We start from the raw sequence: 129,597 nt of genomic DNA on the forward strand, positions 1-129,597 counted from the left end.
AGGATGATCGATATCTCTTCAATCAGGGCAGTGAGATGATTTCCCAGTAATTTAAGTACAGAAAGATAAAGTTTCAGCTAACTTGTTAACCTGATTGGTGAGCACTAACTCCAGTGTCACATTTCGCCCCCAAATAATTGGGGAATTATGATTTGCATTCATTCCCTCTTCACCTGTGGGTCAGAGGTCCGCTGCATGTCCTACAGCATTTGAACAGCTGTTTTGAGGTAATAGAGTTGCTTGGGTGGGTTACATCGTGGTGAGGAAACTTAGTAGGGCAACCCCTTCCATCCCACTGAGAGAGCAGAGCGTAGGCCCTGTGTTTATTTCTTATCACAACTAGTTATGTGACTCTATAAAACATTGGCTAACTTTCTGTTGATATGTGTTTTATGGGCTTGTATTGCTCAGACTGTCTGTGTAATACATTCCTAAAGAGAACACTGAATAAAAAAAATATGTCTGAAATAAAAATGCATGAGTTACAGAAAAATCCCATTTTACTACCAGAGGTTTGCAGAGTATTATTTGGGTCTGTTTTCACTTGATTTCACACTATGCAGATTTTATTAGGTTACAATTAAATGGTGGGGTAAAATTATTCTGCAAATAAGTGGTGTATCATGTTTATAACGTGATGCTCTGTATCTATAGCAATTAGTATATTACAGTTGAAGCATTGTATTTAGCTTTATAATGACTGTAATCAAACAGGAGGACTCCAGCATCTTTCACAAAGTAGAATCTGTCTACAAAAGGCAATAGGAGTTATTATAATGCCCAAAAGGGCATTAATTAGGTTTTGAGCATGTGAGAGGCAGTGTGCCCTGACAGATAAATGTGCTGTGGTGTGATGTGTGTTCAGAGGATGCTGTGGCAAAGATGGGCTTTCTTTTGTCTCTGACTTCCCGCCTGCATCATCAGTCACAGACCATTTCACCCTGGCCCATTCTCCTCCCCACGCCCCTCTGCCCCATCCCACTGACCCTTGGTGATACCCAAAGTCTGAGGCCCAGCAGCGTCCTTCTTCCCAAACTTGCTTTCCTCTGGCTTAGGTCCTTTGCAACTTTGTCTTATGAATTCCTCCATCAAATTAATTTTGATCCTCAGCTCCTTCCGTCATGCTTCCATGGTGCAGAAGGAGTGACCCCATTTCTGCACTGACTTGTCAGCCTTCTCTGGCTGCCTTTGGCATTAAGGTGAAGAGTCACAGGAGTTAGATTGTCTCTCATTAAGCATCACTATGGGCTAAGGTGCCTACCGATCCTGTAATTTCTGCTTAGAGGCAGTAACTTCACGCCTGACCCTTCCCTGTCCTGCTGTTTCCCCTCCAGAGCTGTGTGGTTAGAGGTTGTAGCTGGGAAAGGTATAGGATGCTGTTTCTGGGCATCTTGGAAGAGATGCCATGAGGTTGCTACTAAACACTTTGACTGGGGACTTCCTTAGCGCTATGGGTGCACAGATGAGCAGCTTGTGCTGGGAACGGGCTTTTGCCAGAGGAAGGGAGATTAGACTGGAAGAGAGAAAAACTTCAAAGCACACTTTGCCAGTTATGAAACCTATTAAAGTTGGTCTCTTGGAAGTGTACCAGAGTGGGTTTGTGTGTGCCCTCCTCCTATGGAGCAGGCAGGGACATGAGCAGTGTGGGTCCATATGGGGCTGGGTGGGCCTGGGCAGCAGCGTCTTCCTGCCAGTCTCCTTTGTTTGCAGAGTGGTGCTTTACACAGAGCCATAGTGTAGACAATGTGTAAACTGTTGGGAAAGAAGAAAATGATTTTGGGTTGAACGCTTTGTCTGAACTTTGTCCTTTTCTCAAGCAAAAGAAAATATTATTTCACCCTTTAAAGAGCCACACATAATAAGAGGCAAAATGTCAAGACCGGTGTTGATATAAACCCCCAAGGAAAACAAACAGCTATGTGGCTTCTCCAAAAGGTCTCACTTCCTCACCCCTCTCCCATAGTTTAAACAGATTTAGTAACTGAAGAGGAAGGGGGGAGGGAGGGCTTCTCCTCTTGTCGCTGCTGAAGGTCCTCTGCATGGACTCTGTTCTGCAGCCTCCTTGGTGTAAGGGTCCAGCCCTGCATGCAGCGCCTGGTGCATCTCTGGGGTGGTAAAATCTCCATCTCTCCTAAGACAAGCCAAGTGCAGAAGGCAGAGCAGGGAGCCTGGAGCTGGAAAAAGCCATGGACCCATTTTACCACACAGGGCAATGCAGACTCTGCAATAGGATGAATCCTGTGCTGCTCAGGAGGATGAGTGCTTACCTGTGTGCGCTGGTTATCCACGGTGTTTGAGGTCAGCCTCAGCAGGGTGAATGAGTATAGGACCTATTGGGTTTTCAGAGTTATGTAGGGTTAGTAGAGCTGCTGGCAACTGGAGCTGAGAAGTAAACATTTGCTTATATGTAAAGTAATCCTATTCCTGATTATCTTTAGCAAGAGGTATAGTGAATCCTGGGTCAGCTCTGAAGCCGTGCTGCTTGTGTACAGAGCGAGGCACCCTTCTGCTCCAGCCATGTATCTTCATAGTTCCTGTTGGTCTCATCTTTTGCCTCTCCTCAGTGTCCTGATGCTGCAAAGGGCTGGGTTTTAACTGACAATCATTCCAGGGATAGGTTCAAGCTCTTCCAAAGCTATTCAGTATTTAGCCTAAAATATGAAATTCCCAATGACAGTGCTGCTACCGGAAAGCACAGACACAGTAATTCCCACCCACAGTAGCAATAACTGTCACGTGGTGCCACACAAAGTACAGAAATTAATAATTAAAAGCCTTGAATGGGCTTTGGAAGAGCTCTGTTATTATGTGCATCAGAACCAGGATAAATCACAAGCAATTCAGAAGTATATTCCCAGGTTCACTCATAACCATCATGGTATTTGGAGTCCCTTTGGGAGCAATAAACGACAGAGAGCCCATATTATAAAAATAAACATGAACTTAAGTGGCAAGGATTCATTTAAACCAAAAGGGAAAAGACTTCACTACTTGCACTATCAGTTTAACATAAGTAGAGCATGTTCTACCTTGGAGTGTATGCCCCGTGCTAGGAGGAGGGGTCCACAGTGGAGGGAAATGGTTGGCAATATTTGCTTCTCCTTGAAGCTGTTTGCCCCCAAACCAACTATGTTTTTTTCTAACTAAATTCTGCAAAATAGGCCCTCAAAGTGCTGTTCCAAAGTGAAAATAGAAGGCAAAATGCAGCTGTTTGTGATCCCACCACCCTTTTATTCAGCCTTTTCTTAAATGAGGGACTATAACCCCCCTATATACAATATTGGGGTTTTATCATAGGTGTCATGGGATTCAGTACTGCCTTTAAAGGCTCAGCTCCAGGATGCCTTGGTCTATATGGGACTCCTTTTGATTACTTTAAAACATGAGATTTTAGTCCTCTGCTAAGAGCTGACTGTGTGATTCATGGTACTCTGAGGGCAGGAGGCAGACTCAGTCATTATTTATTGATCTCAATGATTTTAAGTCATCTGGGTGGATTTTAGGAGCCTGATTTTCAAGCTTTTGTCTGAACAAGAAGTTCATCATTTTGCCCAAAAATGCTTGTTCAGGTTTCAATGGGGACAAGCTTCTTCAGTCTGACATTCCTGTTTTTTTTCCTTTGCCAAAAACAAGCTTAGAACATCCTGCAGCAGAAACTAGCAAAATTATGGCAACCAAACAATACCACTAAACCAAATGTGAAATGGAATCACTCATCTGATCGGTTCGCACTGGGAGGAGGACACGGTTTGGCTCCATGGTTGGATTCTTGGCAAAGTGGAGATGGGATTCGGAAGAGCCAAGAGGCAGGGAGAGTGCCAGCACTTGTGAGAGCAGACCTGCACCACAGCCCGGGAAAATCACCCAGAGGCTTGAGCTAACAAGCCTTTCGCTGGCAAACCACCTCGTGACTTCAGCCCATCCCATTCAGTGGGAACTCTGCCTGGGTGAGGGCTACCAGGTTTGGCCTCACATACACTCTGCCCACAAACACCGCCTTTCCTCAGATCTTAACTGCGTCTTGCTTCTGATGTCGGCTCCTCCTTACAGGCTCCATTTCAATTAGCTCCCTAAATAAATACAATTCTGATGTGTGGTCTCATGGTGGGTTATTAAACTGGCTCCAAAATGCTTTTCACCAAGAAGCAGCTAACTTTCCACTGGGTTATCGTACCCTGTAATTCATTTCACACTTCTGATGTAAAAACCCCGCGGGGTAAACATACACAAGCACTTGTCTTTGGCTTGATGGCAGGTTTTTTCCTAATCTCTTGAAGAATTAACCTTAAAATTGTTATTGATGGAAGACAGAGCATGTCTGGTATGTGTAACACAGCTCTGCAACTATGTGCAATCTACTGTAATATCAGTAGATGGAGCTAAGGGAGAAAAGAAAGATTTGAGTGTTTCTCCCACGGTGCAGGTTTAGCTCTTGATTTGACCCCATTAGGAAAAAAATCTCTCATTCAGTTCCTGATGCTTTGAAAGTAATCTAGGGAATAGTTATGTGTAGCTGTGCCAGCATGATACCCAGTGGAAAACAGTGACTTTTGGAAAAGTAGAGACTTGGAGGCAGTTTAGCCTGAGGGACAAAGTATGCAGGGGAAGGGAAAGAGAATAGTTGTTATTTTTTCTGGGAAATGAGAGATAAGAAGAATAATTTGTGAGGGTGGCAACAGGGTTTTAAGGACTGAAATATTCATCTTCAGTGAGCCCTGGAAGGTTTCTCAGCTAGGTGTTAGTTATCCTCAGCATCTCTGAGGATGAACTCTTGATGTTGTTGCTGCCTGGGAAGCAGATTCAGAGAGTAGGTGCAGCATCAGGGCCATCGCCCGCTTTCACAGAGCTTCCCAAGCTGTCTGCTTGGCAGTGATAGCAGGAGGCACATGGGAAGTGAAGTTCGTCCTCTATCCTGGGCTTGCACAAGCTATGGGGACCCCAAAGCAAAAGGAATGTGAGCAGGATGAGGTTGGAGGAGATGGCCATCAACCATTGTACCCTCACCTCCAAGCAGCCCACAGCAGTTTAAGGGGCTGCTGCTGGACTGGAAATGGCAAAGAACAAAGGAGATAGTATTGAACCCTCTCTGCAATTCAAAGAAACTGAGACTTTCTTTGTTTATTTTATTATATTCAGCTCTTGCTGAATGTTGCTCTATGCAGATGCTGTTTATTTTGGAAGTTGCTGCATTCTAGTGGTCAGCAAACACATCTCTGTGACTGCAAGTTCTCTGGAATGTCAGGTGGTGAAAGGTGATAAACAAGGGCAAGAGGTAATTTGGTGCGGTTCTTTTTGTTTCTGCATTTGTTTTATTTTCAGCCTAAGGAATACATTGCATGTCAAGCTATAGAGAAAAACAGCTTAACATTATTCCAAGCTTCCTCTGCTATTACCTGTCTTCCGCTCTTCCTGAGACTGTGTTGGTTGTAACAAGGCCAGCATCATTCTGTGCTTCTTCTCTGCATGCCAGCATTGCAGAGACAGAAATGACTAAGTTGTATCTTTTCAAGCAAAAAGGTAAAAAATCTGCAGGTATTCTTTTACTCTGCAAGTATTCAGAAGATGAATAAAAAGAGGATAGAATGGTGGTTTTAAAAAGCTCTCCAAAACCCCAGCCTTTTTTACAGTTCATTACTCAAACAAATAGTGCCCGTAGTGCTCAAATGTAAGTCAGTCAATGCAACTGGCAAACAAACCGATGCTTTACAGTTGTAATTACCCAAATGCTCTCCACTTAGCTTATAAATATTAAATCCTCATAAATAATGTTGTCAGATCTATTTGATTTTGATGGTATTGTTTTTAAATGAAGCAAACACTATATTTAAATTTATTCCCCTGGCAGTGCCATTGTTCAGCTTTATTTTGATTTCTTTTGAAAGACAAAGAGAAAAGCACATCCATCCTATACAGCAGGCTACAGCCAAAACAAATGTGCATCAAATAAGTTTATTTAAACAGACATGCTCATAAAATGTTAACAAGACACCAAATAATTACAGGAAAAGGCTAAAGTCCAACTCTGTATGGAGTCCAAAGGTCTGAGTTGTATTTAAGACACAGATAAAATAAAATATGCATTGACAGCATAACACCAAGTCTTCTATCATCAGTGATGCATCCATTTTTTTTCAAGGCCAATAAACTTTAATGTGCTAGTGGAGTTGTATCCAAATCACATAAAGTGCCCTGCCATACAGCATGTAGAGTAAACTAAAATGGGGTTTCCCACTCAAAATATTATCCTATTAAGGGGGGGGAGTTGGGGGGGGTGTCTTCCTATTTCCATTTGACACACAATATAGTTGCTTACTGTATTATGGTGCTTTAAATGTTAGTGGTTTTCCTACAGCAAAAAACATATCCTTGTCTTGTGATCTCAGTATCTTTGTTCACCTGAGTCAGTACATGGGTTATGCTGCCCACTTTGTGTCTCGCATGGGTTTTCTCAGCAAGCAGTGGATGGTCTGTCTGCTCTCTGTGTCACCTGGGAGGGTCTGAGTTACATGGGATGCAACCCCCAGCACGAGCAGGGAGAGGGGTGAGGTCTTGGAGTACGTTACTGCAGGATTTAGGCTGCTTGTGCTGCCTTCTATCCCTGTGTATTGGTAGTGCTGGTTGGTAAATTCTGCTCTTTCTTGTGCATGGGGTACCTTAACATTAGCTTGGTGGAAGCACTTGATGTCTCTGAGCCCTAAATAAATGCCTTATTCTCTCTTGATTTACTTTTCTGCTTACGGAAAGGGTTAAAACACTGTCCCTTTGGTAGAGACTCCTCCAGCTTCCCTCCCCTCTGCCATGTAGTGCCTGCCAGAGCAGCAGATAATCTTACTGGCACAGAAAGGAGAGGGCCCTGGTGCCTCCCTGTTGTGGGTGCGCAGGCACAGGGGTGCCCAAGGCTGGAAGGGGACAGTGGCCCTAAGCACTTCAGAAGGTCTCTGGCTGGCACAGGGAGAAGCTGCCTCGTCTTAACCTGAGTTCTGGCTCCGTGCTCTCCTGTCTGCCTGTACTGAATCCACATGGGATGCTCAGTGGAGAGAAGTTTGGCACATCCCAAGCAATGCTTTACCCCTGGGGTTAAGAAAGTTCTTCTGGCTGCACAGAAAAAACTTACAAACGTGACCAGAAAGTACCCTCTGCTTTAGCCACTAGGAATAAAAATAGAGGACGGTTTAAGCTCTTTTTAATGCTAAATGTTAGATTTTTGAAAACACCTCGGTTTAGTGATACTGAAATCAGGTGCCCTCCATTGATTATTTTATTATCATTTAAATAAAGGAAACCAGTTTTCTTGTCTCCACCTGCTGGAGACCCACAGGTCTCGGCTGTGTCATGCTGGAGAACATTCACTTAACGTTTTAATTTTCATTCCAAATTATGGAACCGGTAGATATTATTTGCACATAGTAGTGTCTGTAAATGTTCTAGGTGCTTCGAGCTCATGGGATGGTGACCAGAATGTATACATTCGCAGATGTTCGTTTTCAAGTATTTCACTGCAGTGAAACCAAGGCTGAAATTCGTTCTCCTTCCTCTTTTTTTCTTAAATGCCGACATGATTCTATATCATTTTAGAATATATAAACAAGCTTTATATTGTTTTCCCTGGGCACTGACAGGATTGGAACTGCAGTTTCAAGGGTGAAAGGCCTGTAATTAATACAGCATGCCAATCAAATCCCATCAGTGAAACACATTTCATTAATATTTGGGGTTTTTTACTGTTAAGCCACGTTATAAACATTTTAGCAGCTCACATCTGTCTCTCATAGAACAATTGTAATTGAAATTAAAATGTGGGGGTTTTTTTTCCGAGGTAATTATATTTTAGAAGCATACATTCTTGCTGGTGGACATAGGATGTGCTCAGCTCTGTATCTCGGAGCACTCAGAACTCTCTTTAGCCACCAGTAACAACTGTGTTGTGCGTCATTCACCTTCCCAAAAGAAACAAAATGTTCCCTGAAAATCCCTATTTGTCTTTACCACGTTTTGCCCTTCATGGACCCTGCTGTTTGCCCTTCCCCAGCTTTCTCCTGAGTTCCTCTGCCTCTTTGCAGGAAGCTGCCTTTGACGGGGCTGCACCAAGGATAGCGGGCAGCGATGGGCAGGGTCTCCCGGAGCTCTCCTGCTTGTCCTCGGGGGATAGAGCCGGGGGATCGGTTCCTTCAGTGAGCAGAGGCTGCTCTGGCAGCAGAGAGGATTTCACTACGAAACATTAGCGCTGTGCAGCAGTTTTCCTTCTTCGGCTAATTGAGGTTTAAAATTTAGTCTTGAGGGCTTCACAACTGTATTTTCCCATTTTAAGAGCAGCATTTTAATATCAATAGTTTAATATATCTAACTAATATTTTAATATCACATTTTCCTAATTAACGACACTGTTTCTTAGCGTCTTTGATCGCAAACTCTTTCTTTCCACACAAAGACAGGGAAAACAATCTCAAGCATAAAAAGTGTCCAAAACAAAATGTAAAATATACTGCATGCTGTCTGGTGATAGCTTGGGATCAACGAATTGGGGTTTCCTGCTTTGCCTGTGTTCTGCTGTGAAATTTCTCCGTGTGATAAAGGGAACCTAAATGTGTGTGACCCCTAATCCTATCACCACACCAACTTTCACAGCTGAGGAAAACGGGACGTGGGAGCCCCTTTAACGTGCTGTATTGGCCTCCCGAGTAATCTTATAACCTGTCATATAAAAAACATCAACGTACTCAGTCTTCCCTCGGTTTTATGAGCAATGGGTTTATTCCTTGACACCAGTAAAAATTAAGACCCGGGCGCTTGTATGCTGTCGGTGTTTAAGAATCTGTGCCCAGCCTGGGTGCCTGTCCCGGTAGAGCCCAGCTCCGCAGCCGTCGAGGTGCTGAGGCCGGGGTCCAGCACAACCGGCCCGGGGCTGCCCCCTCCACTGAGAAATTGCAGAGTCTGCAGGGAACGGGGACAGCCGGAGCTTTCTTGCCTCTCCTCCTCTTCCTCCTCTCGCTATTCCGAGCCAGGCGGTTCGGGGGTACCGAGCTGAACCTCGGCTCCGGTGTCACAGCCCTGCCGCTATGATCCCACTGCTGCAGCTAAAATCAGAAACGCAAATGCATTTATTGATTAGTTGATATGACGGCTTGCTTGGCTTTGTGTGGGTATTTGTGTGTGTGTGTGTATTCTAGGTTTTGTTTTGTTTTAAATCGGGCTTAAACAATGCCACTGGTTAAACAAAACTTTAAACTCGCTTTGTGTGGAGAAGGGACTGAGCACATAAATCAGAATTTACGCTTTGAAGCTCTCGGCTTCAAAAGCCCAGCACCTCCGGCCGGGGGTGCCACGTTACCCCCTGAACTTTCGGGGAACGGGGCTGCGTCTGAATGTGTTCCCTTTCGCAAGATCCCATCGAAAATCAGGGGTCGGGGTTGTGCATCCGCCGTTCCCGTTACCGGCTCCACAGCCGCTCCTCACCTATGCCGAGGGGTGCCCCGAATCCGTGCTACGTATCACTGCTTCGGCACACGCTTACCGGTAACCGACTGCTTTCGGGGAAACACCTTTCCTCGTGTATTGTGCAAACGCTGAACCTCGAGAATACCCGGGGAGTCTCTATGGGAAGAGCAGAACCGGGGCTGGGGCTGGGAGAGAGGGACGAGCTCCATCGCCCTCCGGCTGTTCTCCCCCGTTTTTCCCGTGCGCTCAAACATGCAACCGAGGTAAACCCAGAGAAAATGCCACGGATCGCTCATTCTGATCCAAAATGGAAACGCTAAAATAGAGGAGCAAATCTGTAGTGCGGAGAACGGTGTCAAATTGGCTCATCTGTCATTGTCTAAATGAGGCTGAGGGCGAAAGTGTTTATTGTTCGTGATAACCTTTGAGCCCGGGATCAGAGGATTTCTTTTAGGAAAACACCTTTAGAAGGGATTCCTCCTCAACCCGATGCCACAGCTCAGTTTATGTAAACTCACGTCCCGAGATAACTAGAAATAGCAAGCTTTGTGCCTATTGATCATGGAAGAAATAATCACCGCGCTTTTCCGCTCCCGCCGGTGTCCCAGAACGGGGCATGGCCGGGGGCAGCGGAGGGGAAGGAGGCGAAGGCCGCTGGGGCCAGGCAAGCGCAGCCCCCGCGTCCCCGGGACCTCCAAGGGCGGCTCCGGTCTCGTCTTGCCAGCACCCGGCGTGTCACATTAGAACGCAGACATGCGAGAGGGAGAGGGGACAAGGAGATGCTGCCAGAAGAGCCCGCAGCCGAGTGTGCATCTTCAGAGTGATCAGCTGGCACCAGGTGAGAACATGTCACGACGGGGAATTACATCACGCAGCCACCCTGCAGGACAAGCTGCCGGGCATGTGTGCGAGGAGCTGGGGACAGGAGCCTGTAAGCAAGATGGGGCTGAAGTGGGGAGAGGCCGGAGCGGCTCCGGGGGGTGGAGGCCTCTCCCCGGCAGCGCCCCCTCCCCCGCGCTCCCAGGCTCTTCTGCCCTTGGGTATTCTCAGCGTTCGTCGAGCCTTATTGCGCCTCAGCATCTTGCTTCTTTCTTGCTCATGTGGTCAGAGTCCCGAGGCGGACACTTCTAGCCCTGCAGTCCCCAAAGCCAGTGCGATAACCACTGACACAACCCAGGCAGGAGCGGTTACAACGCGGCTCATTCGCAGCTTCTGATGTGTCCCCACTTGACGCGATCGTTGTCTATTTACAAAGGCGGTTCAGGAGAACGCCGCAGAAAAGCCCAATCGGATAATGTAACACCATTACCCACCGACGGCGTTTTCTGCCAGCTATTAATATCTTTACGTAGAAAGCTGCACCGTCTTGCAGGCAAAGCCCTCTCCTCTTCCCCTCCGAATTCTCTGGTTTCCGTTTCTCCTTTCAGAAGCACCGGGCGGAGCAGCCGCGCCGGAGGGAGCGGGAACCGGTCCATCCCGGCTACCGGGGCCGCCCTCGGGACAGGACCGGAGAGGATGCTCCAGTGGGGGCTAGGGGACAGCACCGGTCTCTCCGGGACGGCGGGGCAGAACAGGGGAGCCGGACCAGCGCCGATCTGGAGGACGCTGCCCCGGTGGAGGGTCCTGGCCGCAGCCTGCCCGCGGGTAGCGCTGTGCGGGCGCGGAAGGGGCCCGCCGGCGGACCGATCAAGGCCGGTCATCTGCGCGGCCCCCGCCTAGGGCCGGCTGCTTTGCACGGCCCGGAACGCGGCCCTGCCTGGGCCACGCGACCGTACCGGGACTCTAGGTGATCGGGGAGGGGAGAAGCGGAGGGAACGCGGATGCGCGGCGCCGCGGTGGCCAATGAAGCTGGTTTCGGTGGGCCCCGGCACGGTGGAGAGGGAGAAGGGCGGCTCAGACCGGCCACGCTGTCGTCGGCACGGTGAGGGTAACGTTAGTCGTAACCGAGGGACAGCCAAGCCCCAGGAGGAAATGAGTTCTCGTTGTTGGAATTTGGAGATTTTTATTTTCCTGAAAATTGAGTCTTTTTTCGATTTTTCGATTAAATGGATAGAACTGATCCCGCGGCGCGTTTGCTAAGCAGAGTTGCTCTCCTGCGGGCCCCTTCAACGGGACCCGCTCCCCGCCGCCGTAGGAGCAACGGGAGGCTGTTGGCTAGCCTGGCGCTGCCGTCGGGACGGGCAGAGCAGGCTCCCCCCGGGGTTCTCGCCGCCGCTGCACAGCACAGTGCCGGGCTGAGCACTCCGCGGTGCCCCTCGGGGCTGGGCCGCTACCGCCGGTCCTTCCTGCCGGTTAGCGAGGCCCGAGCTTGGACCGCGGTCAGCGCAGGCCCGGTGCTCGCGCCCGGGCCGCCCCACGCACCTGCCAATTCGCGGGAGAAAACGCGAAGGTTCGGGGTCGCTGCGTCCCTTCCCGTCCCTGCGATGCACCGCCCCGTTCACGCCCGTACGGGAGAGGCGGCTCTCTGGAGCGGGTCTCTGCGGGAGCACGCCCGCCGGCCACGGACAGCTCCGGGACCGGCCAAACGGGGCTCCCAGTGCCGGCCCGAGCCCCTGGGGCACCTGCCGGGACCGGCTCGGGGCCGCGGAATCTTGGGGCTTCGGCGGGGGTCCCGGGTGGGGAGCGCCGCCGCCCCCCTCCCGCGATCGGCCGTCGGGGCCAGTGCGGCGTTCCCGCAAGATGAAAGGCAGCGCTCGGAGGCGCGTCCCACGCCGGCAGGTCCAGTCCCCCGTCCTCCCCCCCCCCCAGCGGGTGCACATGTCAGAGTTCACAGACCTGGCTGCTGCCTTTACAACACTGAGCTGTAAAAGAGCGGATATTAAACCCGTATAATGGATCCAGCTCCAAGGAGAGGTTAAATTTCCCAGTGAAACGAAGGTATTTGCCCTGAAATGGGAAAAGCCCCCCCAGCCCCCGGGCTGGGGAACCCGCGGAGCCGTCAGGGCCTGGTGGTAAACCCTGCCCCCAGCCCTGCACCTGGCACCGGCCGCCGCGGGGGCACATGTGCGCACCACGCCACTGCCAGCCGGGCCCGGCCTGCCCCGGCCTCCCCGTCTGGACCCGGCCCGCGCCTGGCGCTCACGGAGCCCCCGGAGAGGGAGGGGGCACGTCGGCACCGGTAGCGCTGCTCTCAGCCCGAGCCGGACCCGGTCTCGATGTCCACGCTGCTTTTCCCGGCGTTCGCCGCCTGCACGGGCCGAGCGCGACCGCAGTTCCGCAGCGCTACCGGGCGAGGGACAGGATTGCGCCGGCCACCCGGTACGCGCCGGAAAGCGGGGCCGGGGGCAAGGGCTGCGCCGGGCGAGATGGGAGCGGGCGACAGGGCACCCGGTGAACGCCGCCAGCGCAGCCCTTCTCCGCGGGCGCGGCTCCTGCGCGTCGAGCCCGGCGCCGGGTGAGCCATGGCCCACGGCGACAGGGAGGACAGCGCAGAGCCGCGCCTGTAGCTGCAGGACGCACCGGGCGGTGGACCGGACCCTATGGGGTCCCGGTGCCGAGGCCAGATCCACAGCTCCCTCGGGCGAGGAGTCCGAGACCTCCCGTTCCCGCAGCCGCACGGTGAGGCGCTCCCGTGGCGGAGCGGGACGCGAAGCCCAAAGCCTGTCTGCCGAGCTGCCCTCAAAAATCCGCTTCAGAAAGATGAAGGCGCATGCAAATGTGTGGCGCCTCCTTGCTTGTGCCTTTAATCATGGTAAATTGACTCTAGTTCCTCCAGGCCCCCCGAAAATGCACCGCACCACAGCAGAGCTGGAACTCCCAGCGCGCCGCGCACCCGCACCCGCCGCCACCCCGGGGCGTCTGGCGCGGCCCCGGCGCCCCGTGAGATCCCGCTCTCTCAGCAATTTTCCTACCCAAAAGCTGCCGTGAAGGGAACAGCGCGCAGAGATAGCATCAGCCTGCCTATATCAAAGAGACCCTGCTTAATTAAAATACCGGCTCCGTGTTCGCCGCCTTCTACGCGGCGCGGCCTCCGACCGCTCAGTGCCGGCTCCGCTCCCCCAGGGATTGTGCGGGGGTTCCTGGCTCCCCGGGCGGGGGTCTACGCGTTTGAAGGGCTGCACCGGCACCGAGTGCGGCCGCCGCTGCCCCCATCCCACCCTCGCCATCCACCGGCCGCTTTTCGGTGGGCACTTTGGCGGCCCGGGTCCGGTCACCGGCTCCGTGAGGCTGCCGGGCGAGAGGGACCCTCGCTTGCCCAAGGCGCAGCCGGTCTGGCGGACAGGCTGATCCCCGAGGGGACTCTGCGTGGTTCACGGCGAGCGTTTGTTTGCGCTACTGAGCAAGAGCCCGATAATTTATTGTTATTGTTATTAGTAACTACACTTTGCAGCTCGCTTACATTTGTCCTTCCGAAGGAGGGAGAGCAGCTGAATCAGTCACAGCCGAGCACAGCCGCCGGCCGCTTTTCCCGGCGGTGACGGCTCTGGGGCCCGGGGCCCGGGGCCGTCGGCGGGGAGCCCCCGGGGGCTCGGTCGAAGACCGCGGGCTGCAGAGCCGTTAGCAGCGCCCGGTATGGGGGAAACTCGGAGGTCTCCATCCCGTGCACCGGCCACGAGCTCAGGCTCTGTTCACCGTGCGGTTGGCCTGGTGTCCCTGCGTTCTCCGAGCGCTGCCCGCTACGGCGGGCTCCCAGGCAGCGGTGTTTCGCAGTAGGCCGTTGGCAGGCGGGGAAGGTGCAGAGTGCAGCTGTGAGTGAAGAAAATAGGACAAAGTGAGCAGGGACATCCCCACCGTTGTTGCCCTGCCGTTCTCACCCCGCAACCCGTCGTCGGGGTGCCGCGGACAGAGTCGGAGACCGGCGGTCTCACAGCAGCGAGCGGGCGGTCCACCTCGTTGTGGGGCTGCCAGCGCTGCCGGCTTGTGGCCGGTGTAGCTACCGGGGTGCACGGCCCCGCGGGCTCTGCTCGCCCCGGTTGACCCCGGCCCTGCTCCCGGCCCAGCCCCGCCGCGCCCGCGGGAGCCCCGGCCGTGCCGCCGCACGCCGGCAGGGGGCAGGCTGCGCCCGAGGCCCCGCCGCACCGGGCAGCCGGGCCGGGGTCAGCCGGGCCGGACCAGGCCGGGCCATCCATTGCCCCCCCCCCCGACTGGGTGCATCCGCGGATCAGGCAGCGCACCCACGGGCTGCACGGCTGGCCCGGCCCTCGCCGGCGCGGCAAACCGCACAGCCTCCGGAGCTCCCCGCAGGAAGCAGACTCAGCTCCCAGCGCAACATCCCCGGTCCCACAGGGGCAGCGGGCGGTGAGATCGGTACCACGGGGAGCCCGAGCTGTGTCCGGCTGGGCTGCCCCCAAGCAGGGAGCCGGGAATGCCCACGGAGCCGGGGTTACACGTGCGTGACGGCAGCCGGGGTCTCCTCACCGGGGCCGGCATGCTCACACAGAGACACAGGGACTTCCTCTGTTCCTGCTGTCGAGCCTCCCGCGGCCCCGCGCTGTCCCGAGCACAGAGGCGGTTCTGTCAGGCACACATCTGCAGACCCACAAAGTAAGGGGGCTTTCCTCGAGAACCCTCAGCTGAGAACCCGCAGCTCCCCCCGGGGTTCTGGCACACGCATGGATGCAACGGGCAGGGTGAAGGGACGGGACGCCCTGTCCCGCCGGAACGGCACCGGCCGCGGCTGAGCTTGGCCAGGAGCACTCAGTGGTACCGGCCCCCGGCTCCCAGAGGCTCAGCTATCCAGTACTTATCCCGGTGCTCCGTTCTCCCCTGCCTCGTTTAGGAGATGTGGAGTTGTGCCTGGCTGCGTTCCTCGCTCGAGTCTCAAAATTAAACCAAAACACCTCAAAACAAAAAGATTTGCCTTGCAAATCAAGGGAGAATTAGAACGAAGCCACGGGGAGGTGGGGTTGCGTTAGTCTTGGTTTGGTTTTATTTCTGTGATGGTTTTGCGCGTGGGTGTTTTAATTGTATTTTGTTTTCGTTAAAAGCACTATATAAACCGAATATAACACCTCATCGAATTGTTCTCGGGGAAGAGGCAGGGATAATAATTATCCGGTGCAGCGTTCGTACACACACACGGCAAGAAACAACAAATCTTTGGTGTGATATTTGCGAGTAAAAGCCTACGAACAAAGATGGAATTATTGCTGCGGGTGCGATTTGGGAGGGTTCCTGCTCTGCTCTCCACGGCCCCGCCGCACAGCTCTGCTCTTCGCTTTTGGTTTTTTTTTTTTTTCCTTCTTTTTTAAATTAAGAAGTTACGAAAAATGCTGCAGAAAGAGGAGCTCTAATTTTCCTCGCAATTGTAGAAGATAATTTGAGGGAAGTCCCGTGTGATGGAGAACACGGAATCCGTCACGGAAAATAGGAAGGGAACATAAAAAATTAATGTGAACGAGAAGCTTTCCTCTCCACTGATTGAACTCTGAAATCTAAGCAGGTTTTATCTTGATCTTAGAATTGAATAATCATATATTATTTTTTCAGCATTAGCTACAAAGGTTTTCAGATTTGTACTGTCCAGAACAAAAACCAAATATGCTCCATTACCGAAACCCCTTTCCAAAATATTTAAGTAAAACAAGAATTTCTTTGAGAGATGTTTCTGTACGAAAAGGCTTTATCTTAAGACCCAGGGAAAAAAAGCATTAAGTAATTCAAGTTAACACTTGTCTCGCTTATTAAGTATCAATATTTTGGGAGCGTTACAAAACAAACTCCCTTCCCTCGGCGGGGTCACGGCATATCGCGGGTCACATTAAGAAACCCCGCGCGGAATCCCGCCCGGATTTTCATTTCCTCGGATTTAGATTTTTAACGGTATCGGCAGGAGAAAACCCCCAACAACAAAACCGAAAGGAACGGGAAGCCGGGGTCGCGCAACCGCGCTCCCCCCCATGCACGGCGGCCGGTGGGGATCGCCTTTCCCGGCCGTTGCGGTTCCGCACGGGGAGCGGGGAGCAGAGCGCAGTGCGTTACGGTGCGGTTCCTTCTGCACGCTGTCCGCGGACTCCCGCACCGCACGCACTAACATGCGATACCGCAGGCACGCAGCTTAGCGGTACCGCTCCCGGTAAACGCCGGTCCAGGAATGCCACGATCTCACCCGGGCTGCCGTCTCCGCGGGAGGTTTCCGCAGCTCTCGGGCCTCTGCGGGCAGGAGCGGGGCCCCCGGACGCTTCTCCGGGGCCACTCGTGGGCAGCTCCGCCACGACCGCCCGGGGCTGCCCGGCAACAATTCCCCCATCCCTGCAACCCATCCCGGGTTCCCTCCGGGACCGGTCGCGCAGCCACCGCCCGCGCGACAGACCCACGTCCCCGCCAGGCCCAGCCGCCCTGATGGACGGTCCCGTCACCACCTGCCCACGGCCCGGCGGGGAACGCGCGGTGCTACCTACCCCGACAGGGCAGGAGCCAGGAGCCGCCGTCGGGCCGGTAGCGGGGCGGGAAGCGGAGCGGCCGGGTCCCCGCTCCGCCGCGATCCTCGGCGGCCGCGCTCGCTCTGCCACCCGGCCCGCTCCGGTGCCGGTCCCAGCCCCGTTTGCCGCTCGCTGCGCCGGGGTGCGCGGAGCCCGCCAGCCCCGCGCCCCGGGCGCCGCTGCGCTTCGGGGGCCGCGGGGGCCCGGCGGGGCCAGGGCACTATTTGACGTCGAGGAGACGAATCACCGCGGCGCAGCGATACGGCGCGCACCAATGGAGTTCAAATGTCAGCAAGTTTGAGGAGGGGTGAGGCACCGGGGGGTGTGTTCCTCCGCCGCGGCCCCTGCTCTAAACGGCGCGGCTCCTCGGGACGCCGCATGGCACATGGGCTGCGGAGCGCCGGGGAAGCCCCGCCGCCCCGCCCGGCCCCGCCGCTCCGCCCGGCCCAGCCCCGGGAGGGCCCTCCGCGGAGGGCGTGGGGCTCCGGCGCTGCCGGCGAGCAGGTGACACCGCGGGCTGCCCTGCGCCGTGTGCGCGGCATGTGCGCGCCCGCTTAGCGCGGGCTGCCCCCATGGGCAGCGGCGCCGGCTCCTTCCTCTGCCCCCCGTCTCTGGAAGTGCAGGCAGGAAACGCTCCTCATGTCTCCCAGATAAAAATAAAAGCGACTCCCTCTTCCCGGCCGCAGAGTGCCCCCGCGATCGGCCAGACGCGGGGCTGAGCCGGCCCCGCCGCCCGGCAGCGCTTCTCGCCGCCGCCCGGAGCGCCTCTCCCCGCCGTCGCCCGCCCCATGGATATCGCAACAGGTCCCGAGTCCTTGGAAAGGTGCTTTACGCGGGGCCAGTCGGACTGCTCAAAGATGCTGGACGGTATTAAAATGGAAGACCACCCTCTGCGCTCGGGTCCGGCCACGTTAGGAGTGCTGCTGGGTGAGTTGCCGTTCGCTTCTCGTCTGCGCCTAAAGCGGCCCCGGAGCTTCGCGGGGCCCGGGGCCGGCTGCGGCGGGGCCCTGCCGGACTGATGCGGCCGCCTCGCCTCGGGCTGCAGCCGGGCACATAATCGTCTCACCGGCGTTTGTGGGGTGCGGGTTCGGCAGAGGCCGTCAGGCTCAGTGTCGCTGAGCTCCCGGGGCTGGGGCCGGGCTTCCGCTGCCCGCTGGCTGTCCCGGGGCCGGGAAGCGGGACCGGGGGAGTGGGGCCGGCGTCGGGACAGGGGATGGGGGCCGGGACAGGCGCTTCATGCCGCTGTCTGCCGTTCGCAGGGTCGGACTGCCAGCACCAGGCCGTCTGCGAGGGCTGCCAGCGGCCCATCTCGGACCGGTTTCTGATGCGGGTGAACGAGTCCTCCTGGCACGAGGAGTGCCTGCAGTGCGCGGCGTGTCAGCAAGCCCTCACCACCAGCTGCTACTTCCGGGACCGAAAGCTCTACTGCAAGCAGGACTACCAACAGTAAGAGCGCGGCGGGGCTCAGCGGGGCCCGGCGCGGTGCCGCCGCCGGCGGGGAGCACTGCCAGCCCGGCACGGCACGGCACGGCGTCGCGCCGCGGGCTCGGAGCGTGTTTCAGAGCGGGCCGCCGTCCCGAGCCTTGCGGAGCGGGGAATCACCGGCCCGGGCCCGAGGCTGCGGGTGGCGGCCCCGGCAAGCGGGGACCCAGGCAGCGGGCGGAACCGGAGAGACTTTGAGCCATTTCGCCCGTCCTAAGCAGGGAGCTGCCGCCTGTCCCCCGGGCTCTGCCGCTGTCCGGCACCCTGCGGCGCCGTCGGAGCGGTCCAGCAGCGGGGCGGCCCGTTTCGGCCCGGCTCAGCTCCACTCGGACAGCTCAGGCAGCGCCGCTCTCGGGACAGCCCCGCAGGGCCCTCCTTCCCGGGACGAACCCCGTCCCACCGCCGCCCGCAGCTCCGGGACATCCGTGGAGCGGAGCGGTCCGTGCCGGCTGCCCGGCGGCGGGGCCGTCTGTGCGCTGCCCCGGGCTATCCCGGCAGAGCCGCCCCGCCGAGCCGAGCCGCCGCCGGGCGCGGAGGGTGCGCGGGCGGCCGCGGGGCCCAGCCGCGGGGACTGGCGCCGGTCGAGGCTCCGCGGCCGGGCGCGGCAGGAGGAGCCCGGCGCTGGCCCCGGCCCGCCCGGCCCGGGCGCTTTCTGTGATTTAGGCTTTATCCCCAAATGTCAGGCTTTGTCGGGCGGCTGCCCCCCGCCGCGCCGCGTCCCTGCGCGGAGACAGAGCCCTGCCCGCGCCGCGCTTGTCCTCCCCTGCAGAAGCCCACTTCATGCTTGTCACCGAAATTGAGGATCCTTTTTGTGCCGGGAGGGGGGCGAACATGGGCACTTCAATCACTGGGACATAATATGGCTCTGCTAGAAGTCTGGCAACAAACAAAGAACAACAACTATTGGTTTGCATCAACTTTTGTCAGGCATTCAGCAGGCTTCCAGAAAGGCCTGAAGTGGCTTAGTGGCAACAATGTGCATTTCATAGCTACAGCATGAAAATCCATCTCCATGGAAACTGGTAGTAAATGCTAACATGACATGCTGGGTATAAATATTGTTAGGGTTATAACTCTTGTATAAACGGCCCAGATAAATGTCCCCCTGTTTAGGAATTACAACAAAATGTGTTATTTCATGCTGCAGCCCTCACCAGAGACTCTTCCATGGGCCCGGGTTCTTCACATGAGAAAAGCTCAAAGCTCGCTGCCGCAGCCACCCTCACTGGGCCAGGGCCTGGCGCTGGCTGGGTTTTCTCATACCCCAGTGCAGAGAGCAGATCCACAGACTTTATCTTTTACTTCTATACAAAATAAACCACCCCATGAGAGCTGTAGTTGTAAATCAATGAAACCTCTGCCTCTGTAGGTAGTACTACTTAGGTATTTTGGTTAATTCGTGAAGAGTTTAGAATAGTCTTTAGGCTACCTAAAAAAAGCATCATTTGGCTGTGTAGATATTTACATTAATTACACACCCATGTACCCTCTGAGTCCCATCTTTAGTTTCTGCGAAATAGAGGATTGTGCTTCGTGACTTTAAAAAGCAAGATTACAGGCTGCTCCTTTGTAAATGCAAAAACACTTTCCTGACTGAAAATAGAAATGTCACCGCTTCAGAACTTTCCGTGTTATCAAAGGTGTCCAATTGTATAGGGGGGGAATGGGGTAACCAGGCTGACGAGCAATAAAAAGATATCAACATGTTGGCCTTTGTTGAATCCCAGCACCTCGCGTGACATGACATGGTCACCTGCTGTGTGTGCCCCTCCGGACTGACAGCAGCAGCGGCTCGTGGAAAGGGGAGGGCAGCCACCGTAAATCCAAATTTGTTTTCCATGAAATTTTATTAGTCCAAAAAAGCAAGCACGTGAAACTGCGCTGATGCTGTTTGTGTGCTTCCCCTGCCTGCTGCCTTTTAGACCTGGAGAAATACCCTTTTCTGATAGCTGAAGGATAAAAATAGCTGCTCGTACATGGCAAGCGGTTCTGGGCTGTGCGGTGCAGGCAATCGGTTTGATCAGTAAGGGAGTGGAGGGAGGAGTGAAGCCATGAGCAAGTTGTGCAAGTCGTCTCCAATGTGCGGGAGCAACCATCGTCCTGGGCTGTAGCGTTCCGGGGTGGAAAATGCCTCTGCACTAAGAAAGCTTGATTTGGAGTAGTGAGATGAAATGGTATCAGTGCGGAGGAAGACCGGTATCAGCAAAATCTGATGCTTTTTGTTATCCTGAGTCCTATTTACTGACCTCGGGGGGGAAGGGGGGGGGGGGGAGAAAAAGGGGGAAAAAAAGAAAAAAGGGAGAATAAAGATTACTTAAATATCTTAGTTACTGAAATTTGCTTTAAATAGGTTTTTCTGTAAATAGTAATGTAATTTAAAGGTCAGATTTCTCCAGAACTCCCAGGACTATAATCAAGTGCTGTATGTGTATCTTTGGAAAACTGGTGTCTCGTCTTTCTAATGAAAGCAAGCTTCTGATGGGTCAGATATCAGACCTTAAACCTTTCACTGGGTCAGGAATGATTCCTGCCCATCCTTGGATGAGGGCATTTCACATTAGGGGGAAGGGGGAAAACATTTTTCTTTTTTTTCTTTTTTTTTTTTTTTTTATAAAAATGTTGCCTGTTTGAAGCTGCCCCTATGCTTGGAATGTTAGAACAAATCCCGGGGGAGATGGATTAGTGGCCCAGGCACAGTTTGAGGTAGTCAGAGGTGCCTGATAGGTGTAATTTATCACAAAATATCATCGGTACATCAGTGGGACTGGTGGGACAAGCTGTGCATGCGTTTTACACTGGGTTTATACAAAAGATTCAACAATTTTTTTGCATGAGCACATCCTGATCTTCTGATTTAATTCAATCAGAGCACTTCTTTTGCTAAAATGTAAGATTTTGAGGGTCACAGGTATGTTTGATTGCAAGCTTTTTGTAGGGGGGGGAAAACAGAGCAGTACAGTGGCACCAGGGAGGCTGGCTCTTGCAAACCCGAGTCAAACAGAATCTCTGTGATTTTAATGAGAGCTTTGTCAAATGGCAGGGGGAATGTTGCACACTTGGAACCTTACCCTTACACTTTTTTCCTTTAAAAGAAGTTTTCTTTCTGACAAACGGAAGCCTTCAGAAGGAATATTTATCAAAAACAAGGGGTTTGCGGTAGTTACGTTCTGCTTCTTTGCTTAAATGAATTTATTTATTGTGCCACTCGTAACAGTGCTTCCTGCTATAAAACATTAGTAATTATAAATATTACATTTCTTTCCCATTTGTATATTTTCATTTGTTTTGTGATTGTGCTTTCCTGGTTTGTTTTTATCTCACTATCCAGCACTATGTAACAATATACCCTAGTTATTGCTGACATTAAACAAAAAGATATGCTATGAAAAATAACCGTTTCAGGTTACATATTTCATATGTAAGAAATGCATATAATTTCTAGAAAGATCCATATTCCTATTCTAGCTTTGGAAAGAAAGGCTGTAGAAGAGGTCAGTTATTCAAGAGGTAGGAGAGCAAACAATCACAGTTGCTATTTCAGAATGTTACGTTAATGCATTCTAAGTTTTGCTTAGAGAAATAGTTTTTTGTTAGATTCTTCCAGATATGTCAGGCATTGTTTTAGCATCATTATTGGGTGCTGTTAAAAAAGCCTTGCTGTATATTTCTGGTACGTCTTTATACTGTTCTTCATCTGTAAGTCCTTTCTTGTCAGTGACTGGGCTTATTTTTTATGTGCAGTCAGCATGGAGCAGCATGTACCTCGCAGGAAGGAAAGAAAACGCTGTGAAGCCCCGTTGCTGTAGGGGAATGTTCCCCCTCTCCACACTTTGGAAGTTCTTTCATAGGAGTATAATACCGAGGCTGATGTTTCCCAGTTCAGTTGCGTTTTACGTTGCAGTAAGACAAAAGCTTCCTATTAGTAAATGTCTCTTATTTTCATGACTGTTATTTTTCATCCAGAGAGAGCGCGCGCATGTCCGTGGGGAGCGCAGGCTGAGGAATGTAGGCAGGATCAGCGGTGCAGGAGGTGACTTGAGCTCCCAGATTCTGCTACATGCAGAATGGACAATAACCATTTGCTAACATGAAGGTTTTATTTGTCTTCAGTTGTACTTGCTTTTCATTTTTTAAACCAAGGAGAACCAGGCGTGTTGTTACACTCACTGGTGCAATTGCTCCTCATGGGAACTCAGCAGAATTGTGCAGGGCACTGGTGGCCCCCCCCGGTGTCATTTGCGTCTCGTGTCAGGCTGGTGCTTGTCTTTGTGTTATTAGGAAATGGCATAAAAACAGAGTGAAACTTGGAGGTGAGGAGTAACCTAAGCACATGCCCAGGACATGGAGTAATGATTAAAGTTATGTCATGCGCTAAAAATGCTTTTAAAAGTCGCTGAAACACTGGCATTTTTGCTGACAATCCAAGCAGCCCTGCACTCTCAGCCACATCAGCCTGGTTCAAAACCCTCAGTACTGTCAGGTTTCCGTAAGCACCTCGACACAATCCCAAAAGCGGGAATGCTGAGGAAACGTAGCTGTTATTTCTGACGTCAGCAGAGTCGCTGTAGTTGGGCTGAGCCCCCACAGGTCCCCCCCTGTGCCAGCAGGAATTTATCCCGTAGCACATAGGGCAGATACCGGCACTGGAGCCCAGAGGTGGTTCCAGGTTAGCCTTAGGAAATACTTAAAACAGGGGATCTGGAATGGAGCATGGTTTAAGAATTTGGGGAGACATTTTGGTTTTCTGCTGCAATCATGGTAACCTTATTGGACAAAATAATTGCAATGGTGGTAGGTAATTTGCACTAATCCGTGGTAGAAAATGATAGGGGGATCTTTTTGTAATACAGGCAGTATGCAGTTAGATTAATAAGAGGATAATTTATAATGCTTAACTACCAACCTGGGAAAAAATAGCTAACAAATACAAAATTCACTGCAAAAATATCTTCACTGCTGTATATAAGAAACAGGAACATTGTGTATTCTGTTCAGAAATCACGTCTGTTATTTTTTGAACTTTCGAACTAGTTCAAAGGCATACATCATGCATTTTCAACCATCAATAATATATCATGATTAAATAGCTGGATTGTAATGCCTCTCTCCTTAGACTAATTATGTCATTAGTGTATTTCAGTTGTAAATATGTACCCCTTTTGCTCACCTCCATTGTGGAGCAACCTATAAAGCATGGTACGTCGTAGTGAGCTCTTGCATATTTAGTAACGAGTAGAGGCTGGTTGATACAGTCAGTTGTGAAGGAATATCCAGGAGTATGCTTTTCATAATGTAGCTGTGATTTTTATTTTTCATTCCAGTCAAAATTCGAATTTGCACTAAATCTGGTACTTCTTGTTGTAACAGGAATTGATTTCATTCTATTTAGTACCTCCTTCTCCTGGAATGGAGTGGGATATAGTAAATTGCTAGAGGATTGCTTGAGCTCAGTGTGCAGGTCAGCAGGAAGGTTTCAGTGCACCACAAAGTGAACGGGGGCCTCCTTGGGTGTAAGGAAACAGGCGCCGGGAGCCACCGTGCTGGCTGCTCTGTATTGGGGCACATGTGCGTGCACCTCCGACCGACACACGGACCCAGAGAGGCCCACGGACGTCTGCCGGTGTGCTCATGGGGTGATCTGGGGGGGAAAGAGTTAGTAAAATACTTCATTCTTCTTACCATTGCTAGGCTAGGAGTAGGCAAGTACATTTACTGTTTAGTTTGCAAAGTACTCCTTGTGTTGTTCAGTTCTTGTGGTAGAAAATGGTGTGTAAACATAACAGCAATATTTCATGAGAATATTAGAAGGGGGGGTTCTACTGCTTAGGCTGGTTTAAACCGCATCATGAGTTGCATAAAATGCAGATTCCCCAAAAGGCTGCAAATTTTCAACCCCAGCAAGATGGAGAAAGACCATTACCGTGTCCTCTCTAAAGGGTGCACTAGGTCAAGCAATGTACTTGCAGAAAAAACAAGGATAAATGCTTCTCTTTGCCTACGTCTTTTTTTCCCCCATGATATGTCATGTTATTGCTCAATGAGGTAAGAAAGCAAGCAAGTAAATAAATAAAACTGTGAAGTGAATGGTACAGTAATCTCCAGTAAAGGTAAACAAGCTGGGTATTGCTCTTGGACGAGTTAGTGCTGTAGAAAGGGGTTTTTGGCATGATTTGGGGATGATTGCATTACTCAGGAGGCAGAGATTGACTCATAATGAAATGACAGTTTCTTGTTCGTTGCAAAATATAAAAACTCCAGATTTGTTCGGGAACAAAGAATAAGGTTATTCGTAACAATGTGACGTGATCCTCGACAGCCGAGTCTCCAGCAGCCAAATAATGACATTAGAGGAGTTGCTTTGGATTCAGATGGGTGCAATTAAGAACAGAAATTTCCTTCAAGTGAACTGGAATGGACGTGTGAAGTGGGCAGGGAATGTCTATCGAATACACACCTTGCAGTTGTGGTGTGATATACCTAAAGCTATGAATTTAGACTGATTTTTGTTTGATGAAAGAAGTATTAGAATTTTTGTTTTAGAAAGCAGAGGTGTTTTCTGTGTCAAGATAGTTTTAAAAATGAAACGGGGAGAGAAGGCTATTTTGCAGCAGTGGGAGTTTGAACAGCACTGGTGATGTTTAGGGAACCAGACACCACTTTTCTCCATTAGTAACAAGTAAAAAAAATACATGTACAACTGCATATCTAATTTAAAATGAATGATAAAAGTAAGGCTGGGCTTCTGAGTTTGAGAGTAGAGGCCGTAAGAGAGAAAGAGATGACAATACTTGTGAGGTAAAATGAGCTGACTTTTTGTTTTAAATATAATGCTCTTTGGTGTTTATAACATGCGTTCTAATACAGATCTAAATCTTGCATGCTTTGTTCAGGCAAATTATTCACTGTTTCTAGATGCCTCTTTAAATCCAACATAAAATTAAGGCAGATATTTGACTTTTTTTGTCTTTATTTTTTTTTTTAAAATGCTAAACTTACATTTGCTTTACGTTCCTGGACTTGCTTTGTCCAGACCAATATTCCTCAAGTGAAACACTGTCTTACTCTTGTTTTACTTCTTGGTATGTCTGCAATTGCTTTGAACAGACCTTTGCAAACTCGTCCACGTGCTGTGTCTAATGCAGTCGCCGAGACCAGAGCCAGCCCCTGGTGTCCACGGGCTCTGTGGATGGTGAGGGCAGGTTATTGCTGTGAGGGGGGCATGAGGAGGGGATGGGGACTCCTGTCCCCTGTTCCTGAACAGGCAGTTCTCACTCAAACCAGCCATTTTGCAAAACAGATTACTGATAACAAATATTTTCTCCTTTTATATGACCTGCACATTCACAGAATACCTGTGTTGCCATTGCCCTTTATTGGATGCTAAATATACCTTGTAAGTAGAAAGCACCATGTGTGGCATATGATGCGATTTTAATGAAGATAATGTAGAAACAAACCCCTTAAAATTAAGTGTCTTGTATGCAACATTGTGCATTCTGACTGTCTTGAGAAGGTAAAACATTCAGACCAGTATTACCAGAGGAACCCAGGGTCTGTTACACCAACTATTGTGTCCGAGGTGGAAATCTCAGCCCAGCCAAACCTACCTATGTGCTTCCCATTGCGATGCTCACACAGAGCTGGGGTATTTTACTTGCCTTTCAAAAACTGTTTGCCTGTGGGCAACTGAACAAGTAGACATTTGTGAGATTGTATTACAGTAAAGGAATCATTAATGTGATTAATTCCAGTGTACTGTTTTGCTGGTTTTGCAGTTTTACAGTGATCTTCTTTATAGATACAGCAGAACTGCGAGGGCACAAATTGATAAGTCCCTTAATACCAACATAAACAAGGAATAACGTATTTCTTGAGAATTTTATAAGGGTTTCTAACATGATGCTCCTGTAACGAGGCAATACATTTACAGAGAACACTTGTCGTGGAGGTCATTTGCTTTGCTTCCAAAACATAATATGTTTTTTTAATATGCACGGAATTTTCCTTTGCAAATGTTGACATGAACTTGTGAACATGCAATCCCTATTGACTTCAATGAGAGCCGTCCTCGCTCATCAAAGGACAGAATTTGGCTCTTGATTTTACTGCAATCAGTGTATTATTTATAATGTACAAGAGTGCACGTGCACCCTCCCAGTAAGAGCTAATGGAATTTATGTGCACATGCTGAGGACCAAATCCTCCTGGTAGCTGTTAGGAAGTTTACTTTCATGTGTTTGTAACCTGAATCACCATTCACTGATTACAAAACAAAACCAGAAAAAACAATAATAGTCTGCATCAATAATATTTTCCTTAGCAGTTGTTACTTTTACCATAGGTTATTATTATGATAGGAAGCAAGCAAATTTGAATTTGCAGAAGAAATCCGGAATGTTGTTTTAAAGCATTTCTAATTACAGCCGGTGCTTACTCCTTGTTCTCTCAGACCAGTCGAGCACTGGTGCATTCCTTGTGTGTTAGTGAGCAAGCACGTTTGGTGCATTGTGTGGATGAGGACAGTATGAGCAGGGACAGTGTTTGCTCTCCAGAGGTGGGCACAGAGATGGGCACCGTTGCCTGTCACAGCTGGAGTTAGGGTCACCAGGAGCTCCATGGGACCACACCTTTGGGCTGCAGCACAATACCTGCCAAGGCTCATTAGTGAGAAAGGTTACAGTTCTCATTAACATCCATTCTGCAGAACAGTTGTTTTCAACCTGCGTGATCCTATCCTTTATACAATCAGCTTGCCTACAGCTAGCAGTTTCCTATCACTTGATAGAGCTATTCCTGCAGCTTCTCAATGGAAGCAGCTTCCCTGGTTTCTGATTTTATTCTCTCATGTCACAGCTTTAATCCAGTTTCATGGGGAGGGGATATGGGAGTGCTTGCTGAGGCTACTTTTGGTAACGTGTGTGAAATGAGGCAAGTATTTCATTCTGTATGGTACAAAGAGGTTTATTAGCAAATCACAGTAAAGCAGAAAATTGTGAAACTAAGACAAAAAATGCAAACCAAAACACTGAAATGACTGCAGAAATGGTGAGCTACCTTCAGTTAGGGCAAAGCTTTGGTGTGATAAAGTCCAGCTGTACATGACAGTCTGCCAGCCCCAGCACTATTCATGAATATTTGGGATCTTCTGCAGGCGTTTCTTTGTAGTTGATGATCTGTGCTAAACCACCTCTAGTGCATCAGTGCCTCCGCTATTTACTTTAGTGGTGCTGTGCCCTCGGTTCTGTGGCAGATCTTGGCTGGGAGCAGGCCTACCTGCCTAGCTCATGAGCTTTTCAGGTGGTGAGGAGCCACAGGAGAGGTACAAGGTGCTGCAGGGAGCTCTGGGAAGGTGGTGAGCGGAGGGGATGAGGTACACAGCCCCGTTTCCACCTCGGTTACCTCTTCCAGCAGCTGGGGATCCAGGTTATCTGGTCTGTCCTCCTTACCCGTCGAATGACGTGTTCAGGATATTGGAGCTCTGCTGGCGCTGCACATGAGCTCACATGGATCAAAAGCCATGGGTTGGCCCTTCCTGGCTGTGGGGTTCCCTGTGTGTGTGGGATGGGGTCAGGCAGTTCCCATTCAGGTAATTCCTGGGCATGGGGAGGCTGGCGTTTCTGGCTTTTCAGGAGAGAAGGAGCTGATCCTCCCTCCCCACCCCCTGCTATTAATAATGGTGGTTTTCAGACTGAATACCCACCCCACAAAGGTTTGTATGTACATGCAGGCTTGAGTCAGTACCTATCTGTTATACTTTTAGAGAGCTCTCTCCACATTACCAGTGCATGCAGCGGGCTGGGGGTGCTCGTGGAGGTTTGGCAGCGCATTCCTCCTGCAGCAGTCACTAGTGCTGGAACACTCCCTGTGCGGAGGGGCTGACGCTGCCAGTTCATGGGCCCCAGCGGGGGCCTGAGCCAGCAAATCCCCACTCGCAGGGCTCCCATGAGTAATGCCATTGAAGCCAATTGCCCTGGCATGCAGCAGCTTGCAGTGTCATGCAAGGTCAATTTACTTACCTGACAGCAAGTGTCTAGAGGGAGCTCAGTGGAGCCGCTCACTGAGGGTTTCGGAGATGGAGCTCTTCATAGGCAAAACCCACCCTAAATAGAAGCTGCAGTGTAATGCTGTGAGTTGTCTTCACAGTTGGATCTTGGCATGGGCTTCATCTGATGACAAGAAAAGTTTCACATGTGGAGCATGACCCTATGGGTCAGCTCTCACTCACACCAGAGTTGATAAAGAAAGTGTGGTGGGGCCCCATATGAACGTTAGTACCAGCAGTGAGGCTTTAGAAACCCTTTTCCTTTATTAAGAGTTCTGACAAAGATGAGCATGTGGTCCTTGCTGCTCCGGTGGCTCTGTGGTCCTCTGCTTGTGACTGCGCTGGGGAAGTGCTAATACTGTATTTCAAGTGCTTCCCAGTCACCTTCTGGTCATTAATAACTAGAGTCCAGAGTGAGGAAGGAAGAGAGAAGAGAATGAAACCTGCCTCTCTGCAGAGGTCTACACAAAGCCAGTCTGCCCTAAGTCCCAATGAACAAATTTTGCATACTGTGGGCCTCTCTCTTGAAATCTTATGAGAAAATGTTTTTCCGAAGTGATTCTATTGATGCTAATATTGTTATATGTCAGTCTGGTTTTTATTACATGCAGACACATACTTGGCATCTCGACTTGGTAACAGTGACAGAGGTGACTGAGGCTCACTGAAATTGAGGTGACTAAAGCTGTACAGAGGAAGTACCCTGAGTTATCCTGCCAACAGACCTTGCATTTGCACTTGGCAGGGAGAAGCACAGTGGCTCAAGGTGCAGACCCTGCTATGGCGGGCAGCAGGGAACCTGGTACCCTCCTGCACTGCTGGAGCTTGGTGGTGGCTGTGGGTGGATGTCCCCAGCACAGGCTGCCAAGAGAGGACTGGAGTGATCTGGTTTGATGTCCTGTGCAGTCTGTCTGCGTGACATGAGGTGGATCTGAGCCCTGCCACTGCCATCGCGCCCCTTTCCAGCCCTCCCTTTGCCAAAAGGAGGAAAGGAGCTGGAGGCTCACATTGTGCTGCCTGGCGTCGGGCGGATCCTGCCCTGCATCCGCAGGCTCCGGCTTGGCGAGGGTCTGCCCTGCGGTCGGAGGCACACAGCCGACAAGCACGGGCTCTGGTGCCGTCACCCACTGGTGCTGGGAGCTGGCTGGGAAGCCTTGCTGCTGTGCTGGTGCCTCTGCCCGCCCGGGGCTGGGGCAGGCAGTACTGCAGCCTCAGCCACCTGAATTTTCATAACCTGTTTGTCTCTGAGGTCTAGGGAGGAAGAATTCCTGTGTTCTGGGCATTGTTTTGTGCCAGGGGCAGTGCTGCTCTTGTAAGGATTCCCTTTCTTGTCAGCCAAACGTGGTGAAGCTTTGCGATATCTGGGTGCTTTCTCACTTCTATTTATTTACACACACGTGTGAGAAATGATTTACTTCATTACTTCACTTACCAACACTTTCCCAAGCCGCAAGGAAGCTGTCCACACATATTCCAGGGAGAGTCGTGAATGGGTGACAGTAACAGTGTTGTAGCCGCGTGCTTTTGGTGTTCATTGTGACATTTGTATGAGTGCTGATGCTCACAGCAGATACTACAGTGTCCTGCGCCTTTTGGTTTGTGTGTGGGTTGTGTAAAGCCAACACTGGGGTTTTTACAGATGGGACACAGTGATGGAAGTACCTGTAGTGTGAAAGACAGGTTATTGTTAAGAGCAATTTACGAAACGCTGCAGAAGTACAACTGGAGTAAAACTATTCGAGGGAATAAATGGCATGTGAAATGCTGCAGTGATACTATCTCTACTTGGTATCGTTGGTTTGAACCTGCCAGGCTTGGTGGTTGGAGCTGCAACAAAACAAGTGATTCAGCTGATGGGAGCAGAAAGCGTTACAGCCGACAGCTACTTTGTTAATGGAGGAACCAGCAGAATCCCACTGCTGGGGGGATCCCCCACTGCAGCTGCTGTGCCGGGGCTGCTTAGGGCTGTGGATGCCCTGGCAGGAGCTGCATGGAGGAGGCAGTTTGTGCTTCAGCAGCAGCTTTCCACCATGTCCTGTACTGGGGGCTGTGGGGACACACATGGCCTTCATGGCACCCCTGAGCTCCAGGGTACCCCGTGTCTCTGGGGTACACAGCTCCTGCTAGCGTGGTCCTCAAAGTCGTGCTGCCTCGGCCTCGCTGCCCATGCCCGGGCCAGTTCCCCAGCATGGTTTTGTGGGTGTGGAATAAATTAGCCTCGATGGCGCCTGCATTAATTTTATGTGGGAGAATCCCCAGAGATTCCAGGGCAATTACAGGGAAAGCAGCTTTGCCCAGCGTGGCGTCCTCCCCATCCACCCGCTGCTTCCATGGAAGAGACGGAAGGGCTCCATGAGGCAGCACCAGCACTCCAGCTGTGCCCGCTGCCTGCATCATCCCTCGTGGCAGAGGCCGGAGCAGGATGGTCTATGGTCCGTAATGGGCCCAGGGTGGTGGGACTGAGCGCCAGGCAGTAGTAGAGCCCACTGTGGTGACCCATGTCTTACAGAAAGGTTGGAAAACAAGCCCAAGGCAAGCAAGCTGTCTTCATTTCATACATGTCCTATGAATATTGGTTGTCTAGCATAATTGAAGCCTGTTCCATTTGTGGCTTTTTTTTCTTACTTAAAAGTTCAGCTCATATTTTGGCAGGGGTTTGTCTGAGCGCGTAGCGGATACATTCAATGACAAGAGCTATAACATTCAATTTGTTGGATGCCACAATTAAACCTCAGCTTTTTCACCCAGCCATCTGAAAGCCAATTGCAAGTTGTCACTCAAGCAAGAATACATATAAACAAGGGCAGTACATAGCCCCGGATCCTAACAATGTGATTTTCATCGCCTTACCAGTCTTTGGGGAGTCTTCAGCTTCCATCTGGAAGTACCTTCAACCCTTTCCAGCTACGGATCTTGAAATAGCTAGAACAGAGAGAAAACCAAAATTACATGGAGTTTATTGCCATTTCAGAAGGAAAAAAGTGTTTGAAAAAGTTTATTCAGGAAGCCAGGGGAAGTTAAGTGGGAGACATTTGCCATTTCATCAGTCTGTTGGTGATAGCCATTCATGTCATAAATGGCTTGTGTCATTTGATGCCAAAAATAACACAATTTTCCTCCCCAAAGGCCTATAGGGTTTTTTTGCAATAAATGTTTATTTGTTAATAATATACTTTAAACAGCCCAGTCTTGACCTCAAGTCTCCAAAAGAATCCATCTTCTCTCTGAAAAATCCTACAAAGTTTGTGTAATTTTTTCTGGGAAGGTGTAATTGATGGCGCAGTGAAGGGTAGTGTGTTTGCTTTAACTACTGCAGCTGCGTGGATTAACTGTTTATAAGGGCCTACTGTGCTTTGAATGGCTACTTTCTTAGATTTCAAGCTTTAGTTGACAGCACTTCCTAATGGTTCCTTGGATTTGCTTAAGTTTTATCAGTAAAAATAAATTTCTCCTCTTAGCTCACCCATTGTTCTTTCCTCTTTGCTGCTCTGGAAGCATTTAAACATTCGTTTGTAGGAGTTTGGTTTCATTGATTAGCCCATGCCCTGCACCATTTCAAATGGGGATGACCAGGACAACTAGACAACTACCTGCTGGACCTGAGCAGGGGCTGGTCTCCTTCCACATCTTGGGTTGATTTCAGAACAAAACATGAGAGGAATCTGGGTGCATAGCAATTAACTTGTATGCAATTGGTTTCGATAGGCTTTATCAATTTAGTAATTGGAGTCTCTAGAGTCTAACACAGAACTGGCAGGTAGGAAATATGTGGGATTAAGTATTTGAAAGCGCAATAAAGGATTTTGTCAATATGCATAATACAGAAACTGTTGGTTTGAGAGAAACTTGTAACTCGGGTAATTAATTTATAAGACGTTGTGCTGTTTTGAAATTGCCTTCCCAAAAGCTGGAGTTAGATTTCCACTGGCAAAGCGTTTGTGGAATGCCAGTGACATGTGATCAGCAGCCCAGTAATGTAACAATTGTCTTTTCACTAAATCACCAACTACCACTGATTTAACCAAAGTTAAATCACATTTTTCAGCTGCTTTTGTTCTGCCATCAACCACTCTGATCCTTCTCTCTTATAATGTTTCATGTGTACTTTTACTAAGAAAGCAAAGTATTAAGACATTTGTCAGAGTTTTTTTGTTAGTCCTTAAATGAAAATGTGGTTTTCTTGAAGAACTCTGGAGGACTTATTTTTTTTAAGATCAACTGAGTTACGGGAGAGAATTACACATTTAATTTCTCAAAGCATTTCAGCTGGAAGTGCTAGTTTGTTCTCAGTTAGACAGGCACATGTATAAAATCAGGAACAGTATGTGTGAAATGAATGGAATTCATTTTTTCTTTAAACATTTCACATTTGTAGAGCTACATTATTGGGATAATATTCACACTCAGGTGCTTTGTGTAAAATTCACTTTAGTGGGACTCCGTGGCACTAAATGGCTCTTGATGTTATAAGAATATATTCATAGTTTATTAACTGTGACAATTATATGATGCTTTAAAAATATATATCTTTTGAGAAGCATAGCGTCTCGCTTGAGCTGTATTCCTGCATTAATAAGGCGGTTAATTTTACTCAGTCTCTTCAGTAGCTATTTACAAGGTAAAGTTCAGTGCAAACTAGTTGAAGAACCAGGGACCGTAGGGTGACTAAACTGCATGGTGAATGCTCACTGACTTCCCAGGGGCATTTTCTGGGGCAGTCTGGGTCACAGTAACCTGAGCAAGTCTCTCCTCTTCTGCAACAGCAAAGGGTTGGCTAATCTTTGTGTCCGTTTTGATTTTTACAGGACAGGCTTCTTGACCTTCCAGTTCAGCCTTTGCTGGATTAGTCCTGTTAAACCAAGATCATGTCCAAGCTCTCTTTCTCAAACTGAAAATATTTGGAAAGTAGCTTTAAAACTTTGCATGGCTTCCTGCTACTCTGCTGCTTCTGGCACTGCTGGGGAGTTCAGGTCAGACCAAATAGTTCCACTGCTGCTCAGCGGTGGCTGATGGCTCCAAGTCCCTGGCTGTGGGCATGGAACAGGGACTGCTCAGCAGTGATGGCAGCAAGGGCAGCTCATCCTCTTTCCTTTCCTTGCCAGAGTGCCAGACTGCAGACATGCACATAGACTGTCTCCCAGCTGCGAGCACAATGGTCAGGGTGTCACATCCGTCTCTTCTGCACCAGGGTTCAGGGTCTTCTGATCGGGCAGAGCATCCTGCCCTTCCCTTATTCCCAGAAAAGAGAAGACACACAGCTCGTGTGTGCCCTCTCCAGCCTTCCTCTTGGGCACAACAGAGCTTCTGTACTGCCAGGGCTCCTCTGGTCACCCTGGCCTGTGACACAGGCTGGATCCTGACCTGATCCCAGGTGAGCTCCTGGCAGGCACACAGGGGATGCAGACGCTGACGCTCCCGACTTGCCCTTCCAGGCTCTGGTGAAGTTTCTCCTGATTCATTCCCAGCAGTGTGCGGTGATTCATGCTATCAGCATCAGCTGCCTGTTTGTGAAACCAAAAAGAACCTGAAATTGGCTGGAAGTGAAACACTCACCTTACTAAGGCTAACATGGATTTGCTCCCGTGAGAGGATATTAAAAGTCTCCTTTTGTTTGTTGCACGGAGGCTGAGCTTTACCATTTTTGAGTCTTTTTGTCAGCTTACTTTGGTATTAAAGCAACTGACATAACATTTAACTTTATCCTTGTGCGTGAGCACTCATGCTAATTAATTCAGTAGCTCTTTTGACCTTCTGTTTAAAAGATCACAAGTGATGCTGTTTCTGCACAGACACTGCCATCCTTCAGGATCCTTAGCTGTTCATTTATTATGAGCATGGCTGTAGTGTAGATGGCTTGCATCTTTGGGCCGTTATGTTCCTGTAATAGCTAACATTAACAAAGTTAAATGAACAAGGAAAAGAGGAGAAAAGCAAAGCAGCAATTAAATGTAACTTTTCATCATGAAAAGGATTTCACTGGTTTATCTTCTAACAAGATTATGTCACCGACACAAGTACCTAGGAGCCCTTGATTGACAGCCTCCTGTACTTTTATCAGGCAGTGTGACACTAAACCTCAGGGCCTTTTGTCCGATAGAGTGAGCTCACGGAAACTTGCCATCCTAATCCCCTTATTCATGTCAAGCACAGAAAAGAAGTCCTGATCAGATGGCACCTTACAACAGTGTCACCTCCACCCCCTCGTCGCTGGACGGACACGGGACATCTCCTGCTTTGTTCGCTGTCAGAGCAGGGCTGCTGCCTGCTGTACTGCACAGCCCCAGTTCCTGGGAGCTGGGGATGCTGCATGGCTTTCACATGTCCTGTCTTGTTCTGCCCTGTGTCTGCTGTCCTGCTTCCGTCCAGGGGAAGCCATGTATGTGCTGCAGAAAAGTCCCAGGGAGATGGTAGGAGGATTCGCAGGGTAACTTCTTTTGTTGGGATTTTCTTTTTATGTCTCTAAAGAAAGTTCGGCCTTGAAAGGAAATATTTCCTTTTGCGTCCTGTGTGTACGACCATGGAGTGAAATGTCTCACTAAGCTTCTTTAAACCTTTCATCCAGAAAAAAAGAGTAAGTGGAACTAAAACCCTGCCTTTTCAGAAGCAACACAAAGTGCAAAATACTGTTGTCGCTCAGTGGTAATTGTTATTGAGTGTAATATTTCCCGAAGCTCAGAACAGAGTTTCCTGTCCTCCTCAAACCCTGGGTACCTTCAGAATTCACTCCTAAGTGTCGTAGAAGTCAGCAATTCATCCCAATCACTGGTATTATAAGTTTCATAGCTCCGGCCCTTTCTTAGTTGTAGGAATTCCTTTGTGCGTATCCCTGTGGTAACCCATTTCAACTAGCGGTTCCCTGTGGTGCTTTATTTACTTGTCCAACTGTTTGGAAGTCTGTTAGTCTAAAGATCAGATGCTCTGAAACAAATCTTATTACTTTAACCAGCTCTGCAAATTCTTCCTTCTCTATTTTTATTGACTTCTCTTCAGCTAGAACTAATACACATGCAGCAGGTGGGCAAGTATGTCTCCCAAAGTTTAGCCTCTCAGATTTAACATGAGAAACTATAAATCTTTTTGTTTTCCTTGGAAAATGTGGGAAACCACAGGTATTTGAAGAGTTGCCTCCTCAGTGGATTTGGGAGGTTTGTACTGGTTGTTGTAATTTTTGAAACAGAAGTCTGGGAAATTTTAACAGAATGCTGCATTCTGGGGGATAGATTAATTGGTTTTTTTTCCTTGTGTTAAGTGTTTTTTCAAGCTGTAATCAAAAGCAAGGGAATGGGAAAGTCTTAAGGTTTTATTTCCTTTCGTCCAGCCTGGCACCACTAGTAGGGAGATACCGCCTGAAACTTCCTTCAGCTAATCTACTCCAAGCTGGTTCCGTCGGCACTACTCACCAGTCCTTGTTTTAGAAGGCGTGTCCAGCTCCTCTGTATTTTTCATCTCTATGCACATTTCTGAAGTAATTTTAGATGTTAAAAGTCAGTGTTAATTAAACCTTTCCAGAAATTATCTTTCAGGAATTCCCCTTTCTCCCTCCGTCCCCCCCGCCCCGTCTCCTGGTGACCTCATGCTCCCCACTTTGAGCACACATCTCCTCTCCAGAGATGCTTGCATCTCTCGTGGCGCTTTCCTCCAGCAGATATCAAAGTCCTTTGCAAAGCGACCTGCCCAGGGTTCCTGCAGGCTGGGGCCTGTCCTGGGCGCGCTCATCCCTGGGACACACTGTTTCTTCCCATGTCTTCTGAGGACTGGGCTGCACCGGCAGTCGGGATGGGAAAGTTCTCATGTCTGGGCTGTGTGGAGCAGTTTGCTGCTGCTTCGTCTGGATTTGTTTTTCCACCTTAAGCAGTTACTGGCTGCAGCCATACCCTACAAATAAGGGAACAGATCCACTGCCTGATTTTAAAACAAAACAGGATCGTACAAGGTAGAGGCTTTTCCTTTAGCAGAACATATTTGCTTTAAACACACAGCTCTGCTCATATCTCAGCATCAGTTACCAGGTACCACTTTGGCAGCAGTCTCTGCATCAAGGACAGGGCTGGAGGTGGTGTGCTGAAAACCATGTTAAATACCCAGCTAACCAGTGAGGCTGGCAAATGAGTCCATAAAATGTCTGTAAACTTTTAAGGTCAGTTAACTAAGAGGTGATTGCAGCAGACAGTGTAATGTCAGGGCGTGCTCAGGGACAAGGCTCAGTAAAACTAAACGAGCGTCAAAACATCCAGAGAAAGCCTCACTGAAAATGCAAGAACAGGAGTATTCTAACACGTTGGAAATGTTGAATGCAAACCAAAGGAGTGTGGAATGAGGCTGTGTGTGTTTCAGAAGAGGTGACTTCAGAAAGCAAGCTGGAATCCCATTCGTTTCATGGGTTTAAGCTTTGGGGATCTTCACTGATATGGCTGGTGGTATAAGGCAGCAACTCTTGTCAGCATATTGCCTGCATAGGGTATCCTGCAGGAACTAACAATGTTCTGCATCTTCCAGAGAGAACCAAACCCTCACTGTGTGCCCTGAAGCTTTACACAGCAGCTCCTGTGGACATGTCCTGAGCAAGACAATCAGTAGACGGGAGAAATAACCATCCACCCACCGCGAGTCCAGGGCGGTGGTTCCATGTTAGCAGCACTTGATACTAAAGCATTCTCATTGAAAGAAAAATAACGTTTGTTTGGACCAAAAAGGAAAAAAAAAAAAGAGAGAAAAAAACCTTTGGGGATTGAATTTCAGAGCTTCCCTGCCTTCCTCTCAGCCCCCTCTGAGGGCTGAAATGATTTGTGTGCGAGGGCCCGTGACCCAGGGAGGCATCGAACAGCAAAGAAGGGAAACATTTGGAGTTCAGAGGGACAGTGGGTCTTGATGACCAGTGTAAGACAGTGCAGATGTTTCAGATCAGGAGGTCTCTGATGATGAGAAAATGCCCCCAGCAGCCTGGGTTCTTCTCTACAGCCCTTTTTTTCTTTTCCTTGCTGTCGTGATGCCGTGTCTCTCAGGATTAAGTTTTTAGGGTTTATCATGGGGAAATCTCTGTGCTTATTGTATTAGGTACCTCTGGCAAGTAGGGTGGGGTTTTAATTTCTCTTGGGAGAGTCTGTTTCCAGTGCTGTCCCATAGGTGTCAGGGGCACTGATTGTGGTGGTGATGGGGCTGCCAGTCGTGGCAGCAGCCTGTGGAGCAGGGTTGTCTGCAGAGGAGCAGAGCCAGAGGAGCAATAGTTTTCGGACAAGAGTCCAACAATAACTGCATGTCCCATTGCCTTGTCTGATATAAACAGAGATTTCCTGGAAGGAGGACAGATTCTGGGACAAGGGAAGAAAAATACTGGCAGAGGGGAGAAGGAGGAGAAATCATTCAGGATCCTAATTCAAGCAGTAGGTCTGTCGGGTGCCTGTGACACTGACTGCTTGCACCAGCTCACACTGCCTGGTCCCTGCTTGTCGATCTCCGTGTCCCTGCACTCAGAGCAGTGAAGATGTGGGGCAGCAATGAACCCTGTGGGTGGGAGCTCTGAGACCCAGCCCTTGCCATGTGGATGTGAACTTGTCCTGCAGCCAGGGCAAAGCATCTCTCAGCATCAAGGCTGCTGGGCTAGAGTGTCATATGAATTTTAGACCTCAGCTCTGCTGTGAGAGAGTATACCAGTGTTATATACATAATGTATACTTGAACAACAGGAGAACAGCATAGGCTGAGCCCAAGCTGGGGAAACAACCCCCAGTTGTATCTGGTTTAAAGCTTAGTGCATGAGAAGCAGAAGACAGCAGTCCTGCCATGGGTGGGTTCATGATGGGGTCTGTGCTAGACAAAGCCCTGTCCATAGCAAAGCCGCAGTGCTGGGCTCTGGTCCCTGGGGCCATGTGTGGCATAAGGATGTCTCCTGGCATGGGGCTGTGGCCTCTGCTCCAGGTGGGAATTGCAGTGGGAAGATGCCCTGTGGACTGTGTTGCGGCATCAAGGCTGGTGCATCCTGCAAACACCTCTTGCCCTCTCCAGGCAGTCCCCACTGTGGAAGCAGCAGTGGGCACTGTTTCCTAGGGGGGTGGGTGGACTCCCCAAAGCCATGGAGAAAACCCGTGTTCTGTGCTCCCTTCGTAGCAATGGAGCTGGGCATGGACTTGCTTCCCTGGGTCTGCTGCAGCCACGGCTGCGCTGGCACATCCCGGATTACACGTCGGCAGGGAGGAGAGAGGAGACAGATTCTGAAATATTGTTTGCTTAAAAAAAAAAGAGAGAATAATATTGTCTGTTGGCTTGAGGGAGTGCAGAGGCCATGCGAGGCCTTCCCGGCGTCTGCCTCACTGGGAGGAGGCTACCTCCCTATGCTGCTGCAAGACTGGGTGAGGAAGGGGATGGAGCTATCGCCCTTAGTGCGAGCCTTGAGCCCCTCATCCTGCCCAACCCCTCACTGTGGCTCTGGGCATGGCTGCGGAGCATCAGGGAGAGGCGGGTTTGCATCTTGGCACCTCTGCAAGGGGGACTCTGGCTGGAGCCATTCCCGTGGATGCTGCCAAGCTGGAGCCTGGCAGAAGAGCGAGAATTCCCTAACTGTGACAAATGCCTGCTTGAAAAAATGTGTCTTTATTTACCAGTGGTGCGTTCATTGAGGCTGTGTTTTGGAAAAGCTGTCTCGTCCCCTGCGATTTGAACCACCTCTTCTCAGAAAAAGGCTCAAAAATGTTTTGCTTTAAAAAGGCTTAGGAACCCTGTATTTCTGGTGCCCCAGTTTGCAGCTTTGACTCCTTCTGATGTGAACTGCCATGGGGATGTTCCTTCCTGGCTGTATGTGCTACCGAGAGCCTCATAAGTGAAGCTTTTCCCTGCCTCTTGTGTCTGGTGGTAAGTTACTGTTTTCTTCTTGGGTATGGCTAAAAAAAACAAAAACCAGAACATGGTCCCCAGAGAACCTCTGTCACGAGGGGTTATAGTTAAGAAACTGCTTCCCTGATCTGTTGTGATTTTGAACAAAGTGAGTTTGTGATGTGGGTGAAGGTGACTCGCTGTGATTTCTCACCAGCGAGATGGACACGGCTTTGCCTTTTGGCATTCAGAGTCAGGCTTATAATGGAAACCGAGCACAGCCTTTATGATCATTATGGTTGAAAGAGCATTTGTTAAGGGCACAACTGAAGTTTCGTAAGCATATGCTGGAACATACACTTAAAATGTTAAAGAGAGGTTTTCAATAACAATTGTGTTTAGAAACAAATGATCTTGGTTTTCCATTTCTGGGCTGTTCTGCGTGGAGCCAAGTGATCGCTGTTCCAGGGATGGAGTCTTTCTGGAGCACTGCGTTTGGGGTTTCAGGCACAAGAGAAGCAAACTGCCTAAATGGTGCTGAGCTAGCAACAATGCTTCTGAGTCCAAAACAGCTTCACAAAGTACCATCTCTGGTAATCAGCTGATTTTTTTAGGTCATATGTAAATTAAGAACACATCTGCTTTCCATATGTCCCACATACACAGCTTACATATGTTTCTGGATGTATTATCTTAATCATATTTATTGGCCAAAGCAAAAAAATTGAAGTTTAAAATATTTTTGGATTCATAATATTATAAAACCAGCAACTATAAAGCAAATGAGTCATGTACTACACTCCAGTTATAGTGTACAATTACAACATGTATTTAAGGGCTATATTTCTTAGCTGGAGCAAAATCCATAGGCAACAATGCTATCTCTCCTGTATTTTTGTCTAACAGAGATCTAAAGAAAAATTAATTACACTTCTTTGACTGATTGTTATTCTGCTGAAGTATGGTTCTAATCCTTATTAACATTCTCTAAAGTCATGCATGAAATATGACTTTTGCACCACACTCTGTGGCATATGTTTTCTCTTTCCAGCGTATTTTTCAAACTATCTTCAACCCTCACTGCTGTTCATTATTTTAAGATAGGTTTAAAGTTTGCCACAGTCTCAAAACTGATCCAGTACAGAGCGTTGCAAGGGAAAAAAATGACACATCATTCTGCTCATGAACACAAATTGCTTCTGATTATTTAGCTTTGAATGTTCTCCTCATACTGTTTTTATTAAAAGCCCCAGTATATTTACTCTTGATAGTGTCTTCAATTAAGTTAAAAAGAGTCCCTTTTCTATAGCAGTATGTAAAGAAAATAGTTGTTACAACCGCAAAATTACCGAAAAAACCTGGTTCTAGTAAAGTACTACTTCAGTTCAACAACCACAGCACGAAGTTTGCTGTTTTCTTGTAAACTTTCCAACCATTAGATAAACAGTGTCTGTATCTTCACACAGAAAGAAGCACCCTCTCTTTGTTTAAGGACAGTTGCTCTCCTGCAGCTCTCTGCAAAATATGTGCTCCATTAGTCCATTTATCAAAGCGGCAGAGTTGCCCATTCAGATTTAGAGTGCCTCTCTCTGACCAGTGGTGGGTAGGTCTTTGCTCCAGGAACGATTCTGGTAACAAATTGCTGAACGACTCGGGCAGAGCGCTCTGCTTCTATTCATTTGCCTCCTGAGCGCAGTGAATTTAAGCTGTGACAAGGGGAAGGAAAGTTGTTACAAGTGGGATCCTGTGACTTCAGCACACATTGCATGCAGCCAGGAATGTTTTCCTTTTCCTTTTATAAAATAGCAATTTAGGAGGACGCTCTAAGTTTAGCACTTTCTGGAGCTTCTGCTCTCTTGGCTTCACAAGAACTGATTTTTCTTTTGAAAACATTGTCTTTTGGCGCTGTGATGTCACAGCCCAATATTGTACAAAGGCGTAACTGGACTAAACATGTCAGGAACATGTCAGTAACTTTCCATAAATTATTCAGTCTCTTTGGGAAAACCCCTAATTATGTGTTAACTCATTTTCGACTTCAGAGAAGTTTTGTCTTGAACTTCGGAGCCCAATTGCTGGGGAGCTTTTATTTCTCTTTCTAAAAATGATTTCTTTTTCTGGAGGTTGGTGTCTTTCTGCTTCGAATTCTTTGTGTGTGAGCTCTGACAGAGAACTGCAAGGATTTGGCAGAAACGGGATGGCAGAAATCAAAAGAACGGATTCAGCTTTAAACTCCTTTAGAAAAAGTCCTGGGAGCGCACAGGACGAGGACGTCTCTGCAGAGCCACACTCCTTCCTCCTAAAAGCAACTGCCGTGCATCCCCGAGTGAATCCTTTACATGCTCCAGGCTATAAAGCTGTTTGTGCTTTGAAGGCGATGGGGTACGGAGGGAAGGACTGTTTGAAACATGTCACTTTGAACTGTGTTGGAGGGTCCCAGGGAGCTGGCCACCTCCGTCCGCCCCGGTTCCCTCGGAGGTCTGGTTCCAGTCTGCAAGCCCTGGAGCCAACCCCACAGTCTGGTCAGGTGGCCCCACTGTGAGATGTCAGGCTGATAAGTGAAAGTAGAGACTTTCGAGTGAAGATCAAGAGTTTACTGCTTGAACTGCATCCCTTGCTATGTGTAGCAGCTCAATATGGTAACAAAAGGGTTTTCCTGCCTGCAGAGACAGATGCTGCCTTTTCAAAATGTTGCTTTACATTTGAAGCCTCAGCATATGCTGTAATAAAGGCCATCCATCCTGAAACTTCAATGGCTTGCATCATGAGGAAATTCGGAGAGGAAGGAGCTTTAGGTGGATCTGCAGAATCTTTTATGAACTAATACCCCATGAAAAAAAATGGGGCTATCAAGCAGGGGTCAGTCAGGCTCAGGATCAGCGCTGTCTTGTGTTGTAGCTGTGCACTCCTGCTACAGTGGACAGGGGAATGGGCCTGAGGTGCTGTTAAAACACCAGAACTGGGGTGCTGTGAAGGAAAAGGAGAAGACAAAAATCTTGATCCTACATTTCCCATCTAAAGGTGCAGCATTTCCGTTAGCTGATATGCAGAAATGGGCAGTGCCACATTTAGCCAGCTGCTGTACGAAGAAGTGGGAAATAGTTGAATCTTCCTCTTGGAGTGAATCTCTGTGCATCTTCTCTATTACTGAGGCTCGGCAAGCAGATGTGAGCATACTTTTCTGGCCCTTCTTCATCCCCTTTGCTGCAGTTTTCTCTCTTTTTCCTCAGTCTCCATTCTTCCAGACAAGTCAAAGACTTGGAGCAAGTGACCAGAGGCAGGGATGTTACCCTGGTTCCCCCCCGACTGATGTTAGGGCAGCACTTGCCATGTCGTGTGAGCAGGGAAGGGTGAGAAACATGGAATCATAGAATCACAGAGTGGTTTGGGTTGGAAGGGATGTTAAAGCTCGTCCAGTTCCAACCCTCAGGCACGGACACCTTCCACCAGACCAGGTTGCTCAAAGACCCATCACACACATCCTTTAGCTTTTTATTTTAAAGCTGTTGTTTTCAATATGCTTTTCCATACCCTTTCTGAAACACATTGCTCTGGCAATTAAGCTCTGTTTGTACACGTGTTTGTGAAAAACAAACCAAATAGTCTTGCTTAATCGTCAAAATGAATCTCACAATGTGCATTTAGTAAGGCCATGATGGTGGGGAACAGAAGCTGTCCATGGCAATGTGTGGATGCGGCGTGCTATGACTTACGGTGGATAATAAACAGAGTGCAAATGCTGGGGTAGAATATGGAAAATGGGCAAAATAAAGAGTCATTCTGATAAGGAAGAGAGGTTACAAAGAGGGATGTTTACACTGCTTACCTATTTTTAATGAATAGAGAGCCCTCTGACCTGCAGAAGGTGTGTAATCACCAGATAGGCTGCCTGCTTTTAGGAACTTGCTCTGTGACAGCGTTGAATGGAGGAGAGGCAGTAAATTTCTGTTTGTTTTAGTACTGACAGTAGGGAGCAGTGCTAAGCTGGCTGCCAGCTGCAGTCACATGGGCTGGAACGAATTCCTGCTTAAAAACACAAGAATTTTTAAAAGAAAATATTTTGTGCCTGCATTTGAATCGTGTTGTGCTGTAGAGGCCGGATTTGTGATTTCATGGCTTTAGAGGCAGATTTTTGTCTCACAGCAGTGTAAATCTACAACCCTTTCACAGAAGCAGAGCAAAGTGAGTGTGAAGTTTATGCAACTTTATCTAGCTCAGCCCTTCCAGAAAAGGGCTGTCAGATGTGTGTGAACTCTGAAGCCCCCAATAAAGATGCTGTTATTAAGTATAAATACATAGTAGCTTCTAATAGCTGTAATTAATGTGTGTGGTTGTTTTAAATGAATAGAAAGTGGTTTTGTGTTTCCATTTTGAAGACAGGGAATTTACTTGAAGAACATAAGAAGCGTGAGTGTCTGTGGGGGTCAGTGACAGGATGGCTGGGGGGGATGCTGCCCCACAATCTCCTTCAGCCTTAGGAGATTTGTGACTTGGAGACTTCCAAGGTGGGGGATTGACTCTTTAGAAGCTTTGGACTGTGGTTTTAATATTTAAATGTTTATTCTAAAGGTTGGGTTCAAATCTCATTTTTTATCTCATTCTCATGAAGGATGTACATGCAGGCAACAGTTAGGGTATGTCTGTTGTTATAAATAATGTGCCTGGGTGTTACTCTGTTGTTCTAGCACAGGACTGAGGGGCTGGGGTGGTTTTGGCAGTGGTGATGCCATGGGGCAGTGTGAGCTGTGTTGCAAGGCACCGCACTTACTGGGGCAGTCCAGTGAACCTGGTCCTGTTCCTGCAGACGCCCCAAACGCAGTTTATGCTTGTGGTTGTGGGGAGATGGGAAAATAAACCTTGTCACCCCGTGTGCTGCTTGTGGAGGGGAGAACCCAGCAGAGCCACTGCAGCCCAGGCTCTGGTGGGGGTGACGGTTTGTCCCAGTTCATCGCCAATGCAGAGGTCTCAGAGGCAGCGTGCTGTGGGGTGGACACACGTGAGGTGAGCGGCTGCCTGGCCTCGATCCCATACCCGCTGCCTGCAGTTGTCGCGGCGCGGGTGCTGAGTGCTGGTGCTGGGGTGCCCCGTTCCTTCCAGAGGCTTTGGCTCGCACCCAGCTGCCTGCACCCAGCGCCCGGCCCTGCGGGGCTCGCTGTGGGAGGCAGGCCGAGAGCGCACCGCACGCTGACAAGATCAGGTTTCGTACAGAGTGCAGCGGCAGCCAAAACCTCCTCTGAAAGCGCTGCCAGAGGAGGAGCCGGTGGTGGTGCTGCTTCTCCCGCTCCCCCTCCCTCTTCCTGCATCAGCCTGGAGTGCTCACGGGAGCCTGCGCCCTGGAAAGAGCCCTGGGCAGCCCTAGGTGGGGATCGGCACCCCTGGGTGAGTGCCCTCACCCCTCGTGTGCACAGATTGCACCCAGGATGCTCACCCTTCTGTGCATGGTGGAGCGAGCTGCAGGAGGGTGGAGATGGGACCTGCCCCAGACACCTTGTAGCTTGCAGGTGAGGGTGTTTTCCAGGGTGGTGAAAGGTGTGAACCCCCTCAAGGGGTGGGGAGGATTGAATTGACATCTCCTGCTTCCTTAACACACAAACTTGCAGCCCACAATCTCATTTTTGCAGCCTAAAGGTGAAGACTTAGTACCATGCAGTTCAGTCCTAGTTACTTTTTGTGCTAGACTGACACATGTTAATGTGTCCCACAAAGAAAGCCTCAGCACCTGCAAGGACATCTTCATGCTCTACCAGCAAAGTTGCTCTGCATGGTTTGTTCTGGGCACCTGGGCTGTATATGGTAACTGGGAGCACACAGCACGGGCAGAGTCCATTTGCACTGTTGTCAAAGGCAACATCATCTTGGTAGTTGATTTGCTGCATGTTGTGAGATGGCATATGCACATGTCCACAGGCTTGGGCACAAATACCCACTGTGGAGAAGGAGCAGCAGCATGGCATAAAGCTCTTCCCTTCATGAGGGCTGAGGACATGAAGAGGTGATCAAGCTGGGGGTGACTCTCCACTTGCCTCAACACTCGCACTGGGATTGCTCCCACGCGTAGGGTGATGGGATGTTGGTGCTGCTGCTCCAGTCCCAGGGGAAACAAGCAGTGTGCACGTGTAAGCCTGCCAGGCTGATCCCTGCTCGATACTGAGCAAGAAGGAATTCCTGAGGCTTCCTTGGGACAGGCTGAGTGTCAACCAGCCTCTGTCAGCATTTCCCAAGCTGTTTTACCCCCTGTCCCACTTCCAGGTGAACTTCACTCTTACGCCCCCAGTTTTCTCAGCCTGGGCACAGTGCCGTGCTGACATGACTGTTCCAGATCCAGGAGCTAATCCAAAGCCCCCAAGCATTCCTGTCAAGGGGGAGTACCCATAGTTCAAAAGTATTGGCATGTGTGGAAAATACTGGTGCTGTGGCCTGCAGGGTTCCTGGAAGTTGTTACTCCTCACGATGCACATCAGCATCGCCGGCAGCCTCTTAGTGAGGTGACCAGGGAGCAGCCATCAGCCTCATGGTTACTGGTGTCAGTGAAAGCAGTGAGCAGGACCCTAGATGTGGGCACATTTCAGCTGGATCTGTGTGCCCCGTTCCACTGGGGCTCCATTACATCCCTGGATGGTTTTATTTCCCCAGCCCCTGCTCTAATACTCACTGCTGTAGTGGCTGAGGCTCAGGGCACAAAGAGCTCCAAGGCACATAGTCCTCTCACCCTCCTGATTTTCATAGTGAAATGTTTCAGCAGCTAGAGTCTCCAGACCCAAACACCATCTAGCTATGTGTAAGCACTATGACTAACCTCTGTCACATGCTGTTCGCTCTCCCATGTCATTCCCACAAGGAGACGTATGGCTGTTCTGTGCCCTCTTTTGATGAGGTTCTCAGACTGCTGGCTACACACTCAGAGGCAAAGCTGGCAAAAGGTTGAGAAAAAGAAGGTTGGGTTTGTCCTTTATTCTGAAGGAGATTGTGACATAGGTTCACTGAGAAAGTTTTCTTCCCTTTCTCTTGTTCATTGACATCACTGCTATCTTATTCATGTATGACATGACCTGGCTACTAACTGTTTATGAACTGAGAACATGAGTTCCTCTGGACACAACTTGCATGAACGTTTCAACTTAACTGGTCTCTTTCTTTCTAAGCTATTAATTGTATTCCATATAGAGAGGCAACTAATAGCTGCATGCACCATATAGAGAAGATGTCAGAGAAAGAGCTGATCTTTGCATGGACTTTACACAAGAGATCTAGCAGAGCGTGGTCACTGCATATTGGAATCATCCTGGAGACAAAGATCTAAACCATTTTATTACTCCTCCCTGAGTCTCTGCTTCTTTTCTCCCAAGAGGCACAGGTGAGGCCTGTAGCTCCCCTTCATTACCTTCACATGCTGCCAAGCTCTTCAGAAGCTTGAAAATGCTGACTTGAGCACAGGTCTGTTTCCTGAGTGATGTGCTGGGCTGTAGGGCTAGAGTGGCTGCAGCACAAGAGTAGGGCTGCTCTTCAGGGGGTCCCAAGGTTCTGAACAGATGCATGTGCTTAACTAAGAGCGCAGAGAAGTTATTTTTGTGATCTAGTTGCAAGGGTTTCTTGGGGCCTGTGGGCTTCTGTAGCTCCTGTGGTAATGAGATGGATTGTCTGTCCAGACAGCAACAGGCATAGAGTGTCCTCCTTGCTGCTGAATGGGCAAAGGTCAATTCCACAGCATGACTGAGGATGGGAGCAGGACTGTAGAAGAAAAGCCCTGGGAAGGAGCTGAACCTCGGGCTGGAGTGCGGTGAAACCTCCCAAGAGGACAAGTCTGTGGCATTTCACTGCAGTTGCAGAGAAGGTACCTGTGAATTTCTTGGTGAATCCTTTAGTCTCTGGTGGTCTGTAAATAAGCATAAAACGCATGTTAGTTTTGGCTCAGGTTTCTATTCTCAGATGAATGAATTTGAATGAACTTGTCTTATCTGTGGAATCTCTCTTGGAACTGATGTTTGCAGAGAAGATAAATGTGCTGCTGCCTGCCTGCTTGTCCTGACTTAATCTGTGATGCGCTGAGCAGTGTCCTGGGGGGATTGGGAGGGCTGGAAGAGAGCTTGGGATGTCAAGCTGCCAGGACCTGGTGCTGTGACCTGTATCGGTTTCTCTATCAATGATAAGGCTGTGGATTGCATGTTAGCAGTAGAGCGTCATGGTGGCAAAGCTTTCCAACATGTTTTTTGTGTAGGAAGGCATTTTACATTCATGTCCTGTTACGACTGCATTCAAATGAAGATATGGACTGGAAAAAACTTCATTCCCCGTTGGTGTGTAGGGCAGGCAGCATACCTGACTACTGTAGCATGTACCACTGGGGAAGTTTGCCTTTAGCTGGGCATGTCTTTCAGGTTGGTTTTAGCAAATGTTAAACTAGCTTCAGGTTGACTGGACTCTCTTTCCAATTCCCTGTGCAAATTCCTGCTACAAAGAGCTTGTGGAAATCATAAGTGAGAGGATGATGCACGCTGCAGATGTAAGTTACAGTTGTAAAATGTAAATTGCAAAGATACTGTTGAAACTGTCTTATAATGGGGGTCCTTAATGTACAGGCTCAAGCTTACTTAGTGTTCTTAGAAGGATGCAACATGAGCAGCACAGTCTCAAAACTTTGTTGTCCTGTAAGTGAAGTTTTTTTCCACAGAATTACTTAAGCATCTTTTAGAGTAAGGATTCATTCAAGGTGGAAATAAAGTGAACTGAAAATGACTGAGGGGTGAGCAATGAGCAGTCCCTATAGGCCAAATCTCAGTAGGAGAAAACACTTAAAGTTTCTTTAGTGCTGGCAGGTTCAAAAGTCAGGGCTGGTTTCAATTAGCCTGGGAGAGTCTCAGTGATAAACAATTCCTGTGGTCTTGAAGCGAAGGGGCTAGCTGCATGCAGCCATTCTAACTACTTGAGCTGGCCCTATTCCCTCTGCTCTGGGAGTAACTGTCTCTTTGAATGAAGTATTTGTCATCGTTTGTATATGAATTCTTCTGAGTTTTTCAGAGCAAGGAAAATACAAAGTTTTCTGGTTAAGGCATTTTTGGTCTGAAAATCCCCCAGGGTATCAGCTTAAAATATGCATGACGTTCATGCAATTTATTTTCTTTAAGGGGCTGGAAAATGTGAGTGTGTGCAGATGTGTTTGTGTGCACATGTGTGTACGGCTGTGTGATCCCCCAAGCTCTGCCTGAAGGGTAACCCCTTGGGAATGGCTGCTGTGCATTGGGCAGTACAGACCCACAGGTGGAGGAGGGCTGCTGCTGCCTGTGACGCACCGTCCCACAGACAGGCTGGCCTCTCCATCCTGGAAACCTTGTTTGCTTCTGCCCATAGTATTTCAAGAGAGGGGACAGGAATTTCAGGTCATTCCAGCTGTGTGTGTGGCATAGGAGCCTATTCAACGCTCCTGGAGCATCTCCACGTTCTGTGGTTGCGTGCGCTGACAAAGCCCATTGTTATAGTTCTTCTGGCAGCCGTGCTAAAGCATCGCAGTGTCGACATGCATCGTCTCACTGGTGCTCGCAGTCCATAAACTGTTGAGAAAATACTTTCATGTCTTGTACATGCTATATAGGGGTAAAGTGAGAAGCTGGGATTAGCAATGCTATACCACTTACTCAAATGATCATATCCTCAGCGTGTTGCACTACCTAGGCAGGTAGTAAGGTGATAGTTCTTTGGGCCATTGCCTTGCGCCTCACTCGAAACTCATGCCAGTCACTTTGTTCCAGGCCTGCCTGGTGACTGGATGTGCCTTTGCCTTTGTGGTTTATTTCTGGGTGCCTAGAACAGCAGTCTTAAAAAATAAAACAAAAATCAAGCAATAATTTCTGCGTTCAAATAATCTTAAACTCCTGATACCCAGCTCTGTGTCTGTCCAACTGTCATGAAAAACTGGTCTGAATGTCGTTTTCTAGAATCACCATTGTAGTGTTTCTATTTTAGAGCATTAGATAGTCAAATCCATCAAAGAACATAAATAATAGCTTGTAGTCTCTTGCTGCATGTTTTTTAGCATGTTTTGGAAATAGCTGTTTTGGTTTGTAGACTTGAAAAGTCTTCAGTCACACGAAATTCTACTTCTTCATGATCCTGGATACATCTATTCAGACTTACTGTTAAAGATTTATGGTAACATGCTAAAGGGATAGGTTGGAGGATTATGTATAATAATAATAGACCACCACATGCTCTTACTCTGTAAAACTTCCATTTCTAGCCAAAATACTAGGAAGCATAAGCTTGGCTTTTCCATTTGAAAAGGACATGCCAGTGTTTTCCCACAGTATGGCCAGTACAGGGGAACCTAGTCAAACAATCTTGGTGAAAGAAAGAAATTTTTGACAAAGATGATTCTGTGCCACAAAACCAACTGCACAGGATAGTTCAATAAGCCCCCTTAAATCATGCACAGTACAAATCCCTTAGAGCAGGAGGATCTATTTTTATCATGAGAGTTTCCATAGCAAAAGCTGATTTAACTCCTTAGGGTGAAGTTCACGCCAGTGCATGTCTCTGTGAAAGATCAAACTCCCGTTAACACATGGATAAGGGACCTGCAGAAATCTTGCATTCAGAGTGGAGAGCAGATGTCCATGCACAAACATCCAAACGTGTGCCAAGACGTTTCTTTATAACTGTGATATGGTTCCTTCACTGGCAGTGAGGACATGGTAGGAAACTGCGTTGAGTAAATGCTATGGTAGTTCAGCGGTGAGTAGATCTTTTGGGTGTGCTCTTCAGAGTAGAAGGTTTTGCATGAGACAGCTTAGAAACTTTATTCTTGGGGGAAGAAATGACACAAATTTCACAGTTCAGCACAGTTTCTGAGCTGTGTGAGGATGCAGTTGCCACAGAAGGAAAACAACTAACAAGGCAGAAAGCTTCCTGCTGAATATGTAGTCAGTTGAGCATCACTGTCTCTGAGCTGCCTGCTGCTTATGCTGCCTAATCCCATGGTAGGTTGGGCTGGCCCAGCTCTCTGAAATGGCCTTTTCCTGGTGAGGATAATGTGTCTGAGGCCACAGGACCTGGTTCTGTCCCCATCAGCTGTGTGCAGAGGAGTGGTGTGTGCTCCTGCTCTACAGAAATCTGCATTGCAAGGCGGGCCTGGGATGCTGAGGACATGCCTGTTGCCATGGCAATGGAGGTGATGTCACAGGTGCAGCATCATGTTTTCTTAGCTGCAGCAGATGGGTTGGAGAAAACAAGCTCATCAGGGTTAACCAAGAAGAGTTCTTACAGCAAGCAGCTGTGAAAAATGGTTTTAGCGTAGGACTTCTGTGACATCTCCAATAAATGATGGATGTGTTGACCTGGGACTTGTGATACCTGAGTCCTGTTGCCAAATCCATCACAGGCTTGGGCGGTGTGCGAGGGAGTGGCAGGATCATTTCACTGTCAGGTGTGATTTACAGGGTGCAAACTGAAGCCATTAGGTTCACATGGGTGTAAATCAGTCAGGATTCATCCTTCCCTGAGCCATCAGTGCTGTTCTTCAGCAGTGCAGTGGGTATGTGAGAGGGAAGCCCTGCAGCTGGGAGCAGTGGCAGTGATTGTGCTGCTGGGGAGGGAATGTCAGGCTCTGAGGAATTCTGGAGCGAATTCCTTCCCAGCAGAGCTGGAAGAGGCTTTAGTGGTTGTTCCAGGACTAGATTTTGTACAGTGCAGTTTTTCCTACAAGCTGTAGCAGCCAAATAGATTCTTTGAATCACAGCACAGTTCCTGTGTTTTTAACTCTGCTTCTAGGTGAAGGCTTCCTACAGCAGTAAATTGTGCCTGCAAAGGTGTGAGCTGTGCCACGGCTGTGATGTCTGGGTTATGACTGGTAACAGACTCTGACCTTTGTCTTGTTAAAATAAAGTCTTGTTTTGGTGTTGTATTCTCTCCTTCACAATTTTTACACATATGCTGCCAATCACCACTAAAAAGAGGTATTCCTATTTAAACTACTTGCTTGAACTCAAAAACTTGAAAAATAACAAAAAAAAAAACAAGTTGCTTTGAAACAAAGTCAGATCAAAGTTTGTTATTGGATAAATACTATAGCAATATAGGAATTAAAAGGTATTGCCTCCAGATTGATTCTTGCATCTCTCACTAAAGCATTTTGGTTTAAAACTGTTTTCATATTAAACTTCTACTGAAGATTATCTTTACTCTGAAGAAATTCTTTGGGTGGCCCTGCTTAAAAAAAAAAAACCTAGAATACAAACTTTAAAAAACATAAATAGTGCTTTAAAAAGGAGTTGAGATCCCTGACCTGTAATCACGCAGGCTTTGCACTGAACTCGGTGTAGGCTGTATTCATTTTAAAAGGCACAGAATTAATTCCAACTTCAGGAATTCAACTTGTCATGTGTAGATGAGAATTCAAAGCAATATGCGAGCTCTGCTGTTAAAATGGCTCGGGGTGTCAGTGTTGAGTTGTTGAGAGTGTATAAATCATATGTATGTGTGATTCTCAGGCTAGTACCTGGGGATTTGCTTGATATGATTATACACACTGCTCTGCTCACTTAGTTCATTTCACGTCTGCCTCAGGAGCGACCTCAGGAGGCGTTTACATTGATTATTTCCCTCACAACAGCCAACACAGTTCAAATAAAGCAGACTATGCATAATTAAAGGCATCATTGCTTTCTCACTCAAAATAGTAATGGGGCAGCGGATCTAATTTCCTGCTTAACACAGAAAGGCTGTGCTTATTAACTATATTCCTATGATTATTGTTTACTAAACTCATTTTAATAATGGCCTGTTGGGTTTTTTTTCCTTTTCTTCTGGAAGATCTGAGCTGTTCTGTGTGTACTGTAAAAGCACGACAGGGCAAACTGCTGGTGCAGAGGGGTGTAATGCACAGCATCTCGTAAGAGGCATCCAGGCATCCAGCAGGAGCCGTGCAGCTTCTTAGCTGAAGATTGCTGCTGCTGTTGGTGTTGCATTGCAAGATAGACACTGATAAGTGTTGAGTCATATACAAGAGTCAAAAAGAAGTGTGTGTGAGGACTTCCTATGTTAGGAACACCCAGAGGATCCTCTACTGCACCTCACCTTGTGACGACAAAGTCTGGCACAGTTTGACTTGGTGCCTGCTGTTACTTCTTCCACATCCTGGTCTGTGAGGCCATCAGCATGGAGCAGTGAAGCTGAAGGAGTGCCCCTGCTTGTGCCGGAGCACCCTGGGGGTGCACCGCACTGTGGGCACTATACTGTCAGCACGCCCCGGCGCGGTTCCACTTGGAGCTTGCTCATGTGGTGGACAGCTGTGGCTTGCTGACAATGCGGTGGTTAGTGTAGAAGACGCCCACTTTTCAAAGCCAGCCTTGTATCTGTTTTTCCTGTGGGAGAAGTTTTGAGCGCTGCCCCTCGACTCTGGCTTGCACGCTTCAGAGGGCTGTTGTGTTCTTATTTCGTTAGCGTAATAAAATCTGCACCTCCCAGCTCATTCCTCTGAGAACTGAAGCAAAAGGGGGGGGTGGAAGGCAGCTCATACACTGACAACACTTGTGCCACTGAAAGAGAAAGTTGGCGGGTGAGGACTGGTTGCAGGATGGTGCTGATGGCACGGAGAAGCAGCTGATCCAGCCTGATGTCAGGCAGCAGCGTGTCGGCTGCTGAGCCTTGATCCAGACACCGTGCCCTCGCAGCAGGAAACGATTACACCATGCAGGGTTCCTGCTCAGGCAAGACTTGCACGTGGTGTCAGGCCCTAAATTACCAGCTCTCCAGAAATAAATACGGAAAGTTAAGACATTTCCGTAAACTGGAGGTCTTATCATCTGGTAGAACTGCTAAGCCCAGGGATGCTTTGTTAAGCAAAAAATCCAGGGACGTTTGGGGCTAAATTCTGTGTGGATTTAGCCAGAGGTGGCAGGCAGCGAGCTGAAAGACTTGGAGTGAGATAAAGTTCATTTGGGCATTGTTTTATCGTCAGCTCTTACTGCTTCATCTTGCTGGTGGGCACTCTGAGGCTGGTTTGAGTTTGCGGAGCTCGTCCCGCTGGGGACACAGAGTAAGTTTGTTGTGATTTGTACACGCTCTCACATGTTTAAATTGCTCAGATTTTGTGGGAAAGATGGATATCACCCAGGCAACATCTTGCTTCTGAGGACTGGGGGAGCCTGTATCCCGTAAGCCTTGAGAAAAATCTTGTCAAACCTCATTACTCTCAGCGAATGAGCGCTGGCAGCTTTCCTGGTTCATGCATCCCTACCAAAGGTAATAAAATTTCCCAGGAAGTGAGGACTCTGCTGGATGCTCAGTCCCCTCTTGTCTTCTGGCCAGTCCTACCACCCTTGTCCATGTAAGTCTGTGCCAGCATCGGTGCACTGCATCTACCAGTGCTGTTGGAGAGCCAGGGAGGTGCATCAAACTGGCCAGCCTGATGTCTTCTCCTGCCATCCCTCTGCCTCAGAACTGATCCCTTGGGATGCTATCAAGCACTCCCAGGAGGGCCACCAAGCTCGCCTTCCCCAGCTGTGACGGCACATGGAGCTGCGTGGTCCAGAGGGCCCAGGCTGGTGCCCAGATGTGTGTCAGCAGCCTCTGCCCTTAAAGCTCAGTGGTCATTTTGTCCAGAGCCAAGTCCTTGAGGTGTTTGCTTGGCTCATGCTGCTCCAGTGTGGCTTGCCAGCCTGCACTGTTAGTGCCCAGCTCTTGGCAAGCACACAGGAGCAAATCAGGTCTCAGTTTCTCCGGGTACAAATGAAATGGAACACTTTGTATAAATGGACCCAAAATAAAAATCCCTGCACCAGTCAGCCTCACATTTTTCTGAACAACAGAGTTAAAACAAAAGCTGGTGGTTGTAAGATACAACTGACCAAACTTCTGTGAAACGAGTCACAGACTGGGCTCACTCCACGGGCTGTTAAATATCTGACAAACTTCTGGTTAACTTTAGCAAAGACCAACGACAAGGGGGTTATTGCCATTGTAAATTGTATCTAACAGTTTAATAGTTGTAATACCTGGTATGTTCTTTTTAATCATATGTGTCTGGAGTGTTGCACAGCAGAGAAAGCATCTGGATCTATAGCAGCTGAAGTAGAAAGTTGTTTTTCTGTTTACAATATGACCTTCTGCTCATAATAACGCTCTTTAAGTGCATGGTAAGTGTGCATCTTGCGTGTTGTAGCCTATATATTTAGTTTGTGAAAAGGTATATTTTTGTGTATGAAGGTTAAGATTTTTAGTGGTTTCTTTTTTGAAGACTGGGAATGAGAAAACAAGCACAGTAAGGAAACCCGTGTTGTTTCCACTGCAGAAGGTCTGTCAGCTGGCAAGATGACTGTGTTATGTTGAAGACAGGAGGGGAGGGCTGTCCAGCAGGCCTGTGTCACATCCACACAGACCAGACTGAATCTGCAGCAGCCTAAAGCATTTCCACTCCACAGATGCCCTACAGAGAGGGCTCCAGTAGCTTAGATTTTCCCAGGCTGCAGGTATATGCCCATTTAGACTCTTTTAATTGAGTAGTTTGTGTGTGAATTTGTCAGTCTGTGTAACTGAGTGGGAAGGGGTTGTAGATGTGGCCATATAATTCCTGAATTTATTTTAGAGGCTCACCCTAACAGCTGCTTTTACAGGCAGGAAACATTGGCTTTAACTGTTTGATAACATGGAGGTGATAAAAGGAACTTTGCAGGGCTCTGTGTCATAGTTCTGCTGTTTCTCTGTGCAAGACCGGTTTTAGAATAGGTGGAAAGGGTTCTGCTTGTCTTACTCTGATGTAAAGGAGAAGCCATAGGGTTTAATGGGAGGGGATAGTTCTTTTCAACACAGCCAGGGCGAGTCGGGGTGGACCTGCAGGACGCGTCAGACAAGGCACTGAGACAGATCAAAAAGAATCAGCTAAAAATGAGCTATCAATGAAATAAACTAAAACTTATTTAATGACTGCAGTATACTCAGCCTTAGATGTGGTTTTAGTTCAGCAATCCTGAGTCCAGCCCTGGCACGCAGCTTTCCTGTGGAAAAGGCTGCTCTTGGGAGTTCAGCAGCGCCTGCTCATGTCCTATGGGGATGTGTTTCAGCCCCGGGCCCCAAAGTGTCCCTGTGTGCCCCTCACCTCGGGGCACAGCTCTCACCTCCTGTTTTTCCACTTCCCTCTCTGGGAGGGAAGAGAGGAGGACTTGCCGCAGACCTTGCAAATCCCTTGGCTTGTCGTGAATCCCCCTTCCACCCATTCCATGTGATGCTGAGCTAGAGCAAAAACATTAAACAGGGCTGTTCTGAGATGGGAACAAAATAATTCCTGTGTTAGGATTGCTTTGCTTCCTTCCCTCCTTCATGTGCAGGCTTTCAAATGTACCCTGTTTCCAAAATGCAGATCTCTGTTAGGCTCAGATGGACCAAACCTGTTCTCTTGCCCATTGCTCATACAAGAAACTGATGTCAGGCAGGGTTCTGGGCAAGGTTTTAGGGGCTGGTGAAGATCCACATGCAGGGTACCCTGTATTGCTGCAGCAGATGTGAGTCCTACATAGGTAGCAGGGGACTGCAGTCCCCAGGCAGCCCTGTAAAGGGCATCAGTGTTGGCACAGCCCTGGAAAGAAAAAAGCCAGAGCTGAGGCATCATCATAATCCCTGTGAAACTCTATCAGAAGCTTCCAGTAGTTGTCCTGTAAATGAGGTATTTGAGGAACAGACGTGGCAATGGGTGTTTTTATCAAAGGAAGTTTCCTCCTGTAGCCCAACGTTATCCCAGCCAGCTGCCAGTGTTCAGTGTTGCCAGATTTCTTCCCCTTGCTTCAGAAGGGAACAGCCTAGAAGTATTTTTAATCACAAACAAGTGCTTGAGGAATTTGCAGGGCAGGGGAGGAAAATCCCTGTATCATTTCTTTTTTCTGTGTGTAGAAAGGAGGGAGTCGGTGGGCCCCGGTTCCAGACTGGACAGCTTTTCCCTTATTAGACATGAGCCACTTGACAATTTGACTCCAGTAAAGGGCCTGGGTGGGTGGTTACATGAATGCTTACACCTGCACTTATGAATTCATGCAGTTAATTCAAGCTATAAAAGCTGTGGTTGGAAGGTAGGAGAGGTCCACGGCTGTCATGCTTTTGCCCCTTTACTGTGATGGAGTTATGCCAGCTGATTTTGGCATGATACACACAGGAGATGCTGGGTTGCTGACCACCGACATGCTGGGTCAGTGGGATTACCCACAGCTGTTTCAGGCTGTTCTTCTGCATCTCATCACCAGGAAAGGCTGACATCCCTTTCTGAAGTGGTTTATGGCAGTACTGCATGCTTGTTTTGCTGTGGGCTGTTGTTTTCTAGCTGCTAGGTTAATTGTGGTACACTTACCTCTCTTGATATGGATTATTTCTTCCAACCCAGTACTTCTTCCAACCTTGTTTTACTGGTCATCACATGTGGCTTGTGATCCTCTCATAGCGCTCGTACTGCTGAGGTGCAGAGGTACAAAGTTGGAGATGTGTTCTGTCACTTAATCCTTGCACTGCCTTTCGCTGTGCAGAACTGACCAGGGTATGTCATTTGTTTAAAATCTTAGGACAAATAGTATCAGCAGTATCTAACCTCAGGGAACTGCTCATATAGAGTAAGATGTAGTTATTGAGTCTGTGATCTGCTCCGTCCTGAAATTATTCCTGGGATCAAACAAGTGGAATTGACTCATAATAATAAGGGTCCCAGTAGGCCTAAATAGAAATTGGTTTTCTCAGATTCTTGATTTGTGTTGGTGTTAAATACAACCACTGACACATCATTTGTGTCTGCAGATGTTGACACAGTACTTGTGAAGACCCAAAATGTGGCAAGTCCGCTGCTCTGTTTGCAGCCACGCCGCTTTGTGCTCTCCTGGTTCTCCAGCTCACAAAAGAAAAAATAACTGAGATTTGTCTTGTCTTGGGCTGACAGTAGAGCCAAGTGATTGCCAGTCCAATTTGGCAGTTTTTAATCATTTTATCTCTGTTCTCTTCTCTCTGGGGAGACAGTCAGTGTTTAGCAGTCTGCTCAGAAAGACCTTGGGGCTAGTTTCAGCGGCAGTGGCTCAGAGCTCCGATTATTAGCTCTGCTCTTAGGAGCACACTGCGATCTTTCCCAAGGGAGTGGTGTGAAAAATTAACACAGGCTTAGAGCAGCAGTGCAGCAGCAAGCTATGTAACTGTAATTACTCCATTGATATTCCTCACACAATAACACTGTCATCAGTCATTTACATAAACTTTTTCTCCATGAAGAGGGAATGGCTGCTTATAACCCTATTGGGTGCTTCCAGAGCATGCATTATACATTTTATTTGTTCTAATTTCAGACTCCAAGGCCTGTAGGAACAGAGAGGAAACATGCAGGCTTTTTGTGGTTTTTCTATTGCAGCAGTGAGTGTGTCCCTCGGCACACACGATCGTGCAAGCAGGCTAAAATGGATCTTGACAGGATAGTGGGGCTTGAAATGTTCAGTGTAATTTTAAGTAACATGCCAGTATATATTAAGCATTTTATGCACATTGGTAGTCAAACTCTGTCCCAGGTCTCAGTTTCTCACCCTTTTGGTTGGGCCAGGTCCATAAGCAGCAAGTGTTGTTCTGCTTGCAGAACTGGCTTTTCTTAGGTGCCTTTTCTTCCACAAGCATGTAGCAATGCTCCTTGCCCTCTGCCTGTACCAGGCTCTCCTGTAGCTCCATTTATCTCTCTGTGAGCAGGAAGAATGGCTGTGTAAGCCACAGGCATGGCTTTTCCTGGCAGCAGGTAGAGAGAAACAAGAAATAAGTGGTTGATAAAACTCAAAATTAGCGCCATCCCATCTTCTACCAGGGATGCTCACTCCCTTTGTGTCCCTTTTACAGCTATGAAAAGCAAACTACCCTTCCCTAGATCAGGGCCATACAGTGATGAGCACCCCAGCACCCAAGCCAGAGGCACTCTCTGGGCTTGGTGGAGAGCTGTTTGAGGCAACCACAAGCCCTTTAAATGCAGGTAGCCATTTGTCATTGGAAAGCCTGGAACATCCTGATCATCTCTTCTTAGGGTGTGCAGGACCATCCAGTCACAGCATCACCCCACCATGCAGAAGGAGGGCGAGAAAGGAGGTAATTTAGTGCTCAGCTCCTTAAAAGAGCACCTTGTTAAGGACGAGATGTCCCTGTCCTCACAGGAGAAGTGTTAAACTTTGGTAAATATTACACTTCCTCTAATTAAAGCCTTTGGAGCCAGATATTCCTGGGGCCAAGGCTAATAATGTATTCAGAAGAATAATAACCCTGTCTGAGCTGCAGCATGTTTATTGATGGCGCCGGTACCTGACGGTGCTGCCCGTGTCCTGCCGCCGCTCGGCGCTGCGCAGGCCTGCAGGGCACAGCAGCCCATATTGCTGTCACAGGGAAAACCCTGAGCGCTGCAGCAGGACCCATCTCATGGGGGGAGAAAAAAGGCCCATGATAGTCAAATTTCAGTTGCTGAATATTTAATGAAGCCTGCAGTGTTTATTTGGTTAGCCTGTCGATTTTTATCGTTCTGTCAATAGCTTCTCATATGTGGCACGGTGATGATCTTTAGCAGCCTGTCCCCTGGGAGCCGAAGCGCTAAATGCAATTATGGATTTTATACCGCAATGTGTTTGATATTTCCACTGATCTAATTTGCAGTCTGGTAGTTTATTGTTTGGCATTTTAATGGCGTTCAAATGCTATGGAAAATTTGATTTCTCTTTATAATTCACCCTAACGTCATTAATGCTGGTAGCCGAATGGCATGGATTTTAGAGGGCTTAAATATATAGGAAAATCATTTTTTTAATATGGACCAAAACAATCAGAGTTTTAACTAAAAGGAAAACCATGCTCTATTTTTTTCACACTTCCTCTTTGTCACTTTTCATTAAACATTAAGATTACTTTGAGGAAATGGTAAAGCAAATGCTAGACCTTGCCAAGCGAAATACAAATGCAGTATGACTTCTGATGGTGGCTTCACTGTTACAGCTCAAAGATCCTCAGGAGTCTTTTGAGAGAGAAACGGAATGAGAGCCATCTATTAAAAAGTCTTACTGGGCTTTTTCTCTCTTCTGTTCCAGACCACTTTTGCTTGATAATTAATCCTTTCTATGTGTTTTTCCTTCCTCTGATGTAGCTGGCAGAAGCCTTAAGCACCACTACATCAGATGCATCTATTTCACTAGGAAAAAACCAAACCAAAACCCCAAACCCAACAACAACAACAACGCAAGCCCAACCCCAAGCCACAGTTTGGTAGAAGGTCTTGAGCTTTGGTCTGAGGCCATTGGCACAAGGAAAAGGGGCACACAAAGCTGCATGGGGCTAGGTGGCTTGGGGGAGTTAATCGTGGTGTTATTTTACACATCTACAACACTTTTATTGTGTAGTAACTCATGAGTTATGGGTCCTCTGCAATTGCAAAATAAATCCTTTAATTAACCACCTAGTCAGAAACAATTTAACCTCCTCAGTGTATCTCATAAACTACATTAGCCCCAGATTTATTTAGAATAGTGTTGTGCAAGTGTGATCTATTTACATTAAGGAGTATATGCCCTTTGTTATGTCAAGTGTGCTGGGACAAGGAAACACAAATCTATTTTATAGGGTTTCATCCATGGCTTTTAATGATTTTACTGAGTGTTTCCCAAATAGGAGCAAATGTATTTTTCCACTGAGCGCTAGACAAAAGCAAGCAGGATGATAACTATGTCACGCACACAGGTAGCTTCAACTTTCTGTGTTCATTGCTTCTTGTTCAGGGCTATTTCACAGACAGCAGTGTTAGAGAGAAACCTTACTCTCCTCATAAGTCCAGTGAAGTCAAACTATGCAGCGGCATGTTGACAAGCAACAATTCTCTTTGTTGAATGCTGAAGAGTTTGTTTCTGTCTTTCAACAGAGGTGTGAACACAAGGCCAGCCTGTGTAATAAATCTTACAGGCTGCCACAAATAGTACATGCTTTGTGGTTTAAGAGCTTAAGAACATTAAAGAGGTTCAAGAGAGTTCCTCTTCTAATGTAACCAGGTAGAGGCTGAATGAGGCGCCAAAAGCGCTAATAAATGGGTATAGAACAATCAGCTTTGTGTTTCACAGAACATTTCATGTTGGACTGATGGACCGGTTTCCTTTCAGGATGAGGTTCATACCAACCAACAGATTCCCATACTGTTGCACAGTGCTAATGGGTCCGGAGAGGTTGGGCACTTGGTGTGGTTCTGACAGCAGAGGTCATCTGGAATTGGGGAAATCCTCTGCCAGACCCTCTGGAAAACTGCTTTTCAGGAAGACCAGTCGGGGATCATGGGCAGAGGTTGTTCTTGGGGCATCTTCACCTTTGAGCTGAAGCAGAGGTGAGAGCAGCACCGGGCTTTGGCAGGGTGTTGGCACTGCTGAGCCTGCTGTCCTGCCCAGGGCTTGCTCTGCTGCCAGCCCCCGGTGGTGCACTGCCTGGGGCTTGGTGATGCATTCAGATCCTGGTTAGTTATTCCTGTATTTGAGCCAGTGTCCATCATCTGTTTGGACACCAAAGTGTCCCTTCTTACTTTCTGACTGACCCTTAGATGGCAGAATTACAGGCTCAACTGGGAGTCAATCTCCTCTATAGGAGGGGCTGGGATGGGAGTGCAGGAGATGGCACATCAGGCACAGTCCTGCTGCTGGGGAAAACAAAGTGTTTGGAGACTCCCCGACCGTACAGAGGCTGTGCAGTGGCAATCCTCACTGGAAATAGGCCAAAGCATCACGCAGCTCTTGTTATCTGCAGCAAATCTATCAAAGCCCATACTGTATTATTCAAGCTCTGGCCTAAGATGTTTTCAGTTGGCGTTTTTGTTTGTAGGAACAAAAGCTAACAGGCTGTCACAGAATTGTTCAGAAACCTAGTTAGCAGGAATTAAAAAGGAAAAAAAGCCACCGAGTTGTGGAGTGCAGCAGGCTAATGACATAAGGCCTGGCCCTCCAAGTGATCTGTTAGCAGATGATGGATGAATGCGCACCTCACTCGGCAGCGCCACCAGCCTTGCTCCGTTCTTGAATATCTGTCAAGATGTTAAGTGGACGACTGCAATCAGCAGTGAAATAAGACCTGTGTAATCTGATGTTCCACTTAGAAAAGAAAACAAAATTCCTACCACCTCATATGAGACTACACCAGCCAACACACAAAGGCCTTTCAAGCAGGCTAGGTACCTGATAAAATCTTTACACCTCATTATCATTTGTAATTTAGAGATATGGGTACAGCTGTATCTACAAACAGTGTAAGATGACATTTCCATGGATTTTTATCTGTGGCTGTTTCCAGTGAGCAGCTCTTCATACACACTTTTGTATTCCTTTTAATGTGTTCCTTTATTCAGTCTTTATTGCTGAGAAGGGTAGGTTGCCTATTAAAAATGTCCCTTCAGTAAGGATTGATGTAGATTAGCAAAAAAAGGCAGCCTTCTAGTTCTTTGCAATGAGAGTTTGGTTTTGGTTAGTTCCATTTAGTCAAGTTGTTGTCTAGAAGGTGACAAAGAACAGAATTTGCTGTCTTTAAATACAGAAAGATTCTACTGCTTGGGAGAAAAGCAGTATGAATGTTAAGTGAAGTGCAGTTTGGAATAAATACTTAGGACAGTACAGCCCAACAACAGCAACAAGCTTTGTTGCTGTTTAATCTGAGCCTTGGTGATTGCTTTCACCCGCATAGTTTAGATTACAGAGGATATTAGCAGATGCAATTGAATGCACAGCAGTTTGCTGTAAGAAGGCAATCAGCTATGTAAGCACCTTGACTTCCTCAGCATTAGAATAGAGGTTTGCAGGATGGATGTTGAGGCTGGAGAAGGTGCGCCTAGAGGATTAACTCAAGGCTTCAGCAGAAAACACTCACACTCTGAAGTAGAAATGTTTGTACAGCTCAGTCCTGACCAGAACATACCCTTAATGACTTGATGGTGCCAAGCCAGCTTCTGTGCTTGGTTACTCCCATGCAGACTTGATGAGAAACCTCTTGTATGCAGAGTGCTGCTGCACCCTCACTGCGTGGCTGGGATTGGTGATGCCTCACCTGGAGCAACCAGGCTGCCACTCCTCTGTGTCTGGGCCCTTTTCCAAAGGCGATCAAGGTGCAGAGAAGGATGTGTTATTTCCAGGTCTCATCCCAGTAAGCAGCTAGGAGACAGTCAAGGCACAGTTCCACAGAGGCCGTCCCACCATGTAGGCACAGCTTTCACGAGCAGTGCTTTCTGCACAGTGCTTGATACCATGCCTGGCATTTTACATGGATCAGCAGTTCACTGACACTGTGACATGGTTCCTCCCTCTCCTCCACTGCACTGGAGCACAGATGTTCCTCTGGTTCTCTGGCGTGCACAGTCTCATTCTTCAAATGAATAATGTCTTTTTTGAGTGCCTGTCTGAGGAGGACAGGCAGGAGTCACCCGGGTCCTGCTCTCCCCTCCATCTGTGTTCTGTGCTGTTGGACCCATGCAGTGACCTTCTCTCCACAAGCATTGCTCCACCTGAGCACTGGGAACCCGGAGTCACAGCTCTGGGGGGAGGCACAAAGTTAGTGAGAAGTCTTGGAAATGGATCCAGACCTCCAGGCCTTTTTTTGTTTCATGGTTCCCAGTTTGTGGCAGGGTAACATCAGAATGCGTGTTATCCACAAGATTATAGAGGTACTTTTGTGTGAAGGAGCATCTCCGCATGGATGTCAGGCAGGATGGGGCCCTGGAGACCCTGTGGTGGTGTCTGTGTGTTTTGAGGCTCATGAAGTGACTGCCCACATTGCAGCCACGCTGGCTGTGACCATCGAGTGCTCCACAAAGAGATCCCTCTCTCTTGCTGTAATCCAAAGGGACCTATCCTGTCGTTACCAGGCAGGTCTCCCTGAGCTGAAGCCAGTCTGAGTTTGGCTGACAGGGAAGGCATGGGGCAGATCCCTCAGCAGCATGTGCAAAGGGCGCTGAGCATCTTAGTGGGGCTCTGTTTTGGGGGTTTGTTTTGTAGTTTGGTCTATGAAGTTTAATAGTTGAGAAATATTCTAGTGACAAATGTAACATCATAAACTCTAATGTTCATGAAATTTTAAGAACTCCCTGTAACAGATGAGAGCTCTCCTTTTACCAGGCTGTGTCTGGAACACTTTGCTCCTTTACTCTTTCAATGTGAGGCAACTATGATTTTAGGATTGTAGTTGTAAATAAAAAGGAGAGATTGGAGAACACTGTATGGAATTCTTCCTTGCCAAAGACATTGATTCCAGCCTGATTCAAATACTGCAAATCAAGCAGCAATAAAAAATATTACTGTTATTAGAAGTGCTGCGTGAGTCTAAAAGGCAAGATCTTAAAGAATAAAGACCCCCAGTAGCCACATGGGTTTCTCATCTCCCTTCAAGCTGCAGATACTCCTGAATTCTTCTCCATGTCCTATTTGAAGAGGCTCAGGCAGGAGCAGTGCAGCTTCTGTGCATTGACATGACCCTTTGTGATAGACCATTTAGTGGAGTACAGACATGTTGTACATATTGTATCATGTCACTTGATACCACTTTCTATTCTTGAGTGTGTTGTTTTTAAAATGCCACGACTGATGTGGTCCAGGTTGTTTCTTAGTCAGGAGTGCTGCTTACGGCCTGTAGGCGATACGTCTTCTAGCCCTTTTGAAACCTTGCTTTTTGCTCTGAGTCCAGAGTTCTCTCTGAATATCAGCGTGATCATCCCAAGACACTTGCATGACAGCCTCCCAAGACACTTGCATGACAGCCTCGCTCACTGTGGACGTGCCAGTAACTTGCTGTTTTCCTTGTGTAACTAGAATGGACAAGTATAGATCCGAATGTAACTGAAAATCGTGATTGAAGTATATATATTGCATTTGTTATATGAAGAGTTGGCCCCATAGTGAAACTGTTTCTTTTACTATTATCTCTGGACAATTTCACTGAGAAAAAGAATAAGAAGGAAGCCTGTTTAAGGAGAAAAAGTGAGAAAGGAAGAAAGAGGGAAAGGATGGAGGGTTGGAGCAAAGAGAGAGTACAGGTTACACATAGGTAGTGATTAGTAAAGATGTAGGTTCTTCAGGCACTGATGCGGTTCATTGGGAGGCTGGAGCAGGACTCCTGATGGGGCTGCTGCAAGGAGGATCGGTTTTGTTGCAGTAGAAAGCTTTGGTGTGTCACGGCCGTTCTTAGTCTCCTTGTGATGTTAGTACCATGTTCAAGTCCCATATCCTCCAGCTTCTGGGCTGAAAATAGTCTGTGTGCCATTTCAGGCAACACAGTACAATGTACCATGAAACTGCTTAATGCTGTAGAAAATTGCTAACGCAACAAAACAGAGCCCCTTGAAAAATCAGCTAACGCTTCATTATGCCTTTCAGGGTCCCTTTTGACCCCATTCACAAGCGCATTGCTTCCCACAGAACAGTTGCAGATCAGAGGAGCTGCTTGGGTGTCTGCTGCTGCTGCTCCCTGTTGTTATGTGCTTTTTTCCTCTTCCAATCACTCAACAAAGCATCACATTGGGGATTGCAGCTCTCCAGCAAAGCTCAGTCTAGTGTCCTGGTCGGGGGAAGCCAGAGGACTGAGGGATCTTTGGTGTAGCTTTTGTTCCCCTTGCCTGCTCCTACTGAAGGAGGAATGCATGGGGGCTGAGAGCAGGTCATCAGCATGTTCTCCATGCGGGTGTTATTTGGCCATTTAGTTGGTGCTAAGGGAGTCACCTGAGCTACAGCAGTAAGAGAAGAACCTGTAGCTGAAGCAGAAATACATTTTGTGGTAGGTGACGTAGGTTTATGTTGGGTTGGCAAAGTCAGTGTCCTTTGGATTGGGAGCTGACTGCACTATCACATTAACCATGTGTATTTTTATCTGATAAACTACCTAAGCAGGAATACCTGGTAGATCATGGATAACCTAGAGAAAGAGGAGAGGAGGTACGATGCATGGCTGTAGCTCACATTGCTGCTTTGGCTATAGAAGGAGCATAAAAATACTCCAGTTTGAAAGGAACATGAAAATACTCAAACCCAGTGTGACACTACACACACTTCTCTAGAAGTGTAAAGAGGCTCCACATCATTGAAAGTCAGGCAACATAAAAGGTGCTTGGGCCTTTCTGAAAGGAGGAGGGAGCCTGTGGTTGTGTTGATAGACTTAAGCCCCTTCCAGCCTCTCTGCAGCTGGGTAAATCTCCCTAGGATTGGGCTGGCTAACAGAAATATTGGCATTCCTCAGTGCTGGGTGAGTGAGTACAACTGATTCATTTCTTTGCTCTGCAGAGTAATTCTAAGCAGCTTCTTTTTAACTGAAAGGATCAAAGTCCTCAAATGAGAATGTGGTGAACTTGATACTTCTCCACAAGCCCAATAGGCATGGACAATATACATTCTGTAACCGAAACCTTTTGGGGTTTGTGTAATACAATACCCTTTCTGTAACCCCCACCCTTTTCTCCATCCTCATGACCCTGCTGCAGCTAAGGGACCGGACAGTAGAAAAACATGTCAAGCATGAAAAGCAGCAACTTGAGGGCAAACATGACCCCTCCACTGCTAGTTACTGAACTTCTGAAAGTACCTCAAGCAAGCAGAATCAGCTAAAAAGGGAGGCTGGGGACACCTCATGTTGTGCGAGATGGGAGGTTAGGTCTTTGCTCTTTAGAACTAAAGTGTTTTGTTTTAATCATGGGGAGAGCTGCTGGCTTGGCACTGTGTGAAATGGATTTCTAAATCCTGAGGAAGGAGGAATTTCTCAAAACAGTAAGGAAAACAAAAGTCAGCAACAGGGAAGAATTGGCCAGCGTTTTTACAGCAGGAAATGTGGAGGATACTGAAAAGAGAAAAATTAATGACACTGGGAGTACGATCCTGTTAGCTGTTATTGTTGACACCTCATCATTTCCAGTCTAAAATGCCAGCTAAGGCCATGTTTCACTTGACACTAACTTAGGTCATCTTTACCTTGCTCAAAGAAAAAGAAACATCAAGCAGTAGATCGAAACTCTATAATAAAAATGGAGTGCATCACGAGAAACTCCTGTGCCTTTGGAATCAGATCAGCAGCCTCAACATGGCTGCTGCAGAAACTCTGTGCGTGTTGCTTGCACCAAATATGTTGCTGCATTTTATTTTCTGAGGTAGAATGAATGTTCCATTTTGAGCAGTGGAAAATGCTAGCTTATACCTATTTTAAACACAAGTGTAATGTTTTATAGCCCATAGAGGGATAATTACAAAGTACAAAATCACAGATTTTATAGCAGATTTTCCCAGGAGTGCAGTTAGGAAAACAGTATGTGTCATGTAGCCAATTTAGATAATGATTCTGATAAAGATAAACTGAATTGTTTATAATAAGTAATTGGGTCTGCTGTGGCCCAAATGACACAGATGAGTACACAAGCGTAGAGGCACAGGAACTTCAGGTGCCCCAGATCATGTGCTTTGGCTCCTGCTTCCCAACTGCCCAGCTTGTGTTTGGCTTGGAGCTGGGGCTGATCTTTGCGATGCAGTTCACTTTCTCAGGAATAGTGAAGATTAAAACCAGTTTGAAAGCTTTCCATTGCTGAGATTCCACGGCAGTGGCTCTTGCAAGTGTCTGGGCTGGAGGGGAGGTGGAGCGACCAGCTCCCATTTCCCAGTTGAGCTGGGAGACACGCAAACGCCTGAATGTGGGGAAGAAAAGCCCCAGCTTTCTTGCTCCTAAGGAAGTCCTAAGGCTTGTTTAGAGCTGAACCGTGAAGAATACTGGCCTGGTAAATATACAGTGGCACTTTACCAGAGGCAGGAGATTACTTGTTGAGTAGATTATCTCTCTTGAGATAAGACAAAATCCTTCAGACTCTAGTGGAGTATCTTGCCTAGCCTATTAGTAGATGACAAGATGCAGTTTGGGCCCTGTAAGCCTCTATCAATCACAAGATGAAGTAAAGCCCTAATTATCATTTAATTGCTGCCTTCAGCTTGAGCTGCCCTTCTTCACAGCTTTCTGCATCCATTTGAGATTAGGTTGCACTAAAATGAGAACCGTAAAGGGCCTGGCAAAGGTGTGAAATTCCCTGGGTAACTGAATTAATGGCAGTGTGTTCCTGCTGCTGGGGGGTTTCTGTTCTCTATGAAGACAGAATGAGTGAGGGCAAAGGGACATAATGGGGAATTGGCAGGGATAGCTCTCAGCCATTTGTTCACAAAAAGAATGACACAGAACACGCTGGTTTGGCCAAACTCGAGGGGGAACAAAGGAAATACTGCTCACAGACATCTGATTTTATGCTAATTTTGTGGAATTATGTTGTGAACTATTCCGTTGAATAAGAAAAGTAGTATTACGTTAGTCTGTGCAGTTGAGTATGAGCTGCTGGCTATGAGCAGTGGTAACTGTAGGTTTTCTTTTCTATGCTATTCTGAAATTGATTGACATACAGGTTTAGGGTGTTTGAGATTCGGTTTTAGTTTTTAAGCAAGGCTTCTTGTTGATCTGTTTTCATATGCTCTGCATGGCAGGTGTGTTTTCTGAGTAAATTGCAGAAGCAGAACAGTGTTTTTCATGATGAAACCCTAACAGCAGCCCTGACACTGACATTCATCATTAAGACACTTGTCTACACTATGTAACTTCGCAACATCAAATCCAGTTTCAAAGATAATTACAGGCCATTAGTGCCTGACACATGGAGTTTAATAACAGAGTAAATATTGTGGTGATCTTTGGAAATGCATAAATAAATAGATAAATGCACAAAATAGAGTTGTCTGGCTTTAAAAATGAGCTCTTAAAACTGGTATTGCCTGAGAAACAGGCATAGTTGGAACTGGTCACTTAACCTCTTTAGATGAAAGACATAGTTCTATGAATCCATCATTTTACTAGTCTGCCTGGCAAGCAAATGGTACCCTTCCCAAACAGGTATTGCACGGTGCATGTTTGCAGTGCCCTGCAACAAGGTAAGCTGTGCAAACTTAACAGCTGGGAGCACAGGGCCAGCCCTTCTGAGGTGGTTGGGTTCCAGGAGTTAAATACTGGGAACTCTTCTGAGTATTTCTGGAGAATAAGCATGAATAGCTTGACAGATTTTTAAAGCATACCTCTTTTCCTTTAAAATAAAAATAATAAAAATCCTCATTGTTTCCTACAGTATAATGGGAATTCCTGTGTCTTGATGCTTCTTCGTTTTAATTGTTTTAAAACCCTTTGCAATGACAGTGCTGAATGCCTTTTACACACGTTCATTTACCCATGTGAAGTCAGGGAGTTCAGAATCTTCCTGCTTGTTGCCGAAAGACTCCACTGCTATTACCCACACAGTTTACAAGCCTGTCTCTGGCGATCACAAAACAGCAGGCGGTAGCGCAGAGTTTCACTCTAAGTGGACGTGTGCTCAGAGACAAGCAGGTTTCTTTGAAGCAGCAGTATTTGGATTGATGGCCAGGAGCATCACTGGTCAGGGGGTCCAGGGAAGCGCCGTGCCTTGGCTCATACCAAAGCAGCGCCATAGGCTCGGGGCAGTGAGTCAGGAAGCAGTGGTGCATCCCCTAAGATTATCCTTCTCTTATTCGCTTGCTTCAGCGGATCAAATACTTCTCTTAGGAGTGACTTCAGGCTACAAAAGCTAAGGATTAGGAGACTGTTGTCGGGCAGATGGGTGTGCACATCACAGCCTGTGCAGGACACCTCTGGGCACTGGGGTAGCGAGCTGCCTGGAGCACATAGAGATGAGCTCTGCCTACCTGCAGAAGCTTTGAGACCAAAACTGCCGTTCTTGCACAGGGCTCTTAAGCACGGTTTAACACGTTAAGGCAGGAGAAGGAAGTAGGCTTTCCTAGAAAAAAGGTTTTTCTTTTGAAACAGAATAAACCTGGTGTCAGAAACAGAACTGAAAGGATGGCTGAATCCTCATTTTAAATGTCCAGTTTAACCTAACAGAGCTTGTTATGGCTATCTTGCCATATTCCTCAGATGTCTGATGAAGTTTCCATGCTGAGACTTTGCATTGGTGGATTTAAATCAATAATACCTTTGCAGCCCAGTTATAAATCATGTAAAATTAAGGTTCATGACAGGAGAGCTGCTGTTGCTTTATCTGTAACACTGCAATGGTCTGTTAAGCCATTCCTTTAGTTAAGGAATTACACTGAGCAACACCTTGGCTGCTATTGCTGTGCAATATGTGCTTATAAATTATAACAGTGTTCCTTCATTACATTTTTCTACTGTAGGATCTAAAGTGCTTGACAGCAGGATCAGGAAGAGCTTAAGAGCAGGACAGGCATGTAATGAAGTGAGTACAAGTGAGTACAACATGGAATAATGTCTCCCTTTCAGTAATTATGTGGCCCCTGGACCTCCTGATCCAGATGTCTTACCAGTGTATTTTAGAACAGCATGTTCTCTCTTTTTACACTTGGCAAATCCAAGCAAAGTACCAGGAGTTTTCAGGGTGCTCCAATATGAAAAACAAAGTACGGTTCCTTTCAGTAATATACTAATCAAGAGGTAGCATCATCTTAGCAATGTTAAGCATAAGCGGAACACTGGATGGCTCCAGTTTATTCAGTCCAGCACTCCCTCTGTAGTCATCAGGGGTTTTGAGTGTCTTGTTGTGTTGAGTTTGACTGCATGAAGCTGGATTGTGGCCTGTCAGAACAGTCTTGGAAAGGGTGGTGATCTGGACGCTGTGTCACAAGCACTGAAAAGACTCTCAAATTATGATCAAAACAAGAAATAAAGGTTATGTAGAGCCTGGCAGGTTAAAAAATAGCAGAAGACTGATGATTATTTGACTTTTAATAGATCACATAAAATTGTGCTTGCTCCTGGGAAAGCAGAGATGGGTCAGCAGTTTTCAGGCTGGTGCATGCAGCCTGCACAGGTCACGCAGGGAGTCTGTGTCCTCTGAGCTTCCACATGCCCGCAGTGTCACCACACAAAAGCAGGAATTTATATCACCCCGGTACGCTTGAAGGCCTCCAAGTACATCTGTGTTCTGCTGTGGAAAAGTTTAGCTGTAATGAATCAGAAGTATATTACCTCAGCTTTCTAGTCTCGTGTCCTGTGATCCCTGCAAGCTCTGAAAGCTGATGGCTTATTACCCCAAAGCATTCACTGCAGGTACAGCACAACCTGTGTGTGTTTGAGTTGCAGTTTGTGTTTAGCCCTTTTTATCTCTCTCACCTTGCCTCAGGCTTGGGGAACTGTAGCTGCTGCACTCAAAATCCATCTCTGGGGGAGAGTTTTATCCAGCAGAAGGCACTTGCAGAAGCAAGAAAGTCTTGACCAAGCCGAAGTCAGGCTTTCTCTGGGTTGCTGGTACCGGCATGTCCTGGGAGCAGGGCAAGGGATGCCCAGCCTGAGCAGAGATTGCATCTTCCCTACAGAACAGATCATGTTAAAGCATCAGGCTCAGCCGAACACTTAGTGGGGTTTCCCCTGATTTTCCCAGTTTTCCTGATGCCATTGCACTTTCTGGAATTGACTTCCCCCCTGGCTTTGTTCACTTTCCCCCTTGCAGACTTCATTGCCAAACGCCTTTGCCTCTGTGCCCCGTGGGCTGCAAGGGGCACAACTCCTGTTTGCAGAGCTTGGTGCTCTGTAACTATGTTCAGATAGAGCTTGCTGGCAGGGATAGAGCCACAAGTTATAAATAAGGGATTAGGATTTTGTCCTTTACAAACTAAGCTATCTTGCTGGACTTAGGAGCTGTGGAAGTTTTAGATAAACAGATGATCAATGTTTTAGGAATATTTAGGAGAAATTTAGGCCTATGTAGGACTTCAGTTAAAGGGATTTATTATTCTAGCTTTAGCAACAGTATCTGAAGAACTTGTATAATGTATTGGGTTTTTTTATGAGCATAAACTTTGCGGCATAGGTCCTCATTATTAATTCATAAGATATTTGTCTTTTAAATGCCCTTTTTATTTTAATAGCTAATTCTCTTTAAAAGATCTTAACATAGATTTAAAAATAAAGGGAAAGTAAGAGGGAAGCTGTGACGAAAGCTCTACATGCTGTACACTGGTGTTTCAGGGCTTAATACAGTGGTTGTCAAACCTCCAGCACTCTAATTGTGGGAGGTTCAGAGCAGTCTTAGAGGGAGATGATTCACTGATGCACATGTATTAACATTGCAAAGATACATTTGAACCTTTTTATGTGTAAAACAGTGAGTTTGGGTCTAGTGTGAAAGCCAAAGAATAACAAACAGGAGTAGACAATTGACTGTCTTTTGGGGTAGGTTTTGTACTGATATATTCTGTTTACTTTGCTGGCTCTGGTGGGGAAAATTGCACTTATAAGAGCAAAATGTCATTAGAAATGTAGCTTTTTTATTTGTTTTATGGTTACTGTGATGTAAAACTGTAAACATTTTCCTATCTATCTAATCTATCCATCCATCCACAGCTTGCGCTGTTTTTTCCACTTCAGGTCCTTGATATTTTTTTAGTTGTTTATTTCTGATGGAAATTTTTCTTAAGTCACAAAATTCTTTCATCAAAAGTAATTTCTTTCATTCGGAGCCCGATTTGGTTGCAAGAACAACCACAATTTCTTGTACATTTCCTTGATAATAAACTAAATAGACTGTAATGGTGAATAAGGAGTTTACATTCCCAATGGAAAGAATACATCTGTGGAGATGAGTTTCATTAAACTGTTAACTGAAACAGTGACTTTTAGAATTGATTCCATCTTTAGCGGGTGTAGTTAGTGAAGTACTGAAGACTATATATGGGGAATTCTTTATTTAAGATAAGCAAAAAAACATAAAAGGAGGCCTCCTCACCCTCTTTTGCTGTCTCTGGGTCAACATCTCAACCTCTTGATTAGATTTGGAACCTACTAATTAGATATAATTCATTACCTGCAGAAATGAGATCAGAAATCAAGAGCTGCTTTTCAGAATAAGGCGATCTTTCCCCTCATCCATCATGGCTATAAGTAACCAATTTAAAGTCAGACAAATGCATAACCAGCATTATTACCTTGTCATAAATAGTTAGGGAGAAAGACCTGGAATAAGCTGGCATTATAAATGGTTTTTATCACATTATTTTGCAGTTATTTGTCAGCCACTTTGCTTAAGATAAATGTAGAACAATAATCAGATTCTAAAACGGAGCCATGGACAAGATTTTGTTAATTGCAAAACTACTTCTGCTGGCAGAACTGTCTGTAGTGGGGCGCAGTGTATGAATTTCTGCATGGAGAAGTCGTCCTGAGCACATCTCCACATTTTGACTTGAATAGGTAAAAACAATAGGAAAAGAGATCCCCTCCTTCCGAAACACTGTGAAGTCTCACAGGAGTCAGTGGCACTGCTCCTGTCCCAGTAGACTGCTGAGCTGGGTGACCAGGGAGGAGTTCTCCAAGTCTTGGTTGTACTTAAAAGTCTGCTAATATTAAAGCAATATACTCTGTAATTCATGGAAAGGAGTCTTGTAGCAAGATAGAAGAGATGCTCCTGCTGTGGGAGGCTTTTGAGAAGTGCAAACTGCTCCTAAGGTTGGATTTTTGATAGTCACAATTGTCAGTGCTGTGCTTTTGCTGATAGAAAGGAGGATATGGTTAAATCTTAGTTGCAGTGAGGTTTTACTTTGACAGCAGTTTCAGCTAGTGACTGATGTCCGCAGTTCTTGCTGCAGGCTGTTTCTGGAGGACCATGTTCCCACCTTCCCCAGGGTAAGGTGGTGGAGGATACAAGCCTGAGGGGCACACAGAGGCTGCAGTGCTGCCCTAGTAGCTGTGATTTTTCCTACGACTTCAGCAAACCAGGATTTAGATTTATGTTTTAAATATAAATCCCAAACGACTCTCTCAGCTCTACTTAAATGTCGACCAGGGGTGACTTCAAATTTAAAATCCTGCTATGGAGAATAGGATCAGGCCATGAATTAGGCAAATGTTTTACTGACCATTGGAAACTCTTAAAGTCTGGAGGCTTCAAATGTGGAGGGAGGTTTCTTAAAGCTTGCCAGGTGAGGCCAGAACACCCAAAGCGATGGGCTGCCTTTCCATGGGATGGGATGGAGAGCTCGAGAGTGGGGAGCTTGCAACAGGGACTAGTGTTCCCCCTTGTTGGGGGGGGATGGACACAAAGTCTTCACATATATTGTCTCACACATTTTCTTCTGATATTAAAAATACTGTTTTGTATTCAGTTGAAGCATAAAAAGGTATGGTTCTAAAAGCAACTAAATTACTACAGTGTAGTTGTGGTGAAAGAGAGGACCTGTTCTGGTGACTAAGGATGCAGTTATGCACCTATGGTGCAGTATTAAAACACACAGGGAAGTCACGAAGTCAGCAGATCTGATTAACAGTAAATCCAGGGTTTTATTACACCCCTTTCCCCGGTAGGTAAGGACAATAGCTTGATTTTGATCTCGGCTGCAGCACAAGTAAGATTTCAGACAAAGATATTTACTAAATTATGTATCTTACACAACACTTTCACTGAAAAACAATTGTGTTTTATGTACCATTAGTACAGTACCGTGTAGGTGCGACTTGAAACAGAAAAATACTTAAGTAACGCTTACTGGCTCGGGTTCCTTTTGGCTTTAGTAAAGCCATGTATAATTGAAAGTGTTAATATAACTGCAACTCAAAGGGCAATGTAGCAGGAATAGGGACACTTGCAAATGACAGGCTTTTAGAAATTGAATTATTCTTCCATCGTCTCAAAGCTTAAGCTGTCACTAGGCAAGGTAGAGAGAGGGTTTATTTTCTTTTAAAGTTTCACCTAAAATTGTGTGCATTCTGTCAACACACCGGTTATATTCATTGAATCTGCTATAGAGGTGACTGTCAACATCCAGACTTCCATCCTGCTGCAGCCTTCAGGAGCACAACAAAAGCAGGGGCGATTCTAATCAGATCCTGCTCTGTGCAGCTTCTGCCTGTAGCATGCATTTGTGTGTCCACATGCTGCTCAGCATGCATTTGTTTCCAAATAAATACATTCTGAAAGGCAAAGGAATGGGTCCACCCGAGTTTTGTATTCCAGGTTCACTTTAAGGGGCTTTAGACAAGTTCTTCCCTTTTTTCTTTTCTGGTTAATGTAGTTTACGTGGCTGTAGCATGAAAAGACTTGACAAACTGTTAGCATTAATGTACTGAGCATAATGAACACCAACCATACAGCACATGGTGCTTGTCTGCTTATTGGTGAATTTAACTCACTTTAATTGCAGTGTTACTTAACGTGATGGAGATGTAGCCCTCAGAGGGATCATTTGAGGGGCGAATAATGTATTTGTGTAAAATTACGAGAAAAAAATACACAGAACCAACCAACCACAAAACGAACAAGTAGCGGATAGTACTACTAGCTGTAGTAAATTATAGTTTAATAATTATTATCTAGATAGCATTTGGCTTAAGGTTAAAAAAGAGGCACTTCTGGAAAATAGGATAAAGGCTTGCCTGGAGCGCAGCCATCGGGACTGTCTTTTGCAAGCTATACTGGTGGTGAGACATTCACTAGAGCACCTGGGAATAAATTGAGTCTGCTGGGAGGAGAAAGTATCTACCCTCAGGGCACGTCAATGGAAATAGAAGGTGACAATGAGCCCAAGGCCTGCATGGCCATATCACATGGGTCTCCTGATTCTATTGAAGGTATTGCACAGCAACCTGCCCTCTGAGCAAATCTGACACCTGGGAGGTTTTCTGTGCAAGTGGGAGGTGTAGGACCTTTACCCCCTGGAACAGAGCCGGTGCCGTAGGCGGTGGGACGCTGGTGGTGTTAGAACCTCCTTATGTCTGTCATTTGTACCCTGAACATTGAATATCTTCCTCATTATTCATCCTACCACACTAGAAACAGCTGGTCTTCAAGGGAAATTACCTAATGAATCAACAATAAGGCTATTGTGTAGGCGTGACATTTCTGATAATAAATTATTGCTTTCAGGAGGTTGACCACACTTGTCAGGGCTTTGTGAGGTACAAATTCAGCTGCCTTGTCTTACGCTGTTTTACATAACTGACAGTGTAAAACCTTGGCATTTGACTGTAAGTTATTCTCGCAACTTCTTAGATCCATGTCATAAAATCTCTTTCTTGCTTCATTTGTTCAGAATAATCTTTGGGTATTTCCAACGCGTACTTTGCAATGATGTTCGTTTGGTTTGAGTCGATTGTTGTGTCACATCTGTCTTAGAATTACCTATGAATTTGAGTACTTTTTTACTAGAAATGTGAACAGGCAATAAATGTAAGGACTACATTTTTTTATTCCTTAGGTAAATGATGTGTTTGCGTGTTTCTTGTGTGCTTACACTTGAAGGAGTAGTGTTTCAGAAACCCATGGCGTGGAGTAAGATCTAAATATTCCCTTCCAATGTACCTAATTAGTTTAAAAGTGCCTGTCCCATATGAAATATGCATCAAGGATTTTTATTCTAAAGCATGCTTCTTTTTTTCACATGCAAGTGTTATTTGCTCTTTACTTCGTGTAAACAGGCCTGTGACTCGTTAGTGATTAAAAAACAAAAGTTTTTGCTCCCTCTTAGCTTGAATGTAAATGCTACTGAAATTCAGTCAGTATCTGCAACAAATTGTGTGCTTTATCTCTGTGGAATTCTGTGGAACCAGTTCTTTAGCTTTTAATACTGTGAGTCTTTTCATAAGTAGCCAACAAGTAGAAGAGGACAGCACTTTCGTTTTCTGCCAGATTTCTCGGGGGCAAAATGCATACTTGCAAATATGAATGAAGTAGGCTAAGGTAAGTCAAGCTGGAAAGGAAGTCAGTATTCTTATGCAAGTAGTTGTGGAAGTTAAAAATGAGATCTAAGGCAGGGGATACATGTTCAAGCAAGTATACTGGGTTTCAAGCGCTCCCACTGACTATTGTTGCACTCATTTCTTTTCACGGGCAGTTGATATCTAATGTCTGGACAGTGCTGCTTGCACAGAATATGTCCTTAATGTAGTGCATTACATTACAGGGCATCTTAAGGTGTTTTGTGAGGCTCGCTCTCACTCAAGCACCAGTAGATCATGCTGTCTTAAATGACAATTCAGATCGTAAACAGGAACAAACTAGCCAAGCCCCAGTGTGCCTAAGAAGTGTCTTCTGACGCTGCTAATCTTAGAGCTAGGAAAGCAGATTCCCCCTGGAATTCCAAACAGGCCTCGTGTCTGACGTGGTGCCGGGTCCCTCTTCCCATGGTTTTCTATCAAGGCCAGTTGTAAGTGGAGCAGAACTAATTACTGCTTTTAACCCACTTCTCCTCAAGCCCCCAAGAGCCAGAGGTTCCCCAGGGAGTGCAACTTCCTCCGGAGGGATTGCACAGAATCTTGAACACACTTCAGAGAGGCGCCTGGAGGCAGGATCCTGCCTGTGGAAACACAAGCACAGCAGAGCGCTGCGTGGTCCCCTGCTGACCCCGGGCCCTGGAGGGGGTTCTGAATCCTGCCTTTTCAAGTCTTCCATGATTTTTGTTTCCTTTATACTTTGTACCCCATGGGAGGAGCTCCTGGGTGCCCTGAGCACTCGTTCCTTGCTGGTAAGGCTAGTTATAGGCAGCAGCACCAGCAGCCTCCCCGTGGAGGGATCCAAACCAGGGGAAAATCAACAGCTTCTGCCTTTACTGCTGCCTTACTTCCCAGTGTGCATGAAGTGACCTGCTCTGTGGTTGCAGGGCCCTACAGCTGTGTGCCCTCTGGGGAAGGTGGCCCTATGGCCCCAGTGCCGATGGCTCTGCTGCCATCCACCATGGACCTCAGCCACACTGAGGGGCATGTTTTCACTAAGAAAATAGTCTTTTTTTATGTATATAGGATCCACAGCAGAGCACTGGCCTCTTTGGCACAGTGCCCCTTGCCAGGGCTGGCGGTGGCTGGCAGGAGCCACAGCACCTTTCTCATGGGCACTAGCCTAATGCCTCCTTCCTGCTGCCTGCGTGGCCCCCAGCTGCCCCCAGCCTCTCTGGGGAGGTGCCCCAGTGCCCTGCATCCAGTGTGTTCATGTTGCTGCTCCCTCTGGGAAGCAGTGTCCAGCCAGACCTTGGTGGGAGCAAGCAGGAGACCTTGCCTACTGGTATCTAGCGTCTGCAGTGGCTCTTTGCATGGAGGGGTCATATTGGTGGAGGTCTGGCCTCAGAACTGGTCTTGCCCCCAGCAGCAGGGATTTGCAGGCTCCCCAGTCACAAAATCTGTCATCAGTCCTGCTGGGCTGCTTGATAAGCGCAGACTGAACGGTGTAGAGGAAGCTGTGAGATACTGTGACCTTTAAGCTTAATATCTTGGCATCAGTTAATTAATTGTGTGTTTCAAGAGTGCTGATGGTGATGAGTTGGTGGTGGACTAACTGGTTAATTGTGGACGTGTTCTGTTTATAAAACAATACCCCTAACTGGGCTGGGTACACTGGGCAGCCAAAGGCAGAGGCACGTAGGCAGAAGCTCTGCAGCCTGAGCCTGCTGTTGCTGCACCCTCAGTGGGTGCATGGGGATACTCTCAATAGGCTGCAGCAGCCCGCACCACAGCAAAGCACCATTTGCAGGGCCCAAGGATGTGGACTTGTAACAGCTCGAGCATGGTCAGTGATTGAAAACAGCATCATGGTGCTCTCCAGACAACTGGTTTGGTTGAAGACCATTGCAGACTAGTCAGGACTTGGTGATTCACGTGAGTGTCGGTCAGTTACAATGCAGAGACGGGATGACTGCAGAGAGAAGAGGAAAAAGGATTAACAAACATATAGCCAAAGACCAACCCTACACAATGTTTGGGTAGGACCATACCGGCCCAGAAAACTTAGCTAGGTGTTAGTGATAAGGGACATGGTTTAGGGTAAGGCATACCTGCCTATGGCAGGGGGGTTGGAACTGGATGGTCTTAAGGTCCTTTCCAACCCAAGCCATTCTATGATAATCAAGGCCCTTTATATTTTTCTCCAAATCAATGTAATTTCCGGGTGTCCGTTACAGAAAGCAAGTGCCTGCTGTGCCCTTTCTCTTTTCAGATAATGGAAACTCAGCTGATGCAAACAAAGGTGTCGTAATGGTGTCACGTTGTCATTTAACTTTCCCCACCAGTCTTCTGATAAAGACACGCTATATTCAGCAGCATAGAGCCATAACAGCAGTTCTGTCTCCAAAATCTGGCTTTACAACGTTAAGGCCTGTTGAGTTTCCATGGCAATGGCCAACAAATTCCTCCCTAGCTCTTCAAAGTGAAAGACATATTTGTTTTGCTCGTGCAACTTTGTAGCACAAAAGCCCTCTCTCCTTTTTTCACGTAACACCTGCTAATCTGCACTTGGTCCCCTTTGAAGCCTCCTGCTGATCAGAAATTCAAATACATTTTTGCATGCTAATCTCGGTGGTAATCTAGAGCTTGTGTCTTTCATGTTCTGTCTGTGAAAACAGTTTTCTTTATAAATCACCAGGAGCGTTGGCCCTGGTCGCTCTCCATGGGAGGATGAGCCGATAAGGGAAATGGCGCTGTCAACAGCTTGGATGTCGAATCTCTCAAGGTGCACCGCAGCTTGGACGGAGTGATCAGATCAGGGGTTTTTAAACATCCATTTGCTCTTTGTGAAAAGGGGGAAAAAGGGGAGAGAGGGAGGAAAAAAAAGATGGGGAAGGGTTTTCTCCTGGTGACTGCAGCACATGGTGCGTGGCACTGGCAGCCTGAGCGCTGTCATTTTATGCCCTGTTCGTGTGTGTGTCAGCTCAACAAAGGAGCAAGTGTGGCTTCGCAGCCAGACAAACGAGCGTTTGCTGCAGTGTTTTTCTGGTCATCTGATGAATAACCGTGCAGCCACAGTGCTGAATTTGCAGCCTGTGCTTTCCACCACTGCATCCACGCTGCTGCAGCCTCCTGGGTGGATGCTGCACCACATGGGGTGCTGGCACTGTGTAGGGTCCCTCCTGCCCGTGCTGGTGTGTGAGCCATGGCTGCCCTCACCTTCACAGAGCCCCTTTATTTGGTGCTGGTGTGCACAGGGAACCCACCTTGTCAGGGCAGGAGGTCCTGAAACTACCAAGGGTCCTGGTGCTGCCAGTGCCGTGCAGTGATTTGCCTGTCAGAATGGCTGTGAAGGTCTGATGTGCTGTTGGCCTGGAGCTGGAGATGAAGCTCATCTCCACGTCATTCACATCATGGATACTGAGTGGTGTCTTTGTTTACATCAGTAGTAAAGGATTCAAATGGTTTGCCCTTGGGGTGCTTCTGTGTGTCCGCCATCTATCTGTATCTGCCACAGCACACCAAAACCCCATGTCCCACATATATTCGAGCCCAAAACCTGCTTTCAGTTCATTCACAGTGGAACTGACATGCTCACAGTCCATGCTGTGTTACTGAGGTGTTCCTTTGTGCTTCAGTGTTTTAAAACAGGCGGCTTTGAGTCTCACTGCAGCTTGGACACAGCTAAACCTCTGCGGCATGGCTATTTTAAATGAGTCCTTTACCCTGTTTACAATTATCATTTTTTCCTGACTACTTATAAAAAGAAACATTCACATTTAATTTCTTAACTAATAATTCAGCAAATATATACCATTTTCCTGGGTTTACCCAGTTTTACAAGACACATATAGCATGTCCAGGAATGGCTGAGAATGGGAAGCCATTCAGCCAAGCCATCTCTCCCCTGAAGCCTGAGCAGCAGCACGACCCGCTCCAACCACAGAGCTCTGCGTGGTGCCCTGGGGTTTGTGTCTGTGAGCTGAGCTGAGCCATGCAGCTCTTCCTCCATACCCTGATCTATATAATACCTTAACTTTCAGAAGAATCGTTGTTTCTGGAAGCTTGCAGCGCATTTCAGGGACCAAGGCATACCTGCCACTTCATACAGCACCACTGGCAATAATATTTGAAAGCGTTTTTTCTGTTCATTGTCTGTTGCATCTTGCTTCTGCCCAGACTCTGTTCTATTCAGATTCTCCCCCTTTCTTTAAGGAGAAGAGCCTGAGTGCACAAGGGGGCTATGGTTTCTGCAAGCAGATAATATAACCATGTAATATAAACATGGCAATAATTTCCTTAGGCCCTGTGATCCGTCAGGCATGTTGAGAACAGTTGGCAAGGTCTGGGGAAGTCCCCAGTGCTACACAGCAGCTACAGATAAGATGCCTTTCTGCCTTGCTCAGCTGCAGGATCCACACCCCCAGCACTGGAGAGGTCCATCCTGTCATCTTTCCTGGCGGGCTAAACCTCTGCCTTTGAAGTCGCATGCCCACAGCTTGCAGAGCTCACTAATACATCAACATCAGTACTTTACCAAAAGGGGGTAGAGGGGAGTAGTGAAAGAAAGCTGCAACATAAATCTCAGTCTGGCTTTATTCTTTTACTTTAGGTTATATGTCTTTAAAGGAAAAATGCTGACAACATGCTTGCTCACAGAAAGCCTTTTGAGCCAGTGCCAAGAATTTACTCAAAACTGGTAAGAAGTCAGAGCTGGGATCTGAGGGCAGTGCTGAGTTTTCCTCTACTTCCTTGCTTTATTTCAGTGTTCCAGTAGTTGAGGAGATGCTCAGTATGCCTGCTGCCTTCTGCTTTGAGGCATGGGTCAGAGCCTGCCTTTGTCTTTTGAAGCGGGCAGTCACTGGTGTCTGACTGGGTGAGGATCTGCTGGAGTTCCTGTGTTTGCTTTCTTGGTGTCTGTTACTCTTCAGTCTGGCAAGTGTGACTTTAGAACAATATTATTTGGACTGAACTAACGCAGCCAGGCAACAAGGGGCCTTGTGCCTCCGGGAAGGGTTTTTCCCCTCCGTGGAGAGCAGCTCCATGAATAGGAACATCCGCAGACCAACATGCCTGCAGAGCATCCTGTCCCCTCACAGGCAGGGCCAGGTTCATGCCACAATAACCAGCGCAACCAAAGCAACAGCCTCCTTACCTTAAACATCCTTCTACGTGGCAGAAGTTTCTTGGTTTCTGTGCACTCTCATTTCAGCATGGGATGCTGCTGCAGTAATACTGTTGGGCTTGCTTAGTGCTCAAGACATGAGGTCCTGGCAGCTAGGTGAGGGTCATCATCAAAGAATAATAAATCTCAGGGAGTGATTTCTGGATGAGGTTTATGCCTGGCTAAAGGGAGCTGAGTCCACATGTTTTTCTCACCTCTGGCAATCTTAATATCTCGTCTAGTACACTGGATAATGACCACTTGCATCTCCAAGCAGCTATTCATTTTGGTGGAGGTCGTTCTCCAAGGAAATACACAGTCCAATAACTGTGTATTGCAGTGGCTTTCCACCTGAGTGCTTGCACTGTGGAGCCCTGTTGGAAGGGTGCATGGAGGGACTGCTTCTGCTCCCTCCGGTATCTCTGTGTTTGCACATGGTGACTGAATCACCCGTGTTATTGTACAAAGTATGAACAGCAGCTTATTGATCTCTACAAACCTTTCCTAACAGTGACTACCCTCCCCTTGAAATGCAGAGAGCTCAGAGCCTTGAATTATTGAGGAGTTTAATATGTGTCTCCCAGGGAATCTCCTGCCAGAATCTCCTCCCTCCCTGAACCAGGGGAGGCCCACCAGTGAATGTCCTGTGTTCTCAGAGATGCTCATCTCCTACTGCAGAACAACATCCCTTGCTTTCTCCCATGTTGATTTCCCTTCCAGCTGCCTACCTTGTATCTAGAAGATGCTGGGTATTCTTTCCCATTGAAGCTGACGTATCCAGGGTCTCATATCCAAATCTTGATGCTTTAATTTAGAAAAAAAAATATGTTAAATATATATTACTAACATTTTTTTATTATAGGAAGTTGAACTCTGTGGAATGACTGGATCCCCACCACTGTAGGAGTGATAACAACACGCCTTTTATTGCTTCGTGTGCTGTGTCACACGCTAGTATTATAGCCATGCTCCCTGGGAGAATGCACTAAAAGCTCTCCTTGAACCTCAGGGGCTTTTGTGATCTTCTCACTTGCTATTTATAGCTGATTAAGGCTTAATCATGTGGTATAATGATAGTTCCCCTCATGCTATATTGATCCCAGTGGGAACGAAGGGCACTCGGCACCTCACATGATCAGACTCTTCACATCCGTGTCTTGCTGCTTGTTACAGAATATGAGTGGTAAGACTGAGCACTCCTGCATTTTCTTATTCAGACTCATTTCGAGCTCCGGCTCAGACTGGAGATTTGCTGAGTAAATAGTCTCAACAATAATCTCAGCCTGATTCCAACTAATTAAATCCTGTACAAACATCCCTCTCTGGGCCAATATAGCGAAAGACAATGAAAACACAGAAAACCAGACATAGCTTTCCTCCAGATTTTGCTCGGCCCTTTAATCCTGTATCTTTTGAAAGATAGTAACGTCCATACGATGAGGGGTCAGCCTTCCTGCCCTCAGCATCAAGCAGTGGAATTTTTCAATAATGAACAGCTGGGTCACCAGCGACACAAAAGCTGCTGTAATATCCTGTAGGCTTACGGGGCACAACAGAAATCCCAAAGCAAATCATGATGTACACAGAAAGGGACCGTCCTTTTCTCTTAAGGAGGCCACTTCAAACCCGTCTCGACACCACCTTTTCTCCAGCTTTTCGGAGGCGAGATTATCCCCTGCGTATATTTAATCACACATTGGGGGGTGGCTTTGATTGCCTTTTTGGAGGCAGAGAAGTTAAAGAACATAGTTTGAAGGCTGTTATTATCAGTGCTCCATCCGCGTGCTCTCAGCCCAGGATGTGTTTACAAACAACAGTTGAGATCAGGAAGAACAGTAACGCGGTGCTGGGCCCTGGCTGGGTTTGACAGAACTGGTTGTATTAACCCAGGCTCCATGTAAGTGCAATGAGAGCTTGCGAACAGAAGGAGGTGGGGGGTGTTGCATTTGTGGTTTAATTTTTATGAAACCCCATGGAATTCATGGTCTTTTCCAGAGAAAGAAGAAGTTACCTTGTGTTTTTTTTCCTAAGTACTCAGTAAAGCAAAAAGTAAACCAAAAAATACATACTATAAAAACTTTTTAATGTATCACAAAAGTCAGTCTGAGATGTATGCAAGATATGTCGGAGATTCCTGATTAAAAGCAGTTTGTGTCAAGGAAGTTACCACTTGCAACATGTAGAACATCTGACAGTGATTAAATGGAGCTAGCTATTAGATTTTCCTAAAGAAACAATAGTTAAACATATCTCCACAAGTATGAAACACTTTATGTACTGTATCTGGTACACCTCATTTAAATTGACTTAGATGGAACAGACACACTAAGTCTAACTAGTAGGTTATTAAGAATATAAACCTGGTGCCCAAGAATTTACAATCAGTTATATGGGAGGTATCCTGACTTTCCTCCTTTTCCCAGGGCTTTCATTTACTAAGCATATGCTGTAAAGATGTCACATTTATAGCAAGGGACATGTTTAGGATGTTTCTTACAAACAGTTTTAAGTTACATACCTGTAGCAAATGCATCTCGCTATGCTGTAACGTGCTTGTATAGAAAGTCTGCCATGAGCTCAAGAAAATGTGTTAAAGGGAGAATACATGTGTTGGGAAGAACACACTTGTAATTTATGTTTTCAGGGTGATAGTAACTTTTGTGAATTTTTGATAGAAAAATGGCATAAAATCATTTCTACAGGGTGACAAGCTTTTCAGCTCTGCTAAACCACTTAGAGGTTTGAGAAACGTGGTTTAAATTAAGCATATCATAATTCTGGTGGGTAACGAAAAGAAGAGCTTGGAGATTCATCCAGCCTGTAGCGTTCGGAGATTGCAAATAAACTGTGTGCTGTAAGTAGCAGTTGGTTTAATAGTTCCCTAAGAAATACCTTTTTGTTTCTTTCCCTTTTGGATCAGGAGCCGTATGTAGATGGTTTCTGCAGGGCTGTATTTGCGCTTAGGTGCCCTAATTCCTGCTCGTACATTGAAGGGGAGGAACAGCCAAGTCAGAAGGCTTGGAGTTCAGCATTGCAATCTGCCTTTAATTATGTATTTCCCTGTTATTTTGTGAGATGAGTGGGCAGAATTGCTGAAGGAAACCACTGCAGTGCTATGAGCCCAATCAAAATCGCTGTTTCGGTGTGGAAATCGTGGAGGGTTCGTGCCGCTGTTCTGTATGTCACTCACATTGAAAGGTTTATAAAAATAATTACACTTCCATCGGCAGCCGGAGGAGGTCTGCTTTCCAGGCTGCCTTTTAAAGCCCCAACCTATCTCGGTCTCTCTGTCTCTGCAGGGTCAAGTCAGGAATTGCATTCAGCCCCTCCAGAGCAGAAGAATGCTGAGGGTCAGTGTTTAGTAGGTGGGAAATCATGAGGAGTCCTTTGGGGGGGGCTGAGAGCTAATTTATGGTGAAGTCCAAACTTCTTTAATTTGCATAATGTCAAGTCTAATAAAATATTCATGGGTTGTTTATCTTGCTTTCAGGTAATTTAAGATAGACAAAAATACACTGGAAAACATTGCTTCAAAAATAGGAGAGAAAACTTGAAGACGATGTTTTGAGTGCAGAGACAGATTTTGCTGTGTTTTCTTTAATTCTATTTTTTCAGATTTACAAAATTGTTTGCTGAGTTTCTGCCAGGTAAAAGTCTGCCTTATGCATGAAACTGTCCAGAGTTTGGCCCTTTTAATGGGAATCACAAACCCACTGGAATTCTGTGGGCTGACGTGGGTCAGCTAGAGGATGGACTTAGAGGATGTGGCATGTATGCTTCATGGGGTGGCAGGAACGGTTGTGCTATAAGACATGACAGCTTTAAAGGTAGTTGTTTTCTTGCAGTTGGATTCAGTTGAAATGATCAGGGCTTGAAGCTTTGCCAAGAGCTCGCTCTTAACCAAGAGATCATTACTGCAATTAGGTGATAGCTTTGACTGATACATTCTGTGAAATGTCAAATACTGAAGTGTGCGTGGGAGCAAAAGCAACCATGGGGCTAAATGGCACTTGAGGGCTTGGTGCTCAGCTCCAGGTACATTTATCCTATTCCTTTTCTGCCGTTTGGCAGCTGATGACCAAAGTCAGCTTTTATTATAAGCAAAAGGAATACAGGAGCCATAACCCTCTGCCATCGGGACACAGTGTGGATCAGCAGGAGGAGGGAGCTGGCCCTGTGCCCCGGAACAGGCTCCTCCAGCCCTGGCATTCCCATGCTCACTGCTGGGTTACATCAGAGCTGTCAGTCACGGTTATTACAGAAGTGATCCTTGCTGGCTGTGCTCGGCACCGTACAGCACAGGAACGCTGCTCTCATGGAGAACTTAAGAATATACATGGAAAAGCCAGGCAAAGAGTGCGCAGTGAAAGGGAGGTGAATACTGCATTGGAGTCCCAGTGCCTTGTGGGGTGGGCACAGGTGGAGGGAATGCAGTGGTGGGATGAGACAGTGTGATGTGGTGATAAAGGAGTTAAAGGTTTCTGAATAAACAGCAGGAAATGGAAGTCCCACCTTTGCGGGTGTGCCAGATGATCCTTAAATGTATTCTGTGAACAAGTAATGACCGAGGCGCAGGGCAAGCATCATCCCTGCTCCCCAACAACAGATCTGCAGAGTCCTGGTGAGCCCACGGGCACCTCTGCAGACTCACCGAGGTTTTGCAGGGTGCTGAGGACCTGGGAGCTCTGTACATTGGTGGAGCAGGAGTGGAGCAAAGCTGTGTGAGGGCTTCTGGGGTCCCACAGGCCTCACAGATGCTCTTTGGAAGTGATTAAAACATGTGCCATGAAGGAATAAACTCCGTGCCCATTTCTGATTAGCATGGACCGGGCTGTGTGATTGTTTTAGTGAACCAGATGGGTGCAGAAAGGGGGGTGAGTGAACAGTTGAAGTCTGTGCTGTCCATTTCTGAGCCTGGTCTCTTGCAGATGTGTTTTACCCCATACTTGAGCTCTTAGACCATTGGGAACCAAACACCGTTCTTAACATTTTATTGTTGTTATTTGGGTTTGGTAACTTCTGAATGTGCTGCTGAGTTATGAGAGAGCCCTTTGCCTGATCAGCAGAATTGGTTCTGGGCTGACATTTAGATCTGTTGAGAGTCTTAACTTCAACCAGAAAATCCCTGCATAGCCTCTTCCCTATTGAGCAGCCTGTAAGTCCAGCTTCATTCTGAGACAAAGGATGGTGTGAGCTTTCACCAAGCAATGGCTGGATATTCTTTATCCAAAAGAAACCGTATTACACTTTGCAGTATAAAACACACTCCCGCCAAGGAGACATTAAACAAAAGCACTCATTTGGGGGGCTGGGGCTGGGGGGAGGCTGAAGCTGCCAGCCACGATCAGATGACAGATATATTTGTTAGGAAATAATACCTTTCTCTGATTTCCTGAGAGGTTGAATATAAAGCATAAAACAAGGGACAGTGATGAAATCCAGAAGAATTACCTCTGTGTATTCTGCTGGAGGAGAGTAAACAAGTACCTATATGCTGCCAGGTACCACAGGCACTGTTTGGACAGCTGCAATGCCCATTGAAAGGTGCTGCTTGATAGTGGCTTGGTGATAATAATGCTGGTTTCATATGAGGTTCATATAAAATTGTACCCCTCTACAGAGATAGCTGTGTTAATAAACCCGGCATAGCAGAGAAGTTGGATTTTCTGATGCATACCAACTACTAATGTAAAACATGCTCCAGTGAGAATTCCCTGAAAAACTGCATGTACTGCTGCAATAATAGTAAAAGGTCACCTTGGATCACGCTTGCAAAAGGTCAGACGCTGGTGGAGATAACAGCCTGTGCACACACAGCAGAAGTTGGTAGGTTCTTGGTAGTCCCATCTGTAGCCGCAGCTGAAAACCTATCGGGATTAGACATGGAAAGAAAGTTTCTTCCATTTTGGCTGATTCTGTGGTGGGAGAGGGATTATTCATACAGTCAGGAATGTCTCTGGGCCTGGTAAAACTGTCAAAGGAAGGCAGAAGTGGTTTTTAATGCACCATTGTGCTGAGCTCCTCTTGTATTTCCATGTTCTTGAAATGCACAGGGACGAATGCATGGCTTCAAAATGGTTATGCCAACACAGTTTCATACAAGAGCTTGTTTAATGTGACATGGCACAAGGTATGTAATGCAAAATGTACATACGCACGCTTTCCAGTTTGGTAGGCACGGGAATTGTTGCCCTCAGTTTGCTGGGAAGTTTTCAGTGTGAAATGGTTGGAGTTCAGTTGTTTGCTGCGGTGGGTTCTCTGGGAATATGAGATATACCTCGCTTACAAGTTGCTGCTCTCTTTTCCATCCACCCTGGAGCCCCACCAATAGCTCACAAACCCTAAGCACAAGGATATAGACATTAGTACAGAATATTGCCTCTGCAGCTGCTCTCAACCAGATGTGCTGAAAACATTGCAAGCTTATTCTCAACATTGCAGCTTTTTGCTTTAAAGACAATATATTCCTGGAAAGGTCCCTGTAATTGAAATGCTCCCAGGAGGAATTAGCATTTCTGTACGCTCAAACTCTCTCTTCATCAGGTCCAGCAGAGGCAGTGAGGAGCTGGGGTTGTGGGACTGAGGATCCTATCTGAGAAACCCTAAGTCATCAGTCCAGCCTCTCTGGCTCTTATATGAGTTATGTGATCTACTCCAGGGTAGTTAGGGGAAGTTAATTCAGTTGTGATGGATTTATGTTGTTTTAAATGGTTCTGCTGGTGATATTTATTTGTGCCAGGGCATGATCCAGAGATGTCCAGTGAAGTTTGTAATGCTTGTCCCTGCGCAGAAGGTAAATGAAGGTCTTAACCTAATGAATTTATATTCCATTATAAACCAAATGCATCTTTCTTTCTCCAAATTATCTGGTATCAGTTAAGAGACACAAGAAATGTCATTTGTCTTTGAAAATGAAACGTTAGGACATGTGTCAGCAGCTCCCAAATGCTTCAGTGTAAGAAGGCAGCATATATTCATGGCTGGAGTCTGCCCTTAAATCTGATCACATTCTCTGTCGGCCCCTAATTCCATCACGGTGACCCTTGTGGTATAAGGTATAATATAAAGCAGCGGCTGACAGTAGTTACTGCAGCTGCCTAAGACCTGACAGGGTTTTACTGAGTACACAAGAGCATTCAGTACCATTTATTGCGAGTCTCTGAAGGATGCAGAGTGATCAGCGTTCTTGGGAATGAATGGGCTTTTCATGTGGTTGATTTCATTTCTGGGGATGGACACAAGCACTCCTGAAAGCGAGGGATTAATAGTCCTGGCTGGATGCGAGCAGAGTGCAGCCAGCACTTCACACTCCGACTCTTGAATCAGACCCTGAAAATAAAGCGTGGGACTCAGAAAGAGCTTTCCAAATATTTGACAGAGAGCTACCAGTGGAACTTTGTGCTGCTCCTTTCTCTTGGCTGCCAGCAATATCTACTAAATTTTCCCAGAGAATCACTGCTGTCCACGACATGGCTTCAACATTGCTCTTTCTTAACCCCCCGTTGTTCTGCTCAAGATTTACCTTTGCCTCGAGGGCAGCTTGATGTTGCTAAGCAAAAGAAGAGTGGTTGTGTCTCCGGCATGTTTGGGGCACTCGCTGCTAGGCAGACACTTCAAATAAGCCTCCAGGGCTGAAATGCCGACCAGGGCTGCTGCTACCTCTGGCATCCAGTTAATGTTTTTGTACAAAATGCAGCAGAGGCTCCAAGGAGGCATCGCCAAACAGTGAGTGAGGAGTGGAGAGGGGCTTTCAGGGCACCAGAGTGAGCTGTAAGGCAGCCACGAGCTGGAAGCAGAGGCCCTGGGGCTGGGATGCTGCTGGTGTGGAGCTGGGATTCAGAGTGGACCTGGCGCCTGGTCCAGTGGTACCTGTGCCATCTTCCCCTCATCTGTGGCCGCTGTGTGTCCCCCCCCCCATGCTCTGTTCTGCTACTCCCCATTGGCAAGTCCAGCCAGCCATGGGCATCCAGTGGATGCCATCAAAACATGCATCATCCCATGGCTTCCCAGCCCCTGTGGCTGCTGCCCCACGTGTGTCCAGCACCAGCCACTGTGGCAATGGCATGTGGGTCCATAACTGCACAGTTCTGCTGCCACAGGGAGCTTGGGCCTCACCTTCCTTTTGGAAATGTTATCTGGTATTGAGACAGGCTTCACCATCTCAACTTTACAAGGTGTCTAGATGGAATATTGATGGATTTGGGCCTCAGAGTGACTAATTAGCATGCAGGATTCCTCAAAAGGGTTAACATGGGATCTTTTTAATTGTCAAAAGAGTTTCAGGCTATTAGAGTTGGCATATTCTTCAATAATCTGTTTTATTTTTACCTGCTGGGAGCTTAATTAAAAAACAAAGAGGCTCAATTTAAAGCCCATTACTATGCTAATTTTGTAAGAACTGGGCGGTGATTAAGAAGCTTTAAAAAGAGGAGTTTACTTTGCTCTAGGGAATGGGTTGGAGGCAGGTTTTATTTCGTTTCATTAGCTAGCTACAATTATTTATAAACTAAATGGAAATGATATTAAAGAGTAATGAAAAAAGCAGCATCTATGTATTATTGAAGAGCAGAACTTTTTTTAATTTAGCATCGAAGTGCACAGAGCCTTTATTACTGCAACTTGCAGTTAACGCAGCTAAATGCAGTTGTTAAATATAAGAGCCCTTTAAAATATGCCCATAAATACCGAGCTGTCTGGTTTGCTTTTCCTATAGATCACTGGAGTAAGTTTATGAAGATATCAACGTGACGATAAAGATGAGCTACTGTCCCTTTTAAAACAGATTTTATGAGGTTTTCTGCAGGAAAATTTCTTAACAGAATAAATTGCAAAGACTTATTTTTCTTTATACCGTGTAGGTGATGCTGTACAATCTAACAGTGCCACAAACTTCCTACTCTCTTTTGCCTGTCACAAGAGCCCAAAATAATAGGTGCAATTCCAGGTGTACCTGGGAGAGAATGGCTGTGTGGAATGATGGCAGAAGCTGAATGGAAGGCAGGTACCAGCGCAGCAGGGGCTGGGGATGTTTCTGTGGATGTGATCTGTGAAGGGGTGGTGGTGAGCAGCAGTGGGAAGCCTGGCTCCCAGTTTGGTGTTGGCAGTGGGAGGATGCTGCTGTGGGTACCGGTATGGTCTGGGAGAGGCTGTGAGGTTGGCAAGAGCCCAGGAGAGGGCTCTGAGCCTGGGGAAGCGATTTTGAACTGAAGCCCCCAAACAAGGGTATCTTTGTGTGGTGTCTGTGAGGATGTGGGCAGAGAGATGCACCCCGTGTCTGCCACAGGAACTGGTAAAACTGGTGTGTGTCTTCCCAGCCATGAGAGGAGGAGGTGCTGAGTCTGCGCCTGGAGGAGCCACATCTCTGGTGGCACCAGGACCTTCTATATAGAAATAACATTTTCATATAAAATATGTAGTTGTTCCAGCTCATGTGGCATGAATAAGATCTGGTTAGCCTGGCCCACCTCATAGCTAAGTTAATTCACACTGAAACAGTTGCTCTGGTCTTTTAAAAGAGCATAAACTCTGCAACTCAATGACAAAGCACTGCAGTTCAGTGCTGAAGCCCTTTGTATTGCTGCTCATTTTGCTGTGCTGGGGATGGGGAGCGGAGGAAGCCTGGGCCAACTCTCAGACTTCAGCATCCACCAGGCAGAAGGTGTGATGGGGAGGAAAGGTGACCAGAGGGGCCTCCCTCAAGGGTCTCTGTCAGTCTGGGTGCAGCACGAAGCTGTAGCTTCCCCAGAATGCCTTTGCTCCCCTGACAAGGGAGCATCTACATCCATGCCCCTGGTGTTTCCAGGGCCTGTTCTCTCCAGCACGCCATAGGACAGGCACTCTGCTTTCTTCCCACCGGCAGAAGACCGATGGTGGAGCTTAGGACTGGCCTTGGGGTCTCTTATTTCTTAGCTATGGGAGCTAAGTCTTGGCCATGAGACTGGTGTGTGCAGATGCAGGCCGTGGGCTGGGTCTCTTGCAACTGTGCAGGCTGCAGATACTTACGTATAGCTCCTGCAGGGAGGAGTTGATGAGCACTGGAGGCTGCAGGCAGCAGCACAAGATGAGCAGTGTTGCAAATGGAGCCACATCAGGGCACTTGGGTGATGCAGGGCTGCAGGAATGAGGCACCGGCTGCCTGAAGTGCAGTCTGTCCCACCTATGCCCTGCCACGGTGCCAAGAGCACAGAGCTGAGCAGCAGCCGTGCACTGGGTGTGCTGGGTTTGTCTGTGCTCAAGATCCCCCCGGCTTGGAGTCATGCAAGAGCCCAGTCCCCAGGACTCTGCAGACCCTCCTCAGGGGTCACCGCTCAGTGATGCTGTTGTATGCCCTTCGTCAGCATCACTTGCACATTTCTTCAGGCCTTTCTTCCCTGCTGGAATGGGATGTGCTTCTCGTACATGGTGCCTTGCTGAGGTTTACCTGGGGGATGACAGGGGATGGATCTGCCCCCTCAACTAGCCTCTCCTAATTGTGTGTATCAGGGAATGGTGTGAATGGAGACAGCAAGAACTTCAGTACAGGGGATCTGCAAGAAGTGGGATTTTTTTTCCTGCTAGTGTTGAAGTTTGCAACTGAGAAATCAGGGGCCTGGCAACAACGGAGCCGTTTCACCTCTCCAGCCATGATCTTCTCTCTTAATTTTACATTATGGGGCCAGGATTTGCATTTTTCCCTGTTTAAAAAGTGTTTAATAGGTACTACCATCCACATAAAGGTGTTCAAGTGTAATGTGAACAAGCAGGTGTAAGAAACCCACACCATTTGTGCCATTTATTTGCTTCAGACCTCATCCAAGTCTGATGACAGTAGTAACTGGGCTGACCTACTCCAGGACACATAGAAGAATGAACTGTATGACAACAATGGGACTATTTTGCTTTCTTCTGATGACTATGAACTCTTTCCACTTCCACATCCAAGAACAACTGTTTTCCAAGCAGAATCTGTGAGTTGCCTGGGCACTCTTTGAGACTTTTGTCCTGAGGTTTAGTTTTTTTGCTGCTATGTATCTGATTACAAGAGGATTTATAAGTGTAGAGACACGTTTCATGACAGAGCTATTGCTGTTGGTTCTCAAACTCAAATTTCTCATCTTCCTTCCATTTCATCTTTAATTCTGTAACAGCTTTATACTTCTTACACCAAAATGGTTGGTGCGCATCTCTAACTTAAATAGTAGTTGCAGTCAGTAAAGTTATTTTTGATGAAAGAAATAAGTTACAAAAGGGTCAGTATAAGAACTAAAATTACCTAGAGTGCCTTGCACATCTGTGACTTCAAACATCTATAGACACCGTCAGGATTTTGCTGTCCAAGTCTTCTGGGCTTGTCATGATGTGCATTCTGGAGCCATTTAGGCTCTGTCAAATCAAAATTCACCCTGTTGCTTCCACAGTACATTGGCAAGAGAAGCCTGACTTTGCAAGTCTTCTCCCTTGGGTAAACTCGGGGCTGAGCCCAGCCACAGAGCTGCCTCTGGAGATAAAGGTCATGCAGCAGAATAGCTTAAAATCCTCTTTTGGTTCTAAATGGAAGCTGGGCTATCCAGGATCCCTGAGGTCTTAAATGTCCCTTGGCCTTCTTTTGACCCTGCATACACCTTACATTCTTCCTTTAATGATTGACACTCAGTGGCTGTGTGCCTTCAGGCATAGTGAAGTTGTAGCTGCTTCTTCATCAAAGCAACTGTTTACAGCTGGTTTGAGTTGGATGCCAATAAACAGTATTCTTTTTGTCTCAAAATAAAAAGCAGCTTAAGTCCCTAATGATAAGGATTTTGTGCTTTGTAGAGGAAAAAAAATCAGCTAGGTTGGGACAGCCAGCCACTGGCTTAGCAAGTCAGAGTACTTTATACTTCCAGCTAAACTGCTTTTATCTCCTCAAGTGAGTGGGCTATAGATTCTTATCATTGTGGCAGAAGTGATGAGGGTAACATCTTTAGTTGGAAATCATTGGCAACATGTGGAGAAAGCTTAAGATGTTGTCACACTTTAACTTGGTCCTAATCTGTTCAAAGGCAGTTCATACTTTCTAACTGCGCCAGCAGGTAGTGAGAGGGAGTCAAAGACCATCAGGGTAAAATAGCTCATGCTTTTCTTTGGAGAGTTTATGACTTTCATAAAGCGGGTACAAAGAAACTGCAGCGGTAACTGTTATTGTCTAAATGAAGAGCTTATGTTCACCCAACCATATTTCATTAACTTGTACACCCAAGCTTCTACATTTCCTGCCTGCTTCGTGCGGCGCTAGAAGCAAATCGTAAATATTTTAATGCCTATTGTCAGTGAAATGAGACCAAGAGGAACGCGCAGGTCGGTTGTGGCCATCTGACGTGTCCCTCGCGACTGGCAGGTAGCACATACGAGCCTGTGCTGCAGCGTCGCCTATGGCATTCCCAGGATTTCCAGCGCAAGCTGCTTGGTGAAGTGTGATGTGCTGATGTGAGATCCTGAAAAAGGAATCGTTTTCCTTCCAACAGCAAATTGAGACACTGCTAACAACTTTAATGCCAAAGCTGGGGGTTCTGTAAGGGAGTAGTAGAAGACAGATTTAGGACCAAACTCTCAATGGGGCCGAGTGGTTTTAAAGTCTCTTGCCTGTAAATGAGGACCTGATGGTGTCACTGAAGTTCTTCATATCACTTACTTTAAGCAAAAAATGACACAGCTTCTCCTCCTGTTTATCTTTAGCAGATGATCTTAAGAACCTCAGAATTACGGGTGAGGAAACAGCATTCCATTTCAGCACATATTCTGGTTGAAAAGTGCTTTGTCAACTTTGTACAAAGGACAGTACAGTCAGAGCAGGATTTTTTTCCCAGCCCAATATTCAGCAAAGCACCTAATTTTTGGAAAGAATTATGGAACCCTCAGGAATACCATGGGATATTTCTGTGCTTTTAGAGAACAATTCTAAGCCATACAAATTTTCTCACCAGAAGAAAGGAATGCTGTGCTGATATGATGTAGTGGGGATTTTGTACACTTTCTAACAGGCATCTCTGTTTTTTCCTCCTGTATCCATGTGTGTGCATAATATACATCCACAGAAGTTAAGTATTTTCCAGCTTTGACTGACTTACAAGTTTTCATTTAATTAAAAAGAAAAAAGTCCTGAAAAAGTTAATAAAATGTTTAGACAAACCTTTCAGTCCTGTGAGCTTAAGGAAATAATCCTCTTTGCATGCCTAATAATGTTGTTGGTGTCTAATGGGATTTCATTTTCACACATGTGGAAGTGTCCTGCATGATATATGTTTAACTGCTGGAATAACTTAAAACCTGTGCTAACGTTCCAGGAAAAGGAGGGTCTGGACATGCTATAGGGCCTTGCCTATTGCTAAATCTTTTTTGTATGGGTTTAGAGGGTCTAGTTTACCAAAGCCTGAATACAAACACAGATGCTGATAGCTGAGTCTTTAAGACTCTAACAACCGTATTTGGCCTTAGAGAAGCTAGGGAGTTTTGGTAGTTTTCTGTTAATCTAAAAATTCAGTTCATAGAGCAGCTACAGTAACTGTCCATACTAGAATAACCAGGCTGGTCTGTTCATTAATGTAAAAGATGAATCAGATGTTTGGAGTTTTAAAAAAAGCCTGTATTAAGAGAGCTATTTATTTTCCATCATAGTATTAACAATAATAAGGGATTGACATGATGTTAATAAGAGTGACTTGACATTACAAGAATAAATTATCCTTAGATGTTGCAGGACACACCTTTAGTTGCCTGAGTTTTGGGACTTTGTTCTTTCTGCAGTGTTCCTTTTCCTTTTCCAGTGAACCTTTTTACAGTTCCCCTCAGTGTCTTGTCAGAAGAACAAAGTTTGTGAAAGGACAGTAAAGAGAAACTACGTGAGATGATGGGGGGGTAAAAATCATCCATTAAAGGTCAGGCTAATAGAGCATGATTTAGAGCAGAATATAGCGGGACTTTTGTAAGACAAGCAGCAACTTTTCATGCTCAGATGGGGATTCTTGGGTTAAATTGCTATCTTTGAGTTCTGAACTTGGAAAGGTATTAAAGTGGAATTAAACCTCTACACAATCCGGCTCTTGTGTCATTCAGGATTTTTTTGGGTTCTATTTAATTGTACATCCCAGCAGGGTTCTGAGTGACTGGTGCTCTAAAGAAATGAGGGGTAGGGTTAAGTCTGCAGCCCACTGCTCTCTGCTAATCCTTCTTGTTCCTTGAAGAAGGATTTACTTTTGCTGCCAGCTTGTGAAAGACTTTCCTCCTCCCGAAGAGATTGTTGTGGCTTTCCTGGGGAGGTGTGGTTGCTATAGCAGGGAGTCACGCCTGGGTATTCTCTCAAACCCTACTGAGAATGGGCCAAAAAAGAGCCGAAGAAGAGTAAAACTGGGGATTAAAAAATGGAACAATGGGAGACAGGAAGATAGGAGTGGGAACAAATGGGAATTACAGCACCAAAAATAATGCAAAGTGACAAAAAGAGGAAATAGAAAAATAATAGCTGACAGTCGGACTGAAAAGAGAAACACTACAAAAGAACAATTTAGTTTCAGCAGGCAAAGAACATAAAAGGGCATCTGGGAAATAAGGCACAGGCCTGTGCTGAGGGCTTTTTTGATTCTTTACTGTATTGCAAACATATATGCACAAAGTATACAAAACTTCCTCCATACCCCCTTCTCACCTCCACCTTTACCACAGTCTGTTTATTCCAAAGATCATCTTCTTGGGTTTTAAACTGTGAGTGTACTTATTTGCTGCTAAATGATATTTCTGATTGTGTCTGTTCCTAGGGACTAAGTCTAGGGCAATTCTGGGCTTTTCATACAGAATATTGACGTGTAGATCAATAACAGAAGAAAAAAAAAAACCAACTGTTCAAACTCTGTTCTGGAATGTTTTCCAGACAAATAACTGCTTCCAGGACGATGCCAGTGGGCTCTTGGTTTTGCTGCTGCTCACTGGAGGCAAATTCTTGAGCTCTTACCATGGCAATGCCCCTACCATAAGTACCTACCTCTGCCTGGGTGCTGTGGGAGCAGGGGCTGTGTCCCTGCGCTGTGTTGACCAGCTCATCATGTACCTTTAGGATGTTTAGATGCTATATTTTGCTTTGAGAGCCTTTGCTCTGCTGTTCAAAGGCAGCCTGTTTTGCAAAGATCTTGAGCATTTTCATCTCTGAAAGAAGCAGAAATTTCATTGTTTAAAGTTTGTCACATTACAAATAATATCTAAAAAGAAGCCAGTCCCACATCTAACAGCAAATCTCTCTGAATGCCTTTCCTGCACCCTACTGCTTTATATATAGGAGAGGCAGAGAGATGTAACAGATGAAACATTTTGTTTATGAAGTGTCTGTGTTTTGTTTTATTTCACATGTTTTTGCAATATAGATAACAGATTACACCACAGAGCTTTCATTGCCTTGTGCTATAAAGATACTATAAAGCCTTTCTGGGTATTAATAATAGATTGTGTTGATGAGTTTGGAGAAGCTGGCAATAGACCCCCCACTGTAAAGACATTAACACCACAGGACTAAGGTATCTTTCCCTTGCAAATCAGTTGCTAAATTGGCTGTGCTGATGGGTTTGGGCACAAGCTCTTGTACAGCATCAGTGCAGCAGGCACAGGAAGTTATTTTGTTTTATACTGGCAAATAACGTTTCTTCCTCTTAATGTTCTTAGTTGAGAGGAAAGGCCCTGTGTAAATTCTTTCCCTAAGTCATTCTTGCCAGCCGAGAAATAACTTAGGAATTACATTTGAATGGCTTTGACACACGATTATTTTTTCCTGTAAAAGTGAAGGCCGGGGCAGTGAATCACAATGAAGTACAATTTCCCTGCTTTAGAGGGCCTTTAGGGTGAATTTTCATATAAAAATTATATTAGAAGAATTTCCCTGCATTGTTGGCGATGTAAATTCAGTGTGCCACTTAGTGAACAAGAAGGGTAAGACATCTGACCGGTCCAGTGAATATCCAGCACGCTGGAGACAGGAGGTCCTGGCACCGAGCTGGGTGATGGGATAAGGCCCAGCTCCATGCCGGGCACAAGCCATTTCACCCAGCGGAAGTCAGTCAGGTTGTACAGGTAGGAAATACAGATGGATTTGATTTAGTATGTGTAAATAACTGAATAAAACTCCAGGAAGAAAAGTGAAGAAAACCTTGGGTTTTGGTAATGAGCTGCAGCAGAAGTACAAACTCCCCAACACGTACTGTGCTTTTATAGCTCTTCAGTATCATTTGAAGCAGTACAAAAAGCACAACAGCAGAAGCCTCTTCAGCCTTTTTTTAAGCCCGTAGACAGAAATAACATTGTCTCCCAAATGTTTGCCCTCCCTAAAAATATAATTCGAACGAAATCTTCATATTTTGTTAATCCATTAGGCTTCTTAATTGCAGCCCTGGCTTTATCAATTCAATTGGCGCCCTTAACTTTTATAACAGTTTCTATTCTACAGAACAGATTAGGAGAAAATTGCAGCCATAATCTGTACAGTGCAATTGCCGTGCTATAAAGAGGAATGGGAGTAGCTGAGAAGAGCAATTGGATTCCCAAAGGTGGAGCACAGTAGAGCAATATCAGTGACTTTGTAAATGAAAAATTGTTTTAATTCCCTTCTAACAGCAATAATTCGATTCTTCATAAATTTTTCCATCAAAGTGTTGTAAGGAAAAATGCTATAAAATAGAATTGCATGGCAGTGATGGAAGACAGTTGAACAAAGGGGTCAATTAGGGGATGAAAATTAAGCAAAGAGAAGAATCCGTTCTGTCACATTTTGCTCGAAGCGAGAAACTCCTCTGCACTTTACATTTTATGTTTTACTTTATAGTTATGGAAGATGTAACTTTTCAGGTCATTCTGGCCCTACTTGAGCAAGTTAGGTTAGGATGACAGCTTCGAACTGTGTGTCTTAATACATGTTGGTGAATCCATTTGTGGGTCTTTTCCGTTTGTCTCGGCATCACTGTCCTGACCCCAGAACTGCCATTGTGCAGAGCTTTGGTGTGGCCAGCGAATGCTTGGCCCACCCTTGGAAGGGATTTTGGGATGCCTCAGCTGCAGGAGCTGGGACTGGGCAGTGTGAATCCTGTGCCTGGTGGCCTGGGGACCTCTCGAGAAGGTGACACATGACCACGTGAGGGGGCAGCTGTGCCAGTCCATTCCCCTGCCAAAGATCCCCCATCAGAGCAGGCGGCATCTGAGACTTGTCCTGGTGTGCTGGGAGGGAGCTGGGAATGGCTGGTCTGCACGAGGTTCCTTCCGGAGCAGCCCTTGTGGGGTCCTAAGCTCTGCTCAGCGAGGGGACATCAGCTCGCCGACCACAGACTGCTGCTTTCCTTTGTTAAAGAGAGAAGATGAACACAGGGCAGGAGGCTTTTGGCAGTTGTCATGTGGCTGTTGCAGTAGAGGCTGGTGATGGTGGCACAGAGGTACACACAGCACCGCTGTCCTGCTGCAGGGTCTAAAGTGGATGAACTAAATCCTGCTCCTGTTGAGGCAAACGGGAGTTTTACCTCTTATTCCATTGGGAAGGAATTCAAATAAAGGGTAGTATTTTTATGGATGTGGTTGTGACTCAAGCCATCATCCAGGTATGACCATCCTGTGATACTGCCTCGGCCCCATGTGTGGTGGGTCCATTTTTGGTGTGCAGAGCAGTTATGTGAGCTTGTGGCTCTGACTGTGTCTATAGTCAAATTCCCACCAGCCTCAGAGCAAGACCTCACTTAGCATGGGATAACATGTGGTCTCTATCATCATTTTATCCGTTAGGTTGCCTTTGCATGGTACTTGTGAGAGTACAAGTGAAATGTTCACAGGCAGAAAAAGTATCTCAGTACCCAGATAAGTTATGTTTTAACCTGTGAATCCAGATCCACATTGTGAAGCACAGTTTTAAACACAAGCTTTCACCAGTAGTTGGTGTTCTTACTGCAGCACCTGTGGATAGAGGGTTAATAAATACTTTCTTCAGTTCTCCCTGAAGAAGAAAAAGGTTTCTTTGTTTTAGTTTCTCTCCAAATATTAAATTTTTTTTCTAGAAACTTTTAATTTTTGCACATGTTTTATTACCACTCACTGAAAGGGAATTATCTTCCTTTTACTGAAGTTTCAGCTGTGAAATCAGCTTTAATAAACTATGTAATTATTTTTTCTGCAGGGAAAATGTTTGAAATGGATTGTTTCTTTTTTTAGGGTTCTTTTTTTTTTTCAAATCATAAAATTATTTCTGTTTTGCTTTAGTGCACTCGAGATGTTTTGAATGTTCAGAATTCAGTGTAACCAAGCAACAGTTTTTCTTTTTTGTAAGCACCCATGAGCTGTATGACACTACAAAAATGTCCAAGTCCTGTGCTGGCTAAACCCCGTGCATAGTGGTTTTCCCTTTCTATGTCTGCTAAAGAGAGAGAAGTATAGAAAATTTTCCCTAAGAAAGAGTCATTCATTAATAATTTAATTTCTTCTTTTAATAACACTCAGTTGTTTGAAAAGCATAATACGTTTTACTTCAGCTCTTATTTTGTACTGTACAAGTACAAAGTGAACTCCCAGCTGGCTATATAAGGATGATGGGGATGTTATATGCAGGGTATTATCAGGAGGAAAAGCATCAGAGCTACAGACTATACCTACAATATTTACAAAAGCCTGTGACCACCATCTTTGCATATTTATTAAATCAAGAAGAGCCAGGTATCTGCTGCGGTTTCTTGCAACACGTAACGTCAGGATAACACAGAAGGGAAAATGATTTAATGTCTCTGATAGGTAGACAGCAGCATCTGTCCTCTTGCATATATCAAACACAGCTTAATAACTTCCTATTTACTGCTTCACGGCAGAGGTCCAGTAAATAACCAACCTGACTGAATTAGTCTGTTTTTATACCTCAGTCCTGTATAACAAACCTCTTGAACCACACTTAATATGAACAGCAAATTTCGCACTGCACATGGAGATCTCTCAGCACAGATTAAATTAGTTATAATAAAACAATTAAAATCTATTTGCCCACAGACAGGAGGAAATGAAGGACCTGGGTGAGCAATAGGAAGGTAAGGGTGGGTTGTCAGGACATCAGAAGAGTAAACAGCAGAGCCGTGATTCTCTGGAGCAGAGCAGGGTCAAACTTACTGCAAGATAACTACGCGAGAGATAATAAATCAGTAGTACGTATTAAACACCAGATGGTTGTGCCCATGCAGGAAGGCACGGTGGATCATGTAACTGTGGTTGTTTCTAAGGATTACTGATTCAGCCTGACTTCACAGGGATATCCTAACAAATAAAATCTTTATGGCCTCTTCCGCTGGTGAACATTTTCATCTACTGTTTAAAGACGGGACCACATGTCTCAGCGTTTTCATTGCCCCTGATATCTATGCAAAATTAATTTGTTGAGTTCACCCTGTTTTAGCTGGTGAAGAGTTTTTGACTCTCTAGTACTGTAAAGTTGCTTTACAGCACTTATTACAAATACTCAGATGGACAGGCAGGCCATTGTTCCAAGCTTTAGCTCAGCCGAATCCCCAAGTGTTCCAGGCATAGAGGCAAACATACTTAAAAACTTCTAAACCTATTGAGTTGTCTTTCAGAATTGTCCAGGCAACAGAATTTATTTATAAAACTCTTGCAATCGTTGATTCAAAACAAGGTTTTCTTGTTCTGCTTTTCTCCTTTGTCCTCTTTGAACAATTTTCTTTGGAATGTTTTCGTTGTGCTTAGGAGTCGGAGATTTCCTGGGGCTTCTAATAAAGGCATTTGATTTCCACTCTCCACATACTTTAACAAGTCCAAGGATTTTGAGGTTTGACATTAACTTAAGAGAGCTGGAGATAATCAGGCATGGGGGTAAAAAGCCAGAGTTATGCAAATTATTTGTAAAATGTATAGAAAGCAAAAGAACTCTTTCTTTAAGTGTGGTTGGTGTGGGACAGAGGCTTTGTCTCCACACACAGTATCTGCATGCTCCCCTTCAAATTTATGGCTGCGATTGAAACCTGTAAAGGGGTGATCTGTAAAGTATTCCTGCTATCCTACGCTTCTCAACAGGTTTATTACCTTTCGTTTATAAAATGAACAGTCTAATGAGCAGTGTTTTAGATCACAGATATCAAAGTCTGGTCATTTGTCAAGATTAGTTTCCTGTTGTGAGATTGCCTCGTGCAAAAAAAAAAAGTGCATAACCTTGGGTTACTCTCTGGGAGCCGAAAAAATGCCCATAAACACTTTATAAGATAAATTTAATGAAGATTTTATAATCTTAGAATCCAGTCCAACGCAGTGCAGTGTATTTGTGTGTGTGTTATAACGCAGGGAGTATCATCTGAATACAGAGCAAGGAATTTTCTTACGTTGACAACAGGCAAGTTAAAGGTGGAAAGTTCGTGCAGTATTGTCAGGCCAATTTAATGGTAATTTGAACGAGTTAATACTACATTGACAACAATGTAATTCGTTATAACTAAAAGACTGCCTTTGGAAACGGTGCTGAAAGCCCCATCTTCGTGGCAATAGTCAGTTGCAAATAGATAACATAAAATAACCCTATTTATGCTTTAGACATCTTATTTTGAAGAAAAAGGGGGAAAAAACCCACTCAGTAAAGCAGTGTGACAGTGAGGGGGCTCCTCAGGTGAGCAACATGGTCCGCAGCACAAGGCTGAGAAGAGAGGAGGGTGGTTTTGTGTCCCAGTTAGGAGGAATGTGAAGGGTGGATATGCTTTCCTATCTGGAATGAAGTGTAACCCGTGTGACGTTCGTGTTTTCACTTTCACTGCATATATTTTGCGGTTTGCTTGGAAGAAGCCCGGCGGCCGCCGCAGCCCTACTCGGGGGGATGCGCCCATCACCGCAGCGCCGCTCCCGCTCGCTTCGGGCCGCGCACCGGCCCCTCAGGCGCCAGCTTCATCCCGGGGAAGGCCCTCCCCGTTCTCTCCTCTCTGCGGCGGGGAGGTGGGAACCTGCCCGCTGCCAGGCTGGGGGAGCGGGTCTCCGATGCGCCCGCGGTATCCCTCTGGAGGCAGAGCCCGGCGCGCAGCGGTTTGGTCCGATCGCAGCGCTGTCGCGACAGAGCCCGCAGTTTCCTTTTCCCGATGGCTCAGACGAGCAGCACCGATCGGAAGCGCCGCCGCTTCCCCCCGGCCGCGGCCCCCGAAGCGGGACCCGCACGTCGGGTCCGTCCCGTCCGTGCCGGCAGCGAGCGGGTGTCACCCGGCGCAGCGGTGCGAATGAGCCGGTGCCTTCACACCAGACCTGCTAATCTGCGGAGTGCTTAAGCGCGCTCCATCATAACAACAGGCTTCAGACAAAAGATACAAGCTTAATTAAACTGAGTCAAATCGGTTTAAGCAGTTAAATAGAAACAACTTTTTAAAGTGCTGAAAATCTGTTTGCTCTTTTTTTTTTTTTTTTCCTTTCTCCTTTGTCCTTTAATCCTTTCAGATATGTTACTGTGGCTAGATAAAAATATTTCCTGCTTGGGAATTTGCTAGCTAAAGCATTGTAAGAAAAACCTTGCAGACAAGCCCGTGTGAAATAAGATGGCCTATTTACTAGCAGTGCCCGTGGGTCCTGTGTAGCATCAATGTCTCTTTAATAGATTTAATTCATTATGTAGCCAAATAAGAGCTGCTCAGGCCACCTTGCGTGGCTCGTACAGTGCTCAGCTGTTACCTCGTGGCTGTGGCCATGCAGAGGTACGCACCGAGCCTGCAAGGTTAATAGTGTAGATCTCTTTTATTAGATCAGACGATACAGATGGGGAAATGCCACAAGTTACTGGGCTCTGAGCCTTCCTTTAGATGCCATGTGTAAATGGATTTACATTTTCCTTTCCCTCCTGCCCGTTCTGTGACTCCATCGCTTGCTGAGGAGCTAGTGACTGCCATTTTGCTGTACTACTGAGCTCAGACAAAATGGAGGCTTTGGAGGAATCAGGAACTACCACAGTGTGTGCCTTCTAAAATTGAAGATAATTGCCCTTTTTCATAAAAAGTGGTAATTTTGAGGATGAAACAACCACCAGCATACCCCATCCCAAAAGGCAGAATCTCCTTTTTCCCTCCTGTGAGCACATGGGTGCAGTTGTGTTAATTTCATTGCCAAATTGTAAATGTTAATGCACCTTGCACTTTGATATATTGCTATAAAGGATACTGAATTTCAAATCACCAAGGCCACTGCGTGATACAGGGACGTAACTTGGCTATTCATCTTTATTTGAAGCAGCCCTCTTCCTAAAAGCTCACTTAGGGAGATTCCCAGTTGCCATTAGAAAAGCAAAATAAAATTAATCTGAATCATCCTAACTTCATCTTAGAAAATTAATGATGGAGGAAAGGGGATTTTTAAAGGTTTAATAAGAACTAGTCTTGAGTAGTGTATATTCTAGAGCCTGTGATTATAGTGGTAATTTAGCAGATTGTATCACTGCCTATCTCTGCCAAAGGATGTTTCACACCATTTAGAATGCACAGTACTCCCTTCAGAGACAGGTTGTTCTGGAATAACTCAACATCCAAGGAAAAGCCATGTTATTTCACTCCTGACTTTATCAATTGCATGTGTGCGATCGCACATGTGTGCGCGTCGTCTTCTCAGCAACTGCACTGAGGTTTTGTGCTGGTTTCTGTGTTCATTGATCAGCCTCCTCAGAGACAGACAATACCAAAAACGGAAAGTCATGAAATCTGCTCAGAATAGGGTTGAAGTGCTGAAACCAGAGAGCCTGTGTAAAGCAATGTGTGAATTGGTCCTTCCTCTATAAGGTGCATTAAAGTAAATTTGGTTTCGAACAAGGTATCTATACTCTGAGAGCTCCTTTTTGTTTCTCATTTTGAAGAGGAACAAAACGGTGAGATAAGAACAAATCTTAGTATTTTTTTTCCAGCAAAGGTGATTTGGGAATCTTGAGACCAGAGGGATTGGGATTTGAATAACGTGCATGCCTGTGATGTTTCCAAGTCTAAGGATGCAAGTCTTGCAGTGTGAAAAAGCATGAGAAAAAACAGATCTGCAGTTAAATTAGAGAATTTGCTGTGTTTGAATTCATGCAGCGTATGCTCTGACGTTCCCTTTGACTTTGCTGCCTCTCTTTATTACAGGCTGTTTGCTGCTAAGTGCAGTGGCTGCATGGAAAAGATCGCCCCAACAGAATTCGTGATGAGAGCCCTGGAGTGTGTTTACCACTTAAGCTGCTTCTGCTGCTGTGTCTGCGAACGGCAGCTGAGGAAAGGGGACGAGTTTGTTCTTAAGGAAGGGCAATTGCTCTGCAAAAGTGACTATGAAAAAGAGAAAGACTTGTTGAGCTCGGTCAGCCCAGACGACTCAGACTCAGGTGAGCTTTTCCCACACCTGCTCCAACTGGAAAAGCCGCAAGGGTTCGTAGAGCTTTCCTATAGAAACATATATCCATTTGCACATCTACTTTATTTATATACACATGCAAATTAGCAGCACAGCTAAAAGAAATCCCTACTTGCAGTCTGCTCTCCCTAGCTTGATTCCCTCCCTGAACTTGCTGCTTAGTAAAGGACAAAAGCAGTTAGGTTTTGTCGATGTATTTTTCTGTAAGATCCCAAAATGTGAATCAGCCTGACTTCAGTTACCCGAGGCCTCATTCAAATGTGCTGTTTTCCACAGGCATTCTTCTATCCACTTAACATATTTTTCAGGGGATCTTCTGCACATACACTTTCAGCACTGAGCTAGGAAAGTGGACAAAGTAGTAATAGAATTTTCAAGTGTATTCTTTCTGCCAATCACAGAGAGTAACTTTAAGTACAACACAGAAGTACTGGGAGAATCTGAATGAAACTGAGAAGTGGGTTTGTGCTGCAGCAATAGTATGTGTAGTGCAGGAAGCCAGGGCAGCTGCCTGCTTGGTGAAGCTGCCTGCAAATGTGCTCATGTTAAGGCAGACAAGTGGGCTCACCTAGAAGAGAAATAAAAGCAATAATAATAAAAAGTTTGCCTGCTACAGATCTCCAGAGTTTTCTGGAGGTCCTGCACTGTCCCTGATGAATGCAGACTGTTTAGGATCAAGGGACATCAGGCTTGATACCTTCGTAAAATGGTCTACTACAAATCTGCAGTGATCTCTGCCTTCAGAGGGACCTGGGCTTTGAACGGTGTGATTGCAAGAGTTTGGCTAAGGCGAGTGTCACCATACTGTGACCAGAGCTTTTACCTTCTCCTGAAAAAGACAGCGGAGCCCTCATACCTGATAGCAGATGATGGGGGTCTTCCCCAAGTTCTTCACAGTGATGGAGAGACAGATGCTTCCTTTCCTCCACCTGTTTCCTAGGGAAAGTTTTAAAAGAGAGTGAGCAAAATCCGTTTGCTGTCTATCCAGGGTTAAGAACACAGTAGTGCACAGGCCAGATAAGTCACACACTGGACTCAGGTTCTCCAGTCCAAATCCCAGGGACTTAGCAGGGGTTACAGTAAGGACTGGCTTTCAGATCACAACCAGTTCCAGGAGACATGGGATGCCTCCTTCCCGTGCCATATATGCTCAAAGAGATTGGAAAACTGCTGCCAGTGTGCCCTGGCTGATCCCCAAACTAGAGACAGTGTGTACACAAATTGCTGCCAGCCATCATAACTGTGCACTTCTTTCCCAAGAAAATGTCTAAGAAAATCAACAATTATCATTCCATTAAGTGAACAAATGACATGAATGTTTGCCTCTGGTTGATGGGAAAATGCATTATTCTAATTTAGGTAAGAGCAGTAATTATCTTAATCTCTAATCTGAGAGCCATATTCTCCCCATTACTGAAATTTGTATTTTGATGTCAGGAATGCTGCAAGACAAAGGTCACTGCTAACTCAGCAGGACATGCGGGACCGGGGTCTTTCTTGGAGGAGCATGTTATTTATTGCCATACTGTATTTGCAGGGCCTTGAGTGCTCTGCTCTGTAAATCTCACGTCACAAGGTCTGTGAATTTGCCCCAGGCCTGTGAGTTTCCTACTTGTCCTTCAGCGTGTCGTTCTCCTCTCCAACCTCAAAGTCCCACTGTCAGCCTATCTGTGTTCAGACAAAGTCCCTTTTGAGAAGCTGTATGTACAAGGTTGTCCCCGTGCTGTAGCAATGGCATGGCGATCCTTCTCCCCTGCCTTCCTCCCTCATCATGCTGGCACTGGTAGCTGCGTTGGAGATGTGCTTTGGGCTCTCCTTCAGGACACATATTCTATTTTGTGATGATCAGCAAGCTACCACAGTGGGACAAAACAACCTTGGTTTCAATTCCATTTCCCCTTGGCACAAGGGGTAGTTTCTTACTCCTGGAGATGCTTCCCCCCCCCCCCATTATTCTCTGTTAGCCAAACCCAAACCTGAAAAACAAGTTGACAAATTAAATGGGATGTTTTGTCTCCCGTTGTCTAATGCATAGAAAACGCAGATCTCCCAGATGCCTGTGTGAGAGCAGATGATTTCGCATAGCCCTGGCTGAGAATTTGTCCTTCTCCAATCAAATATTTATTCACTGGACACAAAAGTAACTCTCCAATGAGCAATGTTAATCCTCACAAACCTTTCCTTAGAAATAGCATGCTGGAAAGTTAATAATGTCATGGTTATTAAAATGACTGAAGTTCTCTTTAATCATTAGGCCAAAGATGCTTATTAAAGTAAAAGGTGATTAGATTGATAGGTGTATAATAATCAGGCCCTAAAATGAATTAAAGTCTAATTTGTTAATTCCCCAAACATGATCTTTGAGTATATAAAAATTGCAGAGTGTTTGCTTATGCTGAAGTCCCTATAATAGTATATTAACATTTTCTGGAAGAAAAATCAGTAATCTGGTGAAATAAAATATGCTGAGTTGAAAAGTTGTGTTTCAGAACAAAATTTGTACTTGACTCTTCATGCTTTGCCACTGCAATTGGTATTTTCTATTACAACACACTAACAAACATTGTATCATCAGATTGTGTGAATATTCAGAGTTTAACAAATCATCCATTTGGTCTACTTACTTGTATGTATTTACCAAGAAAGAGAAGATTTCTGCATGCACATATAGACACGCTATAGTACATAGAGAAAGAACTCCGATGTTTCTGTGGGAAACATGAATGAGATGGCAAAGATGATATTGAATATTATCTCTAGAGCTTAAAAATGTTCAAATCCACAGCTGGAATCTACACTATATATAGCTTGAGATATTTTTGTGATATGTGCACTTACACTGTTTCGCTGCCATAGTGGTGCAGGCAGTAGTACCTGTCTGCAGCTAATGCTTCTGGAGCAGATGTGGCTCTGCTGTAAAGAAAAGGGTGTGCATCAGCTGATGTAGTTGCAGGAGGTGAGCATATGGGGGACCAAGCGATGTCAGAAGGGCACAAAGTGTCTATGTGCCTGATTCCTGGAAATACTGAAGCATATTCTGTATTTCAAACCCCTGAATTAAAAATCAAACACATTTTTATGTTTTTATGGCATTTGATTTAGGCAGTGCACACAAATGTAAGTCAGTCTCTCCCTTCCTGCAGTTGCTTTAGGTATTCAGAGAAATATGGGATAATGTTGAACCTGCTAACTAGCTTGGCAGCTGAAGAGCAGTTCTCAAACACCCTGTTATCTTGGTGGAACAAATATGATTTCATATCCTGTTTATTTTTCATTAGTTAAAAGTGATGATGAAGATGGGGATGTTAAGCCCACCAAAGGACAAGTAACACAAGGAAAAGGAAGTGATGATGGGAAGGACCCAAGAAGACCTAAACGACCAAGGACAATACTTACTACGCAGCAGAGACGAGCATTCAAAGCATCCTTTGAAGTGTCTTCCAAGCCCTGTAGGAAGGTAAGTGCTTCATCAGAGACCAGAAGTCAGCTCTGACACCAGGCTGCAGGGGTGACAGGGTCAGGCCACAGCTCCCTGCCCTTTCTTGGGACAGCAGCAGGTACCTTGGGGTGATTCCAGAGACCATGCCAGCATACTCACCCAAATGCCATCTCCACCTGGAGCAACCAGCAGCTCAGGACCAACCAGCTCGTTGCTGTCCCTTGTATTCACAGCATGCAGAACAGCTCCATGACTGATTCCTGCTGAACAACAATACTTGTCTGTTACAAAACATGAAATAGGCCTTGACTATCAGTAAAAGTGGTTTTTGCCCTTCTTTTTCCCACTACAGAGGGAGTCATACCTAGTGAGAGCGTGCTCAGCTTTGGACCAACTGCTGTCCTTCCAGTCTTGCTTTTCTGTGAAACTTAACCCTTCTGTTGATCTTGTTTATAGCAGCTAGGGAAAGGTAGAATGTATTTCTTCACTGATGAAGGTGGCAAAAAGCAATCCAGCTCCCTGTTTCCTCCTAAGTTTGACTGTGTCATTTTACACAGCTCAGACTATTTGTTCAGAGACAGAGCCCTGGGTAGCATGGTTTAGTGTGAGGTGTCCCTGCCCATGGCAGGGGGGTTGGAACTAGATGATCTTAAGGTCCTTTCCAACCCTAACTATTCTATGATTCAGTACTTATGAAACTGGTGGTGACATGAAGGGCAAAACTTGAGTGAACTGTGCAAAAATATGAGGAACTTTTAGAAGTAATTCTGCACATGCAGTTTTTAGTGCAAGTACAGGCATAATCCTCCACACATAACTGATTAGTTTTTCTAAAAAATATTAAAATTGACATTGTTAAACTTTTTCTCCTGTAGGTCAGAGAAACACTAGCAGCTGAAACAGGCCTCAGTGTGCGAGTTGTCCAGGTCTGGTTTCAAAACCAAAGAGCAAAGGTAGGTTGTTTGTCAAGTTCTCAAACGTAAAACACAAATTGTCCTCCAACACAAGTTTCCCCCTCTCCCTAGATGTAGTACCTACCACAGGGATCCCAGGGACTGAACTGTACATATTTTGCATGTGCTGCTGTCTGCATCCATACAGGAAAGGCAACTTTCAAACACAGATATTAAGTTCATGTGTTCAAAGCAACATGAAGCTGGGGGTAAATTTTGCATGCAAATATGAAATAGAAACTAAAATGTTTAAGCTTAGAAATGAAACTGAACCCACAGTGGTGTCAGCATGAATATAAATGGCCTGCTTTAATAGATTTTATGTTTGTAGAGAGTTTTGTAAGGAAACAAAATTGTTGCATTTGGAGCCATGAGATTGTTCTGTTCTTTCTCTTTTATCAGATGAAAAAACTAGCACGAAGGCATCAGCAGCAGCAGGAGCAACAAAACTCGCAGCGACTAGGGCAAGGTAGGGCATCTGTGATGAAGGCAAAGAAATGGATAAAGAATCCGCCACATTTCTTGAAGTGCCTTTCCCACATAATGCCTTAAGTACAACCCCACAGAGCACACATGAGTCTGTGGATAATGCGTGCCACCATCAGTGCTCCGTCTGAGTGCCCATCCCAGGGTATCCCAGAGTTCTTCCATGCGGCCAGGCCCTGGAGGTGCTTACACAGAAGCTGTTACCTTCTTTCTAGAATAAATCTGCAGTACAGAGATGCTTTCATTGGAGGAAACCTCCAGGAGGCTCACTCCAGGTAGATGCTGAGAAAGGAGTCCTGCAGGCTGCCGGCAAAGGTGTCATCGGCATCGCTGCCCCAGCCAAGGCAGAGGGATCTGCACAGAGGCACCAGGGCTTACCCTGCTGCTCCATGGCTGCTCTTGAGCATCTCCAACTCCCAAGGTCTTGCAGCCTCAAATCCTCCTCTACAAAGAGCCAGAAAAACTGGTACCAACAGAAGTTAGATATTAATCGGGCTGTGTCACACATGGGACAGACTTTGGGAAGATATGGTCCAGCAGTATGATTTAACTCCACACCCAGAGTTAAATAATAACTTCAGAAATTATTTAGTCAGAAATTACAAGTCTTTCAACTTACTGCTCAGGGTTGTACTCTCAGACAAAATGTGGAAGCCTCCTCTGAATGACAGGACACACTGAGCTGCATCTCCTCTGTGCTTGGGTTCTGTATTGCTGTTGATGCTACTGTGTGCTGCCTCTTTACTCCTAAGTAGTGACTGTGCCCTCCTGTTTGCTTTGCAGAAGTAATGTCCAACCGAATGGAAGGGATGATGACATCTTACACACCACTTGCACCACCACAGCAGCAGATTGTAGCAATGGATCAAAGCAGTTATGGCACAGACCCATTTCAGCAGGGTCTCACCCCTCCACAAATGCCAGGCGACCACATGAACCCTTATGGTAAGGCATGCATCATTCTGCCGCATCAGAAATAGCAGGGTTCGTATGCTGGTTCACACCCCACAGGTTCAGTAGAGTTACTTGCTTTTATAGTATTGTTTTCTGGATTTGTACCAGGGAATTTGTACCAGTCAGTTTTGTATATGTATATATTTTCATGTACACATAAAGGGGTAGAAGAGAGCTCATCCAAGGCTCGGGACACCCTTCAGAACTATTTCACAGTGTAATTCTGAGAAATGATAAACCAAGCAACATCACCTCTCCAGCTCCACTCTTTTAAACCAATATCCAAGACAGTGAAAAATAAACAGTACCAAATTCTAGCTCCCTCACAAGTTTTTCCTTTTTCATAGAAGCTTTGGGGGAAAAGTGCCTTCAATAAAAAGAAGCAATCTATTCATTCCAAAATGAATAAACACCCCTGTAGGATCCCTCAGATTAGATGTGTGGATTTGTAAAAACAGGTTTTTTAAGCTACTAAGAGATGTGTCACCACAGCACATTTTTCCTGTGTAATTTTATTCTCTGCCCAAAATCAAGATGATGGTTTGCTTTCGTGATTTCCTGACCACACACTTTCAAGTGGATAGGTACCCTAAATGCATCACAAGCATTAAATGCCTAATAATTGATTCTGGACAATTGCAGTGTGGCATTTAAATAAAATTTAAGAGGATTTCTCAGACTGTGGTTATTGGCCTTGCTGTAACCCACAAGGGTCTGCTATGTCAGACTTGTTTCTGCTGACCAGGAGCACTTCACTTCACTATAGAGGGGAGAGCACTAAGCCATTTCTAATGGGCGCATGAGGAAAAAGAGCTAGACTAACACTTTCTTAATGCTCACAGGACTTGAGCTACAGCTCTTTCTCGTACCTTCAGAGTTGAAGTAAGTTGAAATCTTATTTGCTAAGGGAAATAAAAGGTGCTGTTCCAAACTAGCCCCAGAATTGTGGAATTTTCTTAAATGAAAGCATGTTTACAACTGTAGCTAACTCGATGCCAGGGAAGCTGGGTCTCTCCTCCTGAGTCCCATCGCATTTGTAGTTCTGTCTTTTACCTTGTGTGTAAATGAAGATCATTACTGGTTATGGTTCTCAGACCACTTTTCCCATCATGGGCACTCAATGTCTGGTCCCACCTTCCTTGGGGCCTTGGTGCCCCTGCAAATGCCAGATCCCAACTCAGAGGGAGCCAGGGACTTGCTCCTCCTCCCCAGCACTGTTTGCTCCCGTCATCAGCCAAGACTCTTTTGTGCTGCTGACTGCAGTAGAAACTAAATCCTGGCAGTTCCGTGTGGCACTGCTGCCAGCTGAACTCTGCAGGTTGGTTGCTGGCCTTCCTCTTTGTAGGTCAGACCCTTAGAGCAAAATTAGGGTAACATGTAAAAACCAAACCAGGAGCGTTCCCTTTTGGTGCAGCGTGCAACATGTGAGCATCGTTTGTACTGTGTCCTCCTCTGCCTGCACAGAATCCAGCTTAACATATACGTTTCATTTGCAGGAAACGACTCCATTTTTCATGATATCGACAGTGATACCTCTTTAACTAGCTTGAGCGACTGTTTTCTTGCCTCTTCTGAAGTTAACTCCATGCAGGCTAGGGTAGGAAATCCCATTGACAGGCTGTACTCTATGCAGAGCTCCTATTTCGCCTCATGAAAATAAAAGAAAACAAACAGCCGGCGTATATTTAGCCAGTGACTATTTCCAGTGCAGACTCTACAGCCATATGTTGCCCAGCTCTTCCTTCACAGTGACTCCTGTTGCCTCTGGACTGCAAAGAGCATTTTTTAGGAAGACTGTATCTGTGTGCATATATGTGTATGTATGTACATATATATTAATACCTACCTACATACATACATATATATATATAAACAAAACGCATCCACCAGTCCCATCCCCTTGATTCCCAGCTTGCACCAGACCACGAGACAAGCACGGAAGGAACAGAAGACCCTGCTCGTCAGAAGCCTTTGGTTTGGTTTTGAGCTCATCGTTGTACAGGAAATGGATTTTGCGGAAAGCTAGACCTTTTCCTCCTTTCTCTCTTCCTTTCTTTTGGATGTTTAAGCTTTGTTTGTTTTGTTTGGGTTTTTTTTAAAGCCACTGATACTGACATTAGTCGACCATATGACAAATAAATCAAGGAAACTGGAGATTCCTCCCTTTTCTTACTGCATGATTCATACTATGTTGTGGATAAATTGCCATTTGAACTGTGAGAAGTTAATGTAAATGTGACGTTCAACATTTGTTTCCTTTCTACACTTTTTCTACATAACCTAGATCTGCTCATTAGTTTATAGCCCTTACGCATATGATACTGAGGAAAGTGGTTAACAGTAATATTTGTGGAGAAAGCCAGTGATTTCATAATAAGAAAGGTCTATGACCCTGGAGAGGAGATGCATGTTAGGGACAGAGGCATTTAGGTTAGTATTGATCTTAAATAATTAAAACTAAAGGTGCTTACAAGACAGTTTTATTTAATTCTCTTTTTTTGAAGTGTGAGAATAAACCATTTACATTTGTCTGGAAGTACTGCAGTGCCAAATTCAAGTCTAGACCATGACTGGCAACCATGTGTTGTTCATTCTGTTCTGTTTATTTATGTTTTGCATGAGGCATAAATGTGCTCCATTGTCCATCTGGAATAATTAAGCACTCCTTTAGTTAATTATCTCGCCTCAGCAAGAATCTATGATACACAGTTCTAGCCTGAACCATCAGAAGTCCTGAAACGTGCTCTAACTGGAGAAAAAACAGTATGAAAGAGATCACAATGGGAGGTTTAGGTATGTTGAGCTGAAGTCTAAGCTGAGTCCTGCAGGTTTCACACTGACAGGACTCCTGTATTTACAATAAATACTCAAGTAACCTGTTAGTGCAAATGTAAGATGAACAAGTACACAAATTGAAGGTAATGTCCCAGCTGAAGTCTGAATGTCTCAGATGCTGAAGTTTGAGCATATGTCATATAGGTTTTCGTAGGGCATAAAATAACATAAATAATAATAGTATAGTTATAAATATTGCCTGGTGATAATTATAATGTGGAGAGGCAGACAAGTACGGTCATGGCTCTTAGTGGAGAAAACTTCATGGGGAAAATTTGCCAGGGTAATATCAGTAATTATAGGGTGTGTTCAAAATAGAGCTCATGGGGAAAGATTGGCAGGATAGGAACTTTCTTAAATAAATACCTTTAATATATTGACCATAATAGCTGAAAACAAGTCCAAAGCATTGGCTAATCCGATTTCTCCACGCTGAGGACTGGTACCAGGCCAGCGCTGCAGAGTCTCCCGTGGGACTCAGCACCTTCTGTAGGGATTCTCTGGGACACCCATTGGGGTGGGGGTGCCACTGGGAAGAAAGCAAATCCACTGAGCACAGAGAACATATGGCCTTGGCAGAGGGGGGTGTCCTGCTGGGGAGCCTTTCAGAGAGTGGCTCACCCCTTCACTGATGGAGGAAGGTTCTCCTTGTGCCCCAAAGGGGTGGATAACAAGGATCAGATGATAAGTCTAAGGGAGTAAATAAGATCACATTCCCTACCCAAGCATGGAAACATGGACCAAGCATGTTAGAGGTTGCGAAAGCAAAAGGTGCATGTGTTTTCACTCTGTGGAGGTGAGGAAAGCACCAGGGAGGAAACTGTGTGTGCAGTGCAGGACAGCCAAGTGCAGACCCCAGGCAAACCCTCCCTCTACTGTCTGCCACGCACACAGCTCTTCCCAAGCAAAGGAACCAATGTCTCAGTGAGGATTTGGGATGACTCTCCCCTCCCTGTTGGTTCCCCTCTCCTCCCTGTGTGGCAGCAGCCCTATCTGCAGACTGCCATACCCAGGGAAAAGGGGCCATTGCACCCCTGTGCTTTTGCTAGTGACCATTGCTCGCTTTCTGACAGGGATGTGGATTTTCAGTCGAAGGTTGTGAGCCCCTGGATATGTTTTGAAATTGGAAGAATTTTCTTTTCTTACCCATCCCCTTTGATTATTTCTCCCTTTCCCCTTGTATCAAAATAAATAACAATTTCCTTTCTCTCTGCATGACCGCAAACATCTATAAAGAACTCAGGTGATCCTCACTGCTTGCAGGGCAGACGGCAAGCAGATTTCATACGGCACATTTTAAGCATTTGTCACCACCAATCTCAATGGATTCATCAAGTTTTCCTCCCCACCCTTCTGCTGTGCTACTTTAGAATCATAGAAAAGCATCTTCACCATCTCAAACACACTGGGTTTATAGCCTCTACACATAGGCACAACCTTACTTCATCCCTCATTACTGGCAGGATCAAAATGGCATTTTTAGTGTTTACAGGGACTTATATGAGAACTATAATGTGACCTACAGTTTGGAGAACTGCCTTGTCCCAACTCTACCTCTGCTTGTGGGCTGGATGTTGAAATAACAATCCATTTCCAAGGAAAGAATCAGATATTCCATTTTATAGCTGAAGTAACCATAATCTTTTGCTGATTTTTTTTTTGATGACTGCTACCCTTTTTTTCCTTTTCTCTTTCTTTTCATTGCTTGTACATACCATCCCTGCTTCTCTTGTTGTGTTGGATGATGATGCCTTAGCTGTTTGTTCCCCCATAGTCTACCATCTCTGGTGCCACATGCACGACACGGTCGAGCCCTCTGGCACACATAACGTTTCCTGTGCCACTGTGGGTTGCTGCTGGTCAAGGGAAGGAATGCATAGCCAATGATTTCCAATGGACCCGTTATATCTGGCAAAGGCCAAAGTTCATTAAAGCAAAATAAATGTCACTTTTTTTTTGTGGAATGAATTACCCTACTGGAGTGTGATCATTGTGGTTTTAACCTGGGACCTGCAGTAAAAGATTATAGAGCAACCTCTGACCTTTTTGATTTCTGCTTTACTCTTCTATTGTCAAGGGAACTTCACTGATCAGGTGAAAGTAAAATGTTTAATGGGCCATATCACAGTAATATCTTACACTGAGTCAAATTGATAAAGTCTTGCCAAAAATTCTTAGCATCTGGCACTTCCACGGAAACCACAAACAATGATTGCACATAAGGGAGCTTGAAGGCTAGAGGTCATGACAGCAGTTTATTACACGCACCTTACAGTGATCATTTTCCCTAGGAAATTAACCCCTCTCTAATATAAGTGCATCAAGTGAGCTCTTGACGGCGTTTCAATCATGTTGTTTTGGCTAAGCAAGGAATGCATGTTAAGCTTAAGTGGTGACAAGATGCAATTAAGTAAAAGATGATTGATTAGGTTTCAGTGTTTGCTCAGTAACGTTTAAAAAAGATGGTTGTGAGATCAGAATGAATATACCAAGCACCAGCTCCCTCAAAGGTCCTTAGCGTGCAGTTACCAGGTGGTAACAGTGGCACATGAGAGATTTGCTGGCATTCAGGAATGGTTGCTGAGCAGCGTGGCCCTTGATCCCACCACTGGGCTCTTGCCTGACCAGCAGCACCTTTCCGTTGCACAGCTGACTGTTGAGAGGACAATTCCTACCATGCACTGCTGTTCTCAGCCCCTGTTTACCGCAGCACTGCAGATTAAACCCTGTATCATAAGCAGTTAGGGGCTGGTGGTAAATCTGTATCACAGTCACAACACGGAAGACAGTTAAATTACTGCAAGTAAAGAATGGTGGTTGCGATCACTATGGCTCAAACACTATTCTAGGCATTTTTATCTCCTTTTCTTCTTTAAACTCTGTCATGAATAACATCCTAATCACTTGGCTCAGTTGCTGCTAACCATGCCTGAAATGTGACTCAAGTTAGTCCTTATGATGGCTCTGAGTGGATCTTTGGAAGCCACCCTGCACAAGTCAGATGAGTGTTACCAGGTCTTTTGAAGGGGTCATTGTCAGCAGCAACTCAGCCACCTCACTGTGCTGTCACTGCATGGGGAAGGTCCTCCATGCTGGCAAACCTTCCAGGGATGATGTGAACCCACTTACCTCTTCCTACTGTGCTCAGGACTCCCTTCCAGTTTCCTTAAGGATCAGAAGTATATCCCAAGCCACCACCACAGGTGCCCCAGGGAACCCAACTCTGTGATGCTGCTAGGGATGCTGCAAGCTGGGGTTTGGGAGAGCTCCTCTTTGAACCATGTCATAATAACTCTGGTTGTCCCTAAAAGCCACTAGAAATTAACAGCAGAACCCAGGAGGAAGGGAAGGGTTCTCACAAGCCTGGAGCTTGGTCACAACAGCGAAAGGACCGAGAAGCTACTGAGGCACATCAAAGCCATGGGAGCTGGAGCCACAGTATGCACAGTCTCAAGTGCTCAGGATAGTGCTTTACACAGCCCCATGCCCAAACCACGTCATGTGTTTCTGAACAGCAGATGCTTCCTGTGTGTCTGGGTCCATCACCAGCCCAGTGGCATGGGACAACGGGTGCTGCACCCACAGCAGTGTGGCCAGGGCTTCAGGCATCTCTTCTCTTGGTTAGGGGGGTACCTGGGACTTGGTACCTCTTGGCGGGTACCTGAAGTCTTTCAGCTTTGATGGGATTTAAGCACAGTCTTGCTCGTTTGAGGCCTAGCTGAATAAACTGACAACTATTTGCCCTCCACAAGGATGCAGCCAGGTCCCCTTGGTTCTGCACACCCTGTTTCTGCTCAGCAGTGACTGTGAAGGGACTGCCAGCTCCTTTGCATTGGGAACTCTGTTTTTAAGTGAACACCCTATTTTTTAGCTGTGTATGGCTGTATTACTTGTATATTTATATATTCTGTATTTATGTTATCGAAATGTAGTATTTTGTAGCTGTCTGTTACAATTTGTTTAACTTGTAAAAAAATATGACTATGCTCTCTCATACTTAACCAGCTGCCTTCCACCATAGACTCTCTGCTCCTTTCCCTCTGTGCTGGTAACAAACCACCATAATGTATGTAGATCGGATTCTTATTATGTTTTTTTTTTTTGTTTTTTTCTTTTTTTAATTTAATTACTTGTCATTGTTAAATTATTTATTAGCGTTTTGAAATTTCAATTCACTGCATTTTTTTTTCCTGCCACCATTGCCTGGCAGCTAAGATACGTGATGAGTTTCTCATACATTATGCTCCTTCCCACGTGCGTGCACGCGCACACACACACACACACACTCTAAACAAAACCAGAAAAAGAAAAAAAAAAGAGAGAGATGACACTTCAGTATATTTGTAAATAAAAGCAACCTGTAAACAAAGCAGGATTTTCTTTCAGTGTGCAGTTCTTTCTTTGCTTTTGCAGACTGAAAGCGCGTTCTCTTATACCCCCTGCCTGTGGCAGGCGGTTGGAACTGGATGAGCTTTAAGGTCCCTTCCAACCCAAACCATGCTATCACAATCCTCTGCCATTTTCGCATGGCCTAGTTTAGGACAGGAAAAGTCTGTAGGAATTAGAGGTGGTGCAACCAGCCCAGTCACTCAGACAGAGCTCTGTCAGGAGCAAGATATGTGTGGAGCAGGCACTTCTTGTTCCTGGCAGTGCCAGGAAGGCTCATTCTGGAGCACGTGGATGTGACTAGTCAACTGCAATAAGCCCAGTGGCATTTTGGGCATACCTGGGGCCATGACAAGCCTGAGTGCACCACTCCTCTGCCACTGGGCACAGGTGCAGCTGTAGAAGAAACCAAGGAAATACCTATTCATTACAGAAAACAGCTTATACCATGAACACGGCAACTCACTGTAGAGTCTGGAGAATGAGCAGTGTTTCTGCATGAACTGCTTTAGGGCAAGACAACAGTGCTCATTGCCACCACCTGCAGTGGTGATGTCCAAGAGCCAGATGAGCTTGCAGAGTTAAAGGCTGTTTGCTGCTGTTAACAGCCAGTGCTCTGGTGCAGCCTCCCAGCACTCAGTGGTCCGGCAAGGAAAGGCTGCCTCGAGCCTTTCCTCACCACGTGAGACATGGACTGGTCCTATCAGGTCCAGTTTCATGGTAAGGCAAGTGAGACACTGTTATTAGGCTGCCTTGAAAATTTGCCATTTAAACTATTTTAAGCTGAGAATTCTGATTTCCGGCTAAAAGCTGCTCTTCACCTACAGAAAACACATGCTTAGTTTTCCAGCGAAAATTTTGATTCTTTTAAAGAAGTAAAATATCTCAAATGGAAAATTTCTGACCAAAACCTGCTAGGTTTTCCACAGACACAGTGAGAAAAGAACGCATTCTGCAAGATTTCCTCTAAAGGGAAGCGAAGCGAAGCAAAGCAAAGCAAAGCAAAGCAAATGCAGGTGTGGAAAGTGAACCAGCTCCAGGACTAGGCAGCCAGATAAGCTGGGCCAAGGGGTTTAACCACTTTTTCTCTGCTGAAGTGACAGAGAAGTGGCCATGGCTATTCTTTTATTACCTTAACCAGTGCTGTTTATCCTTAAGTGAAAGGCCAGTGGTATTGCTGACTTGAAGCAGCAGCACAAGAAGAGACATGCAGGGGCCATGAGAAAGCCCAATGGTCCATCCTGCTGCTGAGCTGGGCTGGCTCCTCAGGCAGCTGTGCCTGGGGACAGGGAGCCAACCCAAACAGCCTGCCTTGGCAGAGGAACTGGCAGCAGCTGCTCTGCTAGTCCCTGCCACAGAGGGTTCATACTGGAAAACAGAGTGCTAGTATCCTCTGTGCTTGGGCTCAGAAAGTCCTCTCTGCTGGCAGTTGTTATGGTATGTACAGGCAGCACACAGGGACCAAGCTGTCCTGCCTTACAGCCCTGTCCAAGCACCACATCCCTCTGGGTCCCCACGTTGTCCTGCATGGTCAGCAGGACCATGTGGTTGGGGGCTCACCAGGATGGACAGGAGGAGCACAGAGCAGCACAAGCAGCCACAGGCCTTGCTGCAAGCCCAGAGCATCCTTTCTGTCCAAACTACCACCAGTGCTGCCCTGAACTGGCAGAAGCCCTAGCAAAAAGGCTCGAGCGATTTCAGCAATCTAACAGGGTCTTTCCTGAGGCAAAACACATGCAAAGGGAGCTGTGTGCTAAAATAGACAAATGTGTGTAAGTATTACCGATAGATTATAAAGTACTCGTCTAGGAATGGCAAATTTGAGACCAATATAAAATGATAGATGCATGCTGGTGTCTCTTGGGCCATGTAAACATGAACATGAACTTCAGCTGAGGTTTGATCTGGTCACATGTGATTACTCACTCATTGCCATTCCCCAGGTCCAGACACACTACGTTTCTGTGCCTCAGGCATAAATTCACAATTTCTATTTTTCATTAAAAATCAAACCATACAGTTTTACAGCTAAGCTGGTAGCACCAAAAAGGAAAGCCCTGTTTCTTCCAGTCACACCATTCCAGCACATCCTTTGCAATCCTCGTGCAGCAGGGCGAGTTCGTCTGGCTTGAAAAATACTCCATTAAGGACCAAAATGAGAGCATTTTTCCCCTGGAAGAGCTGCTTAATCTGACTTGTGCTCTAAGCACAGGGCTGCAAGAGTCAATGAGAGAAAGGCCATGCACCGGGGAGCTGAGGCTGGGCTGGAGGAATCCCAACTGCCCTTTCCCATGGCAAGCCCCAGTTTTAGCAGTGGGAATGTGGGGTACCCTGGGTGGAGGATGTTAAAGAAACGGCTGCTCTTTCCCACTGCTGTTTGCACATCGTGTGTGCAACATCACAGCCAGCACAGCACATCAAGAGGTGGCAGCTCGGTGACATAACCAAAATCAATTATGTTTAAAACTTTTTCCCAATATTAAGTTCCTAAAGCACGGAACTGCTGAGCAGGGACCTCTCTACTAAAACTCTCTCCAAGGTAAGGGGGGATACATCTGAAGGCCTGATCAATAAAACATCTTTGTTCCCACTCAGCACCTTCTTTCTCTTTTGCTGTCCAGCTCCAAACTGCATCATCCTGTCCCCCCTCATGCTTGTTATTGGTGGAGTGTCACAGAGGAAAAATGAATTGCCATTAGCAATTGGTTTCACCTAAGTCAGAGTTAGCTACTCAAATATTCATGCTCTCTGTGCATCTAATATTTATGAAGGAAGAATTACTGAGTTGCCCATAGCCATTTCTGAATCTCCCAAAAAAGATAGGTGAAAGGGATCAGCAAAAAAGAAAAAAAGATGATTAATACATTTGGGACTTGGTGTTCTGCATTGTTTGTGCTGTGTTTCTCTTTGGTGTCAGTGAGACAGAATGAAGACTGATTTATATGCCACAGCTGTAGCAAACAAAAGAAGAAGCAACCAGGGAAATGGCTAGAGGTAAAAATGCCGGTGCAAAGGGCTAAAGGCCTGCACCTGGGTACTGCTTCCCATGCAGTCTACCCCCCCTTGGAGCACCTTGTAAAATCAGATTATCTGCTGGACACAGGAGTTCAAACAGCCCTTCAAAAGATTTGTCTTAATAATTGCTGCCTTATCTTAACTTCTGGTTTTTTATCAGCCAAACTGCTGCTGGGAGGCAGATCCCGAGGATAAGGTGCTGTCACTCTTAATTATTATTACCTCTTATAATGAAAACACATTTGTTCATCCTTCTGTGCACTTGGAAATGGTGTAACTAATGAACGTCTAGTGTTTTATCAATATTTTTAATAACATAAAAACCCACTACAGGTATGGCCCCACTGTATAAATGATTGTATATTAAATGCTATTAAATAAATAAATTGCAAACTTGCCTCTCATTTATATTCAAATATAAACTGATTACTCTGTAAGACACATTTTTACATGCTCAGAAAACTGTTCTTTTCCTGAAAACCAAATTCTGCACTTAAGATGCTGTGGGGCTATTTTCCATCACAGAAGGAATGTGGTAATTAGCACTAGAACCAGCAGGTACATTCTGAAATGAGAGTAATGATAGAGAATGCTATTTCTTTGCTTACTTATGATGGGAAAACAAAACAATTCTCTTTGAAAGCCCGCTAATGATTTTGGCTTGTAGTATTTATCAAAGCAACAGCCACCATTTGCATTCTCAAGCTGGTTTTTCGCTTTCTTTGAGAACTAAACATGAATTACTCTGAAGTGAAAGCACAGGGTCAGTCGTATGTGTGGAAGACCTTAAATTCAGGAATGATCTGTACATGTTCATCTCCTTGGCCCACAGTTCCTCACTTGGGTCTGACTGTTCCCACCCCGTGGGATGGTGGCTGGGGTGGGACTCCCTGCTCAGGGCTCACAGCAGCTCCTGCAGACCACTGGCTCTTTAGTATCACACTCTGAGCAAGACATGATATTATACATAACCAAAGCTGCCCCCCAAAATACAGAGGAAAGAGAGTAATACTGAGTGGAGAATTATGTAAAACACAGCATGAATTAGAGCAATGAGCAATGCACATTTTACTGAGTCTTGATAGAGTATTTGCTCTTCTCTACCCTCCAGATTTACCCTTTTGCTCTTCTCTACCCTCTGGATTTACATTAAGTGATAATCTTTTGACCTTGAGTTAATAAGAGGGCACTGCATTCTTTTTTAGGAAACAGTGATATTTTTGTGGGCCTTTGGGCTGCTGTTTCCACAAGGAACTATGCAGGGGACTTACACGACATATGCTCACTCGAAAACCTTCCTGCCCACCACTTGTGCCAGCTTACCCACTGATAGCTGGTAGTGATCCTTCCCTAGCAGCAGCAGGTTTGATTAGGCCCTAGCACAGATGATGTCCGAAGCAAAAAGGATTTTGGAAGACAGGCAGATAAAAGCAGTGCTTTTATGACAAGTATTTAATAGTTGACATCAAGAATGACAGGCTAGAGCTGTGAGCAGAGCCCAGAAGCCTGGATCCATTGCTCAAACCACTCATGTTGTCTTGTCAGTGACACACAGGTTGTTCACATTGTCCCTCCCCTTCCCAAAAAATCCTTCTATATTCTGCAATATTTTACTTCTAAAAAGGCTTATTCAGAATTCAAGTGCTTTTGTCAGAGCTGAGCCATTTTTCCATACAAATTACTGTAGAAAAGGGTAAGGCACTGAAGGATTTCTTACAGCTTTCTACCTGAAATATTATTTCCTGCATAAACAACTAACTTCCTTTTGCAGCATCAGGACTATGACCAGCTCAACAGAGCTCTACCCAAGAATACTTTAGCTAAAATACTTTTAGCTCTTCTGCTGCTTTAGTTCAGTGTTCAAGCACATTGTTTTGAGAACTATGAAGAAACAGAGATGACAAAACAGAGTTGAGAAGTTAGGTAATGGTAGTGGCCAAAAGACACAAAGTCACAGGGAAGATGACAGTGATCACGATGATGGAGTTTTAAAGCTATTTTCTGAATGCAGTGAAGATGCCTTCTGGTCCTCTGAGACAGGACTGACAGTGGCTCCAGGGGCTTTGTGTTCCCTCCTCCCCACAGTCAGAAAAGCACTTCAGTTTTGTGTAATTGCTGAAGAGACGGTGCATATAGCCTGTTCACCCCTTCCTACACCCAGCGAGGCCTCTGTGGAGCAGCAGCATTCCTTCAGGTGCCCAGACTGGTGGGCAGCAGCTGCTCTGACCAAAAGCAAGGGGTGAAGGAGACCTCAGGCAGCTGCCTGCAGAAGGCAGAACCATGACAGGAGGAGGATGGAGCTTGCATCTCTTACATGCCCAGTGTACATCCCTCAGGTGGTAGGGCCTGGGCAACACATGCAGGACCCCCATAGGAGCTGAAATGAGGATGAGGAGGCTGACAGAGACAGGGCCTGCAGATAATCATACCTAGAGTGCATCAGTGTCCACCCCTGTACAAGGTGTTTCAGGAAGACCACCCTTCTGCTTTGCTACCCTGTCTCCAGCCAGATACTGACCCCTGTAGCCATGGCCTGGAGATGAGCCCTGCTCACCAGGCAGGATGGGCTGTCCCCAAGGGATGTTGTGAAGGTGCTCACTGCAGCGCTGGCTCAGCCCTGTGCTGGCTGCTGCAGTGAGGACGTGGGTCACAGCTTTTAATGCTTTCCTAAGGAAGGTGTTTCCCAATGCAGCCATCCGTATTATTAAAATGAGGAACATAGAATATGAAATGCCTTTTCCTTCTGAACACCCTTTCTATAATTACCATGCCCTCTCCCCCCCCTCCCCACCCCGAGGGAGCGTGTCTGTGGGTGTTGTGTAATGGTTATTAGCTGCACACCCACAGACAGCCAAGACATGCAGCTCCCTCCACCACACCTCCCTCGTTACCAACACGACTTAATCAGGCTTGCTTAATTTGTTCCTTTGTCCAACTGGTAACAAGTAAACTGGTGTCCAGCAGAACACAATGGGTTACTCCTGATCAGATTACCAGTGATCTATCCCAGCTGGGGCATTCCCTCACACCTGTGTTGTCAGATTAACATCGATAAGGAGCTACTGATAAGGTTTCACAGAAGTGCTCCCAGTGAGCTGAGTGCATTCCCTTGATCTTTCTTTACACCTTAGTGCTATGTGAAAACCTTTCACTTTAGGACTGAGAGGAGGAACCAAGTAATTAGACTCCCGGTGGCAGTAGTCTTTCATGCAGGATAAAGCAATGGAAACCTGCTGCTTAGTGAAGCAGGCAAAATATACGTGACTAAAAATAATAATCCAAAAGACCTGGATAACCTAATCTCTTTTTTTTTTTTGCATTACTATAAAGAGGGAGAAGTCCCAGGATCTGTACACTAGGTGGAAAGAAAGAAGTATGTGGGAAGGAAGGTTGCTAATAGGCTGGCAGCTCCAGGAATGCACGAGCGATGTGGCTGCACGTGCAGTGATGCAGCCTGTGTCTGAAACCATGCACCAGCCAGGGCATTTCTGCTTGGTTTCTTACCCTCTGTATGAGCTGACTGAAAGAGAATGATGGAACCAATATCCTAGTTGTGGTTCATCTGCCTAACTTCCAACAGCAAGTCAAAGAATGAGTCTCAACAGCTGTATTTCATGAATGCTTCTTCCTTCTGCTTGGAGCTATTCTCCCGAGAACACCAGCAAATGTAGCCTGTGTCTGTGTCCCAGTTCTCTCCAAATGTTTTGGTATGTGCTATTATGATTACATGTCCCATTCTTTAAAATATTCCGTTTCTCACTGAGTTTGAAAAATGCTTAGGAAATGAAAATGGTAGTAAAGTAAGAAATCTGATTATCTTCAGCAGAACTGAAGCAGCAGTGACCTCCTGTATGCTGCTGGTGCACTCTGCTGCTGCAGCCAGAAGTAGTACAGCTCTCCATTGCTGCAGTGATGCAATCTGCAGCTCACAAGACTGCAGCTTGGCACACAGATGACTAACTGCTTCAAGTTCCTGGTAAGTTTGCATTTCAACCGAATTTTTATGAGACTAATGCATTTGAATGACATTGGTAGCAGAAATTGCCCACTTCTTCACTTTCTTAATCTCTGAAACTCTGGTGAAACCTTTCAAGCATGGAAGATTCCTGTAAGACAACTAGAACATGCATGAAAAAGAACAGGCTTTTGAAATCTAATCTTCTCCAGCTTAAAATAGAGGTAGTGCTAGGCTGTTGACAGTAGGTCTCTGAAGACTTTCAATATACTTTTTATTCCATGGCTCTGGCACCACATAGGAAATTAATTCAGCGACAATATTTTCATTAGATTATAACCCAAGTTCTCAATCTTAGGCACATTTGTATGCTTGTAATACATTCTAATTACTTGTAAAGAATAAGTCTGTGTGCTGGTTGGTTTATTGAATATATTAAATTAATGAATAAATAAATTTGTCTCCATGCTGGGAATGCCACTTGACGTCAAAGCTTGCCGCAGAAGGAACCAGAAATGCACTCATTCCTGATGATGGTAAGAGATATGATTTGCATTGTAGGTGGACTTTTCTGTCTCTTACAAGAGCAATGGCTGAAAGAAAGCACCTTTTTTCCCTCTGAATAAAAAGGCTTTTCCCACAGGTGATTTCTGTATTCTTTTTTCCTCTTTTTTTTTCTTTTTTAAAATGATGGTTTAAGAGGAATTTAATCAGGAGAATTTCTCTTCTGCCTGAACTCAGCACCTCACATGGTTTCTCTAGGATGAAGCCCTCAGGACATTCACCCACTCTTCTACTTTCAGGTATTTCTAAGTTACGCAGAGTAACAGCAGACAAATGAATTAAAATGGTGACACTGGTGGAAAAATGTGTCAGATTTTAGTATCGTGTAGTATGTGGCCATGATATGGACTTTTCTGGTTATCTTGCCACATTTCAGTTAAAAAAAATTACTTTTAGCATGGAACAAAGTAATCAGAAGTGAGAATTTTTCTCAAAAGATGGGAAATGCACGAATTTTTGAAAGGAATTCTCCTGGTAGAAGGGTCCCAGTTTCTCCTTTTTCTCAATGCAGAACTAGAAGAGGTTCATCACAGCCTCTTCTTCATTGGTTTGTTCAGTAATGTGTTGCCTACTGAGTTTTCCTTTCATGCAATGATTTTCTTCTCTGTCCCGTAAGAGAAAAAAGTGCAGGTCTTAGCATGCAGGGAAGCCGACCTGGTATTCTGGCATCAGTGCCAGCACCATTCCCTGGAGCAGTAGCTCCGAGAGTGCTTTGGTTTGCAGGAAATGCTCCTCGTTTCTCAGAACCATCGCATCCCCTTCAAGTGCCAAATTTCTGGATAAATTATCTTCCAAATTCCACAATGCTGCTGGTTCTGGATCCTTTCCTGGCAGTGGGATCCCATGACATCAAGAAAACAGAAAATAGCACAAGGGACTTTACACAGGAAAGACCATTCCTACTGTCTCTCAAGGAAAACGTGAGATGCAAGAGGTAAATGAAAATAGGCTTCTGGTGCTGGAAGGCTGTTTTATCAGGGGCTTGATGGTAAGTCAAGGCAAAGAAAGAATGAAATTCTCTCTCCCAGCCTGTTGAAATAAGGATCAGTGGAACAAGACGATGTGGTTTTTTGTGGTGGTCGCGCTGCAATGCTTTGTTAGAGACCTGTTCACCCATGTGAAAATGCATAACCCTGTCAACCTGCCAAGTGAAACTTTGGGTGATCGGCTGCGTAAGTGCTGGTAGCACAGGATAAAGCTGCCTTTGGCTACTTTCAATTACACGCCCAATTCTTTTAAGACTTCTGAATATTTGGGAAAGGAGAATATGCAGAACTTGTTTGTTTACATCAGATTGTGCTGTGTTTTCAGGTTTCTCAACTGCTTTCGGAGCATGTGAGCACAGCCCTAGCCCTTCCCCTTCCACATACCTGGCAACTTTGTCAATACAGTAAATGAATCCTCTCCAGGAGAAAGGAGCCGTGTCAGGCTGATGTTGTGCAGGGTTTCATCATTCAACAAAGTGGGAACTGGAGCAGAGACAGGCATTAAACAGCAAATGCTTTGCAAAGCAAAGTGTCAGATACTGATGCTGCAGCGATGATTCAGGCAGCCCCAGGGGGCATTACTGATGTCTGTGCTGGGCTGGGGTGGAGGAAAGTGTCGCAACCAAGGGCAGATCTTTGCCTTTCATCTTTCAGGTACTGCTGGAAGCACAGCCAAGCACTGCTGGACAGAACAGATGAGAAGTGAACTCCATTTTTCTCTGTCTCCATTGGGACAAGACAGTCATTCTGGGGACTGCAAGGCTCTGGGGTGTCCACTGGGCAGCAGTTCTCCTACTGTGGGGCTTGTCAGCAGCCAGCACACCCTGCAAGCAGCACCGGGGAGTTCTGGCAGGAAGATCTAAACATCTCACCTTCTTCAGAACTGAAATAGTTTCTCGTGGATCTGGATGCTTTCAGGATGGCCTGCCTGTGCAAGTAGCTTTTTTCCATGGTTGACTGTGAGTGAGGTCTTTTGGATGAAGAACTCACTGAAGTTGACAGCTTAGTTCCTTTGAATTTCTGTACAGCTTTCTGTTCTTCACCAGGGTGGTGCTGAGCCTGCCCTAATTAGCCCAAATTACCATACCTACAAAAAGCACGAATTCATTCTCATGGTACCTCGCTTATCTCTACATAGAGCTACTGCAAAGACATGCCCCTGAGGGCATCACAGTAAATTTCTGGACTTTAATTCACATGCTCAAACTATTATTCAGACTTGCACACCAAACCTATACTGCTTTCAGCAATTTTCAGCTTCCATTAAAGAATGCTCTACGTTTTTCTTTCCTAATCTACTCAAAACATGCAGCAGCATTCAGATGTTTGAAGGGGCACCACTGAAGAGCCAGGACATCCAAACCCATCTACAGCCACCCAGGACTTAACAGTTCAGAACTGCTACGCCTTGTGACAAACGCATCTAGATTCAGTCCTTGTTTTCATTGAGTACTGCTTTTCCCTACATTAATTTACCTGCTCCAAAATGAACCATGCCACAGAGGTGAGGAAGACTGTGCTACTCCTGTTAGTACTACTACAAGGCAATGCCTCAATTAGCTGTCAGACAGGAGTTTCTGTAAGCTGGAGCTAGTATGTGCAAGTCTGGAATATCTGTGTTTCTCTACCAAAAGCAACAGTTACACCACAGGAAGAAAAACAAACCTCCCCAGACTAAGCAGATAAAGACCAAACAGGTTTACTCAAAGCAATGGAATAATATTTTATCTATCAGCATTATTTTGATTTGCCAGCTTTATCTTATAACACCGGAGGAAAATGGGTTTCTTATTCTAGTGAAAAACCTGAGAGACTGGAATGCAAAGCTAACTTTGCAAAGGTTTGGAAAAAAGTCTTAAATGGTTAGTTTTGAACCCAATGCATATATGAGTGATTAAAGCTTTTACTAATAAAAATATAATGGTAACATTAATATTTTAGTATAATTTTAAATTAAATCTAATTTTTCCCTGACATGACATTTTTATGTAATCATTTTATTATTCTGAAATAAGATTAAGAATATGTGAATAAGACCTATTTTCCCCAAAACCTACTCTTGCCAAACCGTGCTATGTTCCAGATACCTGTCCTGAATTTCCTGTCTCTTTTCTGCCTCGCAGCCATATAAAAAGCACTCTCCTCGCTTCACTCTGACAACCTGAGGATTTCTTATTCTTCATTTCCTCCAAAAGCAAAGATATCCATCTCTTATTCTGCCAAATCAAAGTCTGACCTAGATCATTATCTGGGGCAGCATGGAGGCTGGATCTAGTATAGAGCTTCCCAGGAAACAGTAAGAGTCAGCTTTCCCTTACTCATTTGGCTATTCAGTGACATGCTGGTGCCACAGTGATGGTCTTTAACAGGATGCCCTCGTGGCACTGGTACCTGAGCTTTCCCTTGGTACCGGGCACATGGTTCCAGGTCACTCTTCCTGTGCTGTGCCCAGGCTATTCCTCCTAGAAGATGAAATCAGCTCAGGACCAGGAGAAAGAGCAGAGCTGAGTCACAAAGCTCCAGGCAAACAGGACAGCACCCTAAAATGGGCCCTAAAAATAGGAACTATGAACAACCCATCTAATACACTGTACAACAACTTGAATCTAAACACACAAGTATTTAGACTTCTGTTGTAAATTAGGTATAGAAAGAATTAGAGAAAAAATCCTTACTATGTTCCCCTTGAGCCTCTAACTCAGGAGTTAAGTCCTGCAGCAACTGCCAGAGAAGTCTTGCCTGCCCAATGTGTGATGGGCTCCCATCAGAGGAGGCATTTACAGGCACCATGATTCAGGGAATAGTATTTCTTTTCAGAAAGGCTGCCAAAGAGCATAGATGGTTATTCCAATCAGATAGAAAGGGCAGGGAAATGTTTAATGAATTAAAAATATTCATTTGTTGAAATGAAGTTTATATGTAAGGACTGTATGGGTGGCTAGTGGAGGGGGGAATGGAAGCACCAGTTTAAAAAGAAAACAGCATGTTTCATCTTTTTGAGCCTGGCATGGCTGTGATGTGAAGGATGCCTTATATGTATGAAAATCAAAAGGTGTTTGTGGCATTTCTATTCCAATTTTGCAGCAGAATCAAACATCTTCCCACCTATACTTGAGCCTGCACATCAGTTACATTTCAGACCTGTTATGGCTTTTAAAAGCGTGACAAATGAAACATAAAGGTTAAGCGATGTGCATTGTCACTGAGATGTGCAGAGTTTACCACTGCATCCCATCTGGTAGCAGCAGGCTGAAGAGGACCTGGCTTGGAGCTATGTAGAATACAGTGGATTATGAATATAGGATGCACACTGCGATCAACAAAATGATGAGTGAGATAAAATAGATGCAGATCCAGTGTGAAAGGGTTTTCCAGGTAAGGCAGACTTGAAAACAGTGCCCCATGTGCTCCACCTGTAGGACACCACGAAACCAGCATGTCCACAGCTACACAGCATAAATCAGAGAATGCCTGCGGTGGAGATGAACGGGGAACAGGCAGCGCTAACAGCACAATCCGCTGTGTCCCTCTGGAATAAAACCTTCCCGCTATTTTTGCCAGATGCCCAGGTTACATGCTATGTGGCCAGAAGCCGTTGCTCACAGACTGGCATTGACATGGCAGATAACAACACAGCCACTGCTCTTGGCAGCATTTCAGAGCAAGATTTTCACAAGGATTAACTGTGCTTGAACAATCTCTCCAATATATGA

The 129,597-nt window shown here is 46.1% G+C and overlaps 1 protein-coding gene and 2 long non-coding RNA genes across 3 annotated transcripts; 2 read left to right on the top strand and 1 right to left on the bottom strand.

Moving 5' to 3' along the window:
- Positions 1 to 13,697: 13,697 nt before the first annotated feature.
- On the bottom strand, positions 13,698 to 17,151 carry LOC134175468 (uncharacterized). The gene is made up of 2 exons (XR_009969018.1): positions 16,776 to 17,151; positions 13,698 to 14,121 (listed from the first exon to the last, which is right to left on the bottom strand). It is a non-coding gene; the product is annotated as an uncharacterized LOC134175468 (long non-coding RNA).
- Positions 17,152 to 17,185: 34 nt separating this feature from the next.
- LMX1B (LIM homeobox transcription factor 1 beta) lies at positions 17,186 to 117,350 on the top strand. Its single transcript, XM_062641512.1, has 8 exons — positions 17,186 to 17,723; positions 18,056 to 18,242; positions 104,050 to 104,282; positions 107,590 to 107,768; positions 108,626 to 108,703; positions 109,106 to 109,172; positions 109,973 to 110,134; positions 111,640 to 117,350. The coding sequence occupies exons 1-8, from the start codon at positions 17,585 to 17,587 to the stop codon at positions 111,795 to 111,797; spliced, it is 1,203 nt and encodes a 400-aa protein (XP_062497496.1). The 5' UTR covers positions 17,186 to 17,584; the 3' UTR covers positions 111,798 to 117,350.
- On the top strand, positions 46,359 to 80,781 carry LOC134175470 (uncharacterized). The gene is made up of 3 exons (XR_009969020.1): positions 46,359 to 46,957; positions 69,312 to 69,373; positions 80,408 to 80,781. It is a non-coding gene; the product is annotated as an uncharacterized LOC134175470 (long non-coding RNA).
- Positions 117,351 to 129,597: the final 12,247 nt, after the last annotated feature.

The sequence above is a fragment of the Pezoporus occidentalis genome, unplaced genomic scaffold (assembly GCF_034315485.1).
Source record: "Pezoporus occidentalis ecotype Australia unplaced genomic scaffold, CSIRO_AGI_Poc_V1 ctg68, whole genome shotgun sequence".
NCBI classification, from domain to species: Eukaryota; Metazoa; Chordata; class Aves; order Psittaciformes; family Psittacidae; genus Pezoporus; species Pezoporus occidentalis.

Excerpts from the sequence above, each read along its gene's own strand:
- LMX1B (XM_062641512.1), top strand. The coding sequence starts at position 17,585 with ATGGATATCGCAACAGGTCCCGAGTCCTTGGAAAGGTGCTTTACGCGG. Across the intron at positions 104,283-107,589 it reads CCCAGACGACTCAGACTCAG|TTAAAAGTGATGATGAAGAT; the intron begins GTGAGCTTTTCC and ends ATTTTTCATTAG. Across the intron at positions 108,704-109,105 it reads TTCAAAACCAAAGAGCAAAG|ATGAAAAAACTAGCACGAAG; the intron begins GTAGGTTGTTTG and ends CTCTTTTATCAG.